General features: G+C 41.1%; 3 protein-coding genes across 5 annotated transcripts; 1 reads left to right on the top strand and 2 right to left on the bottom strand.

The window, feature by feature from the left end:
- Nucleotides 1–59,854: 59,854 nt before the first annotated feature.
- On the bottom strand, nucleotides 59,855–91,296 carry LRRC74A (leucine rich repeat containing 74A). The gene is made up of 14 exons (XM_032213748.1): nucleotides 91,257–91,296; nucleotides 88,675–88,788; nucleotides 87,758–87,933; nucleotides 87,087–87,194; nucleotides 84,653–84,749; nucleotides 81,971–82,020; nucleotides 80,206–80,287; nucleotides 79,878–79,963; nucleotides 79,124–79,318; nucleotides 76,850–76,945; nucleotides 68,287–68,430; nucleotides 64,558–64,665; nucleotides 60,227–60,312; nucleotides 59,855–59,942 (listed from the first exon to the last, which is right to left on the bottom strand). Exons 1-14 carry the CDS (start codon nucleotides 91,294–91,296, stop codon nucleotides 59,855–59,857), a joined length of 1,470 nt encoding a protein of 489 aa, XP_032069639.1.
- Nucleotides 91,297–94,849: 3,553 nt separating this feature from the next.
- Nucleotides 94,850–108,174, top strand: ANGEL1 (angel homolog 1). Of its 2 annotated transcripts, none has more exons than XM_032231955.1 (10): nucleotides 94,850–95,152; nucleotides 96,866–97,480; nucleotides 98,794–99,014; nucleotides 100,751–100,820; nucleotides 101,174–101,607; nucleotides 102,378–102,504; nucleotides 102,931–103,041; nucleotides 103,989–104,058; nucleotides 105,346–105,509; nucleotides 106,851–108,174. In XM_032231955.1, the coding sequence occupies exons 1-10, from the start codon at nucleotides 95,089–95,091 to the stop codon at nucleotides 107,009–107,011; spliced, it is 2,037 nt and encodes a 678-aa protein (XP_032087846.1). In that variant the 5' UTR covers nucleotides 94,850–95,088; the 3' UTR covers nucleotides 107,012–108,174. The 2 variants fall into 2 exon arrangements, with proteins under 2 accessions (XP_032087846.1, XP_032087854.1); XM_032231963.1 differs by lacking the exon at nucleotides 94,850–95,152 and adding an exon at nucleotides 95,388–95,574.
- An 11,510-nt stretch (nucleotides 108,175–119,684) lies between these two features.
- VASH1 (vasohibin 1) lies at nucleotides 119,685–135,283 on the bottom strand. 2 transcript variants are annotated; one of them, XM_032237888.1, is made up of 8 exons: nucleotides 135,181–135,283; nucleotides 134,547–134,922; nucleotides 126,586–126,674; nucleotides 125,917–125,973; nucleotides 124,855–124,929; nucleotides 123,351–123,732; nucleotides 122,508–122,620; nucleotides 119,685–121,277 (listed from the first exon to the last, which is right to left on the bottom strand). In XM_032237888.1, exons 2-8 carry the CDS (start codon nucleotides 134,829–134,831, stop codon nucleotides 121,205–121,207), a joined length of 1,074 nt encoding a protein of 357 aa, XP_032093779.1. In that variant the 5' UTR covers nucleotides 134,832–134,922; nucleotides 135,181–135,283; the 3' UTR covers nucleotides 119,685–121,204. The 2 variants fall into 2 exon arrangements, with proteins under 2 accessions (XP_032093779.1, XP_032092986.1); XM_032237095.1 differs by having other exon boundaries at nucleotides 134,547–135,283.
- Nucleotides 135,284–144,179: the final 8,896 nt, after the last annotated feature.

The following is a 144,179-nucleotide window of genomic DNA, read 5'->3' as shown; positions in this document are numbered from 1 at the left end:
ATACTAGTTTATAACATTTAGTTTAAAGAGAAATGCAAAACATCTTTTCAGCAAAATATTTTGATAGCCATTTAACAATTATTTTTGCTGTGAATTCATTTAGTTTCTGTTATTTGTTTTCTTTATTTTGGTGTGTCTGTCTTATAACAACAGTCATACGGACAATATTCTGCTTGGAACTGAATATCTTGAATTGAAGCCTCAGGAAATTGCAGGCTAAGGATAATGGAATGTTAGGAATAGAGTAATAGACAACATGCAGGGAGGCTGATGTATACCACACACACATGTGCACACATATATCCGTACTAGAAACCCAACCTGTGTTGTGTCATCATTTCAGAGATATTTCTTTACCTAAACAGAGAAACAAAATGACTGCAGGTGGCAAAAAAACCCCAAAACAATGTGAACCAGGAGTGACTTCTGACTTTGTTGACATTTTCACTAAGTTTCCTCATGGAAAGCTGGTAGGGAAGGCATGAAGAGTGGTGGTGGCATGTGCCAAGGAGGATGCGTGTGGAGTGTCATAGGTCAGGGGAGCACATGGGGTTGGCATTGGTTAGGAAGGGAGGTTCATTCCTCCCTGTTCCCCTTTGCTTTCCTTTCTTTTCCTTTCTTTTCCTTTCCATTCCTTTCCCTCCCCTCCTCTCCTCTCAAGAGTTTGGTTCCATGATTAAGCCAAGTGAACTCTATTAAAAAAATTTCCTGCTAAAATAGGGAAAACAAACATGTACATCTTGTTCTTCAATTCTCTGCCTATGCTATAATTTGGTAAAGGGTTTGTTTTTTACTTTTTAAATGACGAAGTGGGAATTTATACACAAGCAATGTCATATGCTTTGGCACGTGTCCTATATACATGGTGTAATATTCAATGTTCAATTTCTTTTTGACCTTGGATACTATAAAATATCTTATGTATTCTCCCCATAGATTTCATCCGCTAGCACTGATATCACCAGGAACAAAAAGTTAACAGATGGCAAAAAAAATTCACATATGATTTAGTCTACTTGAAATTGCTTTTGTAGATAGTTCAAAAACTTCAATCAGATAAAAATGCTGCAGACAGATTTCTTACTGGAACTTGCTCAGTGGAGCATGTAATTCTGGTAGTTTACTCCAGCTGCATTTTTACTGGATTCAGTTCAGGTGGTGGTATGAAAATTTAATATCATAAATTCATCTGGAGCCAGGATACCAGAATCATTGCTCATCCTGTGTGCTCCTGTTCTGCTCAGTCATGTGGTGAAACCTTGGGCTGTGTCTGCCTACCTTCAGATGGATGTAGGAGATGAGATTTCCAGCTTTTATTGCACGGTCATACAGTATTTTATAGTCTACTGTTTTCTGTGCTAAAGTTAAGCCATTTTACCATTGTTTAGGCAATCTGGGAACCTCTAATATTCTATTTATTTCTTAGTATCTGCATATTACAGCTATGACAAGTATCTTAAAAAACAAATAATAGTGTTTTTTAGTTTTTAAGAGTTGAACAAGTACTCAGGTGTCGCAGAAATTGAAAATGCTGCTGGTCCAAACAATGTTGTTAACAAATGTTGTAACTGTAAATACAATATTGCCATTGGGTTATATCTGATAGATGATATTTATCTCTTAACACAGAGTATGTTAAAAATTCATCATTATCTATCAGTTGGTCTAAAGTCAGATGGTGGTTTATAAGAGAAATGGGATATAAATACTTGAGTCCATCCATACATTCCCAGTAATTCTTTTCTTTTCTGAGGAAAATTGTTATTGAATTGTTCAGAATGAGGATGCTTCATTGTTTTCTAGTGGGAGAGACATAGAAATCTTTTACTAAAGCCACCTGTTCTACAGATGTTCTCATCTAGGTTTCTGAGTGTGAAAAGAATAATAATGATAAATGACACTATCTTGATGTGGTTGTGGAGCTTCTGGAGGATGAGAACTATGCCAGAGGTTTAAATGTACCAGACAGGTCTTATCAAGCAAAAAAGCATGTCACCCATAAACAATATGATGAGATGTAATTTACAGAAATCCATACTGGATTGATCGTCACCTGGACCAATAAGGTCCCCACTAGGATGTTGGAGTTCCTGGGCAACTTTTGACAAATAGCTATAGAACTCAGAACTGTTGGCTGAGCAACCAGGGTCAGCAACTTTAGGACTACTGGAGAAAAGTTGCAAATATACAAAGATTGAAAACAAAGACAAAATCAGCATTAGTGAATTCAAAAGTCAGCTTTACTTGGAACTTAACATCCTGCAATAATATATTTAAAACCATCAAACAACAATATCTACCTACTCCTGGTCTTTGGGAAGGACTCGATAGATTTTAAAAAAAAGTCAAATTCAATCTAAACAGTCCTGGATGGCAGATCCACCATAATAATTTGGTGAGGGAAAGGGGGAGAGATCTGAGAGATACAAGCTATAATCATATAAACTGCAGGAATCTTTTCTGTATGATAATCTGATATGAAAAAGTAGAACTGTTACTTGCAAACATCATATATTGAATGATTCCAAACATCACAAAAATAACATTACTTTCCACTAATTTCTCCTTCTAGTACAATGTTTCTCAACCTTGGTGACTTTTAAGTCCTGTGGACTTCAACTTCCAGAATTCCCCAGACAGGCTGGGGGACTCTGGGAGTGGAAGTCCACAGGACCTAAAGTTGCCAAGGTTAAGAAACACTGTTCTAGTAGAAATCAATTCTAACCAATCATTGTGTCTGGAAACTTCTTAGTGTTTGGGAAAGTGGGGAGAGGTTCAATTACAGACCACTTGTTTTGCATATAATTTGCATCCTGGATGTGTGTCACTACACAACATATATTTCTTAGTTGATCGGATGCAGGCAACAGTAGATGTTGACTTGCAAATAGTCTGTAGATTATAGAACTCAGCTTGCATAGAATAAAGTGTTTGGGATGAAATTTGGCTTTCATTGTACAGGTGAAACTCGAAAAATTAGAATATTGTGCAAACGTTCATTTATTTCAGTAGTGTAACTTAAAAGGTGAAGCTAATATATGAAATAGACTCTTTACATGCAAAGCAAGATAGTTCAAGCCATGATTTGTCATAATTGTGATAATTATGGCTTACAGTTCATGAAAACCCCAAGTCCACAATCTCAGAAAATTAGAATATTACATGCAATCAATAAAACAAGGATTGTACATAGAACAATGTTGGACCTCTGAAAAGTATAAGCATGCATATGTACTTAGTACTTGGTTTGGGCCCCTTTTGCAGCAATTACTGCCTCAATGCGGCGTGGCATGGAAGCTATCAGCCTGTGGCACTGTTGAGGTGTTATGGAAGACCAGGATGCTTCAATAGCGGCCTTCAGCTTTTCTGCATTGTTCGGTCTCATGTCTCTCATCTTTTCTTGGCAATGCCCTATAGATTCTCTATGGGGTTCAGGTCAGGCAAGTTTTCTGGCCAATCAAGCACAGTAATCCCACGGTCATTGAACCAAGTTTTGGTGCTTTTGTCAGTGTGGGCAGGTGCCAAGTCCTGCTGGAAAATGAAGTCAGCATTCCCATAAAGCTCATCTGCGGAAGGAAGCATGAAGTGCTCCAAAATCTCCTGGTAGATGGCTGCGTTGACCCTGGACTTAATGAAGCACAGTGGACCAACACCAGCAGATGACATGGCTCCCCAAATCAACACAGACTGTGGAAACTTCACACTGGACTTCAAGCATCTGTGTGTGGTGGCTCTTGATGCACTAACTCCGGTCTCAGTCAACTCTTTGTGAAAGTCCCCAACACTTTGAATGGCCTTTTCCTGACAATCCTCTCCAGGCTGCAGTCATCACTGCTGCTTGTGCCCCTTTTTCTTCCACACTTTTCCCTTCCACATAACTTTCTATTAATGTGCTTTGATACAGCACTTTGGGAATATCCAACTTCTTTTGTAAATTACCTTTTGAGGCTTTCCCTCCTTATGGAGGGTGTCAATGATGGTTTTCTGCACAACTGTCAGGTCAGCAGTCTTTCCCATGATTGTGATGTAATGAGTCTATCTCATATATTAGTCTAATCTTTTAAGTTACATTACTGAAATAAATGAACTTTTGCACGATATTCTAATTTTTCGAGTTTCACCTGTACTTGTGGCATTCTGGACAAAAAATGACTGCTACTGTCTTTCCCATTAGCAGGAAATGCTGCATTGAAAGTACAGCTAAAGCTATGAAACATAATGTACAATGTGAGATTAATGAAGCAGAGAAAATGCAAAGTGATTTTGATAGAAATAATAACTTTGGAAATAGCTGAATAGAGTTAAATATAAAATCTTCGGCAAAGTGAATAGAATTAGAAATAAAAATGATGAAATCATTTGGGATAAAATTAAAATGAGGGATGCTAAAAGGAGTATTTTAGAGGTTTTTGTGGGAATTACAGTGATATATTAAAGGGGGGAGTAAAGCTGGAGTGTAGAAGATATATGGTAACTGTAGAAATGTTAAAACACAGAGTAAAAAGTGGAATAGCTGTACAACATGATTAATATGTATGAAAATAGTTTCTGTGCCTCATAAGAAGAATGACATTATTGTTCCCTTCTACAAAGGGAAATGCAGTAAGAATAAATATAAACCTACAGGGGAATTAATTGATCAGGCATATCTGGGAATTTGTTTAACAATATTCTAGGGTACAAGAGATGACAATGAACAAAATTTGGGAATTAGAGTGGGATTTTGTGGGGCAGGGTAAGCACAAATCAGATTTTTGTTATTCAGTAATCATCAAAAAGTATTTGAGCATGAGTTATTATATATAATTTCATTTAGTGGAAGTAATAAATTTAACAGATTAGAATCATGAAATGTTTTGTATAAACTTGCTGGAAAGTTGTTGTATTTTTAAATTTGATTTATATAGCTGCTCAAGTCAACAAGTGACTAGATTGGTGAATAAAATTAGTGGCTGAATGTGCTTAGAATATAATGTAAGGGGCAAGATATGTGTGGAAAAAAAACCAGAAATGGATATGTCTATATCTGTAGTTTTATTTATTTGTGGATTAATGTAGATAGAATGCTTGAAGAGGTATGTTGGTTAGGGATATGAATGTATGTACACTTTGCAGGCAGGTGATGCTTTACCTCTGTGAATGTTAACTAAGCAGTTTGATGCAGTGCAGAGTACTGATCTGAATAAAAATATATGAAAGACCAAACAATAGCTGGTTTGACATGGACAATGGATTGAAGTTATACATATGTGGCAAAAACTCTAGAGCAAGGAGAAGGGGGGTGAATTTGTGTAATGGAAAATGGATGATGAAGTTCTAAAATGTGCAAAAGGGTTGGTACAAAGGTAGTAGTTAATATGTAGCTAGTTGCAAAGAATAAATGTCCATCAAAAATGTCCACAATGGCTATGGATAAGTAAATAACTATAGTATGGAAATGAGTGTTTTATTATGTCATGCAAAACATTAAGGAAGTTGAATGCAATTTAAATGGAGTTCTTAAGTGGTGTGTATGGTAAAACAAAGAGATAAAATCAGGAGGGATAGGTTGAATGAATGTGTATTGAATACAAAAGTATACAAGGAGTACATTGAGGTGGGTTGGTACTAGAGAAGATTGAAGGGGATTAAATTCTAATCCAAGGAAGGAAGAATGAATATTTTTATTTTTTTATTATATTTATAGTCTGCTTTCTAGTTTGTACAACGTAAGGTAGTGAACATAATACTTCTGCTTCCTATTTTTCCCATAATAGCCATTCTATGAAGGAAAGACTGAGAAAGTCCTGGTGAAATGGATTTGACAAGATTATTAGGAATAAAAGTGAGAAGTTTAAAAAAGCAAAAGGTAATGTATGAAATGGTATATGGATGAAGTAGAAATGAAATTATTTATAAGGTTAAAAGAGTGTTGAAACACATAATAGTGTTAGCATAAACCTGTTTTAGTTCCTTCCTTCCTTCATTCCTTCCTTCCTTCCTTCCTTCCTTCCTTCCTTCCCATTAATTTATGTGGCCTAGTCTTATGTTTTTTCTCTGCTCTGCATAGGTTTGCTTATTCCAAAATAGAACTCTTTATGGCTATGCTTATAAGTGGGTCCAATCCCCTCAAACTCCCCTAACATTTGAAAACTGTTTTCCTTGCTCTAAGTGGTACTTTTGCCATTGCTGATTCTTATCCCCCTGGTTCAGGGAAGGTTAAAAAAAACCCTTCCCTACCTCATAGATATAAATAGCCATTTAGGTTTTATGAATGTATAGAATTCAGATTGTTAGCGCCTTAGGGTAACCAAGTCATCTTTTTACATGCCTTTACAAAGCTGTGCACATTACTGGTTACATAAATAAACCAACAGCCTAATTAATAATAAAATTAATCATCCTAGTTCCTAATCTTTTGTTTGCCTTCCTTGATTTCCCTGAAGAGTATAATGTTTGGTGATAAGCACTGCACAATAATGTTTTCCTAACCCAGGATCAGTGTAGTAGTTTGTCTCCTGCATATCTGATATTTTGAGGACAGACTACAGAAAAATTGTGCCTCATGAAGACCAGAGAGTGCACATATTCCTTCTTTTTGAAGTCTCAATAACTACTTTTGTAACACTGCCTACCTCAAAAAACACACACACACACACAAACCCAGCAAGTGATAGGAAATGCCTGGAAGGGTATTCATTTTTCTTCTCAGTTGTTGCTTTTTATTTTCTTATTGTTAGCTATGTTTATGCCTGTTTTAAATTGCTTTTCCTCTTTGTATGTTGTCTAGAGTAGATTTGACAATTGAGACATTGTATAAATAAACAAATAAGAATCTTCTATAACATTTAATGTTATGTCCTGGTATCTATGACAGCATGCTGTATATGCATGATAAAGGAAAGTGTGTGTGAGTCAGCAACCAATTGGAATCATAGAATCATAGGGCTGGAAGGGACCTTGAAGATCTTTTAGTTCAACCCTCTGTCCATGGCAGAAGACCTTACATCATGCCATACAAATGTCTAATCCTTTCTTGAAAACCTCCAGTGAAGGTGCACCCCTCTGGGAGGCAAGCTGTTTCATTGGCTAATTGTTCTCACTGTCAGGAAGTTTCTCTTTAGTTCCAAGATATCTTTTTAGCCAGTTTTTACCCAAGGAGCATTGAAGAGGTTGAAGATTGTTGGCCCCAAAACAGAACCTTGAGATATCGCACTGCATACTTTCCTCCATGTAGATGTAGTTCCACTACATGCCAAATGTGATTGGTCAGTCAACTGTGAATCTATCTGGAAATGATGCTATCCCACATTATTCTATATTACTATAAAGTAGCTTGTGGTCTACTTTGTCAGATGCCTTACTGAAATCTAAGTATACTATATCCAAGTATTTCCCGGATCCACTAATTTAGTGACTTTATTAAAGAAGGCAATATGATTTGTTAGCATGATCTGTTTTTAACAAGCCAACACTGGTAATGGCTTTTTTTCCATTTCTAGATGCTCACAAATCTGCTTCTTATCTTTTCCAGGATTTTCCTGGCCATTGATGTCAAACTGGTCTGGTTTTGAAGACTGGAACCACATCTGCTCTTTTCCAGTCTTCTCATACTTCCCCCAACAACAACTTTTTGTTGCTTTTGGCATCTGTTGCAAGTCTTAGTTCATTCTGAGCTTTAGCTTTCCTGACTTCATTCCTGCAGGTTCAGGCTTTTTGCTGAAGTAGAAGTAGGTAGTACTTTTTAAATTTTTGCTACTATTGTCCATCTTCTCTCTTTACTATCTGTTTGTTCTTCACAGACAGGAAGGAGTTTTGTAGCACCTCCTCCAACTAACAGATTTTATTTAAAAAAGTAGAAGATTTTGTGAGCTACAGCTCATCTCATCGTAACTGTAGCTTTCACAGAAGCATGCTTATTTGTTTATGGATTTGATTTGATTTGGGAGTCACCCATCTTGTCTAGAGGCAAGCTTATGCCTTTTAATCAAACTTTAGCTGGAAAGGATGCCACCAGAATCCTAATATTTTGCTTATCAAAGACTACTAGGACTTTGTGCCTATAATATTTTCCTCCTCCTCATTTTCTTTGTTCTCTAGGAAGAAAACCATTGGTTCTGGACTGATGATTTTTAAACTAGGCTAAAACTACTTTTCATTCTGGATGTTTGGAAGGTCAGTTTTTAAACACAATATTTCTTAGCTAAATTAAAGAATATTCCCAAAACATACCACATAGTTTATGAACATTTTTTTTTATGATACGCTTCATCCATTTCACGAAAAGTTCTGATTTGATTTTTATGATGTCAGTACAAGCATGTCTCTGTTTGTATGTACTGTATATTTAATACATTTATTAAATATATTTACTGTTTTTAATGTATATTAAATAGCCTGAGCAAAATGTTAGGAACTTATTTATTTATACTGGGTATGTGTATATTTAACACAGATGATTTTAAAGCAATTAAAAAGACCTTTGTTTTAACTGAAACTCACATGTAAATTGTAGCCCCCGCAATTCTGGGTTTTTCCGTGATGCCAGAGAGTCTGGCTGCAATTTTTAGTTGTCAAGGATCAGCAAACTAAGGGCTTCACTGTTTTAATAGCCTTCCCCCTCCCCTCCCCAGCAGTCAGAGTACAGTCATTGAGGCACACAGTCTGTTTGCTTTGTGCCAAAGGTCATTGAAGGCAGCAGGGAATCTTTTTGCTAAGCTTTTCTGGGAGAGAAGAAAAAGAAAATGCGACAACTGAGTAACTGGCAAAAATACTTTCAAAGGTGGTGCCTGTTTTCAGTGTAATAGCACTCATCTACTGATGCCACTGATCTTAGCAAATACGGTATTTCCATTGCACAACAAGAGTTTTTATCCATGGGCTAAAATGACTTCATCAAAAGAAAGAATGGTACAATATGTGAGACTGTTGCTTTCATCCTAAGAAAGAATAACTGCCTCCATATTGTGGGAAGCCACCCCGCTCCCAGAAGAATGAAATATTTTGAGAAATATTAAAAAAGGCAGGATAAAATATTTCCCCTACAAGAGAAATAAAAAACCTTAAGGGAGACAGAAACTCAGAGCTCCGGCTTCCACCCTCCCCCTGCCACAGCAGATATTTTGTCTCCATTGAGAAATCTACAAAACAAAACTCCAGGATGATGGGATTAAGACATGACCCTTCAGGACATAATAGGATTAACCCACTACCATTTAGCAGCAGAGCTCACTACATCACAAAATCTCTTAAGGACATTGCATCCCTCTCCAAACTTCAACCAAACCTAGCTCAGACAAACACCCAGGATTTGTATTTTGCCTATAGAGCCAGCTATGACCCCTACATAACTTTTACATGGTTCCATGGGAGTCTGACAACAGCTAATGGAATTCATGTTCTTGCACAGCAACAGGAAGCTCTAGTGCAAAGCCCAAGAAAAGGTATATAAACCCCTCACTCTCAACTCCATGGGGACAGCTGCCCTGAATCACATGTGCTTAGTGGTTCTGTTTTATCAATAAATGAACCTTCTTTCCAATCAGCCTCCAGCCTCCATTTTGTTTCCAGTGCCTTTCTCCCAGCTTGGAAGCAGATGGATATTTCTTCCAACAATATCTATTTCCTAAAATCCCATTGGTGAAATCTGCTAACACAAATTTGGTAAATCCTGCAAAGCTAACATAGCTATGGATTGCTCGGCTGGCAGTATTGGACACAGACAGACAGAGGTGTCTATAGTGAGCTCCACAGCTCAAAGGGCCTTACAATTAATGCCAGAAGAACATGTATTTTATAAAGTGCCAGGTCCCTCCCCCAGATGTTGTTATCCAATGAGAGCTCAGAAGCATGCTTTCTCGGCCACACATTCCTTTGGAATAGCCTTTCATCTGAGATTTGAGCATTCCCTACCTTCATTCATTATTTTGACACAATCCATTTTATTCTGATTTTAGTTTGATCATTTCAAACATGGGATGTGTGTATAAGTGATGTTCAACAAATAAATGAGAAAATAGAATTCATAGCATTTTATCCATGAATTATATAAGTATATAATATAATTATAATTAAATAAACACAGCATCCTGGATCTACTGAAATATTACTAATGTGCTTGGAGTAGTCAGTTATATATAATGTATCATTGGGTATACAGTACACCTGATTTTAGATGCTTGGTAAATAAGTCTTCTATTGTTAAAAAGTTCTCAGATATTCAGGTTAGAAATTAAAGCATAAGGAAACCATCAGTAAATTAGTGGGATCAAAAGCACTGTGATGGAAAGCACTGTGACTGAAAGAACAAGGATTCAATTCCCCTTCAACTTACTGTATTACTTGGAATAATCAGGTAGATCAGATTTGGGGATCAGGATCCAAGCATCTTACTTTGTACTGCTAGGATAGTTTTCAGATTAAAGAAGGGAATGGCTTGAGCCTTATGTTACTCAATGCCATTCTTAACATAGTAGCTGGAAGGTTATAAATTACTCTACCAATAATTTGGATTTTCTAGTTCAAGCACTTATTGCTAGAGCTGCAATGTCACATAGCACAATTTATTTCTCTCTGCTCTTTCTTATCCTTGTTCTTCTTGAGGTAGGCTGCCAATCTTTAGACCTTGAGATTGAATTATCAGTTTTGGATGATTGATGCCTTTCTATATTGTACCGTTGATGTGATATGATAATCCCTAATATTATTTCCTTGACTTCTGGGAGGTGGTTGCATATGTAAAGATAAATAATTACTCATTCAAATAACCATTTAATTTGGATACTGAATGCCATCCGATGTTTGCATTATCTAATTTTATTCTTAAATTTCTTATTTGTCCAAATTATCAGCAGGTAGTTCTTTTTCTGGAGTAAATGTACTCTGCTGCCACTTTCCTCTAGTGAATGAGATGCTAAAGAGTTGTGGCATAAATGTAGTTACTCAGATCTCAGGGCTGCCGATCCTTAGTCAGCATTCACTGCATAGCCGTGCATTGCATGTCATTTGCAATGTAGCAGAATGATAACATATGATAACAAATATAGAACTAGCAAAGAAAGGGACCATGATTGAAAGAAAAAGGAGAAAAAAACTGAAAGCAGAGAAGAATTTAACAGTGAAAATATTTAGCAGTATTTTACTAAGATTTTTTTTAAAAACTTCAGGTAAAATTTATGCCTTTCAGCCATTCCCTTAGAATAAATAATTTATGCTTACTGTACACCTGTATGTTCACAATATAAAAAAAACGATGTATTTTTCCTGACAATTAAATTCTTGATGAAATAAAAATGCTTAGCATTGCTTCTATAAAGACATTCAGGTTGTCATTTTGGTGCAAAACATAGGCGGGGTGGGGGTGGGGAAACCCTGAACTGAAGAAATGAGGAAGGAGCTGGAGATATGAATGCAGGAAGTGTTCTCACTTGACATAAGAAAAATAATAAAGCAGGGAACCCTTTGGCTGAACTTGTGGAGATCATTGACAAATTCAGATAAGGGAACCTTTATTAAGATAGAAACCCTTGGAAGCATTTTGGCTTTATGGTCATGAATTATGTCTTAAATAGTCATTCTTGGATTAGATTTGAATTTCCCACAGCTACATACCTGCAAAAATAATGATGAGAATTGGCATAAGTTGTTTCATGTGACTGCAATTCTATGCCTGCTGATTAGAAAGCAAGTCTTGTTTGATTAAGTGGAAATTACTTCTATACAGACATTGCATTTTTGTTCTTTATGTTCCTTGAATTACAAAGTCACGATTCATGCACAGGGAGGCAAGTTTTGTGGATTTCAAAAGGAAAATAGGGCATATTCATAACAGTTCTGTTGAAGCGCTTCATTTTCATGCCATTTTGGAAGAATTTCTATTACCCTATCCTTTCTAACTTATAAGACTCCCTTAGGGCTTCACAATCAAAACTAAAATTATATAGTAATAAACCAATTAAAATAAAAACCCAATAGAATTTTTCTGTCAATTGAAACAATCAGCTGTATGCTTTCAGCAACAACTTTTATTTTAGCTAAAAGTAACAAATGCTTCTCCCAGTTGGGAGGCTTTAACCATCTCTCTAAATTATCAAAATGAGCTGTCCTGCAAGCCTTTTTGGACAAGAAGTATAATTAAAATATAGCTAAGAGAGAAGGAAAGAAAGAGAGAGGGAGAGAGGGAGGGAGAGGGGGAAGGAGAGAGAGAGGGAGAGAGAGAGAGAGGACATAGCTACTACAAAAGGATTTCATTTTGGTTTACTTATAGTGAGACAGCAGGACACAGTTAATTCACCAAAATGTATTTTTTCGAAACTATATATCAGTTCTCTTTCTCGCTATTTCTTCTTCCCATCTGCCTCATTGATTTTCATAGAGCAACAACCAATACAGTGCTTTAAATAACATTTGCCTAGATATAAGCTCCTCAACAAAATATTGCAGAGAATCATAAACTGAAATTGGCTATGAGTAGCAGCTTCATAACAGAACTGAAGATGTTATTATTAAAATTGGGCAGTCTGTCAAACACTTCCTCACCTCGAAAGCTTTGTAATCAAGGTAAGATTTTTTTTCATGATATCTATGGAGAAATGCCAATAAAATACATTTTCTTATGCAAATATAAGCAGAAGCTATGTCAGGATTCATATATCGGAATGCAAAAGTTTGGATGATGAGTAGCTGGTAAATGTAGGGTATTGCCGTCCCACTCATGGTTTTTGCATCTATAATATTCATGTTGATTTTGTGTTGCAAGAGACTACCATAATACCAGTTTATGTGTATTTTGGCATAGGTATTCTTTCCAAAGAAAAATATATGTTTAATCCAATCAGTCTGGCATTCTTTATTTTTTGCTGTTAGGTAAGATTTGCATGGAGAATATTTCCAATTGCTGATTTTCCATTAAAATTCATTGGACCACAAGAATATCTCACACCAGTGCTGACAGATTTATTTCTTTAACATTTCTACCCTGACTTTTTAAAAACAATCCAAGATGATTTATCCAACATTAGAATTCTAAGCAAGAGAATTCCCAATCAAACCACCAAGAAGCTTTCCCTTTTGGGATCTGATTTGTTCTTTTAGAAACATATGACCAAAAACAATCTTACATATGTGAAATACAAATATTTGACAGTAATTAAAATATGGAACATATGAGGGACAATCTTAATCATTTTAATTAATCAGGCTAATGCAGATATTGTACTCTTATGTTTTATTAGCCATTGCAGAGTGCAGACTGAAAATGATTCTTTTCAGTTTCTCTCCTTGATTTTTATTAATATGTGATGACTTGAATCAAAAGCAGTGATAAGAGAATTAGTAGCTCTCTGGAAAGAAAATCCATATCTTAGTCTTCATGAGAAAGTTGGTAATACATTGGTAATAAAATAAAATGCAGGGCTGCAGAAATCTCTCTCTACATCCCTCTAGTTCATTCATCTTCAGACATTTTGTTCTGATTTGGCAACACTTGATACTCTAGTTTACATGTATGGAGCTTGAATAAGAATACCACATTTTATTTATATGGGAAACAAAGGCTCACATGTACAAAGGATGTATACATAGAACTCTTACTTCCTGTGCAATGAAAGAATCACATGGCTATAAGAGGCTACTTAAGACCATTGAATTAATCCCTACTCAATGCAGGAATCCAAATGAAAGCATCCAATAGACGGCTATCCAACTTGTACTTGAACACTCCAACAAAGGAGAGCAACCATATTTCAAAATAATTGCTTCCATTGTGAAACTATCTTATTGGGGTTTTACCTCACATTTTACCAAATCGATCCTGTTTTTATTTAGGTTTTGGTTTTTCATAAGAATCTTACTCTACTATGTTATTTGTTTTAATCGTATTGTGCTCTTCTAATGTTTATTGCACAGGGTCTGTTGGAAGTAGGGCAGCTTAGAAGCATCATTAGAAATTAATTAATAAAATCTGTATATAATATATAATAACACGCAACTATGATATATAATAACACGCAACTATGATTCCATATCCTACACTTCGGAACAACAGAGACCTAGTGACTTCCTTTCCAGTATTTGAAAAGTGAGCTATCATGAATATTTTCAGTTGCTTTTTTAAAGATTAAATATACATATATTTACTAAAGTATGATACCCAGAATTGCATAACAGTACGAGAGATGGAGGTTATAATTATATTTGTTTCTACTCAAAATTCAATTTTGAATTATTGAAGAGTATTGGTGGCATCTCATTTGATACTTTCCAGCTTGTTGGGGAAGCATTGACAAGTTCTGAGTAGAGTTGAGATCCTCCAAAATAGACATGCTACTCTTCACTTAATTATCTTGCTAATTTGAACGTCATTAAGTGCATTGTCAAATGCTTTTATAAAGTCAAAATATTTTATGTCCACAGCATCCCTGCAGTCTACTAAAGATACTAACTGATCAGAAAATGAAATCAGTCAATCTGTTGTTGACAAATCTGTGCTGAGAAACCTTTGTACAGAAAGCTTACTTATACTTCTGTTTATTTTATGTAAATTTCTTAGAACAATGAAAGAAGTATCATATATAAAGTGAAATAATATCTATGTACATTTCAGCGCAAATATGAATCTTGATTAGGGAAAATATCTTTGTTTTTCTTGTAAAAATATTTGATTGGTTTTATTATTGCATAAACATTGTAGAAAAGTGGAGATTCATGAAAGTGAGATAGTACAATAAAAAAATGAAAAAGAGGCTTTTAATAGTTACATTCTGTCCTTTTATTTCTCCCCAACCAGTAATTGCTACTTAGATCTCTAGAGTTTGTTGTAAACTTTTACAGTTTTTGTTTATGTCTACTTAAATCATTTTTCAATTCTTTTTTAATCTACTTCTTTTCTCCAAAACCCATATTTTAAATGTCTTAGATTGCCTAGCCGTGTAATATATTGAATATAAGGAAGCCATTGCTGCTTGAATTTGGTTAGACTTTTGTTGTGAATATATAGTCAATTTCTCCATTGTTACATACACTATTCTCCTATTTTAGTTTCTCGATCTCTGTTGTTGCACATAACAATCTCTTTTCCAATAGGACAAATACAGTGGTGGGATTCACTTACCTTCGCTACTGGTTCACAAATGTGAGCGTGCTCACATGCGCAGAAGGCTGTGCATTATGGCCGGGTGGTTGTGCGGAGTCTCCAGCAGCCGCCACTACCGGTTCACTCAAACCGGTAAAAACCGGCAGAATACCACCACTGGACAAATACCTTTCAAAAGTGGAATCATACTTTAATCTAGCTAGGTTTTCACGATTTTGCTTCAAATTTCTTCTCTGGGAATTTAAGTTCGCTTAGATACTTCCCTCACGTGACTTAAATATTTAAAAACACTGTAATTGGTTTTAGATAGTTCTGTAATCTAGTTATTCATGGAAAATGAAAATAATTTTCTTTCTAAAACTTCCCCTTGGAATTATGAATTCTAGATGATAGTGATCAGTATCTGCTACATTTTCCTCGTTGGAAATCATTCCAGTATTAGAATATCAGTACTGAGACAGAGTAAACTTTGAAAATTTTGAGTCAGACATAGTCTGAGAGTAGAATTTCCCTTGACTGTGTTTTTATCAGTTGCCCGCCTTTACCACTTTCTTCCATACACACACCACACCCCCTGTGCAGCAAAGGAAATTTCCATGTAACTGTAGTAATTAAAAACTGTCCTATAGATTAGGAGAGCCATCCAGTTGGTGCTATAGTGCCACCCAATGGGCACTCAGGAACAGAACGGGAAACTTGCCAAGATAGCGTAAAATTGTCTAGCTACTACGCTTTGTATCGTTTCTGCATGAATAAAGCATTTCAAAACCTTGATTCTTTATTACCAATTTCCCTTTCTGCGGTTTGACATAATTACTTTGCTCATAATTGGATATTTAGAGAACTGATTTAAAAACAGGAATCCTAGAAGTACGGAGTCCACTGGAAATTTAACTAAGGAGTTTCTAAAAATGATTAACATATATTTTAAACACAATTTTGAGCATATGTAAAGGTGAAAATAAACTCTAGTATGTTCAATGAAGTTATATTTCCTAGTAAGTATAATAAGGATTGACTATTTTTACTCCACATTGTGACTTCTTGTAATACGGTTGATTAAGGTGTGATCTTTAATCATTATGAGACCACAAGATGTCTATTACAGGAAAAGCTAGCTCATTTGGACAATATGTACTGCTTCTTCTACAGCTAAAATGACAGTGGGCAACCTTTTCCCATTAAAAACTGTAAAAAGCAAGGCCTGCCATGGAGAACATAGAAGAAATACCATAAGTTGCAGTCATATGATATTTCACTTAACTCCGCTGATTGGCTTAATGATCTAATGGGAAATGATGTAAGTCCATCACTGTCATGTGATTTTTCCACTTAGCGATCGTTGCACTTAGAAATGGAGTTGTTAGTGCCAGTTGCGGTTTCTTAGCAAGGACTACCTGCATTTTTGTTTACTACTTTCATTAATATTAACTTTTTATGTGTATTTATTTTTACTCACAGAATTTAATCACTGAATTTAGAGAAGGGATAATAATGGAAGATGACTGCATTTTATTTCACTTGTTTGCTTGGGCATTATGGTATAGGAAATGTTGTATGTTGCTGAGAGCTGTCTTTGATGAGATGGGTGGCTATATAAATTTGATTAATAAATACATAAAATAATAAAACTCATTTTACATCTTTCATCCAATTCTTGCTATTTTAGTACTACATAAAATAAAGATGCCCAGCCTTGATAATATTGCTTAATGAACAAAATTCTGCTCCCTTCCTGTTACTTACCCCATTTAACACCATCTGAACATCTTCCAGCTATAACAGAATACCAGAGTTGGAAAGGACTTTGGATGTCTTCTAGTCCAACCCACTCAATGGTGGGTTACCGTTGCGGTACGGTGCTCTGGAGGTCCTACCTGCCCGCCCACACTCCTTACCAGTATTTGATGTTTTCGGGGCTTACACACACACAGAGAGAGCCTACGGTGCCTGTGCAATGCTCCGCCAAGCAGCTGAAGTGTTCCGGAGGCGTTGCGGAGGCATTGCGGAACGTCGCAAGCGGTAAGTACAAATGTGCATGCTACATGTGTGTGCATGTGCGCTGCACACGTTCATGTGGTGGATGTCCAGCCCCATTGCACTGTACCAGTTGCACTGGGATCTGGAACCCACCACTGAACCCACTGCTGAAGCAGAAACCCCTATATCATTTCAGACAAATAGTTGTCCAATGTCTTCTTAAAAACCTCCAGTGTTAGAGCACCACAGTTTTTGGAGGCAAGTTGTTGCACTGATTATGTGGACTTGAACTTCCAGAATTTCCTAATGGAACTCAAACATCACCATTGATGGAATTTCTTGGAATTGAAGCTCACACATCTGAAGGGCCCTTAGATCATATGTCTAGTTTTTTGCAACCTATCTTGAACGCACTGAGTATTAATCAGAGTCAAAAGAATTCCATTATACTAATGTTCTTACCGTGTTTCCCTTTCCGTATTTTCTTTTGACCCCTGAAATAAGCGGTTGGCCTTATTTTTGGGGAGGTCTTATTATTTTTGAGGTGCAAGAGACAGCCAGCGGGGTCACCTCATGACTGCTGCTGTGTTGCAATATTTTTTGCAGGGAGGGCTTATTTTAGTGCATGTGCTCAAAAGCCCAATTGGGCTTATTATCCGGGGAGGTCTTATTTTCAGAGAAACAGTATTCACCACGAAAGGCTCATAATATTTAATATATTAGATTGCATGTAACTGTATCACCAATTCTGACAGAAGGAAAATGGTATCCAGCTTTTTATGAGAAGGAAGATACTTTTTGCTGATGCTCTCTTCTCTGTATACTAATGTATATGTACAGTAGGTATGCTCCTCCTGACCTTATGATTTTCAATGGTCTCAACATTTTGCCTGACAAATATTTGTATTTATTTTATTTTTAGGCTCATATTTCAGCTTTCCTCCTGCCTCCTTCCCCTTCCCCCCAACAACAACTATCCTGTAAATAATTTTGGACTCTGAGAGAGTGTATTTCTATGCCAGAGGTCAGACCTGTGACTCATTCTCCTCCACCTATTCACTGACACTACATCACACTGTGGAAAAGAATCAGATAGTGTTGCCTTTCTCTGTCCTTTCTTTCTATCTATCTGTGATAACCAAATCGTCTCTCAGGCTTCTTTGCAAAGACTGGAAGTTTCTTCTCATATCATATTTTCACATCCAAGGCCCTGGAGGGTTCTGATAATTACTTCAACAGAATTCATTAATACTGAATCAAACAAAAGATTCTCTTACCGTTCAGGAAAAAGGAAGCTGGCACTGCTTCTACTACTAACTGGTGGCTGTGAATATTATTATAAATAAATGAAATTCAGTGATGTAAATACCCTGCACAAGGTGATAACATCTTCACAATAAAATTCACAGCATCACAAATCCTTTCAAGCTTATCTGACATAAATAATGCTTATAGGAAATGAGTATTCACCTGTTCAAAGGGACCACACCTCTAAACAATTCTATTTCCTCCCAGCATACATAATTAAAAATTCAGCTTCTGTTCCATGTAATCCAGCTGAGAAAATTGCATATTATATATATGCGTGTACACACGCATAAATGCAAAAATCCATTTATAATTAACAGGCCATGTAAAAGGGAAACATGGCCCTCCCTCTCTCTTTTTCTTTCTTTCTTAATCTGAGTCATCTGCACAGGCATTCACAAAATACGATAAGAGAACTGATTTATTAATTTTGGTTTTAAAACTATTCTGTAACTCTATGCAGGATTTAGGTTGTAGAGATATAATTGTGAAGGTTGGCAAAATGTAATCTGCTGCCTAACAGTTATCAAAATTGATTGATTATGTGTAGTGGTGGCTTGCCAATTTCTTTACTACCAGTTCGGATGCGTTCACGCGCAATGCTTCTGCGCATACACAGAAGTGTCCAGGTGGGTGGGTGGAGCCTCCCGCCATTGCTACTATCAGTTAACCCGATCCGGGCCGAACTGGGAGCAACTCACCTCTGATTATGTGCCATCGACTCCTAGAGACCACATAGTACAGGGGTGTCAAACTCAATTTCATTGAGGGCCACATCAGGGTTGGTGTGCCAGGGTGGCCGTGGCCAGGGTGGGCATGGTCAGCTCAACGTCATTCCTGTTAGTGCCTGTGGTGGCAAAAGTACTCTACCAGGCTCCCAAGCTCCATTTTCAGCTGCCACGGCCTCTTGCAACCCTCTTTCAGTGAAAATGGAGCTTGGGAGGTCAGCCCTCCTAAGCTCCATTTAAAGAGCCCGTTTTCTCTGACAGAAGCACCATGGGCTAGTCCTTCGCTGTTTCCAGGGCGGCCTCACAGGCCAGATCTAAGTACTCCATAGGCCGGATTCAGTCCGGGGCTTTGAGTTTGACACCCCTGACATAGTAGACTTTTCTCCATAATGATCTGTCCCTAACCTGATCTTTCAGTCTTCCAAAAATGCATTCATCTCCATTGTAAGTGTGTTCATCCACCTTGCTGGTGATCATCTTCTTTTCTTTCCACCTTTCTCAGCATTAAAGTCTTCTCTAGAAAGCAAGGTCTCACTGTAATGTGTCTACAGTAGGATAATTTGAGTCTGACCTAGCAAAATTCGGACCATATAAAAGAGGGCAGTGCACTGTAATATGAGCACTTTTTTCATTTTAATAGTTTGGGGGTTTTTTTGCTTGAGAAGCGAAGGACTATGGAGAGAGCACTGTAGAGAGAACTGGCTGCCATAATTTCTTTTGTTGTCCCGATTCTTTGAGCAGGCTGCCATCAATGTGAGCTAAATCCATTTTCCATGCACACTCACAACTTGTTTTGTGGATTGGATGGCATTTTGGAATGGTTATTTAAAATTAATTTATATTCTGGAGCCCCAGTTGGCACACATGTCATACATCATCATCTGGAATGGTTTTGCTACCCTTTAGAGCCAGCCAGCCAGCCAGCCAGCCAGCCAGCCAGCCAGCCAGCCAACAAGTAAACAGAGTCAGGATTGCTCAAGAAAGCAGTATAATATGTTTATCACAGTCTCAACCTGAGCTTAACAACTGGGAACCCTTCCTGCCAGTGAGAGATTTTTTGCCATTTAGGGTCAAAAGGGGAAAAAATAATTGGTTTGATCCACTTTCCTTTCTCCAGTATGTTAAGGTGTTGCTTTAAGTGGGATCAACTTCTTCCAAAGATGCAAGGAAGCGGGTGCCACACCCACTGCAGTCAGGCAACCCAATTCTTGGATGCCTTGGCACAGCCCTTTCAGCAGATCACTCTCTCTGCCCAGCTGGATATTTCTTTCTTTAGCTTGGGCAAGAATGTGCTGCCAGCCAAGTATCTGTAACTGTTAATGGAGCCTATCCTCCTACAGACAAGAAAGATGAATCATCCTTGGGATTAGGTTTTTCTGATCTTTATGTTATGGTTTAGGATGAGCATTGGAAGGAGGGAGGGAAGAAGGGAAAGAGGGAGGAAAGAAGGAAGGAAAGACATATTAGCAAAAAGGACAGAAAAAGAGCAGATTTAAATTTTGCATAAAAAATCATTAATTTATACGAACTCATTCACATTTAAAAATAATTTATCTCCACATATTAAATAAATTACCTGAGTGCTTTCTGAGTTGTTGCCTGGGTGCTAGCTATTGATGGGAATCTGTTGTAAGCCACTCTGGGGAATGTAGGTTCTGAAAAAAACAACATATAAAATGTAAAGCGAAAATAGAACAAAATTTGGAAATAAATTAATAAAAGTGTAGACCTCTGCCATTCCTTCTGATTTTTCCCTTTGGATCAGAAATCCCTTATATAGATCGATCTTTCAAATAAAATATTGTCCTCTCTAAAGCAGAACAGAAGTCACTCTTTCTTTTCTGAAGCTACACAATCATGCCCACCTCCTTATCTTAGGTGTTCTAGCGGCAAAGAATAGGAAGGTGCAGCAAAGAAGAAGAATGAACGAACGAATGAATGACTTTTTCCCCATGTACACAGTATTTCTTTTCCATCTGTGTAGGAGCCCCTCATCCATGCAAAATGTCTCCCAAGAAATTTGTGTGTATGTGTGTGTATTTGAGAGAGAGAGAGAGAGAGAAGGAGAGAGGGAGGGAGGGAAGGAGGGAGGGAGGGAAGGAGGGAGGGAGGGAGGGAAGGAGGGAGGGAGGGAATGCTCATTGGATTTGACAAACTATGATTGATGGTAGAGCAGAATTGTTTGCCACCCAGAGTCACCTCCTCTGAGATGGGTGGCTATATAAATTTGATAAACCAGTGGTCCCCAACCTTTTTATCGCCGCGGACCAGTCAGCCTTTGATAATTTTACCGTGGCCCGCTGAGCGCGCGCAGGGGTGGGGGGCGTTGTTCGCGACGACACATTGTTTATATATCAGATTGTTTTGATTAAACTTCCCTGGAGCCTTTGCGCAGGGCCCAGGAGCTTTTGCGCACGGCCCAGGAGCCTTTGCGCTGCAGCGATCATGTCCCCCGGCCGCTGCAGCGATCATGGCCCCTGGCCGCTGCAGCGATCATGGCCCCCGGCCGCTGCAGCGATCATGGCCAATGTTCCCTCTAATTTTTTTCAGTGTGAGCGGAAAAGTATAGTGTGTGAGCGGCACAGTTTCATGCCTGAGCACCTAAGAGAGCCACAGTTTGAACTGCTGTCGCGTCTGCTGGACATTTGCGCAACCTTCCAAGCGTCAAGCGCCAATTGCAGAGGCACTGCCACTGCCATGGGCAGGGCGCCAGCGGGAGCTTTGCCGGTGAAGGAGAAGAAGCAAGAGGACTGGCGGCTCATCAAAACAAGTCTGGGGAGGTCCTTTGCAGGCGGCCAGTTCTAGCCGCCTGCAAAGGACTTCCCCACGTTTGCTTTACAGAAAACTCTGCGCGGCAGATAGAATCTGCTGCGCGGGCTTTTTTTGTGACGTGCGCGGCCGCGCAGGCGCGCACCTTAGAGGGAACAGTGATCATGGCCCCCGGTCGCTGCGCGGCCCGGTGCCAGGTACTCCACGGCCCGGCACCGGTCCGCGGACCGGGAGTTGGGGACCACTGTGATAAACAAACAAACAAATGTAGGAGAGTTCAACAAAGAATATCAGTGTCTCATCATGGCTTGGAGAATCATTTCAATCGTTTCTCAGCTCTCTGCTTTCTCTTATTAAAATATTGAAAGGATCAGATATGACAGATGCAGACAATTTATGTCTTAGCACAGAGAAGAAAGGAGATAATGAAAAATTGGGGGGGGGGCAGCCTGGTTTGCATTTTTTTACGCGAGGTTTTTTAAAAAAAATATCTGTTTGTATTGGTGTTGCATTCACTTGGCTACTTTTTCATATTTTAAATTGGCCTTAACTGTAGTCTCGTATTTAGTACCTTGGATGTTCTACAATGCTGTAAATTGGATTTGGTTTGAATTCTGAAACACTTTTCTTCCTGATGGGTCTGTAGTTTTTTTTTTTTTTAAATGATATTAATAGATACGGAGGTTTCATTCCTCTAGTTACTTTCGGTTCTTGGTCTAGAGCTGACTAGTATGTTTGCCAGATCACACTATTCAAAAAAAAACAAGCAACAAAGGAAAGGAAATGGCACTGAGCCTGTTCCATCGTACAGGTCTTTTTGAAACTCCTGAGTTCTGAGGTAAAGAAGGGCCATTGTTCTGTCCCATCCTGCATAGATGCTTAAAAGACTGCCTTCCAGTAAATATTATGAAAGGGGACCCCAAATAAGAAGCAGAGGAAATCCCTGGAGATGTTTCAAGGAATTAAATGAAACCCATACTGTTTTCCGATCTCCTTTTTCATTAAAAGAAGGAAGAAATTTCAAGAGGCAAGCTCTGAGGAATGGGAAATGTCAGGGCATGCACAAATATGCAGGACTCAGTCCCAACCAGACTCAGATGGGGAGGATAATTCATCATTGTCAGTTTTCCTTCTATTGGGTCTTCCTATTGTGTTTGCTTGTGTCAACTGGAAATTTCAGAAATTTGTGGTTAAAGTTATGAGACGTTGTGAGCTATAGTTGTAAATGGGGCCAAACCACTTCAGATTCTTCAATATTTTTCCAAGTTTTGTTTTAAAAACCTTTAACCTCTTGCAAGATAAGTTGCAAACTACTGTATTCAAAAATCATAAACAGAAAAAAAATTCCATAATGCATCATAATCTTTATCAGTATATCATTAGCGCTAATTACAAGCTATCCTCCAAGTATAAATAACAGTCAAAAGACCGCACAGATGATTCCGAAAGAATTAAAGCTAAATAAGAACCAGAGGACATTTTATATTTTTGAGGGGGGAAGAAAACATAGTATAAACAGAGCACCAAGCAGAAAAGGCTCTTCTGGCACATCTGCATTATAAGGCCCTGTGAATGTTTGTTTACTATGAGAATAGAGAATTGTTATGTTTTGGAAAAAAATGCTATTCAAGGCACACTGAGATGTTCTCTGCCTGGTTAAGAAACTGTACAAACCGCATCTATCTAGGCATCTGTGGGTTGAGATGAGGTGTTTGACCCCTCCCACAGGCTCAGTCTGGTCCTCTCCTTCAGGCAGGGGCCATATAACAAAACATGGATTGCAATATCAGAGCACAAACTACTTATCTACTTGTGTGTGATTGTGGCTCATGTACTAAGGTTGCATCATGATGTTCCAATGCATGTTTATCATTGTGGCGTCAACAAGGCCTATATTATAGGCATCCATAACCTTTCTGGACTATTGTACATTGTCTTGAAATATGGTAGTAATATGGTGGTGGTGGTGGTGGTGGTGGTAATGATAATGTTGTTTATTATTATATATAATAATAAATAATGTTACCACCATCACCAGAATTATATTACTACCATATTTCAAGACAATGAACAATATTAAAAATTACAATATTATAAATTATTGTTTCCATTTGTCAAGTAGGGAAACTGTAATTTTTCCACATCACACCAGAAGGAATCATGTCATTACAAGTCATGGGCTGAAGTCCTCTCCTTGTCCGGGGGGTCCACTGAATTGTAGTAAAATTTTTGGTTTCCAGGAAAAGAGACAGATATGCAATTGGAGTGTGGGGATCTGGTTTGAATACACAGTTTTGATCTGGAAAAGAAATGGCTAGTAATAATATGAGTGATGTGTCAAAACACTTCCAGTTCCATTGTCTGAGATATATTTATTTCCCTAATTAGTTTTGTATTTGGAACAAAGTCTCAAGCTTCTTTTGGGCTTCCATTCCCTATATCTTTCATCATTTTAAATTTCATCTCTATAGTATGATCCTACTATATTTGGGGCAACTTTTCTTCTTCATCTTTCTGTATTCCAATGCCAAAATATCAACAAAAGCTTTCCTTGCAATTACTTCAACCTGATCTATAGTACCCTCACCAATTCCTGTATCCCATATCCCAAAGATTGAAAAACCTGGATCTGGATGAAAGATTAAATTAATAATAAAGTCAATATGTGTCTGCAGTGATTCCACATGCATACAAAATGTTTTAGCTCTTGGAAAGATCATCCCAGTGAGGGAGCAATGAGCTTTGTCTTGCAGATTTAAGATTCAAGATGAAAAACCATTCATTGTTTGCTTTGAGATGATCACAGGTCCATGCCTATAAGAGTAGTCCTATCTATCTGCAGGGAAGTGTCAAGCCACAAACTAAAATGCTTGCAGAAGGGCGGTGTGCATATTTCTTGCAGCTGGAACCCATTAGTCTGGAATGCTAATAATGTGACTGGAACAATGTAAGTAAGCTGTGTATTACTCAGACCTTGTAAGTAGAAGTAGATAACACTCTCTCTCCCTTTCTTCCACTGTTCTCCTTATTTCTTATGATCTGTTCATTCTATGCTATAATATTGTGAAGATTTAGAGAGAGGGTTAGTCTCAACACAGCTTCTAGGTACTGCTGCCAGCAGAAAGTGCTTCTGATTTAAGCAGGAAAAAGAATAAATCAGGGAAGTTTCAGTAAAAATTAACTACCATGGAGAATTACAGGTAATCTTTGACAACCACTATTAGGACTCAGAATTTGCACTATTTCCGCTGGGACCAGAATAACCACTAAGTGATGCAGTCATAAAGCAAAATGTCCTCTGACTGCATCAGTGAGCAACCGCAATCCCAGCAATCCCCATTGCCATTATTAAATGAACTTTACCAGTCATTTACCCGAGGACCAATTCCAATCTACTTCATTCTGGTTTCTCGCTGTGCCATGCCTCAGTAAGGTAAGGGACTACTTTCGACTTACCTCTCAAACTCATAACTTCGAATAGTCATTGAACAAATAGTCATACGTAGATTGAGGACTACCTCTATGAAATGAAAAATCTCAACTCAGACTCAATAGAGTCTCCTGTTCCAAATCTCACTGTCAAAATCTTGTCATTTTGTCCCCTATTTTTGGCAGTGCTGTGGGATGCTGGGGCCCCACAATAAATAAATAGCATTCCACAAAGAAACCTTCATCTTACCATAGATTGACGTGGGCTAATGATGGGAACAAGATGTAATAGCCATGCTGAATTTGTAATACTTCCTTGTTGTATATTTCCATTTCTACTTAAAGCTGACATTTAAAAATCCTCAAACATTAGAATTTCAATCCAGAAAGATGATTTTAGCATTTCCAAAAGTGTGCATATATCCATCTAATATTCTTTTTAAAAATCCTTTGAATGGTAATATTAGTATCATCACATAAGCTGCTTTTGAAGTTTCTTCAAGTGCCTTGGAATCAGCATGGGCAAGCTACTTCTTTTTTTAAAAAAATGGCAAAAGATTTCCTGGTGAATGGAATTAATCACTCAGTTCTTTGAACTCAGATTCATATTCTGAATCCAACATTTGACTTTAGTCAACATTTTCTCTCCCCTCCTTTTTTTTTTCTTTTTAACAAAATCCCAACAGCATTAGGTGTTAATTAACTGGGTCTCTATTTCTCTCCTACCACTCATCTTTCTTGCGGCTTTTAGTTACAATGCAATTAGTTCTACATACTGAACAATGTATATAGTAGAATGGTAAATTCTGAATTTTAGCTCACTTTCACCATAGATATAGCTGATTCTTCATTTACAAGGTATTAGAGTTCAGTACATCAACATCTTGATCAGATTTTTGCAGTCTCAATGCTATATGTTTAAATGTGTGGTCAATTCTCCTCTGAGAAGATATTCTGAAAGTTTACTCTCCACTACCCAATTGAAAGTAGAAAACTCCAACCAGACCGAAAAACTCAGGACATGATAGCTGTCTTCCAATATTTGAAGGGCTGTCACAGGCTCCAAAGCACCTGAGCACAGGACAAGAAACAATGGTTGGAAGCACTTTAAAGAAAGATCCAATCTAAGAAAAAATTACTGACAGTGAGGACAGTTAATTAGTTGTACAGTTTCCCTCCTGGAGTTGTGGGGACTCCAACTCTAGAAGTCTTCAAGAAAATATTGGGCAGTTATTTGTCTGGGATGCAGTAAGGTCTGCCTTGGGCAGGAGGTTGGAGTAGAAGACTCCAAGATCTCTTCCAGTCTTATGATTTAAGTCATTTTTCAACTCTACACAAGTGACCACCACATAAACATTTTCCATGATGATCCTAACCTGGTCCTTCAGGTCTTCTAACAGTGCATTCATCACTACTCTAATTGAGTCCATCCCACTAGCTCCAGCTCTTCCTCTTCCATTTTCTCAAACTCTGAACAGAACAAAACAGAATAATAGAGTTGGAAGGGACCTTGGAGGTCTTCTACTCCAACAACCCCAAGCTTAGGCGGGAAACCCTATACCCTTCAATAGCAATAGCAATAGCAGTTAGACTTATATACCGCTTCATAGGGCTTTCAGCCCTCTCTAAGCGGTTTACAGAGTCAGCATATCGCCCCCACAGTCTGGGTCCTCATTTCACCCACCTCGGAAGGATGGAAGGCTGAGTCAACCTTGAGCCGGTGAGATTAGAACCACCGAACTGCAGATAACAGTCAGCTGAAGTGGCTGCAGTACACACTCTAACCACTGCACCACCTCGGCTCTTCAGACAAATGGTTATGCAATCTCTTCTTTAAAAACTTCCAGTGTTGCAGCATTTACAATTTCTGGAGGCAAGTTATTCTACTGATTAATTGTTCTAACTGTAAGGAAATTTCTCCTTAGTTGCTTCTCTCCTTGATTAGTTTCCACCCATTGCTTCTTGTCCTTCCCTCAGGCGTTTTGAAGAATAGCTTGACTCCCACTTCTTTGTGGCAGCCCCGAGATATTGGAACACTGCTATCATGTCACCCCTAGTTTTTCTTTTCATAAGACCGGACAAATCCAGTCTAATCCACTCTGCATGAAAGCTTCCCCCCCCCCCCCCGCTTTTACTAGAATCATTGCAGTAATGTTAAGTAATGTGTTATCTTCACTGGACAGAAACTGGTGGTTTCCTTTTACTCTATAACATATGTCTCAAAGGACAGTAAAAACTCACAGGCAAACTGGCTTTTGATGGAATCTAATATGAATTAGATAATAATAATTGTGGAGGCTGAGTTTGTGTCTTAAGATTTCTATTTCTCTTTTAGAGGAAATATTCTTTTCTGCCTTCTTAATATTTCCTAGAATATTCCATTTTCTTAGGAGAGGGATGGGTGCTAACTTCCTACATAGTCTTTCACGACACTTTGAATTACACAAACTGAAGTGAGTGGATCTCAGCATAAAGATGCCCTTGAGTTTAGCTTAATTGCATTTACATCCATTTTTGGCAACAACATGGAAATTGTTTCCAATTGGAAGGTATCACAATCACTATATTGGGAATACCTACGTTACTTTTTTTTTTAGCACAATCATCCCAGCAGTGTCTTTTTTAGAAGAAATATTTAGCAACTAGTCTTTAATCCCTCCATTCCATGTCCTCTGTCTTCTTGAGAAAATAAGGTTGTCTTTTTGGCTTCTTTTGTTCCTGTAGACTTTTGACAACCCTCAAGAGGCCTCAGTTAGGAAGCTATTGCACCTACTCTACAGATCAAGGCCAGGGATGCCGTTGCCATGACAACATGAGGCCTTCTCCAGGTTTCCTCCTCCTCTTCTGCTGAGCCCTTAAAAGAAAAAAAAAAGAAAAAGCAACACACATCTGGAGTTGCAGTGATTTTTTCTCCTCCCCCCTCTCAGACCCTGAAAAGGCAGCCAGATGCCATGTCATTGTTATTGAAAGCCCTGAATGAAGTGACTGCCAAAAAATGGAGATCAAAAAAAGTTCTGTGTCAGGAAGCAACCACAGAAATGTACTTTTTAAGGCATTTCCAACCAAGACAGAGAGGGTGGAGTCTGATGGGATGCATGTCCCTATGTCTCCCCCACCCCAATGCTTAGAATTGTTCAAAGAGGCCAAAGTCAGCACCCGGGACCAATTAAATAGCTTCAGTCCCCTGAAGCCATTTAATTCCCCACCATCTCCTATCTGTGGTAATCTGAGTTTCTCATAAACCATAATCTCAGAAGTCCTTCCACAAGGCTAGGTAGAACACAATTAAAATAATGGATGAAGAAGCCCACCTCAGGCCCAACTCCACCTTTAGGATGGAAGCTCCCTGCCAAGGTGGCGCAGTGGTTAAATGCAGCACTGCAGGCTACTGCTAGATCAGCAGGTCAGCGGTTCAAATCTCACCGGCTCAGGGTTGACTCAGCCTTCCATCCTTCCAAGGTGGGTAAAATGAGGACCCAGATTGTTGGGGGCAATATGCTGACTCTCTGTAAACCGCTTAGAGAGGCCTGAAAGGCCTATGAAGCGGTATATAAGTCTACTGCTATTGCTATTGCTATTGTTTGGGGGCTGGTCAGTCTTAGCCCAACTTACCTTACAGGGTTGTTACTGCGATGAAAAATTGGAGGAGGTGGTTGCTCTCACTCCAGCTTAAACTCCTAAAGGAAAAGTGGAAGGTTAATAATAAAAAAGTGTACATAAATCCATAAATAATATCTGTCCACCCAGTGCTCTATCTGTAACAGCCAAAAATATATTAGGTACACAGTGCTTTTGTTTATCCTTTTCTTTTCTTGAGTTAAGTGACAGCATGCTGGAACTTGCACAGAAAAATCTGGGATGTTTGAGGATGTGGGGGAGAATTTTGAACTTTGTACTGCCTTTTTTCTACTCCCCATATTCTATTCCTCTGCTTTGATTTTAGAATAGAATAGAAAAACAGAATTGGAAGGAACCTTGGAGGTCTTCTAGTCCAACCCCCTGAGTAGACAGGAAACCCTACACCATTTCAGACAAATGGTTATCCAATCTCTTCTTTAAAACGTCCAGTGTTGGAGCATTTGCAACTTCTATAAGACATAAGAACAGTGTCTCCCAAATATACAAGAGAAGATGATGCCATGGAATCGACATCATTGTAATTCTTGATGAATTTAAAAACTGGACCTCCGTGATAGCTTTGGGAAGTGTCAAAATAAGTTAAAATAAGGAGAAATTTTCTGGCAGTGAGAACAATCAACCAATGGAACAGCTTGCCTTCGAAGTTGTGGGAGCTTCATCACTGGAGGCTTTCAAGAAGAGATTGGACTGCGATTTGTCAGAAATGGTATGGGGTCTCCTGCTTGGGTGGGGGGGAGTTGGACGAGATGACCTACAAGGTCCCTTCCAACTCTGTTAATCTGTTAATCAGGCAAGATGGCAATTGTAGCATTGGGATAGAATTCTTGCTTTTTTGTATGTGTATCATACCCACATATTGTACAAAGGAATTGGAGTTCAATTTCAAATAACACCTCAACTGCCTTCTTGACTGTTTTGATCCTGCTCTTGTGGATGCTGCTGACAGATAAATCTATCTTATCATTATGCAAAATATTTCATGCAAAAGGATTTTAGTATGTAAGACCTGATGGAGAGACTTGTTAATTGCCATACAGTCTGTACAGAAGAGAGCTGGAGATTTTCAAATGGAGGTTGAAACTATCCCTTCTTCAGGGATAGTTCCATGAATTCCTGTATTGTGCAGAGGGTGGGACTGGATGATGTCTACCATCCCTTCTCTTGCATTCTATGATCTCAAGGTGGAGAAGACTTTCCTAAATGATTATAACAATAAAGCAAATTATAAATTGAGTTTTCAACAAGCTCTCCTTCTGCTGTTTTTCCATCTTGATTTTGCCATGGACCAGGAGGTGGGAAGGTTCAGATGGTCCATTTCTGCCCCCCACCGCCACCACAAAAAAGAATATCAAATATGAGAGGATATATACAGAAATAAAATATTCCATCATGAGCTTATATCAAATAGATCTCAAAACTGAAAATAAGAATTATAGATCTCCAAGTCTGAATTGTATATACAAATGGGTACTATCTACCTATTTGCTTTCTTGCTTAGTTCTTGCACAGAATCCTCCTAAAGGCAAATATTTTCCCTGTTCTCAAAAGAAGTAAGATCTAGCTATTTCATTCCTAGTTTGAGCTTTCATCTTAAGCAGCCACTGCAGCAAAATGTGCATAAAGAGAGGCTGCCACTGCCATATGTCAACAATAAAACAAGACTCAGAATTCAGGTGGTGTGCTGCAGACTACTTGCTTAAGCAAGAAGGATGTGGGAAAATACAAATTCCACTCTTCTCCAGCCAACTTACATGGCCTGTAACTAGACTTTCATTCCTAGGGAACTTTTGAATTAAACAAATAAAGGCAGCCAAATTCCGTTGAACATTAAAACAGCTGGTTTTAAATTACAGCTTTCATTTGTATATTTTTATGCTCCTCATCCTGACTTGATTATTCTATTTTTAGATTACAAGACAAATATTTATATATTTATCAAAAGCTTCTAAAAAATCTGCTCTACAGACATATATATGCTTTTGCTCAAAAACTCCCAAAGTAACTTATTAAAATGAATAATGGATTATTCCTGATTTTAAAAACCTGGGGGAAAAGAGGGGGAGAAAAGGTTGGAAGGAAGAAAATCTTCCTCCTTACAAAGTAGGGTGGTATTTTTTTGGCAAACTCACTTTGTATGTGTTCCTTCTGAGGAAGATGGATGGGACCATGCTTGTTTTCCTCTTCTCTGGGCTTCCAGCCCATGGGCCGGATGTGTCACGGCCACACCCAGTTTAGTGAAGGGGGGAAAGTCCTGATATATCATGTGACACTGCTGTGATGACATGAGTTGGACACAACTGCACTAGGAGGATGCAGAGTCTGCTGAATCTAAATAGTAGGATCTAGTTCTCCATTTTGGATTTCACCAGGTTACTCTTGGTGTCAAAAAATTTAAACGTTGATTCACAGATCTTTGTTCAGATTGTAAAAAAATATTCTCTTACTCAGATATTTGTATATGACCATTGACATCCAGAATTAAATAGCAGCCTTTAATTTTATTGTATGGAAGTATTTTGAAATTGCTCTTTTTCTTTAGTTGCTCAAAGTGTTTTTCAGAGTTTGGATCAGGCTCAGAAAAGGCTATGTAGGAACAAAACAAAGTCTACCACAAATCTAAACCTTCTGTTTAGAAGCTAGAATTAGTCTGTAGTTATGCAGACTTTAGCTTCTAAAATTCTCCAGTCAGATGGTCATGTTGTGTATTCTGAGAGATCAGCTCCATACAATTGAAAAGCAATCAGGCTAAGGAAAGGGGGCTTAGCACCCACTGTTTTAAAACTAATTCTACAGATTGCTCTCTGTTAGCTTCCAAAGTTGATGAATGAATCTGCTTTTCCAAAGTCCTCAGAGGTCATTTTCACACAATTCTTTACAACTCATAACCATGGGGCAAACACACAATAACCCTGCTTGTTTTGTGCATGTGTTTTGGTATCTTAGCAGCATGAGAAAATAACTCTGAGCAGGCACAGTACTGGAAAGGTAAAAGTTCGATTTCCCCCTACTGGCCACAATCCAAGAAATGAGAGAACTTCATTTGAAATTTCAAAGAGCAGCTTCTAGGAAGGGAATATAGAGATAAATCTGTTCTTTTTACTTAGGTGGATCTAAGGCTGCTGTTTTCATAATAATAAAAAAATGTCCAGAAATATTACACAAGAGCCTTTTTTATGTTTGAAAATGTGAAGATTTCCAACTATATTGAGGGCAAAGCCCAATCTGCACACACTCAGCCTGACGGTCTAAATGTGGTGATTCTCAACTTCAGCAATTTTAAGATGTATGGAGTTCAATTCCAAGAAATTTCTTCTGATCTAAAGGGCAGCTATCCTTCCTTTGAATTTGAGTACAACTGCATGTGATCTGTAAACTCCACTGTCAGCTCCCTGCCCAAACTCCATTTGTCCTAGATCATGGAAAACACTCTACAGACAGGCAAATGCAGCAAACTGTCCTTCAGGCCTCCTAGTTGAATGCAGAGTAAAATTTACAGTGCATCAAATCTACATTTGTACTATTATTGATGCACATAGAAATATGCATATTTGGATCAATCAGAAATATCCATCAACAAAAAGGCACTGGCAGATGGATAATTTTGAACTATTGCTGAATGTTCTATAATTCGGAGTTGTTTTCAAACTTCCTTCAAGAAGCAGTATCTATATCGATGCATCAGGCATAAAAGTCCTTTATTACCATGTTTTCCCAAAAATAAGACCTGGTTTTATTCTCTTTTGGGCTCGAAGATGAATCCTGGGGCTTATTTTGGGGGGTGTCTTATTTTTCTTCACCTACAGAAGGTAGCAAGTGAGGGGCCAATGGCAATGGGAGCGCTGCTACTGCCAGCCTTGCCCTCCATCCCATAGTCTACTTGTCTGCAACACTAACAAAGGTTCCTGGGATATTCCAAATTTCCTGGCAAGAATCAGAAAATCGATCATGGTTAAGATGTTTGTGTTAGCATTGTATCTCTGCTTCATTCTTGCCATTGGCAAATAACATGTTATTTCGTATAGTCAATAAAATCTTGTTTTATTACTTTTATTAAGGAACAAAAAATCTAGACATCTCATCTCTTTTGAGATAAATGTTAGTCTTATCTTGTAATAAACATGATATAAATTTGTGTGGCTGTAATCATCTATTTATTAGAGAGAAGGAAAGAAAAAACAGTTGTAAATAAATGCCTATCTGGATGTGGGTTCATATATTACTGCCATAGATTGGCAAGAGGTCAGAGATTATGCTTTTGACAGGTATCTGTTAGCCCTTAATTACTCCTTCATTCTAAGTATAAAGGATTATAGCTACATCGCAGATAAAATATTTTTCCTTCTTCATCCTATGCATTAGGTACAAGGCACAGAGAGTGATGTCTAGAAATCCTTGGGATTTGTGTGTGTGTGTGTGTGCGCGCGCGCGCACGTGTATGACATTTCTCCCTTTCACTACATGCTGACTGGGAAATTCTGGGAGTTGAAGTCCACATATCTTAAAATTGATGAGGTTAAGAAACACTGCTGTGGAGCATCCTTCCCACAATATGTTGACAATGACTTCATTTCTTCAGCAATGAGCCCAAAATGGGATAAAGGAATTTATAATCCAGCAAGTCTAGAATGTTTGGTTGGGAGATGTTAGTATGGTCACACGATCAAACTTCTGATGTTTGGCAACTAGCTCATATTTATGACGGTTGCAGTGTCCTGGGGTCATATCCCTCCCACACTTTTGGGATCATTTGACAAGCAAAGTCAATGGGGAAGCCAGATTCACTTAACAACTATGTTACTACCTTGCAGTGATTCACTTACCAACTGTGGCAAAAAAGGTTGTAAAATGGGTCAACATTGATTTAAAACTGTCTTACATAGCAACAGAAATTTTGGGCTTAATTGTGGTTGTGACTACCTGTATTATGAAGGTTGAATGATATTAATGATGATCCAGCAGGATGGACTGAGCAGTCAGATATATAAGTCTAGGTACAGCCTTTTATTGGGGAGATAAAAGTCTAGTAATTTCAGACTTGTAATTGAAATCTTTTTATTAACCAGTTCATTTATCCAGTGGTAATAATATGGTTGCCACCCATCATAGATCACCTGAGTTGGCCCTGCCTGTCCTTTGTACCTTAGAGCATAGGTGGGATTATGCTACTGCAGAATAGTTGAGAACAGGATGAACTTTAGGCTTAGACCAAGTAGGCACTGACCTACGGCACCAAATCTTAGGGGCCCCAATGCCACCTCTTTTTCCAAGTCATTATCAAAATGCAAATCTTTGCATCACTTGGCAGTGTCTCCATCAGTAAATGTGATCTAGGATTGCCTTATACTCTCAAGCCCACACTATTTGAGAAAACCTGTAACTGAAATGTACTTAATTTCTTTATTCTGAAAATAGAGCTCCTTTTCACTAAGCCTGCGTTACTGACAAGGCATATAATCAATAAATATATCTATCCTGAGCTAGAAGCAGCCATTTTAATAAAATGAGAAATGCTCACAATAAGTCTGGGAATCAAGTCTAATGGTGGTTCCTCTTTTTTATCTAGAGACTCACCACATATAAATAACTGCAGGTTTACAAGTATTACAGTTTGCTGTTTGAACCAAAGGCTCCTCATGTTCACACAACCATACATACCTTTGCAAAATGGTTTAACATGAGTTCAAGAAAAATCAAGGCAGAGGACCAACAAGAATGCATGTTCTGCATAATGCCTTATGATAATTACAGCTCTCATACACATCTATTCCTTCCACAAAGTTGGGCTAGTTGATGGAAGTTTGGCCAGGTACATGTTGGCATTTTTCTCATACCACCTGAATGCTTTTCCACCAGAGGGCTATGGCCTTACCCAATTCGTCTCTTATTTGGGCAATCATAACTTACTCTTCATTCTGATATTTTCCTAAATGAAACATAGTTAATTCTTTCTGAGCAAAACTTTCTGCCTTTTTGACCTGTTTTGAGTTTTGGCAAGATATTGCTACCAAGCTTGCATTAAAATTAATATATAACTAATTGTTGTAATTTTGCCTGGTTAAATTATATGGACATTATATTCATTCTTCCAGAAATAATTTCCATTCAAATATGAAAGATTTTCTTGGTGGCCAACAGTTTCCATGATACATTGTGATGGTAGTGCCGTTAGTACTGAAGAAAAATGTTATTGAAATATTAATTATATATTTAATATCAGTTATATATGTAGTGTGTAGAGCAACAAAACATTATTTAAGCTGCAATTACCTCGGGGACTATCCTGCCTTAGATTTTCCATTTTCACATCTTGAGACGGGCCTCTGCCTTGCAGAGGAAATTCAATATCATGAAATAACTTTCCTTCCTTGCCAGTTCTTCAGACTGTCTCTTTCTAAATTGAGAAAGGCACACCCAGGCCACATCAGTCTGAGAGAGTCAACATCCTCATGGTCACTTGACATATTAACACAACCAATTATGGTGCCAGAGTCTTCCAAGAAAAGCAATTGTATTGCTTTGTTCATTATCCCCTGAGGCCCCAAGTAATTTTCATGTGCCTAGCAAACAATAATAAGACTAATTAAAGGCATTTAAACTCCTGCCCTAGAGCACATCCTCAAAGGATCTTTACTACCAAGGTTGGCTGGCAAGGTTTCCCTGCAGAATCTTAATTTATTCTACTTAAAATGTCTCTTGTTGGATTAAGATATGGGTTAAGATACTAACAATTTGCTCTCATGCTCTAAAAGTTAGGAAATTAAAAATAAAAACAAAAATACTGAATATTTTGTCCAGCGTTATATATTAGAATTACACACATGCACGCGCGCGCACACACACACACACAGACACTTATGCACACACACTAGATTCCACATACTCATATTTTCCCTTTGTCTTGCTGCTGGTGGGAGTAATGTGACAAGAAAAATTAATATTTTTAGAAAGTGACTTAATTCTTTTGCTATCTACATATCCAGTGACTTTCTATCTGCTATATAAACATGAGTTATTGCTGTCCCAAAATGCTACTGACACTATGTGGTGGCACAGTGGTTGGAATGCAGTACTGCAGGCTAATTCTGCTGACTGCTGACTGCCAGCAGTTTGGCAGTTCGATTCCCATCGGCTCAAGGTTAACTCACCTTAACCCTAACCCGTCCGAAGTCTATTGTTGGGGGCAATAGGCTGACTCTGTAAACTGCTTAGAGGGAACTGTAAAGCACTGTGAAGCGGTATATAAGTTTAGGTGCTATTGCTACTTATTATACTAATGCAGAAAATATTTCCTGAAGATAGAAAATAAAATATACCATACATATACTACTGTAGACCTAACTACAATACATTCTTGTCCAGAATCTTTTTTTTTTATTTCCTCAAATCTGGCAGGCTCCAAAAGATGAAATTTCAGTTTTGCTTAAACTCCTCCAGAAGATAATTGAAATGAATCAATCACAAAAATGAATCTTTCAAATATGAAATTTAGTGGTGATGCTAATTTATACAATGCATAATAGGAAGGCAGTTTTAAAGACAACAATTCACTACACTTCCAGGCAATGCTTTTGAAACTCAGCTGAGTTCAACATATCTAGACAACATTTCACATTTGTTCTTGCTGCCATGGAACAGCATGGAGCAGTGTTTCTGTATGTTCAGAGATCAATCTGAAATTGTAGACTAATAAAATTGAAAGTAACTTCAAACATAATCTAGCCTCACATCAGCTGACACAGGAAATTAATTTCCACAGCATCTCTAAGAGGTTATCCTTTAGCTCTGCTTACAGCCTTCCGAGGAAGGAGCATTCACCATCTTTAGTACCAGTCTGTTCTATTGCTGACCAGCTTGCACAGGGAGGAATTGCTTCCTAATGTTTATCTGAAACGTTTATCTGCATTCAGAATAATATCGCTGGCTGGCATTGACATTATCATGACATTAATTAGATAATGATGCTGCAGCATACTGGAATAAAAACAGATGCCCTTTGTTGCTTCCACCCATATTATTGATGTGCTAATGCACTGCTTCTCTAAATTATTCTTTCATTGATGATGGAATAAAATGCTAGCAGAACTCATCCTTGGAAAAGATATACTTCGGTTTAAAAACGGTCAGCAACACTATATAATATGCACCCATATACAGTACATTCTGAAGCACCTTTTAACCTTCTAACCTGCACCAGTGCATATACCTCGGGCCTAATTAGTTCAGCAAAGAGTAATGGAATAATTAAATCATGGTATTTATTGCCAAAAGATGTAGGTCACTGTCAAGTGCCCTAAAGTATTATTTGGCAGCTCTTGAGCTAGCAAAAAGGTATGGGGGCATAAAATCTAGTCTCCTATTATTGGGGTCTATTATGCTTAATAATGAGATAGCAAATGGTGTTTTAATGTGGAATTAATTTTTAAAAAAAGCTGTTGGAGGAGTTCCCTCACTTAGTTTCCCTTCACTAAGGTCTTCCATCTCCTAAAGGGAAGCAGCCACTCATCACTCCCTAACAGTACATGAGACTGGTGAATGTAGATGGATGGCTGTAGTTATGTGGCCATTTGGCTAATGGGTTGAATAACAACACTGCCAGGGTTCCAAGTAACACCCCCCTCCCCAACCAAAGAACACTCTGAGGCTCGAGTTTCCTCAAAGTTCCATTTTATTAGAGATGTCATATTGGCACATCTGGGAAAAGCCAAATCTGAAAATTTCCAGGTTTTCCCCATCCGAATGAAAGTTCAAGTCCCTGCACAGCACCCACATGTCCATCACATGGTCCAATCAGGCACCGTCCAAAACCAGAGATGCTGCCCAGTCACCTCATCCCAGTTGCAGGGCAAGGTGTTCTTGACTCTCTGGGAAAAGAATGTTATTTTGACTCTATATCTCCCATACAGCATATAACCCCTCTCCCATTTTCCCATAGTAGAAAATGTGGCAGGCCAGAAAGCCCAATGTCCAGCTCTGACAAACACCTTATAACCTGTTGATCAGTGGTAGGTTGCAGGCGGTATGCCCAGTACGGGCGTACTGTATCCGGCCCGGAGCACCAGGTACCGTTCCGGTATGGTGCTCTGGAGGGCCCACCTGCCTGCCCGCGCTCCTTACCTGTGCTTTAAGCTTTTGGTTCGTATGGCGCATGTGCAATGCTCCGTCGAGCAGCTGGAGCGTTACGGAGGCTTGCGGAAGCGTCATTTGATGCTACAATACATGTGTGCACCACATGCGTGCATGTGAGTGACTCTGGGGCCGTTCCAACCATACCGATTGGAATGGAATCCGGAACCCACCACTGCTGTTGATGCAAGGTGGCCTGGATTCTTTTTCAAAAACTTTAGATTTTCCATGCTTTGACTTGTCAGTTGGATCATTTCTTTACACAAATATACCAGCAATTGCAGCAGCCTAAACTTGTCAAAAGAAGGTGGAGAGCTCATAACCTCTGACTGGACCATCAATCACATTGTTGATAAAACATGGTAGATTGTCTTCATAAGAATTGTGTTGGGAGGGGGGAAAAGGGAGATCACTACTATGAAACTGGAATAGCTAGCTGTGCCGGGTGATAGAACAAAGGCAATGTCATCAGGACATGTTAGGTCAAAATGGCAACTGGGGTATGTTCTTGCTTTGCTTAGGGGGCCGTGAGAATGAGAATATAGCCATCTCTATTAAGAATATGGAGAGCTGCCCTATGCTAAGTCCGACCACCTGACTCCAAATCGTCCCTGGTGAATGACAAGGTCCCCAGGATTTCAGCCCTTTTGGTCTATGTATGAGCATACATTCAGTAGGCAGTGGTGGATCGGAGAGTAGCTACTGTCAATAGAGGAGATACAGAACTTTTAGTTTCACCCAGCAGCACTCTCCCCATACTCTAGTCCAGTCTACCCTTATTGGCTGCATTGTAAAAGCGGGGAGGGAGGAAAAAAGAATAGGAAGCACTAATGAGTCCTTTGCCCACAAGCCTGGAACTCCATTTTCCCCTCCCCTGCAAAAATGGCTCATACCTAAGCTTTCGATCTTGATGGACATTGATCTTAGCTTAATCAACCCCGTTTAAAAAGACATGTAAAAGCAGAATGATATTCTTACTCGTCTTTCTTGACAGCACAGAGCCTCCCGGTGAGAAAACAGCTTTCTAATGTAATCAAAGAGGGATCCGGGAGGGTGCTCTAATCCATGAGAGGCCACAAGCCCACCTAGCCTGAATCCCTTCAGACAGCATTTGCATTCTGAGCTACTGAGAGGAGGAGGGTGGGAAGGGGAAGACATGTTCTTAAGCAGCTGATAACCACTAGACGGTGAGAGTAATATTTTCCAAAAGCTTCAAGGAAGGATTTAACGAGCGAGTTGGAAGTAGTACAAGTATGTTCTACCCAGTGGAAAAGGACAGGGAAGGTTCAAGTATCTGAGCTATGATTCTGTATATGTCTGTCTCCAGCCCGCCCAGCAGGAAATTTGCTTCTCTAGACAGAGAAAACAGAGCCACAGAAGCATTCGGAAGTGGGACACTGGATCCAGTCATTCCTTTGGGGATTAGGCAGGGTGGGTCTCATTGCTGGGTAAAAGAAAGAGACACTGAGTTCAAACAGAGTTTTCCAGATCCTTGTTGGCTGACGAGAGAGGTGGGTCATGCTTCTTTTTTGGCCTACAAACTGCAAGTCTGGCTAGACTTCCAAAGGCTGAGGTAAATGGTTTCTGATAGCAGAGTCCTCTGAGCTGTATACCGTATACATATAATTTCTTTATTTTTGGCAGCTGGGTTCTGCTCCTAGCTTAATGCCGCAGCCACATTCCCAATGATAGAGTGCTCTCTAGTGGCTACAGGAAGACCAAACAAACTTATATTTCACTTTCTTTTCTGTTGAAAAGAAACTAAAGAAACATTCTCTTTAAAATGGTGTCTATGATGAAGGCACATGGATATATTGCCTAAAATCTGTGATATTAAGGCAGCCCAGCCGTGCCTGCCCTTCAGAGTAAGCTATCATCTTGCTGCAAGACGTGGTATAGGACTTGGGATTTCTGGAGCCCGGATTCAAGCTCAGTGCCAGGGCCCAGTATGATACCTTCCGAGATTAAGTCCAGGAAGAAACAATCCTTGGATGAGGAACATCTGACTAGGAAATTGTTGGAAGAAATGTCCATCTGTGTTCAGTTCCAAGTGGGAGGAAAGACACTGGAAACATGGAGACTGATTGGAAAGATGGTTTAATGGTGGACAGGACCACATGGTTTGAGATCCTGGGCAAAAAAAGGCACATGAGTGAGAGAGGGAAATAGATTTATACAGTCTCTTTGGCCCCACCTTGGAGCTTCCTGTTTCCCATATAAGAAATGTATTCTGATTGTTTGTCAGACTCCCTTGGGGCTAGGTAGAATCTTGAGGGGGGTGGGTTGATGATGTAATGAAGGTGCTTTGGACAATTCCTATTATGGCTGAGGGCTAATCCTACCTTTGTTGGATCTTCGGGTATTTGCTTATGAATAGACCTAGCTATCTCTTAAGTGCTACATCTGCTGTGGGCTATTGAAGAGGGTGGGGGCTATTAAGAGTGAGCCCGCTTCCTGCCTAAAAAAAAACATGTATATCCATTTCTCATCCAGGGAAACATAATATTCTGCCTTTTTAATATTTCCTAGATTTCATTTTCTAGGAGAGGGGAGGGTGCTAACTTCCTACAAAGTATTGCCTCAATCCCACTTGGATTTCTCTGGGTGGTGCCCAGGAGTGGTTTTCTGCTGCTGTTGCAGGAGCTGTTTTTCAAGACACAAAGATACTGAAGGAGACTCCTATAGCACATCAGTTGTTTAGTGAAGGCTAACTAGGAGCAAATGCAGCACCACCTAAATTTATTCATAGTCACTCAGGGTCATGATCCCCTATTTAAGAGTCCCTGTCCTAGTGAATATAAATCTATGTTCTTAGGAAACATAAGTTATTTGTAGCTACTGAGTTTGCAGTGTTTAAAGCTTGGGAAACCACAGTACATTTTTCAGTAAATCAAAACTTTTTTTTTGTAACATGGGATTTGGCTGATAGAAATAAGGAGCACAAAGTGCTAAAGTATGAGAAATTCTACAATAAAGGATACATTTCATCAATTATAATGTATAACTACTATATATGAATAATTTTTACCCTCATCTGCATATCTCTTGTTTGGGGCCGAAATGTTGAATATAGATGTTTAGAATGTTTCTCGTCAGAATAACATACTGTTATTCAATCTCTTAGTTTTGTTTTCAGTTATTTTTTTCAACTGTATTAATGCTATTAATATTAGTGTGGGTTTCCATAGACATTACTTTCAGAAAGTTTTTTCCACATTTCTCTAAATTTTCCTTAACATACAAACTTATGGGAAAGTCTTAGGACGGTAGCCAGAAGACAAATGAGTCATCCCTAAGAGATGACTTCTGATTTATTCACTATCAGAGATATTCGTTAGAGCTTTGACCTTTTGTGCTGACTTGTGAAGCACATTAGCATCAATAACACAGCCCAAATACAGAGCAGTGCTGGAAAATATTCACATTTGTCCTTGCAAACATTCTTTCTCTTTTAGTCCTTCAATCTCTCAGAGGCTATGTTGATAAACTCAAGGTGCAATGTTCTTTTCCAACAATGCCAGGCATTTGTATGTTGTATTGCCAATGCTGTGTTTGTTATGGTAAGGAAATTGTCAGTTCACCCAGCATTGCATATATCCCGAAAAGACTGATGTCAATGTTATCTGACGGTTAATTTTTAAAATACTATTAATATAATATTCTGTGCCTCGGGAAGCTTTAAGTTGTTCATCAGTTTGATTGGATGAAATTTTTCATCTTTTTCTAATGAAGTAGGAAATTGAAATATCCTGGAACACTTTTGTACAGGTCAAAAGAATGCTATAGGATTTGGAACTAGGGAAGGGGGAAGAACAACGCAATGCATAGATTTAGAATATGATTCCATAAAAGAGGAGACCTTTGTCTATTACAGCTACAATTCAGCAAGTCTGACGCCTTGGGGAGTTGTAAAATTGAGTGAAAATGTCATATCATTTCAATGGGAATTGCCCTCATTACAGGCAATGGAGCAGCTGAGCCTCCCACCCGTAGTCTATTGGAAAATAACAGCAGTAACAATGAGCAGGGTCATCAGTAAATCAAATGAATTGCTGGGGCTCCAAACTAGTTATGAAAAGGAATGAAAATGCAAAAGAATGAATAATAAACTGAAATTAAAGTTTAATGAAGACAATGAATGGAATAAATAAATGAAAAAAAAACCCTCTAAAGTCTGACTTGCCGCCTTTATGGTTGGGGGGGGGTTGTTTTTATAGGAGAGGTCCCCCCTGTATGACGTATGCATGGGAATACTGAAGAATGCAAGAGGCTCAAGCTGTTTGAAGATCAACACCTTAAGTTTCACACACATGCATTGACATTCACACATGCATTTACCCTGTGCAGATTCTCAACTTTGGCAACTTTAAGATGCCTGGACTTCAACTCCTAGTAGTTGGTTGGAGAATTCTGGGAGTTGAAGTCCATGCATCTTGAAGCTGTCAAGATTGAGAAACACTGCTTTAGAGTAAAATCAGAAGTAATATATGATTGTATATATTTTCTCCTCTTGCCTTCCCTCTAGGAGACAAGCAGCTGGGGAAAGAAGTGAGCTGGGAAAGTGCGCAGATAAAGTAGGATCTATCGTCTCCTTTCTCTGTTTGAAGCTGGTTTATCATAAGAAACAAGCAAAGAGCAATAAGGGAAAATAATTGATATAGCTTGCATTAAACATAGATGAAAGCTACCCTTTACAAGGAATAACTGGAAATGGAAAGTTATTAAGTGTCTATCTAAAACTAAGCAGAAAATGGAGCAAATTAGAAGCACAATATCACAGAATTTGAAGGAGTCTCCGGGATTATATAGTTCAAACTCCTGTTGATGCAGGAAATCCACTTTTATAAAAATGGAAAAGATAGAAGACAAAAATAGGTCTTCTATATCTTTACTGTAGAAGAAGAGGCCCTTTGCTATAAGGTTCCTATCAATTTCTGGTCTCCTAATTTGTCAATTAAGAACTGGAATGCTGGAGAAGGTATATTATGCCTGCTGCTGTGATTTATTTGTTTGTTAGTTTTGCTTTTGTTTGAAACAACAAACCAGGTTGACTTGATGTGCCTATGGCTTTTTTGATAAATAGAGCAGCAGCTATGGACCATCTAAGTTGGCTGGCAAAAGGTGATTAAAGGAATAAACAGAGGTGGGTCTAGTAGTATAATTTCCAGAATTAAAGCAATGAGTTAGCCAGGATGCTTTCAAATTAAAGAAAATTAAGGGAGTTAGGCATTACTTTCATGTTTATTTTATCTTCCCTAAACTTGGGCCAATGAGATATTATGGGAGTCTTCTTAAGAAGTGGAATCCCACAGCATTTAAGTTTTAATCTCAGGATACACAATTAAGCCCTGCAGAATTTGCCAAGCAATATACCTCATTGAAAAAGAAATCTGTAGTTTCTTATTCAAAATTCTGAAAGGTCTAAGATAAGTATTTCCAGATGAGTAACATGCTTTTATATACATCTCTGTTGTCACTACATATGTGTGAAGAATTAGAATAACGGAGTTGGAAGAGACCTTGAAGGTCTTCTAGTCCAACCCTCTGCTTAGGAAGGAAACCCTACACCACTTCAGACAAATGGCTATCCAACATCTAATTAAAGACTTCCAGTGTTGGGGCATTCACAACTTCTGGAGGAAAGTTGTTCCACTGATTAATTGTTGTAACTGTCAGGAAATTTCCTCTTAGTTGCTCCTTGATTCAGTGGTGGGTTCCGGAACCCGTTGCAACCTGTACGGTTGCAACATGACCCAGCGTCCTCCAAATGAACATGCAGGGTGCATATGCACATTGTGGCAACCAAAACTGAATGCTCTATTCCAAGTGTGGCCTTACCAAGGCATTATAAAGTGATATTAATACTTCACGTGATCTTGATTCTATCAAGAGAATATATAGAGAAAACATTAAAGACAGGATTTAGTTTTGCATGTAAAAAGCTTTCTGTTCGATTCTTGGCATCTCTAGGGGAAGTTGGGAAGACTCCTATCTGAAATCTTGGAAAGTTATGGTTAATCAGAACAACGATTAACAAGGAAAACCCCTTAATATAATTTCATTGGCATGCTTTTCTAACAGAATTTGTTGCTATGCAACACGATCAGGGTTTGTTGGGAAAATATGCTATCATAGGTTTTGCTCTGCAGCACTGTTCTGGCACCCTGGCAAAGAGAAACCATATGAGGCTTCCAAATACAATTATTAATAGAGTTTCAAAATCAATCTCTCCACCCACCCGCCCACATGATACCATCTCCCTCCTTCAGAAGGAAAGTTTTGCAAGCAATCGGATAAATGTGTACAAACATGTGCGGACAAATGTATGGATTGTGTGGGAGGGGATGGGAAGGAAGAGGGGAATTCCAGAACTTTACTTGTTTCTCTTTTTGTGATGGGAGGAAAGGATTATTTCTTAATTACCCTGAAACTTCCAGTTCACAGAAATTGACCAATTTGAAATAGAAAGGATGAATGTTCATTGTTCAGGAATTACTAATTTGGAACACCCAACAGCTGTTGGAGTAGCTTTGAGAGGTGTTGCACTCACTTCCACTAAATGTTGAAAGCCTTTGCTAAGCTGCTGGCACTGGATCAGACTATGCATAGGGCACAAATGTTGGGAGATGCCCATAGTCTTTGCACATAGCAACAAATCCTGCAATAGTCCAAAGCACTACTGAGTGGCACTCCTGGCAACCGGATTCGGATCAAGGCTCTCTGTTTCCAGTCCCCCAAGGGTGATTCTTGAAGTACCATCAGTAGGGGAGATCCCATTGGGATCTGGTGCTGAATCTACATACTTATTCAAGGCACTGTTAGCCTGCTGTGATCTCTAGGTAGATGTTATTATCTCATGATGGCCCCATCTTTTACATTTCTTCACCTTATCTGTTTGAGTTTCTATCCAAGTAGATGTAGAGTTACTTTCCAGAATTAACAAGCCAATTGATGGCTGATACACATATAAATATTAACTCGACCATGAATTAAACACTGGTGCCCCACAACTATCATAACAAATCCACAGGCCTTTGGAACAAATGTGATCATTGCATGAATATAGCTAAAACATTCAGATTATGTTACTCTAAGTTATATTTTAAAGCTTCCAATTCCTTCAGTGGAGCTGCACAAATGCACCTTATGCAAAAAGCCCAAATACAGTTTTGCTTTATGTACTATAAAGTTTGCTGGAACACTGAAGTCACTTTTTCCATAGATGAACCTATAGATCATTGCTGCCCTTCTCTGGTATTCTCTAAAGACCATGCCTTCAAGGATTATGTAATTTAGGAAGCCGCTTTCAATTGTTTATATAATAATATTACTAGTTCCAGAAAAAAATTCATCAATTTGACAGACAGATGTATAGGAGTGTTTTAAATTTTTTTTTATTTTTTTTTTTGCTTTATTTTAAAAATTAAAGAACTTTTCTTTTCTTTTTAAAGTTAGGGTTGGTTGTCTCAAAGGTGCTTTTTCAAGAGATAGCTGGACCTTCTTGTTTTTCTTTGAAGACGTTTCACTTCTCATCCAAGAAGCTTCTTCAGCTCTTCTTCACAGCTGAAAAAGCTTCTTGGTTGAGAAGCGAAACATCTTCAAAGAAAAACTAAGGAAGTCTAGTTGCTCCCAAAAGAGCACTTTTGGGATAACCATGACCTGGATAACTGAGAATCTCCATAGACATTTTGGGTTGGCTACAAGAAATGGGAAAGCTCCAGCAGAGCTCTCCTCATTCTGACAAGAAATACTGGTAGCATACCTAATGCCATCTGCCTGTAGTAAAACTCAGTGGGGTTGTAAGACAATATGAGCAGTGAGGTTCAGATTAAAGATTCTTTAAAGCCAGTTACTTTCCAGATAAATTAAATGGGAGGGGGCCCATTTGTATTGGCAGCATCCTAACAAATGTCCCTGTATTACACTCTTTCAGATTGATGGATGACACAATACATCTCACATAATCACTGAGAAAGCCACTACCTATTGGATGATAAGAATGAATATTGGAAGTTTCTTCCAAATGTCCCTGGGAAAGATAGTGAATTTAGCTGAGATTAGATTAGATTGTAATAAAGAGTGCCTCTGGTAAACCTGGTATATCTACTGCCAAGGGGGTTGCAGTCAGGCATTAATTTATTGTTTCTTGGCTCGTCTAGCATTCTGTCTGTTGGATAAAGCATTCTTGCAGAAATCTAGGAAAGTTCAATGAGGGTGTTTCACATAAAATTTGCTTAGGTCATTCAGATTGTCCTCTAATTGACAGAGTCAGTTTCCCCCCTCCTTTTGGTAAAAAAAAAACCCTATATTGATTGCATACCAGTCTTGAGGTGTATTTGTGTCAAAGAAAGCTGCACATTTAGGATCCACCTTTGTATATTAGCTTCCAACAATTCTAAGAGAATATAGTATCTCCCTGGAGCTTTCCCTAGTCTTAGGAAAAATAAACTTGGAATGGGGGACATTCCTGTAATAGACCTAGCCTAAGTTCTTCTAAGCCTAAGGTCTTAATTCTTAGAAGTTAATTATAAAGAGGGTTGATTCTGAAGTAAGCTAAGAATGATTAGCAAGTGAAAAGACTGTTGGCGTAGCAATTTCAATGCTGAACTGCATAAACTAATTATTTGGCTCATTAAGATGCAGTTTTCTTTGTTATTATAACGAGCCCTGGAACAAATTCCTGGGCCTTACCCCAAATCAGATTTCATCTCTAAGCATCAGTGGCCACTGAAAATCATTACAATCATACCACACTAGACTATGATACTGATGAGTTATTTGCAAGTAGCTGGCTTTCCTGTGACACATTTCCTGTGATTGCTTTTCAATCAGATTGAGATCCAGGCTTCATCTATTATTTGACGTTATTCAGCCCTGTGATAAGATTAGCTCGTCTCATTCCAGTGACTGAATTAATGACCATTTCCATATGGTGAGCACATTGAAGGAATCCTCCACACACACACACACACACAATATTTCACAAAAACATCAACCATTAACATCCAAGAATTATAGTAATGGATTCACTGTTTGATCCTTTTACCTTTTTTATTGGATGTTATTTCAAAGGCTGGAGCAATAAAGATGCAATAAACAGATGATGGCTAAACTGAGTCTTGCTTTCCAGATGTAGATACAATTGCAAACACATGGTCGTGCATGTGTACACAAACCAAACTAATTTCTCACATATACTGGATAGCGAAGAATTTCTTGAAGCATTGCAGCTTTCTATCCTACCTCCCCCACCTCCCACTCCCATTTTCTCCCTGTGCCAAATGCATTTTGTAGGAATATGCCTACAGCTTTGATTTCAATAACTAGCTATAGAATACTTTTTATGTAGACTTACATAGAACATTTTAATTTACTGGAGGATACAGCAACAAGTAAGGGAGGTATTAAATAAGGAAACTGAGAGTGTGCTCGTGTTCAACCTATGATTTGATAAAGTGTAAGAAACATTTTAATGGAAGTCGAGGTTATAAAGTTTAAGGTGATACTTGCCTGTTTATATATGACTAGAAGCAGAAGGGAAAGGCACCAGGACTATGAACAGATTTGATCTGGAGTTTAAAATTGATAGTGATTTGACTGAATGTCTGGAAAAATTAAATTTCTGAAGTGGATTCCTGAGTCAGTTTGAACAATTCAGTATTTCTGTGCATGCCTTAAATCTGTGATGGCGAACCTATGGCACGCGAGCAATCACCGTTGCTCTTCCAAGTTCTGGCATGCTGGCCAGATGGTCTTCATAGGTGTGGGAGCATCAGAAACCAGAAGAGCAGCCATCCGGTGCGCAAGCACGTGCCAGGAAGATGATCTTCCGGTTTCCAGCATGTGCTTGCGCACTGGCCAGCTGGTCTTCGTATGCATGCCCAGTGTGCACATGCCCACCAGGCGGCTGCTCTTCTGATTTCTGGCACACATGTGCGTGTGCTTCCGTTTCAGCATTCAGTCCCGAAAAGATTCACCAACGCTGTCCTAAATTGTCTTTTCCAAATTGATGAGGAAGTCTAAGCTGAATCAACCTGATTCAGTGATTCTGTTCCAACAGTATCTCTGTTCAGGAAGTCCTAAATATTTAAGAATTATTCTGCATTTTCACAAATATCTTTCACCAAGTATTTTTTTACAAGAATAGAAAGACTGCAGGATCCAATCTGGGTTGGTCATCAGGACCAGAGGTTTTGCCTTCCAAGTTTTCGGACTCATGCCGGAGCCCATCTTCAGGGAACTTCTCTTTTGCAGAGTTTGTGCTGTTCTCTCTGTGGTGGCTGCACACCAGGGGTGGATTCCTGCCAATTCTAACCTCTTCCTTAGAAGAGGTTCCACAAATCTACCGTGCCTTAGGTTCCAGCTCCCTCCCCCCCCGCCCGTCCGCATCACACTTCCCCCGCCCGCCGTTCACTGATTGGCTGCCTCTAAGAGTCCTATCTAAATCTTAAAGTCTTAAAGCTGCCAAGTTTGAACATCCCTGGGTTTTTTTTCTAAAGTGTTAGGGGTGCAAGGGTCTTTTAACTTGACAGCTTTAAGACTTGTGTACTTCAAATGCCAGAGTTTCTGAGCCAACATTTTGGTTGCTAAGCAAGAGCGTTGTTAAGTGAGTTTCACCACATTTTACAAGTTGGCCATGCCCACCCAGTCACATGACTGCCAAGCCACTCCCACTCAGTCACATGGCTGGCAAGCTACTCCCACCTGGTGACATGGCCAGCAAGCCACTCCCACAAAGCAGGCCACACCTACAGAAGAGGTTCTAAAAATTTTTGAAACCCACCACTGCTGCACACACACTCTGCTAGGCAGAGTGTGGCAGCACAGACATTGCTAGTGACAAGTTCCCTGAAGATGGGCTCCAGCACGACTCCGAAAGCCCAGAAGACAAAACCTCTGGTCCTGGTGACTGACCCAGATTGGATCCTGCAACATCATCCTGGGATATGTATTTTCCCCTTCATTCGTAATAGAAAGGCTACTATGACTTAGCCAGCAAAAAAAGCATGGGGTGCTTTTTATAAGTATTCAGAACAATTTCTCATTTGATCTATTAGAACTCAGAATTCACATGCATTTCTGAAGCCCATCCTGCCTACTCTGGCATGAAGATGTCCCACCAACCTTTCTAGAAGACACAGCTTCATGATGCTAAAAAGAGGCAGCTTAACTTCATATTTAACTGTTTTCTTTTAAAGTAGCGTTTTCCCCCTAAGGAGGTTTGTCAATGGCTTCAGAGCAGGATGTGGCTGATGACACAGATCCAGGGCTGGGATCTGCTCCAAGTGGACTCTCCAGATTGCTGCAGGTCACCCTCCAAGGCTATTTGGCTTGGCCACTAGAGGAAACATTTGGGGATGCATCTGCCTGCAACTGTTTCAGAAAATGCCAGTCAGGCATGACATCTATAGATGCAGATTCTGTACTCTTCCTAAAGAGTGCCAGACTTGTTTTAAACATGGGTTTACCATATGGAAAAGCCACTGAGAAAGTCCCCCCAACCAGCTTTCATCTCCATTTGGGGCTAAATTCTGCCGCCGTTCATCTTCTTTCTTCATCTCCCACCTCCTTCCTTCTGTTGCTTTGGCAAGGCAACTTGGAAACTGTTCCTTTGCTCTGCTCTATCTACGAATATGTGCACTTCAAATTTCTCTGAAAACACCAACTGCGGGTGAAGTGGCAAGAGACGGAAGTTGCCCTCCGAGAAGTTTGTCTCCTTCCATCTGTGCAACTGGAGACTACACAAGTGTCATTCCTGTTTATGAGAACAACACAGAAAGCCATCTGACACCTAATGTGCCCAGGAAGGGAGGGAGGACCTCCCCCCACAGCCCCATGTTGTAGTCATCTATATTGTTTTGCTTACAGTTCATCAACTCTTTTCCACTTCACCAAAGCAAGAGAGAACAAAAGTGTTGTGACCTACGCTCCCTGATACAGTAAAAAGCACACGCTTGATCCCAAAAACCCTCTTTTTATTTCAAAGTCTCTGAATTATGTTCATTCACAGCCCGTAATGAGTCCCAAATAGTTGTAAAAGAGTCCTACAGTAGGCTGCCAAAGTCTTTCGGGATAAGGCTGATAAGCACCCACCTTTATCCTCCTTGAAACGCTGCCAAAGACTTAATTGGCAATTAGCTTGGCAAGGCAACATGGAGGAAAGAGTCAAAATGGAGCTTCAGAAGACGGAGGTTCAGAAACTGACCAGTATGAACCAAGTTGCTTCCTGCAAAGCAACTCCTTTGCTCCTCCTTTATGTCCTATGGGAGGGGCCAAGCTTTACTCCTGAATCATCCCTTCTTAACTGTTCTTGCCTTCTGGCAGCTCTACGCATGCGCACACTGGGAACAGGGGGAGCCTGTTCCTCTGCCTCACTGCTGTCTGACTCTGGAGGCTTCAGAGGCAGCACGTAGCTCTCAGATGGCCTTGGTCCCCTCTCTGCCTCTGACTCAGAGCCCTTGTCTGAGTCTTCCCCAGACTCTAGGACTGGCCCATGTTCCTCCCCAACATCCTCACTGTCCAACTCTGCTGCCAGCTCCACAGGCCGCCTGCAAACCACAACGAAGAGATTCAAAACACTCATCATACTTCCTTGAAATAAAAGGTATATTCTAACTACAGTCTCTGTTCTGACCCCCTCCTCCGTCCAGTAACGAATGCCGAGACAAGCTTAAATGAGAATGTCCTTTAATAACAAGTTCAGACTCTCGGTGGCTGAAAGCCAAGTAAACAAACAGATAAGGACCTTGGCAGCAAGGCCGACAAACTTTGGCAGCAATTCAGACAAACTCTGGCAGCAATCCAGCCTGCCAAGCTTGTTTCTCTTTAGTCAAAGCGTTGACTTCTGCAAGAAGGGCGTGGCACAAGCAGTCTCTTTTATAGTCTGGAGAGGAGCCTAATGACCATCAGCTGAGAGTAATTACCTCCTGTAATTATGTAGTTGTTCTTGACACCGAGTAGCCCTTCAACGGCATGCCTCCCGGAACAACTCACAGTTGGTTTCTGGATCACTCTCCCTTGTCTCCTCCCCACTGATCCAAGGCTCAGGCACCACCTGGTGGCCAACCAGTCTCTCTGCGCCCTGCTCGGAGTCGGAACCCTGTCCAGGGTCCTCCACATCCTCCAGGGCCGACTCATAGGGCCCCTCGCTGTCGGAGTCTGGTGGCAGCTCCAATGGCTCCTGCTGGGCCACAACAAGTCTCTATCTCATATTCTCTTGGATGGGTGATTTTTTGTGTGCCTGGGTGGGAGGGGGTTTTTGTTTTGTGCTTCAAGACATTGTTGACTTCTGGCAACTGGCTGGACAAGTTCTTGACAGTTTTCTTAGCAAGATTTTGGAAGTGGTGTGCCATTGCCTTCTTCCAAGCCAAGAGAGGGTGATTCCAGGATCTTTTGTGCCTATGGCAAAAAGGGCCACTCCAGCTTCTGATCTGGCACTTTAATCACTACCCCAGCTTGAGTGGGTAACTGGCAGCTTTCAGTCTGGAATAGAATAAGTACTCCTGCATTGGGCAGGAGGTTGGACTAGAAGACCTCCAAGGTCCCTTCCAGCTCTATGATTCTGTGATGATTCTATGGTTTTCAGAAGCTTAACTCTCTTTGTTATGAAAGCAATTGTAATTCAAATGACAAAATGTAGAGAGAGAAAGATGGACCAGCCTGCTATAACCAACTGTCCCCAATAAGGAGAAGTTGTTTCGGCAGATTTTCACAGTAATTTTTTTTGCCCTTACCGACAAATCTCTTTCTATGAAGGCAAGGTATGTAGAAGATAAACCAGTTTCCTTTCAATCCTGGGGCTGCATTGACATCTAGTGGTCATAACATCAAACAGCTACTATGTTGAAAAATGCCAAATTTGTTTAACAAGACCCCCAAAATACAAAGACTCTTCTGGATTTAAACAAAAAACACTCTTCAATTATTGTTAATGATTGCAAATGGAGGTATTACCCCTGTTAAAATAGGATACCTCTCCCATTAATATGGGCTCCCTCTCCCTCTGGTAATCAGCATGGTGTGAAAGTACGATAAATGAACAAACTTGTGCTAAAAGACTCAGCTTAAATGGATTACAACGTAGCACAACAAGAGGCAGTTTAACTTCATATTTAGCTGTTTTCTTTTAAAGTAGTGTTTTTACCCTATGGAGATTTGTCAATGGCTTAGAGCAGGATGTGGCGGCTCTACATTATTAGTATAGAACCTCTCTGTGTAATATAGTTATTCCCAACAGGAGGTCATTTAGCTGACTTCAGTTCTTGAATTTTCTACCAAAGTGCCATGCATTTGTACAAAAACTTAATTACCGGTATACCTATAGTTTGAGTTCTCTTGCACTGGATCCACCTTTCTTTCAACAGCTACATACTTTGTCCAAGGATTTTCTGAGTTATTGATGCTTCCTGTAGGAAGCCCCCTCCACCAGAAGAATGAAATATTTTTTTGGGGGGGATAGTAAAGGCGTAGAATATTAAAAAGGAGAAACGGAGAAACATGTTCTTAGAGGCAGAAAGCAGCCCCCAGTCTTTCTTAATAGCCCACAGCAGATGCCAGCACTTAAGGAGATAAGGAGCTTATTGAAAGAGGAAGCCAACTGTCTAGATGGCTCCATTCATAAGCAAAGCAAACACAGCCTGCAAAAAGCCCATTCAAGAAAGGATATTTAAAAACCCTTTACAGCAAAGTTTGACAGCTAACAACAGCCATGCCAAGCAGCTGCTCAGCCAAAATCCAGCACAGGACATAAGCCATCAGCCACAATGGGAATTGCCCAACACCCTCTTTAAAAATAATATTGCACAAACTTCAAAAACACAGAACTATATAAGAACCCTTCTGCTCACTCAGTTAGTTATTCAGCTGACCCAGAACTGCACGCTGTTTTTGTGTGTGGTTCTGTTCATCAATAAACTTCCTTTTGTTTCCAGCAACTTTCTTCCAGCTTGGAACTGAACCAGATGGATTTTTCTTCCAACATACCTTTTGTTATTCCTTCCTAATAACAGTATGTTATGAGACTGAGTTCTGGTGATGACTTGTCTACTAGGAAACAGATGTAACATGGGCTTTATTTTTGGCTCCCTTTGAAACAAGAACAACATACTTTCATGTAATAGAAGGGAAACAGCATGGAAACACTTAGCAGTTTCTGCATGGCCACCACTCCTTAAAACCCAAACTCTATGTCAGAAATTCACCTGGGCTACACAGCAGAAAAGGAGAGACTTCCTGCAATGAAGCAGTGAAATGGAAAATTCTTCATCTGTCATGGAAAAATCAGGCCTGTCCTCCTTTACTAAGAATCGTCCCCAAAACTTAAAATAATTTTAAAAATTGTTTTATATTAGTTCAAGGCTTTTTCTCACATGGACTCTAATCACAACAAATCATGGCTATGCAAATCATAATTAAGAACAGAGGATAGTTTGGATTTCCTTGATTTCTTTTATTTCCCATCTGTTCAGCACTCCTCTTCATACTGTATGTTTATTCCAAAGCCTTCTCCATGGGGCGGCACTCTCTGAGCAATGGCTCAGTGTTTTGTCAAGAATCATTCTGGTTTAGCAGCTTTTTAAAAAGTATTGTTTATAATCTGGCTCAATTCAACCCACACACTGATGGAGTCAAAACTTGCAGCGGCCAAATACAAAATGTCTTTTGAGCTGTTGGTATATCCCAGTTGGAGTTCTAGCATAAAAGAGAGTTCAGGATTTATATGGTTGGTCATGCAGGGCTGCTATCTGTTTCCAAGCTGTCCTTTCTATTATATGCAAAGGTGCCTTCTTTTTTTTTAACAGGGAGCTGAATATAAAACTCATATTGCATGCATTTCGTACTATGCAAGATATCACAACAATTAAGTCTCCTGTGACATAATTAGGAAATTTCATGATATAGTACAGTGATGGCTAACCTTTTTGTTGTTGCATGCCAAAAGCACCCACACATTTTAAACAGTGCGTACGTGTGTGCCAGTGGTGGGTTGCAGGCGGTACGCCCTGATACGGGCATACCGGATCCTGCCTGGAGCACTGGGTACCATTCTGGTACGGTGCTCCAGAGGGCCCACCCGCCTGTCTGAGCTCCTTACCTATCCTTTAAGCCTTTGGCGCTTATGCACATGCGCATGGTGCGTACGGCGCCTGCACAACACTCCACCGAGAAGTTGGAGCGTCAGAGAGGCTTGTGGAGGCGTCACAGGCAGGTATGATGCATGCGCGCCATGCACATCCACGTCCCCTACCAGTAGGAACGGGATACGGAACCCACCACTGGCATGTACCCACACCCACAATGCAATGCGTCATGATACCCCCCGCATACCCCGTCCCCTGAGCATGCGCACATGACCCAGTTTCCCTCCCCCCCATGCATGCATGTGTGACTCCCTGCACCCCGATTTGGGCCTAGCAGGCCTCCCTAAAGTCATCTGGGACCAAAAATGGGGCACAAAGGGGGTCCACTGCCCCCGCCCCCACACATTCCCTGAATCATTCAGAGGGAGAAAAACGGCCCTACAAGCAACCCAGAAGTCAGAAAATGGGTCATTTCCTGCCTGGGAGGGTGGGGCGCCGAGAGAGGCTGTTTTCGCCCTCCCCAGGCTCCTAGAAAGCCCCTGGGGAGGGTGAAAAACGGGTTCACTGTACCAACATGCGCAAAAAGTGGAGGGGTGTGGAGGGTATGTACACATGCATGGGGGGAGGGCACACATGCTCACGACCCCCCATGCTCCCCCCGCTTTTGGCACGTGATGGCAAAAAGGTTTGCCATCACTGACCTATAGGGATGAACTTATAACACTAAATTGCTCATTGAAACCTAGACTTCCCATAATTATCCTCCTGTTCTGAGAAATATTTATTTTGATTTCCAATACCACTTGGATTTATTTCTGTGAAAATCTATTTTTCACCTACAGTCCTCATTCATGTTGTTGGAACTGGTGAGGCACAAAGGAGGTTCTTATATTAAACTAGCAGCAAATTATAACATCGTATCCCAACAGATGAATCACATCATTTTTCATTGAAGGAAGAGCATACAAAGATGCCTTCATAGTGACCATTCCTCCTAGGATGCGCTTAGAATACCATACAGGTCTTTTGCTTGCAGAAATTCTTAGATCAAAACTTTCCACAGTGCTTCTAATTGAGCCCACATCTCACCAGCATGCTAAATTTCAAGCTGCTATGTGAAGACTGGGATAGCCGCTCTGTTTTCCTTGTTATTATTTTGGTGTGTGTTCTGAAATGAGACTTGATTCCTGGGCCACCTCTCATACAAATGGAGCTTCAGGTGTGCCCGCTGCCATGTGTGAAAGTGGAGCTGTGCATGTACACCCACTGCTTGCTTGGCCCTGTTCTGAAGGGGTCACAGCCCGGTACCAGGCCACACCCGGCAGTTGGGGACCTTATATTAGACTGCATCTTGGGATTTTAGATTGAGGAAGGCTGGTTGATTTCCAATATCATTGCAAATGCATTTAATGACAATGATGGCCTTGGATAATTTATTTTAAGGTTTAAGCCTTAATATAAAAAATATAATGTGTTTTAAGCACATCCGTTACACTAGTATTTTACGTCTTGATTTTGCAGTTCCTTGTTAAATATACAAACCTGTAACTAAAATATGGAAAGCTTCTGTCCAGAGACTCTTAAACTTTCCAAAACAGAATGATCAGGATTATTCACTGGTCACAACTGCTAAAAAGCTCTATGTGTAACACCAGTACAGTGGTGGGATTATCATTTTTTACTACCGGTTCTGTGGGCGTGGCTTTGTGGGCATGGCAGGGGAAGGTTACTGCAAAATCCCCATTCCCTCCCCACCCCACTAACCTGCTTTCCAGCTCCATTCTCTGTTCTGTCCTCTTCAGGGCAACAAAAGAAGATCAGCTGGGAGGTAGCAGGAGCATGGCCAGTTTATTTGCCGGTTCTCCAAACTACTCAAAATTTCCACTACCGGCTCTCCAGAACCTGTCAGAACTGGCTGAGTACCACCTCTGCACCAATAATATACTTTTCTACCTTAGCTGTTTATTCCTATAAAATAGCCCTTCCCCGACTTTGGAGCCAATTGATGATGACACCAGCCTTTCATTAATCTCTAGCCAATGTGGCCTGAATTTCCAGGAGTTGTAATCCCCAGCACGCATAGGATGTAACTTTGACAACAGTTGCCTAAGTGTAACACCAGTACAGTCTGGACTCTGGAGTCAGCTTATGCAGTCTACACTGAGCATAAATCCAAAGGGAGAAACTCTATTGCAGAAAGCACACTCTTTAGGAGGTAAATGAACGGCTGTTCTGACAGAGGAACACAATGAGGTCTGACGTGGAAGAAAATATAAGAGTGGGAGAACTGTTAACCTTTTGGGAAGAGATTTCCGACGGTAATTGCATTACTTTGTCCATTTCCCTTGATAACCAAAACCCAGAAGCTTTTGAAATTGAAAGAGGCACAGTATTCCCTTTCCATAAAAAACGAATTATCATCAATCAATCAATCAATCAATCATCATCAGTGCCATTTATTTCAGCAGCCAGTTTTCTACCATGGCTAACCAGCGATACTGAAAAATCTATCTGCTTTGGTTTCTCACAGCAATTGTCATTCAGTTAACAAACTTAATATAAAGTAACAAAAAGAAAAAGAAATCAAAGAGAATACTAAAAATGGAAGAAAGGAATAAAAAGTATAAGACAAATACAAAAGAAAGAAAAAAGTGCAGAGAAATGGCTTCTGATCTTTTTTGCAGCAGTTATAAATACAATTATAAATTTATTTCTTAGTCTATGGTTATAACATGACTCTCTTCTTTCGATAATCTATCCTATCTAATCATCAAAACCATAAATCAAATGTTTATTTTTTCTGTTTTACGAGAAAGCCCATAAGAGGTTTCTAGTCAGCAATAAACATAGATATTAATCTTTTCTCATGAAAAAAGTCAATTTATCCATCTCAGCAAATTCCATCATCTTCACCATTTTGCTAAAATGCTAATAGCCTTTAATACACTGTTGCTCCCAATGGCCATTATCGAAATACACAGGAACACTTCTATAAATGATCTAACATTTTCTGGTAAATATGCTATGTTTTAGCCATGTTTATAATCTTACTATTCGAAACTATCCCTGATAAAAAGCCCTTCTTTCTGTTTGAGGACCATGCCTTTATTTACTTGAGATGATCTTTTTCTCTGGTTGGATTTAAGTTTCCTCACACTCTTTGCCCAATTATGTTTACATACAAGGGTGAGTTCCCACAGGCACTGCCGGTTCACTCATGGGCGCGCTATGTGGGCATACACAGTACAATAACAATTGTTCTATGCATGCGCAGAAGCAAAAAACAAGATGGGGGTGCCTATGGCATCGCCCGGAGAACTGGTTTGGGGCATGGCAGGTCTGGGTCGCTGCTGGTTCCAGCGACCCAGGCCACCAAACTACTACCAGTTCAGCTGAACCGGTCTGAACCGGTAGGAACCCACCACTATTTATATACAATATAATTATTGGCTGCCATATTTCTGCCTAGATTCACACCAGTGGTGGGTTGCCAATTTTTTTACTACTGGTTTGCGTGTGCTCCCGCGCATGCGCAGAAGCATCCAGGTGGGTGGGTGGAGCCTCCCACCGCCGCTATCACCGGTTCAGCCGATCCGGGCCGATCCGGGAGCAACCCACCTCTGATTCACACTCTTCTTTTTTTTTTTTTTAATATGTTTTGTGCACCCTCCTTACATTCCCTTCTCACTCCCTCTTAATTCCCCCCTCTTCTTTCCCTCTACACCTCGCTTCGGTGTGTTTCTAGTATTCATTGGTCTAAGATTCACACTCTTCTTGTATGCTATCTTGATGGAACAATAAAAATATTTAGATTAAACAAATAGTTAGATATCTGGGGCTATGAATTCATCTACGTAGATGATTTCTATATATTATAACAAGATTCAGTATATTTTACCACTATATTTCATGGGTAGTTACAATAGTAAAATATTCTTTAGCTCTCATTTGAGCTTAACTATTGCCTCACAATATTTTTTCAAAAGAGAGTCGAGCACTATACAAATGAAACAAACCCTACCTCAATGTTTCACAGTAGGCTTTAAAAAGAAGTTTGGTGTTCTGGGATATTAATTATTGAATGAATCATATTTTCTTTCTGCCATTTTGCTCTAAAACCTGGAAAACCCAATCCTTATCGGATCATCATCTAGGAAAACCAAAAGATAATTCAATTGTCTGAAATAAGTACAAAAGATGGACCTTTTGCGTTGTCTTTGTACTTTGTAATCAGCTGTTCTGCCAATGGAATAACAATTTATTCTGTAACTATGGAAACTTACTATGTAACCATGACAAGATATTTTCTGCTTCTACTACGTTGGAATTATTGTTAAGTTGACATGCTATTTTTGCTGTGTATTTTCCTAAACATATTTTCCCATTATGGAAGATGTTTGTTTTGTACTGTTACCGGTACTTGAAGAATCTTCATTCTCAATACACAATGTTTTGATAGCATACAGTATTAATTAAGAGGGGAAGCAATGAAACTGAGAACAATATCCTGCAGCATAATTTGTAATTAAATACACATTAGTGTAGCATTACATGGAAATCCAGTAAGTCTGTATTATGAAAATTTTGATTACCTAGTTTTCATATCGGTACACCTTCCTTCCTTCCGTCCCTCCCTCCCTCCCTCCCTCCCTCCCTCCCTCCCTCCCTCCCTCCTTCCTTCCTTTGAAAGTTAGCATCCACTCCTCTCCTAGGAAAATGAAATATTCTAGGAAATATTAAAAATGCAGAATATTATATTTTCCCTAAAGGAGAAACATGTTTTTAAAGACATAAACTCAGAGCCTCAGCTCCCTGACCCCTGCCCCCCAAAATGGCGCGCCTGCCCTTGCCCCGTTTTTGGTCCCAGGAGGCTTCAGGGAGGCCTGCTAGGCCCAAAATGGGAACGCAGAGGGGTCGTGCGCATGCTCAGGCGAAGGGGAGCGCAGGGGGTCGTGCACACATTGTATTATGGGTGTGGGCACAGACATGTATGCTGTCATGTATGCATGTGCGATTTCAGCACGCAAGGAGAAAAAGGATAGTCATCACTGACCTACGTAAATGAAGGTACCACAATATTCCATCTTCCTGAATCCATTAAAACTACATTGGAGTGCTGTGTGAGAAAGTATATCTGTTCACATTTGGAGGAATGTTTGTGATACTGATCCCTATCTTTAATACCATAAACTTTATGACATAAAACATCCTTCCCCCAGCTTGGTCCACAATATCCTCCTGGCAAGACCATGATGTCTGGGCCTTATGGGAATTGAAACCCAACATATCTTAACTTCACCACTCTGAGAAATAAAAGAAAAGTCTCTTTCCAGTAAAGTTAACCACCCATTGACTTCATAAGAGACATCCATGTTATTTTCTTGGCAAGCCATGTTGGTTATCCAATTATTGCAGCTCTGAGCCTGCTTCACATTCTGAAATGAGATGAGATTGACTGGCATCTCTAGATGAGTTGGCCAACATTTTCTAAGTCTTGACTATGGTCTGTTTCTGCCCTCTTGCCTTTTTGACTGCCCTTCACAAATACCATTCATTATACATTCCTCTTTTGGATGTAAAGAAATCAGCTTCTACTACAATACATTTTATTGTTTTATTGCTTAAACTTAAGGTCTGTGGATATTCAATTGCCCCCCCCCTACCTCCAGCACTTATTACTCAGCCCAAAGCATATTTCTTAGCTTCCTGCCAGCACTCATCTTTTAGGACTATTTTTCAGCTTCATCATCCTCTTCCTCCTCCTCTTCATCGCCATTTTTCTTGGGTTTCTTGACCGGCTCCTCAACTCTATAGTGACTAAATTGAAAATGAAGAAAAAACAGTATGGTTAATAATAAAGTAACTTTGCTGAACTTTTCTTCCTTTTCTTTTACTTTTCCAAGTTCCTTAGGATGCTGAAAATAACTAATAACTAAATGCCCAGAAGGCTTGAAAATATCGCCCTATACTGTATATTGAGTTTGGGGCACATCAATACAAATGGTCAATAAGATCACAAACAATGCTTCTATTGGTATGTAAGTCTCCCACCCTCTTTTTTAAAAATAAAAATGTTTAATGTAATAGCATATAGCAGTCACCTGTAGTCCACGTAGCCTGTTCTGTTAGGGTCTAATTTGCGCACCAGGTCTACAACTTGCAGCCGTTTCAGGGGGATCTTTGATTGCTTGAGACACAAGAATATAATTATTGCATAGATCTTGGTTATCGTTACAATGGGCAGCAGCCCTTGGATGACCTTGAGTGGTCCACCAATTGAAGCAGGATCACATCTGGTTATAAGGGCAACCATTGTGAAAAACTACAATTGTAGGCTAGACTGGGAAGTTGGAAATAAAACCTGGAAAAAAAGACAGTGATCAACTAATTCGGCTTCACTGCTAAAATTTTGTAGACATTAGGAGCAGAGTTCCCTTTGAGAAGTCTCAAAAGGTGGAAACATCTAGCCCGTGATAGCAAACCTATGGCACGCAAGCCACAGTTGGCACAGTGACCTCTCCGTCTCCCCAACTCAGCTCCACTGCAAATGTGTGCATATCTCCCTCCAGCTAGCTGGTTTTCGGGTCTCTGCCCCACATCGGGGGGGGGGGGGGTGTGTCAGGCACGCATTCCATTATGGGTACATGTACACTTTTGGCACGCAGCGACAAAAAGGTTAGTCATCACTGACCTTGCCAATCTTGGTTGATTTACCCTACTTTACGGAGTATAAGACACACCTTTTTCCCTCAAAAAAGAGGGTGAAAATCTGGGTGCATCTTATACACTGAATACAGCATTTTTGGCCTAACGAATTCCACCCTCTTTGAAAAAATGGATGTGCAGATGGATTGGGAGGCTTGCAAAGTGCTCCTGGGGTCTTGGGAGGGCAAAAATGAACAAAAAACCACCCGTTTTTGCCTCCCGCAGCCCCAGGAGCACTCTACAAGCCTCCCAAAGCCTCTGTATGCCTTTCTCTTTTTTTTGCAAAAAAACAACCCATTTTTGCAAAAAACAGACCATTTTTGCCTCCCCCAGCCCCAGGAGCACTCTACAAGCCTCCCAAAGCCTCTGCATGCCTTTCTTTTTTTGCAAAAATCAACCCATTTTTGCAAAAAACAGACTGTTTTTGCCCCTCCTCCAGCCTCCAGGAGCACTCTACAAACCTCCCAAAGCTCTGCAGCCCTCCCCCCCCATTTTTGTTTGCAAAAGACAAGGTGTGCAGAGGGTTTGGGTGGCACGCAGAATGCAAAAACATTTTTAAAAAATTTGCCTCTTCAAAATCATGGTGCGTCTTATACTCCGGTGTGCCTTATAGTCCAAAAAATACAGTAAGTAAAGTAAAGTGAAGGTTGAAGTAAATGTAGCCAGATCTGAATAGTACTTGGAGGGAGATCTAATTACTGCTCAAGAGATGTAAGTTAGACTTATAATTTTAAAAGTTCCCAGAAGAAAGCAAAGGCAACAAACATACTAATACTCCTTTCTCCTCCTATTTTCCCCACAATAACAACATCTTAGACTGATAGCAGTTTGGGATGGAAGTATTTTTTTGCAATAATAATTTTCATCCAAGAGAAGGCAGAAAGCCCAACCCTACTCATATTAGATCCTGCATTTCCTTACCAATATCCATAATTGGACATTCCATTTCAGCTCCCAATCTCAGTTTTAGCCACTACCTGGTAATATGTTAGCCATTAGGACATTACTCTTTGAGCTATAGCTCTATTTCTATCCGTCTTTTTAAATGTTCTCATAAATCCACCATGTTTGTAATGAAATTGTTGGAACAGATTCATCTTTACAGATTTCACTTCTTTCCTCACTGCATTTTTTCTTTCCCGTGTAAGCCACAAAGACTCCCTAAGCAAGCTGGGCAGCTGTAGAAATTGAATGAATGAATGTTTTTCTGTGTCATCAGCATAAGGGAGAAAAGTCTATATCAATATCAATAGTACATATGGTGAAGACAGTTTGCAAAATCTTAAATGTAGCATACATGTAGGAAACTTCTTTTTCAACTCACACCTTTACCCTCTGAAGTTGAAAATGTCTGTTTATTGAAGGTATTTTGCTTTGAGACTTTTTGGGAAATATCAATATTTACTGTTTCACATTTACTTTGGCACACTGTAGTGAGTGAGGAAGGAGTTCTTGACAGAAATATGCAAGTTTTGTTGCCAAGGCAACAAGAAGTAAAATATTTGTTGAGCCCAGGATGTCCTCACAACATCTGGACTTGCAAGAGTTTGTTATAATAGCTAAACTCAATCAAAGTAGTTTTAGCCTTCTGGTGGAGTTGATTTCCTGGTCTAGTCCACCTAATGCAGCTGTCATAAACCTTTTTCTGTGTGACATATTTGGTCAACAGGGGCCACTCAATTAATGTACTGCTTAGAATCTTGGCATTCATATCCCCATCAAAGATGGGCAACAAAAGGCAACTATGTCCTATATTTCCTTGAGTACTTTAAAGGCCCCTCAGAATCTTTAAAATTCATGCCACCAACATCTCACTGGTGTTAAATAAAAATGATGTGATTTTCCTCTTTCTCTCTGGGAAAAACACAGCTACGATGGAAATAAGGTAAGAAGCTTTTCTTAATTATTTTCTGTCAGAGTCTGCACAGTGTGACTACTATTTCGAGACAACCCAGGAGCAAAATAAAGTACATAGTGGTTTATATACAAGACTTATATCAGAGGTGGTATTCAGCAGGTTCTGATCAGTTCTGGAGAACTGGTAGTGGAAATTTTGAGTAGTTTGGAGAACCGGTAAATACCACCTCTGACTGGCCCCGCCCCCATCTATTCTCTGCCTCCTGAGACCCAGCTGATTGGGAGGAAATGAGGTCTTTTGCAATAACCTTCCCCTGGAGTGGTGTGGGAATGGAGATTTTACAGCATCCTTCCCCTGCCACACCCATCAAGCCATGCCATGCCACAAAGCCATGCCCACAGAACTGGTAATAAAAAAAATGAATCCCACCACTGACTTAATTCTGTATCTAGGGGATCCTTGATTGTCTTCTTGCTGACGTTTCATTACCCCAAACTAGTTAACATCATCGATGCACTGATGATGTTACCTAGTTTGGGTAATGAAACGTCTGCAAGAAAACAACCAAACTCAGAGAGCACCAGGGACCTTGTTTCAATCCCGAGCCAAAATATACATGCACATGTTAGGCGAATACCAGGCAAGCAAGCAATTTTCAACTCTACACGGGGAACCACAATGAAGATAAAACACGAGGAGAGAGAGAGAGAGAGAAACACGAGGAGAGAGAGAGAGACGCCCTCATATGGCCTCCCTTATATAGACAGCTTCTTAAAGTGGCAATAACCCTGCTCACTCATCCTCATGTCATCAATTTGGTTTACAGCCTTACAGCAGCTGGTCAGCTATTAAATCGTCATTACCTTGATGTTTTCCTTTTTTAAAATCTTTTTTTAAAAAAACTTCCTCACTCCTCTAATGGAGAAAAGGACCAACTGTTCCAGCCCTCTTCATACTCATGCCATCTGTGGCCTCTGACTCTTGGGCAACAAAAAAGTTGAGGATAGGGAAGGGAGTGCAGATTCCGACCACAAAACAATAAAATAGCCTTTTCTGATCATCAGTATAATTTTATATCTATTTGTTTATTTATTTCACTTGTATCCTGACTTTATTATTATTATTATTAATACAAATAACTCAGTGTGGCAAACATATCCAGCACTTTCCTTCTCTCATTTTCAACAGCAATCCTGTGAGGTAGGCTGGGCTAAGAGAGAGAGACTGGCCCAAACTCACTCACCTGGCTTTTATGGACAGGGCAGGACTTTGAACTCACTTTCTAACCCGATGACTTAACCCTAGACCAGTAATGGCGAACAGAAATGTCACACGTGTGCTCCGGAAAAGCTGAACTTCCGGATTCTAGTGCACATGTGTGCCTGATGATCAGCTGACTGGAGCGCATGCACAGGCTGGTTTTCAGCGCTGCTGCACACATGAAGCGATGACGCTCTGGAAAAGCGGAACATTCGGGTTCTAGCATGCATAGCTTGCTATGGGTTCTAGGCTGACAATCAGCTGGCTAGTGTGCATGTGTACACTGGTTTTCAGCACTGCTGTGTGCACAAAGGACAGATGATTGTTGCATGTGCATGCATGCCAGAAACCCGGAAAACAGGCAAGGCTGTGCATGCTGGCCAACATGGCTTCATGTGCCACTTTGGGCACATGTGTGCCACAGCTTCACCATCATGGCCCTAAACCAAGCTGGCTCTCTGCTTTTTTATCTGTCTTGGTTTTTCAGATGCAGATGAGTTGAAAGTTGTAGTGGTAAAAAGCTGGAACGCTCTAATGTATTTAAAATTCCCAGGGATCTTTTGGGGTTAACCGTAAAAGTTAAAAGAATTCTACATTTTGAAACATTACCAGCATCATGGCTCTCCGAAACTCTGCCACGGGAATTTTCATATCACCATATTTATCCATACTCTTAAAAAAGTCCCAAGGCTTTAGTTTGTTGATATCTAAATAGACCTGGGGATAAAAGAGAAAAAAATGAAGAAGTGAGTGAGACCACAAGTTCAGTATTTTAAACCACTTCCCTCAGGGTGGCATCAAGTGTCTTTGGGTAAATGTGCCACAACATCCGTTTCTGCAGTTCTAAGATAAAGGCTAAGTTTTCTGTTGCTGAAAACTCAACCTGCATCCCCTGGATAGGGCTCTTTGATGAGGCTGTTGTGAATTTTTCTGCTTTCTAACTATTAATACTTAAGCAGTCATTAAACCTTGTCCATTTTTCATTTCAGAAAATATAACATTACTTTTGGCCAAACTATAATTTCCTCTTTACAACTGAATCACTTCCCTTAAGGCAAACTCATGGTCTCCAAGCTTTCTCTTAGTTTTAATGCTTCTTAACTCTGATCCTGCCATTCTAGAACAGCCAGCTGCAGGCTCAGAAACCTCATTATGCTGCTTAAGGAATGGTTCTCCTGAGGGACTCCTTCAAATGGATATATCTCTTTTTGGTAGCACATTCATTAAATTTCTACTCTCATTGCGAATCTCTTTCTTTAGATCACAACGGGCAAAAAGTGGCAAAGGATGACTGGACTGTAACTTCCACCGTCCATCAAAAGAAGCCATTTGGCATGGATTAATGAAACTGAACTGAAACTCAACCATGGCCGGAGAGTCACGCAGATAATCCTTGCTTAGCGACCACAATTTGGACAGCAGCTCAGTCATTTATCAAAGCTATTGCTAAGGGAAACATCACGATTTTACAATCTTACTTCAGCTTCCCTTTGCATCACTTACTTGTGAAGACTAAGTTCAAAGACTGGTTGCAGTTTCTTTTTCATCATCGTTATAACTATAATTGACCATACAAGGCAGTCACTAAATGAGGAGTACCTGCACATCTATGTGCTACATAGCCGATTATTTACAGTACAAAGTGGGTAACATGATGTTGTGTCATTGTGGTTTGGCAGAACACAATGGAAAGGCTTCTACTATCTTCCTAGGTGTAAATGTAATTATTAGTTGATTGGAATAGTTATTTAAAGCTAAATATGTTTTAACATTCATAGTGCTGGCACTTTTGGTATATAATGCTTTTTTCAGAGAATTCTATCTGGGGCAGTGGTGGGTTTCAAAAATTTTTAGAACCTTTTCTGTGGGTGTGGCCTGCTTTGTGGGAGTGGCTTGCCAGCCATGTGACCGAGTGGGAGTGGCTTAGCAGTCAAGTGACTGGGTGGGTGTGGCCAACTTGTAAAATGTGGTGAAACTCACTTAACAACGCTCTTGCTTAACAACCAAAATGTTGGCTCAGAAACTCTGGCATTTGAAGCATGCAAGTCTTAAAGCTGTCAAGTTACAAGACACTTGCACCCCTAAACCTTTAGAAAAACAAACCCAGGGATGTTCAAACTTGACAGCTTTAAGACTTGTGGACTTCAACTCCCAGAATTCCTCCTCCAGTCATGTTGGCTCAGGAACTCTGGCATTGAAGTGTGCAAGTCTTAAAGCTGTCAGGTTACAAGACCCTTGCACCCCTAACTCTTTAGAAAAAAACCCCAGGGATGTTCAAACTTGACAGCTTTAAGACTTTAAAGTTTAGATAGGACTCTTAGAGGCGGGCAGGACGATTGGTGAGCCAGCCAATCAGTGAGCGGCGAGCGGCGGGGCAAGCGTGGTGCGGACGGGTGGGGGGGGAGTTGGAACCAGTTCTAAATGGCATGGTAGATTTGTGGAACCTTTTCTATAGAAGGGGTTAGAACTGGCAGGAACCCACCCCTGATCTGGGGGATCCTTGGTTGTCTTCTTGCTGATGTTTCATTACCCCAAACTAGTTAACATCATCGATGCACTGATGATGTTACCTAGTTTGGGTAGTGAAACATCTGCAAGAGAACAACCAAGCAGAGAGCACCAGGGACCTCTTGTTTCAACCCCGAGCCACCAATATTCTTCTTTATTAGTAATTCTATCTATCCGTTTCCTGCTTTGCATATAGCTTTAAAACATGTTAGTTCAGCAGGCAATTGAGGAGCACATCAGAGGGCAAATAATGAAAGCAGTGTCACAACACCATCATGACATAGGTTTTGCCTCTTTCAATTGTACCTTGTGACATTCCACATCCTTGTGGAAAGGGCAGAGCCTGCATCATAACAGCAATGCTGCTTTTAAATAAATAAAACATTCAGATCCTACAGATACTTCTGGTTATTGCTCCATCAGGGGCTGTTTCCAGAGTTTCCATTTAATATAATATGTTTTTACTTTAATACAATACAGTTTAGTTTGCTGACTTGGGTAATATAATTATGATGGGCTTTATTAATGCTGTAATGTCTATGGGCAAGGCTGGCAACCAGCCAAGAAGGCTAGTCTCTATAGAGAGGCTATCAAAGCAGTAGGAAGAAATTTCTCTGATCTGTAAAAAAAAACATATTCAATGGATTGCAAAAATTTAGAATAGAGTAGATCCTTTCATTTCAGCTATTGATCCATATGCCACACAGAAATTAGGCCCAGACTAAAGAATTTGGCCTTCACTAATTTGGAGGGAGCTGAGGTACTTACCAAAAAGTGTTCAGAACATTTGAGATAAAGCTTAATATTCTCAAAAACCTGGCAAATTCTAACATAATTCTGAGGGCGTGTCTGTTTCTATGAGCGTGTGTGTACATATATGCAGGGGTGGGTTGCTACAGGTTTGTCTGGGTTTGAAGAACCCGTAGCTAACGTTATGGCCGGTTCAGAGAACCTCCAAATCCCACCTCTGGCTGGCCCTGCCCACTCCTCCCCTCCCAGGTGTCTTCACGTGACGCATTTTGGATGTGAAGTAAGTGCAGGGCACACGCGGAGGCTCCGGGAGGGAAAAAAACAGGCCTCCCGGAAGGCTTCAGGACCCCAGGGGAGCAGGTTTTCATCCTCCCAGAGGCTCGAGTAAAGTCTCTGGAGCCTGGGCAAGGTGAAAACACCCTCCCCCATGGTGCAGGAGGCTGAATGGGCCACGCCTATCATAGCCACGCCCACCCAGCAACCTGGCAGAGAACCCGTTGCTGAAATTTTTGAAGCCAACCCCTGCATACATGTGTATGGAAGATATTGTGGTATAATGGTTAAGGTTCTTAAGCTGGTCAGGAGTGAGGAAATTCAGGTTCATGTCTTCCCTTAAGCATGGAAGACAGCTGAGTGACTTTGAGCCAGTCACGCTCTATCAACCTGGGAAATTGCAAAACAACTGTCTACCAACCCACACTGACCCTCCATGAATGATTACGGTCCATAACCTTCAAGGAAGAGGCCTTATCCTGCAGTAGTTGATTCAGGTTGTACTCAAGGATGAAATATCCACTGATTAATAAAGGCTGAACAGATTTTTAAAACTATGTATTTATTTTTAACACTTGATTCCAAACCCTGGAGCAATTTGCAGCTAATTTACTACGGTGTCTTTCATTAATGCAAGGTTTGAATGGCAAAGCATTAATCCAGACACATTGCAGACGGAAAGGGGGATTGGCCATAGGGTCATCTAAGTTTTGCATTATTGGAGAACATGAGAGCTCAAGAAGGACCCAATATTCTGAGTAGAAGCCTAAAACATACCTCAGGTAAAGGACTGACTGTTACATTTACCTGAATCAGCTTCATAGCATCTATCTGATGCTCGGTTTTCCGCACAACATGACCTCCAATTCCTCCATAGATGATATCTAGTTCAGGACGTACTTCACAGACATGATCTAACAGCCGGATGAAGCCTTCATTTACAAGCACATTCTAAAATAGAGCCAAGAGCAGGATAACAGGGTTTTGGGGTTAGAAATAAAGAATCCCTTCCCCACCTTTTAGTTCCCATAAGAAATTAGCCTCTGAAACCATTTCAATGAGTCATTCTAAGTACAAGTTGGATGGCTATGTCACTGTCCTCCAATTTTTGAGTCAGAAGAAAAATATTCTGGCATCTCTCTCTCTCTCTCTCTCTCTCTCTCTCTCTCTCTCTCTCCCTCCCTCCCTCCCTCCCTCCCTCCCCCCCTCTCTCTCTCTCTCACACACACACACACCACACACACAAACACCATATACACACACACACACAACACACACACACAAATTCTACCCAAGGATGAGGCCAGCAAATAGTGATATGCTTACAGTAGCACTTGAGGGAGAAAAGGAAGATTCCCAGTTTCATTTTTTCCCACCCAGCATTTGTCCTCTGTCAGGAAAAACAAGCAGCGGCCACTTCCTTTAAGATGTGGCAGGACAGAGACATAAAAGCATATGGAGAAACCTGCTGCTTTGGGGTAGCCACTTTTGAAGGTGTCCAAGTGACAGGTTGTATATGTAGAAGGAAGGAATGCTCTGAACAAACGTTTAGCACTTTTCTGAAAGAGCACTAAATTTATATCTTAAAATAGTCTGACTCACCAGCCACAAAGAATAGAATAGAATAGAATAGAATAGAATAGAATAGAAGAGGCCTTGGAGGTATTCTAATCCAGCACCCTGCCCCCTGCTCAAGCAGGAGAACCTATACAATTTTAAATAAGTGACTGTCTAGACTCTTCTTTAAAACATCCATTGTTGGAGTGCCCAGGATTTCTGGAGGCAAGCTTTTCCACTGGAGAGAGGGCAGGCACTCTCACCTCAACTTGTGTTTCTCTGCCATGCCTCTGACCCACTGACTGGCTTCTTTTTGGACACAGGATTTGGACACTAGTAGGCAAAATGGCACAGCCTACATCCCTTCGTAATCAAAGCAAATTTATAAAGCAGAGTTACAGCAAACCTCTACTGCCCACCATGAAAGCTGGAACGCCCACTAGTGGGCAGTAGGGACCAGGTTGACTACCACTGTTTTAGACACTTCAGTGCAGAGTAGAACTGCCTTCTCTTCAGAGAATACTAATTCTGTTTTCTAAATAACAATATAAACACATCTAATGCTCTTTCAAAAAAGCATTCTATGCATGCATCCATGGAGCCTGGGTAAGATCTGACAAATGTTTCAGAAAAAGCCAGGGATCTGGTTGATCCTGCAGTCAAACCCAAAATGGCACAGGAGAAGGAGCATTTCCACAACAGAGGCCAATACAGATTGTAGAGATCCTATTCCTAATCACATTGCTAGTCAATTATCTATGAATCATCCTCAATCAAGTAGCATTAACTCTGCCAGAATAGGGCACATCCTTCTTTAAAAGCAGAAGTCAATTTAGACCTTAAAGATGAACTTAGGGTAACCTCTGAATAATCTGAATTTATAAAAACAGTTACCATAATTTTTACATCTTGGAGCGAAGGGAAGGACGCGACAAGAAGTATAAGGAAAGTGACTTTTATTCAGCTCATAGTGGAAACGATTCAACGAGGCGTATTTCGCGCCCTACATTTATACCCCCAGGTTTGAGCGAGGGACCAATGGGGCGTCGAGTAGCTCGACCAATCAGGGCGAGGATTGGACCGGCTCTGCCCGGGAACCAATCAGGAGGAGTCCTTTGTAGCTCGACCAATCAGGGCGAGGATTGAGCCGGCTCTGCCCGGGAGCCAATCAGGAAGAGTCCTTGTTCGCGCGCTTGTATTTCCCGCGCTAGTATTCAACACCCCTCCCCCCCCAGTCATAGAGTTCCTTTAGGAGGGGCAAACATAGTCTTGTAGGTAGGCGGGACGGTGGCGTTCTCGTCCCGATCTCCGTGGTTCCCCGGCGGTCGTCGACGGGGGGGGAACCGCTGGCGGAGGCGTGTCCGTGGTGGGGGCTTGAGCCGACGGCGCGGCCCCGCGAGAGGGCATTGGCTCCGGGTCCCGTGCCCGATGTCCGTCCGCCTGGGGTGGCGTCTCTGTGGCCAACGGGGTGTCTGGTAGGGGCCCCGTGCAGTCCGGTTGGGGTGTAGGTTCAGAGTCTCGAGAAGGGCTCCGCGGAAAGGAGTAGCCAGCTGGGGTGCGCCTGCCCGGAAGGTTCGCGACGGCTTGACCCCCGTTCGCCGGGTGGAAACGGTCCGTGGGGAAAGGAGTCAATGGGGGTAGCTCCTGTTGAGAGCAGATTTCTGGGGAGCTGGGGCCGTCTCTTTCCGCAGGAAGGCGACGCCTTAACTGGTCCACGTGTCGCCTCCATTGTGTCCCGTCGGCCAGGCCGACCCTGAAGGAACAGGGGCCGGTCAGGGCTGTGATGGTTGCGGGAACCCACCGTGGATCCCCGGAAAAGGAACGGGCCCATACAGGATTCCCTAACTTAAACGCGTGGGACGGAAGGGCCCCCAGGTTGCTTGGCGGATCTCCTGCGTAAAGTGGATGGAGCCTGTCTAGGGGGGTTCGCAATCTCCTACCCATCAAGAGCTCCGCGGGACTTTTGTTGGTCGTTGGGCAGGGTATGGAGTGCTGGCTCAAGAGATAGGCCGCTACTCTTTCTTGCCAGTCGCCCTGGTCCATGCGGCCCAAGGCTTCTTTTGCTGAGCGAACTGCGCGCTCCGCCCGGCCGTTGCTAGCTGGGTGATAGGGGGCTGTGGCCGCGTGTCTGATCCCCTGTTCGGCCAGGAATTCTTGGAACGTGGTGGAGGTAAACTGGGGCCCGTTATCGGAGACTATCACATCCGGTAACCCATGGGTAGCGAACATCTTACGGAGGGCCCTTACTGTACTCTCTGCTGTGGTGGAGGTCATGATTACTAGCTCCACCCACTTGGAGTAAGCATCGACCACTATCATGAAGTTCCGGCCGTGGAAGGGGCCGGCAAAGTCGATGTGTAAACGGGACCATGGGCCTCTAGGGATCTCCCACTCTCGAGGGGCGGCTATGGGGGGATTCGGCCTAGAGTTTTGGCAGATCCTGCATCGGCCTACGTAGTCTGCGATTTCTGTGTCTAACAAGGGCCACCATACGTAGCTACGGGCTAAGGCTTTCATTCGTGCTATGCCTGGGTGGTTTTTGTGGAGTGCGGGCAGGATTCGTGCTCGTAGGGCTGTAGGGATCACTACCCTATCCCCCCAGACAAGGCAACCCCCGTGAAGGGCGAGTTCGGCCTGTCGCACTTTGAATGGGCGGAAGTGTTCCGCTACCTTTTCCGTGGGCCACCCCCTCAAAACCCATGAAGCGACCTGAGATAGGACGGGGTCAGCCTTTGTGCAGGCTGCCACGTCCGTGGCAGAAACGGGGAGGTCGGATTCGGCAATGGACAGAATAGAGAGCGCGGGCACGTGGGCTGTGTCCGTCTCTGGCAGGGGGCAGCGGCTCAGGGCGTCTGCGTGTCCTAGCTGTTTGCCCGGACGGTATAACAGCGTATACGAGTACGCCGTTAGGAACTCTGTCCAACGTGTCATGCGGGGGGACAAGATGGGGGGAGTCGGCTTGTCACCCGCCAGTAGCCCCAGGAGGGGCTTGTGATCCGTGACTAGGGTGAACTTTCTACCATAAAGGTAGTCATGGAACCGCTTAATGCCGGACACTGCAGCCAGGGCTTCTTTATCGATTTGGCTGTAGTTCCGCTCCGTGGAGGAGAGTGTCCGGGAATAGAAGGCTATGGGGGCTTCTGAGCCGTTTGGGAGGACGTGGCTCAGCACCGCCCCTACGCCATAGGGGGAGGCATCGCAAGTCAGAATTAGAGGCATCCTATCGCTGTACTGGATTAGGACTGCCGATGAAGTTAAAATATCCTTTATAGCCGCGAACGCGTGCGCTTCACGGCTACCCCATTTCCAGGCTGCTGACCGGTCAAGTAGACGGTGTAGCGGCTCAGCTAGTGACGCCTTGTGGGGGATAAAAGGGGCGTAGAAATTTAAGAGCCCCAGGAATGCTTGTAACTCCGCCCTAGAGGTGGGTGCGGGTGCGTTTTTGATGGCGGCAACTTTGGAAGGAGTGGGGTGGATGCCTTGGGCATCAATGAGGAACCCCAGGAATTCAACTTTGGGAACTGCAATTTCGCATTTGCTGCGCTTTAATTTCAGTCCCGCCTCCCTGAAACGTGTGAGGACCTCCCGCAGCGTTTTCAGGAGCTCCGAGTGGCTGGGGGCTGCGACCAGGACGTCGTCGAAGTAGGGAACGACGCCTGGGAGCCCGTGGAGCAACCGCTCCATGAGGCTCTGGAAAATCCCAGGGGCGACCGAGACGCCGAATTGCAGACGGCGGCAACGGAAAGCTCCGCGGTGGGTGACGATAGTCTGGGCTGTAGCCGCATCGTCGTCTACGGGAAGCTGCTGGTAGGCCTGTGCCATGTCTAGCTTAGCGAAAATGCGGCCCTGTCCTAAGGAGTGGAGTAGGTGCTGTACTACGGGAACCGGATACGGGTTTGCCTGTAGGGCCAAATTGATGGTCGACTTGTAGTCGGCACATATTCTCACCGATCCGTCGGGTTTGACCGGGAGGACTATGGGGGTTTCCCAGCGGGCGTGATCTACGGGCTCGAGTACCCCTTGTTCAATTAACTTATCGAGTTCCGCATCTACCTTTGCTCTCAATGCGAAAGGGACCCTGCGTGCCTTTAGCCTAACGGGGGCGACCTGAGGATCGAGGCAGAGAGAAATGGGGGTACCCTTGTAACAACCCAATTTCCCGTCGAACACATCTGAGAACTCGTCTAGGACGCTATCTACGGGGAGGGAAACTACCCTGTGTACCCCTTCTATGGTGAGGCCCAAAGCGGAGAACCATTCTAACCCCAGGAGGGCGGGCAGGTTGTTCCTTACGACTAAAACTGGGAGTTTCCCTTTAAAATTTCCATATTCCACCCGGATGTGGTATAACCCAGCTGTGGGAATCCCATTTCCCTGGTAATCTCGGAGGGAGACCCTGGCGGGGCGCAGCTTTCTCTGGGGGACCCCGGGGCAAAGGCGGGAGAACAAAGCCCAAGATAGGAGAGAACGGGATGAACCGGAGTCCACCTCCATTTGGCAAAGCTGACCTTCGAGACGGACGGCGGTGCTTATTTTCCGGTGGCCGGCGGGAACGGGGGATGCCTGGTAGACCACGCAGTCGGCGCGGGGGGGCTGGTAGGTTGAGTGGCAGTCCTCAGTGCGCCTCGCGGGACGTGGCTGCTGGCGGCGTGGTGGTGCCGGGCGCTGGTCGCTGGGCTGCATAAACGACGGGGCTGGCAGGGGAGCCCGGCATACTCTGGCGAGGTGTCCTTCTCCTTGGCAACGGCGGCAGACGGCAGAACGGTACGGGCAGGCTGTGCGGCTGTGGCGGCCGCCGCATCCGCGGCAAGGTGCGTTTGAGGCCGGCTGAACGGGTGCCGGTGGTTGCTGGGGTGGCCTCCGTTTGGGCTGCAGCCTCATCTGGCCGACGATTTCCTCCTCCTCCTCCTCCTCGTTTTCGGCAGGGGAGAGATCGTCGACGAGGTTCGTCTGGGCGAGCGGCCCCGCGACGGTTTGTGCGGGGGGGTTTAGCTGGAGGCGTTCCATGTCGGCCGTGGATTGCTCGGAGAGTTCGGCGGCTCGCGCTATTTCCACGGCTTGCATCAGGGTAATCTTGTGATTCCGGAGCAATCGGCCGCGTAAGTGTGCGTCGCGGACCCCGCACACAAACTGCTCCGCAAGGTTTTCCTCCAGGTCTGCAAAATCGCACTGGGCGGCCACAGTGCGCAAGGCCTCCAGAAAATGGCTAATGGATTCATTAGCCCTTTGTACTCGGCGGCGGAAAGCGAAACGGCGTGCAAATAAAGAGGGTGAGGGAGCGTAGTGGTTCCTCAGCCTGGACATCAGCTCGGCCCACCCAAGTTTGTATGCTGGCCTCGGGGCGGCCAGGGCTCTCGCAGAGGCGAACATGGACGGCTCACAGCAGGACAGGAAGAAGCTGCATTTCTCCTCATCGGTCTGAGCCTGGTTTTTCGAAGCGATCAGGTAACACTCGAACCGCTCCATGAATCCGTCCCATGATTCTCCGGTGGCTCCGCCGAATGGCGCGAAAGGAGGAAGCGATGACGCCATCGTGGTGTGGGGCCGGAGAGGGGAGAGGCAGGACGAAGAAAAATTCGCGTTCGCTGCCGGAGTTCTCGTTCTGACGATAGCGTTCTGGCTGGTTCAGACGCGGTGGCAGCTGGCTGTTCTTCTTCGTGGTCGCGGGAATCGGAATCCCACCCTCGTCGCCAGTTTTACATCTTGGAGCGAAGGGAAGGACGCGACAAGAAGTATAAGGAAAGTGACTTTTATTCAGCTCATAGTGGAAACGATTCAACGAGGCGTATTTCGCGCCCTACATTTATACCCCCAGGTTTGAGCGAGGGACCAATGGGGCGTCGAGTAGCTCGACCAATCAGGGCGAGGATTGGACCGGCTCTGCCCGGGAACCAATCAGGAGGAGTCCTTTGTAGCTCGACCAATCAGGGCGAGGATTGAGCCGGCTCTGCCCGGGAGCCAATCAGGAAGAGTCCTTGTTCGCGCGCTTGTATTTCCCGCGCTAGTATTCAACAATAATGTTCTTGGTACTGACAGGGAAACTTTAAGATGAACCTTCTGACAGAACTCTAATTATTCTCTGCTTTTCAAACTATGCACCCAAAACTCAAGAGTTCTGTGATTTGCACAAATCTACATATGTGCCATTAGTTTTCATAAATGATTCAGCCTCTTTTTCCTGTTTTGAACAAAGTATTCTGCTTTGCCAATCACGGGTAGCTTTACTAGGTCTTTCATACAAATGTACTTGCTAGCATATTCTTTGGAACAAAATGTCATGCATTTCCAAACAAATGTGCCTGAGATCATTACTGTTTTATATCTCTCTTTTTGAAGCTCACTTGGTATGTATGCGGTGAGCTGCTCTTTTACTATACAATTCATTTCAAGATGGACTTTAGTTTTCTTCATTTAACTCAGGAAGCTCAGAAGCCTTCAAGCTAATATTCCTCTGGGCTGTATTGGAAAAGGAACTAAAATTGTTTATGAGGCTTTAAGAAGATTTCAATATTATTGAATGTTAGGACTCTATTAGTAACCAAAGGTGTTATTTGATTGGCATGCATGATGCTTTTCAACTATGTTCTTAATAATGGGAGGAGGAGGAGAGAGGGAGAGAGAAAACTTTTTGACAAGATTGTTACCCCTAGGGGTTTCCCTAAAAATCTAACGACAGAGGAATCTAAAGGATCCTATCTAATATTTAACTTGTACAGAGTTTACAATATACTGCAAATATCTTATGCTATAAGATATAATTCTGTAAAAAAAATATTTCTCTTAGCAAAGTCCAAGATACGTGGCAACCTTGCATTTTACCAACAATTGGTTTTGTGCACATAGCTATATATATATATATATATATATATATATATATATATATATATATATATATATATATATATATATATATATATATATACATACATATACACATACATACATACATACATATATATATATATATACATATATATACTTAAAGTCACAACCCCTGGTATGCCCAAGTATGGGAGGAAGGTCACACTTCCACTCTCTGTCATTAGGCTCGTCACAAGAGACCATCCAGACAGAAACCCAATATTTTTTACTGTTGCCTTTTTTGTTACATTTGTTATATTTTTTGTTATATATGTAACAAAAAAGGTTAACTCCCTGCCTGGGAGGCAATGGAGCACAGGTTCGATTCCCAAAAACTTGGGTATGGCTAGCTGATGATAGCTAAATAGCTTGAAATAGATCTATACTAGTCTCCCTTTATTTATTTATCAGCATAAATATAACATATATATATATATATATATATATATATATATATATATATATATATATATATATATATATATTATATATATATATATTATATATATATATATATATGTTTTCTGAGGTTTTCGCGGGTGTTAGTATGTAGGTCTCTAGTTGTTCGGGTTTTCTCCCGCGTAGAATTGGAGATGTCCTGGAAACACCAAACCTGAAGTAGTCTGAAGCAGCCTGAAGATGACGAATGAGACTTTGTCGAAATGTCGCCAAGACATCTCCAATTCTACGCAGGAGAAAACCCGAACCACTAGAGACCTACATATATATATATATATATATATATATATATATATATATATATATATATATATATATATGTTATATTTATGCTGATAAATAAATAAAGTATATATATATATATATATATATATATATATATATATATATATATATATATATATATATATATATATATATATATATATATATATATATATATATATATATATATATATATATCTTAACTTTCCCTCTCTTAATTCATTCTTACTGAGATGTTGATTTCTTCCATTCTGGATTTTGGATTCTTCCTGACTGACATGAGAAGAGCAATAGCGCCTTCTACTGTGAGGAGATTCTGGGACATCTGTGAGGAAAATAAACTATAATTTGGATCCTGAAATAATGCACAAGAAATTATTTTGGTCCTGGAGCTTAAAAAAAAGCCTGCACCTAAATCTGGAGACTTGATTCTGTTCTAATTTTAATATAGATTTGTTGCATGATTTTATACAATGCATGAACTCGTGAGCCACATTCTTGACCTGTAAAATGGAAATAACAGTGACCAGTAGCTTTTAAAGAAGTGCAATGCATGTCTTGGACATTGTCATGGATTGATGATCTAATTAGAGAAATTGATTTTTAGCAAGGATGTCTGGGAGGCTAGAGAAGAAGGGACAGCTGCCTGGAAGAACTGTTGGTTTTGTTCAGCACAGTCAAATAATATCATTGTTCATTGTTTGTAACTCTGAAAAGATTTCTACAATGCTGCATCAAAAAATAGCAATGATTTCCTCTGCACTCATTTCCTTTTTGATAACTTCTTATTGGCAGTAACCACTTCTTGATAACAATTTTGACTTAGGATAAGATATTGAAGCACTTTACTTTTTATTATTATTAAATGTGCTAAATATATTATTATTATCTTATCATATGGCAGCAGCTGCCCAAATTTAGTTGGGCTAAGAAGCTGACACAGGTCAAGGGGTGGTGGGGTGGTAGTGCAAGCACTGTAACAGGCATACACATTATGCTATAGTGTATGCCAGGGGTGTCAAACCTGATCGCATCACAGGCAGTATCGTGATGCATTGGGATATTTTTTGCTTTCGTGGAGGTGGGGTGGGCGTGGCCCACATGCCGCCAGTTTGACAGATCTGGCCTATGTTTACTTATGGGGGGAAAATCCCATCCTCCAGACCAGGGGTCTCCAACCTTGGCAACTTTAACATTTGTGGACTTCAACTCCCAGAATTCTTCATCCAGCTGGATGAGGAATTCTGGGAGTTGTAGTCCATAAGTCTTAAAGTTGCCAAGGTTGGAGATCCCTGCTCCAGACCAAAGGAAAATGTTGATGGTGGTAGATAGATGCAACTGTTATTACATTTCTACAGCTTATATTGCTGACATAAATCTCAAACAAGGATTGGAAATACAACAGACATCCTCATTTAGTGACCACAACTGGGACCACCAACTTGATCACTAAGTGATGCAGATGTTAATGGGGAAATCACTGGACTGCTACTGTGCTTACAATTTTACTTTGGCTTTTCTTTCCCGCTGCCCCTCTCCTGCCCTTTGGAATACTAACCCTGACGCTGGATAATAAGCAAGAAAGGTATTAATATTTGTATTTACGTTCATAGGATAAGAAGGGATTACATGAGAGTAAACAGGGCACACAATGGGGAATACAAATTGAAAGAAATGCATGCATTCCTTTTGATGTGTGTTCTCCATTGTATACTTGCTTACTCTCTTGTTATCCCTTTCTCTCCAATCTCTCTGCTCTGCAGGGGGAAAATTGGTTAGGCAACAGGAGAGGTTGCTTGAAGAGATCACTTGTTGGAGTGAAGAAAAAAAGAGAGTAAAAACAGGTCAGCATCAGACAATGCCTACTAGTTCATTGTAATGGTAAATATGTGACAGAAAGAGACATTGCAATGATCGTAAATGCCCAAAAGTTATTTTGTCAGCAATATCATAACTTTGAATGGTTGCTGCACAAGGCAGTCAATAAACAAGATCTACTTATAGTCACGGCTTTCTTTGTTTGTGTGATCAGCTGCAAACTAATCTCAAATAAAAGCTGTAAGAATGACCACTTTCAGCCCCTAAATTTATGAGCAACATGGTAAGTGAATGCCCTGGTCAAACATCTTCCTCTGACAGATCTTTCTTGCAACTCTACATTTCTTATCCTCTTTGCTACTTCAACTGATTTGAAGTCAATCTCTGCAATGTTGAAGTCTAGAAACAGGAAAACATAAGAACAAAATTTGGGAACTTTTCTCAGATTCTACAGTGAACTCCTTAACTTTATCAGTGCTGTAGACCAGTGGTTCCCAAACTTGGCAACTTTAAGACTTGTGGACTTCAACTCCCAGAATTCTCCAGCCAGAGAGTTGAAGTCCACAAGTCTTAAAGTTGCCAAGTTTGGGAACCACTGCTGTAGACAGTTCACCCAGGGTCATAAAGCTGGCAGACCAAAAGAACGTCAGACTGGTAGACCCTCAGTCAGAAGATGGCATCCCACCTTTAGGATTCTAAGGCTCCCATTCATTTCTAATCCTTTGCTTAGCTTTATTGCCCCGTCATTGCTGATATGGTTGTTGCTGATATCCAATTCAGCAAGCGTAATGTTGACTTTCAGAGCTTCTCCAAGGGCAAAGGCACCGTCATTTCCAAAGCCATTCCAGGAAAGGTTCAGTATCTTCAATGTTCCATTAACCTCCAGTAAAAAAAGAGAAGATAAAACCAACTTTTATCTGTGGCTATGTAAATCTTTAAAAAACATTTTAATCTTCAGCTCTGAAATCAGAAATGAAATCAATTTGAACAGAACTCTGATCATGTTTTACATCAACACATATATAATGTGAAGGCCTTACTTTCCCAACATTTTTTTCTTCCACACAGAGACCAACTAGATTACTTTGGGAATCACAGTTGGACTAAGGTGTGTAGAACCTGCTGCTAGTGATATTGAAAAACTGCATAGTAGCTGCAGTGATTCAAGGCTGATTAAATTTTCCACAATGCCACTATCTTCTTGAGACTTGAGGCTTTTAATTCATAGCTAATGAAAGTGTAAATCCACCTGAAGGACAGAGCGAACCAGGTCACTCTCAGCAGATCTTCAGAGCTACAGGTATGCCCGAACCGGGCTGAACTGGTAGAATCCCACCCCTTGGCTTTTATCGTTGTTTCTTTGGTACCATACTCAGCCTTGCCTTGCTCAAGGCCTTAAACTCAAGACATCTAATGCAGATAGTCCAGCAAATTCTCACCTTGAGACTATTACTCAGGGCCGTAGCACCCTTCAGCCGCAGATGATTCCAGCTCAGATTCAGAATCTCCAGTGATTCATTGTTGACTGAATAAAAGATACACAAACACTTATATATGTCAAACGGGCACTTTTGCAAGATTTATTTATTAAATGTATGTGCTGCCCATGTCACTATCCAAAGCAACTGTGAGTTTTGTATTGTTTCTGGATGTCTACTGCTTGTGAAATATGAATACTACTCTGGAGTCCTTGATGGTCTTGATATCTGACTCAGTAATATTACTATTTGGCACATCTCCTCCCTTAAGTTGGGAAACAAAACTTACCCAGCACCTGTCCAAATAGCTCTCCAGCTTTCTCGGAAAACTCATTGTAACTGAGGTCCAGCTCTATCACTCTGTAATTAGCCTGTAGAAAGATTGGTGCAGAGACCTATAGAGTCAGTTGTTGTCTTCTATTAAGCACTTGCCTTAAAACAAGGATCACCTTTTCCACAAATGCTTGTTTATGATATGTGACACTCTACTTTTTCAAGGCGTCAATAATAATGTTTCCAAGGTAGTGTTGTATATACATCCATCTACCTTAAAACATATACATGGAATACCACGTTGACCTGATACCCTCTCAGATGTGCTATTTTTGAATTTCCTCTGCATCTCGACTGGTGGAGGACCATCGTCTAACTAGTTATCCAATCTTAGGTAGCATTTTAGTGTTTTCAGAATAAAACCATTCTGGTTTATTCTTCAGGAAACCTGATTAATAGGAAACTACAGTATGCTGGGAACTGCAGTCTAGGTCAGGGGTGTCAAACTCAAGACTTGCGGGCCAGATCCGGCCTGCAAGGTGCTTAGATCTGGTCTGCACAGCCAGCCTGGAAATAGCAAAAGACTGGCCTGCAGTGCCTCTGCTAGTGAAAACAGCCTCCTACAGCATTCTGCTGGCCAAAACAAGGCATGGAGAGGCATGCACACACCTCCCTGCACTCTGTTTTTGGCCTGGATGGCCTCCTGCAGCAGTCTGCTTGCCAAAATGGGGCATGGGGGGCACCCCATTTTTGCCAGCCGAGTGCTGGAGGTTGTTAAGGCTGAAAACGGAGTGTTTTGGCTGGCAGGGTGCTGTAAGAGGCATCTGTCCCATCTTTTCCCCCCACTCCACCCGGCCGGCCCGTGGAGGACAACTACAATACTGATCCAGCCCTCAAAGAAATCCAGTTTGACACTCCTGCTTTAGGTTGTAGAATATGATTCAAACAGGAAGCCAATTTCTTAGTTGTTTTTGTCTTCTGGCAGCTTTGTGCAAGCGCACACTGGGAACAGGCTCCAGCTGTTCTTCTGCCTCACTGCTGTCTAATTCCCTCTCTGCCTCTGACACAGAGCCCCTGTCTGAGCTTTCCTCAACCCCCAGGACTGGCTCATGTTCCTCCCCAACCTCCTCACCATCTGACCCTGCTGCCAGCTCCGCTGGCTGCTGGCGAACCACAACAGGACCAAAACCTTGATGAAATAAAAAGATTAAAATCTATCTCCAGCATTCAGCAGGGGAGGCTGTGTGTATGTCTGGAGAAGCGGTTATCCATAATGTGATGGCAGTTACCAAGGCGGTTTGCCATCTTACCCATGCCCTAGGAATCTCACAAAGGGAGGGAACTTCCCTGGATTGGAAGGGAATTGGACAGGCAGATTCAGTTCTACCAAATGCTGCACAGTTTAGAGCTTTAAAGTTAATAACCAGCACTTTAAATTGTGCAGATTATTTTGTTCTCTTTAATGCTTGGTCTGAGCTTCTTATTGCCAGAAGTTATTCACTACAATGCTATTGCTTCAGAATTAGTCCTTCCTGTACTGAATGAGCAATTGAGGGTGTTGCATGCAGGAATTATTGCACTTGTGGGCAAGAGGTATTTTCCAAATATGGCCTTTTGCCATGATTGGGGATGACTGGAATTGTAATTCACCATATCTAAAGCTTGAGAAGCTTGCTTTAAAAGTTCCAGTTAGTTTGGGCAAATTTTATTGTTTTCCTATTTTTACTTAAATGCTTCCTTTATTCCAGATGCCCACCTGTCCCCTTTAGCAAGATACTCACAATTAAGGATTCAGAAAAATAAGGCGCTGCCTCATCTCTAAAATCATTTCCTAAAGACAAAGAAAAAGTTACTAAAAAGTTGGCGGGCTGTTTTACATAAGACAATTGCTAAGTCAGTTTCTCCCATTTGCAAAGGTTACTTGTACAATTCATACACAGTACACAGCTCTCATCTAATATACTTTATGATGCATGTAAAACTCAATTTCATTTCTTTTTTAAAATGGAAATCCTCTTTATCTTGGAAAAGAGGAGGATTTTTTTTATATAATTTTATTTTTTATTACATAGACAACATCACATAACAATAGGAAAAAAAAACAATGGGAAAGGGAGAAGGAAAAAAAGGGGGGAAAAAACCCCATCATCACATACAATATGTCATTTGATCACAGGTGCATCCCTACTACGTTTATACATCCCGTATCTCTCTGTGGTTTAATAAACACCACAATAACCTAGGGTTTAAAAAAAAAAAGGAAAAAAAAAGGGGAAGAGAAAGACAAAAAAGACAAAAAAAACCCCATCATCACATGCAGCATGTCGTTTGGTTACAGTTGTTTTAACCTCTGCATCTTCAAATAATATTTACCGTCTCAGATATATCATCTAATATAACTAAAGGCCTTATTTTCATTCTACAATATATATTTAGTTAACATTAGCATTATTTTCCCCCAGAGAGTATACTTCTATTTATTGTTAACCTTGCATTTCATACCTTCAAACAGAGATCTTATTCCTTCATTGTTCAACAAAGCATCGCCAGTATATACCAGTTTTCATTTGTTCCCCTATTAGAATTGCTTTATCAGCAGCGACATATCATTGTAATAAGTTCTTAACATATATTATATCCCCAGACCTTATGTTAATACTTCATTGTGTCATTATTAGATTATTTCACAGCATAATTATATCATCATTTACTTTTTTCAATTAAGGCATAAGTATATCATTTTTCATTTCCAAGGTTTTTTTTTTCCCCTAGCCACCTATAAAACAAATCCCATATCTTATAAAATTGTTCATCCTCTTGCTCTCTAATTTCAAATGTCAATTTACTCATTTCAGCACAGTCCATTATTTTTTGGATAACTTCTTCCTGTTTTGGTATTGTTTCGTTTTTCCAGTTTTTTGCAAATACAATTCTGGCTGCTGTTAACACATTTACAATCAGATATTTTAAGTCTTTGTTATAGGTTTCTGGTATGATTCCCAATAAAAAGACCTCTGGTTTAAAGTCTATTTGTTTGTGTGTCATTTTCTCCAACCACATGTGGATTTTAGTCCAGTATCTTTTAGCTTCAGTGCAAGTCCACCACATGTGGTAGTATGAGCCAGGTATCTGGTGACATTTCCAACATTTTTCTGATTTATTCTTGAACATTCTTGCGATTCTGGTCGGGGGTAGGTGCCACCTGTAAAACATCTTATACAAGTTTTCTCTATATGCAGTAGACATTGTCATTTTGTAATTTTGAGACCACAATTTCTGCCAATTCTCTAAATCAATCCCATACCTAAAGTTTTTTCCCCAAGCTATCATAGTTTCTTTAACTTGTTCTTCATGCAATTTAAACTCCAATAAATATCCATATAGTTTTTTAATTACTTTTTCATCAGTACCTGTTAGAATTTTGTCTAACTCAGTCATTTTATTATAAAGACCTTTAGTTTTTCTATCTTCATTATATCTAGATTGTATCTGTACATATGAATACCAGTTCATTTCCATCCCTTCTTGTTTCAACTCTTGACTAGATTTGAGCTCACCCTCTGTATTCAATAATTCTGTATATCTAAAGAAGAGGATTTGACTTAATAATTCAGGAACTGGGTATTATCTAAAATTAGGAGGCAATCTATTCCAGCGGCATCAAACTGTTAGCCTGTAAAAATAAGAACTATCAAAGTGGTTAGTAGGAATATATCAACAAAACTTTTAAAAAGCTATGTTACTTATAGAGATAAAAAGCTAAGTAAGTGACAACAATAACAAGAAAACAGTTATCAATATAGGAGTTTTGAGATACTATAAAATTTCAGGTAAGACTTTTTTCAACCTCTTGATAACATATGAAGTGACTCGTATTTAGATATGCAACAGTGGTGGGATTCAATTTTTTTTACTACCGTTTCTGTGGGAATGGCTTGGTGGGCGTGGTTTGGTGGGCGTGGCAGGGGAAGAATATTGTAAAATCTCCCTCCCCACTCCAGGGGAAAGTTACTGCAAAATCCCCCTTTCCTTCTGATCAGCTGGGACTTGGAAGGCAGAGAATCAATGGGGGTGGGGCCAATCAGAAGTGGTATTTACAGGTTCTCTGAACTACTCAAAATTTCCGCTACCAGTTCTCCAGAACTGGTCAGAACCTGCTGAATACCATCTCTGATTTGCATGCCCATGGTGGGGATTGTGATCCTAAACTACAGTTGGAGTTCAACTTTTATGCTCAGAGAGGAGGCAAGCAGCAACATATGAAGAATCACAAGTTTCTCACCTGTGATTTACAGGCCCCAAAGGTACAGATGTAGGGTAAATCATTATTCTGTATATCGTCCCATTCCTGCCAGCCAAAATCCTTGGATTTTTTAAAGAGATCTTTCTAAGAGCAAATGTCGTATTCCGTAAAGCTGAATATCGCTCTGTTGCATCTTTCTGCCTTTCTGGAAGAAACCTACCTGCAAGTCGAATGGACCGGATGTTAGAAATATTGTGGTAAAACATTCTGCAGATTGCTTCAGCTCCATCTTTGTTGAGGTGATTATGGGAAATATTCTGAAAAAGAAGAAAAACTTATAGAGAAGAGTTGAAAGATGAAATTGATGCACTTTGCAGTATTTGAGCAACTAGATATTTGTGAATTCCTAGAGAATGACACAGTCCATGTTATATGTTATATGCCAGAATTTAGCAAGATTTTACTCTTCTCCAAATGTTTTCATTTTCAAATGTCTCTGTTTATGTTTACACAGAGTTTGATGTACCTGCATTTAGCCATTATGCCATGTCATTGCTGTCAAAAACTTTGAGTGAAGGCTACCAAAAGACAAGAGATTTAAAAAAAGAGGAATCAGCCACAAAAATGCACTTTCTCAAGTTTTCCTCATCAACATGAGAACAAAAGGCTTGGAGAGACATCTTGATGTTCACATGTTGATGAACACTTTAAGAAGAACAAAACTTTCTTAAACCTGATCGCCCAGTTTCAACTAAATGGCTTAAAACTCAGTTGATCAAATTTCCATGTAGACTTAAATAGTTGATTGTACCCGAAGTAGTGTAGGCCAGGCAATTAAATTTACATTTACTTTGTACTATTTAAATCTTTTATGTAATGATGTCATATACAAATGGCATAACTGGTAACTTGCAATTTAATAGATAATCACGGGTAATAAAACCTTCCCTCTAATTAGTGCATTACACTGATTTTTCTTCGTGTCTCCACAAACACATAGACACACTTAATTTTTGTAAATAATATATTCATTTGCAGATAGGTATTCATATCTAACAATGAATAATTTTTTTAGTTAGTATTTTGTTGGAATCTTTAATATATTTTAGAATGAAATATAGTTGTTCAGGATTCCATTAGTTCCTGCTGTCCCATTAAACATTTAAGTTTAATATATATGGAAGTACCGTATTTTTCAGAGTATAAGACACATCTCAAAAAAGAGGGTGAAAATCTGGGTGTGTCTTGTACACTGAATACAGCATTTTTGGGCTCCTGAAACCCCGCCCCCTTTGCAAAAATGGCTTAAGAGGCTTCCAGAATGCTCCTGGGGGCTGGGGAGGGCAAAAATGAGCAAAAAACTGGTCATTTTTTGCTGGCTTTTGCCCCCCCAGCCCCCAGGAGCACTCTACAAGCCTCCTAAAGGCTATGCATTTTTGACAAAAAGGGCCCCATTTTTTACAAAAAAACGGGCCTGTTTTCACGAAAAACAGGCCATTTTTGGGAGGTCTGCAGAGTGCAAAAACTTTTTTAATTTGCCTTTTCAAAATTTTTATGCATCTTATACTCCAAAAAATACGGTGTTGTACAAAATAAAGATAGGCAAATGAAAACACCGATCGCTCCATCAATTTTTCCTGTACCTCACATAACTTTCTAAGAGATAATGTACAGTACATATAGCCATTGAGTGTATCTCTATTATTATTGTACTGAAGACCATTTTCTGGAGTCTACACTTGGAAACAAGTTGAAGAAACTGGACCAATGTTATCAATGCAAAATTTGTCCACCACCCATCTACCCACCCAAGAAGGCTTCAAACTATTCAACCGCTCTTTACCCTTTATTTTCTGCTGAATTCTGAAAAAACAAAGTGATGAATCTAAGAGACTAAGAAGACATTCTAGTAATATTGTCAGTACAATCATTGGGCCTGTTTATTCACTCTTCTTCATATAAGGAGAGCAAATTGTAGACAATTTTGGGATGGGGGGATTATAAGAAGAATTTAACACTTTTCCTCTTGTTGTCATAGTTGCTCAAACGGATTACTATTTTCATAACTTACAAAACATATATACAACTTTTATTGAGAAATAAAAATATAATAATCATAATAGTATTGAACTTGTAAGTTCTACCACAAATATTTTAGAATGCAATAAAGTAGTTCAGGATTCCATTAATTCCTACCGTCCCATTAAACACTCAAGTTGAATAGCAATTTTTGCATTTTCATGAAGACAACACTCAGGCTTTGTGCATGGGGCACTAAGATGTTCACCTTTGATAAAGATATAGTGGGATCAAATAAGTAAAGACTGTGAAGCTCATAGCATCATGATAGGGAACCTATGGCACGAGTGCCGGAAGTGATATGCAGAGCCATCTCTCTGGGCATGCAAGCCATTGCCTGTTGCTCTTCAGGGTTCCAGTGTCAACTGGTCTTCATGCACGTAGGAACGCTGGAAACCGGAAGAGCAGCCACTCGGTGCCAAAAAGGTTCAGCAACACACTCATAGCACATCCAGAAAAATCATGAAATAGCCTGGCATACTAGCCAAGCATAATTCTACAGAGCAGTACAAGAGACTTTCCTTTGATGCAACAAAAAGCATCCTTTGTTGACCTATGAGGGAAACACAGAATACCATCTCTTGGATGTAGCAGTTCTCTCGCAACATCTGTACTAAGTATGTAGTTCCTTCAGCCAGAATCCAGTTATCCTCTAGCTCCAGTTGAGTGATGGTTGTGTTGGACTACAGAATGAAGAATTCAAAAAGGAAAAAAATGCAGACATTTAATAACATTAATTTACATGATTAACAATGTAAATTATGGGCAAAACAAAAAACACCCATAACAATTCAAGCTGCTACCTTTTGGAACCATACGCAGCCTCTGGATAACCAGAAGGGCTGTCTCATAACATTCAATATATTCACAGTGAGAGGCTTAAGCTAACAATGTTGTATATCTAAACCATTAAAACATTTCTTTAACTAAGACTTTTTTTCCTTGTCTATGTACCAGACATTAAGACTAGTACATCAGTTGTTCGCATCTCTTGCAGATTATCATCTCTATACCTACAAGTAGGTGTCTTAATGGTTTCATGTAAAGAGGTCTGGTATTCTAGTTGGTCAATGTTAAATTCAATTACAGTTAAAATGTGGAAGGAAGGAAGAAGGTTCATGGAAATTGCCAGTTTTACTATGTATTTAATCTACTCTATCAGTAATATAGGGTGACCCTTTAATCCTTCTTCCTCAAACTGGGAAAAGTGTGTAGAAATGCAATAGTATCAGGTAAAAGTACTTACAACCAGAGCAATAGCAATGGCCTTGGTTCCCTTTGGTCCAAGACCATGATGGTTGAGATTCATAACAGACTCTTCCATGTTCCGGCTGAAGTATGACACAGGAATCACTCCCACCAGCTTGCATGCCTCTCTATACAGGTCTGGACCCTTTACAGTTGTAAATGAGCGCTCAGCATCTGCAAAGGATACATTATATGGATGATAATCAGAGGTGGGTTGCTCCCGGTTCAGCCTGGATCGGGTGAACTGGTAATAGCAGCAACAGGAGGCTCCGCCCACCCACCCAGACGCTTCTGCGCATGCGTAGAAGTGGTGCAAGCGAGTGTAGGAGCACGCCCAAATGGGTAGTAAGAACATTGGCAACTCATCACTGATGATAATGCATACTTTAGTTCAATACAGAGGAAACAAGTCCTGTGAAAGGCTTCACAGAACAATTATCAAAGAGAAGTGAATTGGTGAACCTTGATATATCTGTGCATGCAAGTACATTAAAAACTCCTCCTTCTACACACTTTCCTCCTCCTATTTCCCCCATATCAATAGCCTTGTGAGGTGAAGTGAGCTGGCTAAGATAGTACTGGAACTCATAGTGTTCTGCTTTCCAGTGCAGTGCCTTAATTAGGCTAACTTGGCTCATTATGTGTAATGAAGTGCTATTAGAGCTGCATTGTTTCAAATCAATTTCAAATTTATAAATTCATTTTGATTAGGTTGGTGCTATCTAATAATGTTGATAAGGCTACTTTACGGCCTACCTCTGTCTTCTTTTGGGCTAGGGAACTACAATACAAACAATCTCTTTAAGTAAGCAACAGAAGCCCAATGTTAAGGTGACTATGTTAAGGTGAGCACTTTGGAGAATTCTCACAAGATGTGGAGAATGTTGGTATGAAAGACAGAATAGAATTATTCACCTTCAATTGAAAGGTCTGTGTCGGAACTGTCTTCCCTCTTCTCTTCTGCTACCTCAGAGGCATCAGCAGTTGACAATGTCTCCGGATATGTGCTGCTTTCTGATCTCTCACTACCTGCAATCAGATTAATTATTTCCTGCATAAACAGAAGGTTCTTAAGATACCCACAATGTTTCATCACTAAATCTATTAATGAACTTCAGAGACCCTTAGACAGCTGTTCATTTTTTCCCTTTGTTTTTGGGTTTCTTCTGCCCAGTTGTCCATAACAATCATCAAAAATCTGTTACAATGAATATTGTCTATGGTCAGAGTCAGAAGAGATAACCACAGATAGTCATTTTAAGTTGACCCCTTACAACACCTGTAGTGTTAGTTCAAAAGGATACCATTCCTAGTTTCAAAGGACATTATGCTAAGATTAGAAAAACCTCTGTTTTCCCTGTTATTTGCTTCTCTTATCCAAGTTATAGTCCCCACTATTTATTGATCTTTCACCTAAAATTATGCCATTCCCTTTTATAGTGTTCCTTTCCTGCCATTAATTAGAAGACCATAATAGTAAGCTCCTGTAACAATTGGAAAGCAACTAGTGTGATGGGTTCTCCTTTATTGAAGTGAAATGGTTTGAATACCATTGTGTGCAAAGACTAGAAGCATTCATAGTTTATTGTACAACTAAATAGAAGCAGAAATATTATTTTAAGAAAGTCAAAGCCATTCAAGGGCTTCAAGTAATTATGTTATTAAATCTGATATTTGTGTTCTGATTTTACAGTTATTTTTGTGGGAAGGGTATGCAGGACATTTATCTCTTCCTTCCACTCACTGGATTATGATTTGCACCTTTGGGGCCTCTCTAAATATTACTTAATATTCAAAACTGATATGCGATCCACAGCTCTAGATATATGTGAAAAAAAGAAAGCTGGCCATAGCCACTGACAGAATTCTCGTTTCCCTGGATGAGTTCTCAATATTGAACAGGAAACCGTCCAACAGCTCTTGTCTTTGCCTGTCATGGCATGATAATTTCTGAATAACAAGCATTATTAGTACTATTCAAACCATGGTCAAGATTTGCAATTGATACATACAATTCCAACTCTTTCTTGATATCTAATGGTTATCCAGATTTTTGTGGTCAAGATCTGAAAGGCTTTAGATTAGGGGTATCAAACGCACGTCATTACAGCAGCATCACATGATGTACCAGGACTCCCCCCCCCTTTGCTAAACTGAGTGTGGGCATGGCCAGCGCATGATACATCTTGCCCGTTGCCAGGAGTTTGACAGCCCTGCTTTAGATCTTAGATAAACTTTGAAGATAGGCAATATTTGTTATACAGCTTATTTCTTAAAGCAGGGATTGGCAATCTTAAACACTCAAAGAGCCATTTGGACCCGTTTTCCACAGAAAAGAAAATACCGGGAGCCACAAAACCTTTCCCATGCCTGAGAGCCAAGGTGGTGCAGTGGTTAAATGCAGCACTGCAGGCTACTTCAGCTGACTGCAGTTCAGCAGTTCAGCTGTTCAAATCTCACCGGCACAGGGTTGACTCAGCCTTCCATCCTTCCGAGGTGGGTAAAATGAGGACCTGGATTGTTGGGGCAATATGCTGACTCTGTAAACCGCTTAGAGAGGGCTGAAAGCCCTATGAAGCAGTATATAAGTCTAACTGCTATTGCTATTGCTACTATTTCCTGAGCGGCCACAAAACTGGTATATGTACTTGAAGTAAGCATTCTGTTTTCTTCTGAAACTTTTCTTTTCTTGGATTTCACCATGTTTGGCCAACCAGGGGTTGAAAAGCTCAAGAAATCATATTCCAGTGGGTGTCGCACATTGGCAGGTGTAACGCATATTTTGAGCAACAGGGAACCGCAGCAGAGGGATAAAAGAGCCACATGCGGCTCCAGAGCCACAGATTGCTGACCCCTATCTTAAAGCCCCTGGATTAGTTCAGGAAGAAGCAAATGTTTTACAGTCACAAACTACATTTTTCTTATAGGAGAGAAAATTGGCAGGGAAGGAAAGGATTAAGCAACTATTGTAAGAAGGTTCACCAGAAGTTTACCATATATATATATTTCTTATCAGTTTATTTTTAAAACAAATACTAATTATTTAGCTGAATTCCAGCAGTGCAACCTGTAAGAAGCTCACATGCAGTGAGTAAGCCTCTTATATACCAATAGGGATCATTCCATTTGTAATAACAGCATTGTTTTACTCTTTGGGGCCTAGGGATAGGCTTTTTATTATCAGCTGCTCAATCAAGATGCAACAGTTCACTTTTTTTTACTATAGTAAATGCAAACTAAATAATCTAATTGATTTTTTGTTTCTTGGTGAAAATAAATGAAAACTGGCAGTTATCTTCATTTCTGCATTTATACAGATCTAGCAACTGGTCCATTTTACACATAGAGAGACATCAGTGTCCATTACCCCTTTTTCGATCTCACATATACACAGAGTCAACATTGCATAATTACAACATTTGCTAAAAGTTGAATGGCATTCTTTAGGGTATGTTTATTTTGCTAAAAAAAATTGAATACATTTACTGCAATCTCACCTTCCTCCTCCTCCTCTTCCAAAAACTGTAAAAAGTCCATGTTGTTGCTGAGAGATCTGATAATCTAACTGTTGATTCTTCTTTACTATATTTTTGTGATAGTTTCCTTTCCTTCAGGCCCTTCTAAAGCAGTGTGTTTACTGGATACATCCAACAACTATTACTAATCACAGAACTGTTCATGTCTTAAAATGTCAGCTGGCAATGGAGAATCCCAAATTATATTATTTCTGATTATAATGACATTTCCATATGACTATGATTGCTTGTATGTTATGCATGTTTATTGCCTCAAGTTTAGGTCACTTTAATTTCAAGTCTTCCATGACCTCACCTAGACATTGTGACCTAGGATATATGATATCTCTATAGCCACATAGCTGAGGCTTGGGTTAAGTCTTCTTTGCTGAGCTGGATCAAAATGGATCAGAATGCAGGTCAGAGATCTTGTTTCAGAAAGTGGTGCTGTTGGTAATTTAAGGGGCAGTGATGGGAAACCACATTAGATTGTGTATATTAGTTTTTTATAACATTCATGAAAAACTCCTGTTTTGAAGTTGTTGCACAACTTGGCTAGGATATTCTTTCAATAAGCAGGACAAAATTACTAGCAGCATTAGGTTCAGACAACCTATTAACATCAAAATATGGGTAAGCTGAATCACTGGCGACAACTGATTGATACGCAGATATTCATACTCTTATATTTTTTGGATATTTTCTACCCACAATAAATTCCCTGAACTGTCCCTCACCCCCTTTTGATTTTTTTAACAAGTAAAAGATTGAGGAAATTTTATTTGTAATTTTTATTTATTTATTTATTTACACGAGGCTTAAAATATTTCATAGCCCTAGACCCGAGGCTAATGTATTTAGGTAACAGCAAACAATTTTTTATACTAGCCAGAGTTAGTTTAGTTTAGTTTATTTGTCTTGTATGCCGCCCACTCCCAAAGGACTCCGGGCGGCTCACAATAGACAAGGGAAGGGGGGATAAATAGACAAAGACAACACTTTAAAAACACAACATTCACAATTTCCGTGGGGCTGGATGTTTCACAAGCCCCCCGGCCTGCTGGAGCAGCCAGGACTTGGTGGCTTTGCGGAAGGCCGGGAGGGTAGTAAGGGTCCGGATCTCCACGGGGAGGTCATTCCAGAGGGCTGGAGCTGCAACAGAGAAGGCTCTCCCCCGGGGGGTCGCCAGCCGACATTGGCTGGCAGATGGAATCCGGAGGAGACCTAACCTGTGAGATCTAATCAGTCTAAGGGAGGTAATCGGCAGGAGGCGGTCTCTCAGGTACCCAGGTCCAATGCCATGTAGGGCTTTATAGGTAACGACCAGCACCTTGAAGCGGGTCCGGAGACTAATGGGTAGCCAGTGCAGCTCGCGGAGGATAGGTGTGACGTGGGTGTACCTGGGTGCACCCACAATCGCTCGCGCGGCTGCATTCTGGACTAACTGAAGTCTTCGAACACTCTTTAAGGGCAGCCCCATGTAGAGCGTGTTACAGTAAGAGGTTGGATGAGCCAGTTTGGTGCAGTGGTTAAGGCTTCAGGCTATAAAGCAGATCATGAATTCCAGTCCTGAAGCACCAAGCCAGCTGAGTGACCTTGGGTCAGTCACTCTCTGCAGCCCTACCAAGTTTCCTCCCAAAATAAGACAGGGTCTTATTTTCTTATGACCCCTGAAATAAATGCTTGGCCTTATTTTCGGGGAGGTCTTATTATTTTTGAGGTGCAGGAGGTGGCGAGTGTCGTCACCTCATGACTGCTGCTGTATTGCAATATTTGGGGGGGAGGGCTTATTTTGGGGAAAGGGCTTATTTTATCTCATGCGCTCAAAAGCCCAATTGGGCTTATTATCCAGGGAGGGCTTATTTTTGAGGAAACAGGGTAGGAAGGAGGCAATATAACAAATCACATCTGAAAATCTTTCCCAGAAAATTGCAGAGCTTTGCAGGCAGTGGCAGTAGTAAAAAAAATTACTGAAAAACACTAAAAAAAAAAAAGAGATAGTATACATAATAGCCCATTTTCCATGCTATACACAGAAGAGAATTAAGCTGTATGCTGCTTTTATTATCCCCTTACAATCATAGTTATTTAAAAAAATGGGTTATGTGAACCCTAAGCCTGGTCATCTCAAGATGAGTTGTTTGCCACATTATGTACTCCTGGTAGTTATTTTGAGTAACAGTAGAATATGAGCTGCCTATGATTCAAACTGGCTGAGGATATTCTGGCATTTACTAATAAAGGCCATACTGGATATAACCAGCAGGTAAGAGTTTCCAGTTTTTCATCTAATTTGACCTTTGATTTACATTAAAAGCATGTAAATCGACTCCACTAGAACCAGTGATAGTGAGCAGCAATTACACTATGCAGACAATTCAAGGAGTAATTCTGGAAGAAGCAATCACGGGTAAATTTAGGGAAGCCATTCTCTGTAAGGTCAAGTGTAGACGTGTTTATGAATGTTCCTATGTAAAAATAAGACCAAAGGAAAACTGGATGAACACATTAGGTTTTAAAAGCTTAAGACTAGATAGTTTAAGGGATTAGTGCTAACAAAAAACTAGACTTATTCTGACTGATGGCAGGAAAAAAATATATATCTATATATCTATATATCTATATATCTATATATCTATATATCTATATATATATATATATATAGATAGATAGATAGATAGATAGATAGATAGATAGATAGATAGATAGATAGATAGATAGATAGATAGATAGATAGATAGATAGATATTTGGGCATACCAGGGGTTGTGACTTTAAATATTTATATATTTATATATATATATATAGATAGATAGATAGATAGATAGATAGATAGATAGATAGATAGATAGATAGATATAGATATAGATATAGATATAGATATAGATAGATAGATAGATAGATAGATAGATAGATAGATAGATAGATAGATAGATAGATAGATAGATAGATATAGATAGATGGATGGATGGTGGGAAGAAGGAAGAAAAATTGTTTTTACAATGCTTTGCAGAAAAACTTGATATTCTTGAGATTCTTTATTTTAAAACAATGAAATTCGGTGTTCAGGAGGTCCAATGCAGTTTAGCGTTTAAGAAATCATCTTGGGTGTTGACAAACTATCAATGTATTGAGATGATGAAATAATGTAACAAATTAACAGTGTGCCAGCTGCCGATATAAACACCTTAAAAAAAAAGTATAAACAGCAAGTTGAATCGATCCCTTGATTCTGTCACCCTAGAACAGTGAAGCAGATGGTTTTCTGTCAATCTCTTCCATTAAACCTTGGGAAGTCTACCCATCTCGCCCTCCCCCCCCCAAACTCAAGGAGGGGAGGGGCGGCAGTCGGAGTTGACGTTTCTCTACCCCCCTCCGCCGCCCGCGGGACAATCCTGCGAGGTAGAGTAAAACCCTGCAGCTCCCTTTAAATTTGCTCTTCTGCCCAAGTGATCCCCCCCCCCCAACTCCAGGCCGCGGGACTGCTGTACCCAGCAGGCGCCGCATATCTGGGACTCCCAAACACCGCGTAGGGAAGGGGTGCGGTTTGGGGTTTGGCTTTCCGCGTGCTGCTTCTCGTTTGCAAGTCGGTGTGGCGCCGAAGGGAAAGGAGGCGGCGGGCTGGGGCTCCGCGGGGAAGGGCCTTGGTCCCAAGACCAGCCTCCCAATCGCCTCCGGGAGAGAAAACTCCGAGCCAGCCGCCTCTGCCGCAGCCCTGCCGTCGACCTGCGAGAGTTTGGGCGAGGCGGAGCCAAGCCTTCCGCGTGGCTGGCTAGCGGCCGGGAAGGGAGGGGAAGGAGGAGCGGGCTGGCGGGATGATCGGGACGGTCCTCTGTTACGTCCTGCTGCCCCTATCGCGGCTCCTGCAGGCTTTCCAAGGTAACCGCCTCCCCTCTTCGGACTCGTGTCTTGTCCGTCCCCCCGTCCCGTCCACCCTTCGCCTCTTGTCCCAACTCGGGACCGTCCGCTCCCCTCTCAAGGCGGGATGACGGGACAGAGCGTCCAATCAGGCAAGGGCAGGGCTGCTTGGTAGCCGCTGCCGCCCCGGCGAGGCCTCTCGCTCGCCTGCCAGGCTCCTCCGGCCTAAGCCGGGCAACTGGCCCAACGGCGGCAGGGCGCCCGCCGAGGGTACCCCGCTTGCGCCGCTGGTCTCCGCCCAGCGCTTGGAGCCGGGCTTTCATTGGGCCTTCCCGCCCCCCTCCCCGTCCCGCCTTCCGGCGTGCTGGTGAAGTTTCTCCTCTCGGAGAATCAAAACAGCGGCCGTGACGTTGCTTGTAAAGCGGAGATCCGCCCTGAAACGGGTGCTTGTGATTAATACTGTGGTTTTAAAATCTGTTAGAAAAGCCTAATAATGGTCGGAGGAAGAAATGGGCGTGTGTGAGGGGGGAAAAAAGGCAGTTGGGCATTGAGGGAACGGAAACAAGCTTATTTTGGCTAATGATTAACTTTCCACGCTTTACTTGCATTATTTTCTTGCAGCCTTGTGAGGTAGATCGGTTTTATTTTCCGTGCTGCGCAATGGGAAGGGAGAGAATATAAGAGCAGTAGCTTTTTTTCCTACCAAAATCTGTGATTTTGATTATCAGAATGCCTTGGACTTCATGTGTCTCATTTCAATTTTCTGGATAGCCTAAAAACAATTTCTTGTGCCCGCATCGCCCTGTTGTGAGATGTAGAAAGGAGCCACTTGTTTTAAAGTAACTTGCTTTCTAATAATCAGGATGGTTTGAGACTGCACTATATCACATTTCAGACCCTCAATCCTAGATAGCATGGCTTTTTGGGTGTAACTATTCTGTCTCTCTTCTTTTAGTCACATTTACAAAGTAAAATTTTAATTACTTTGTCCTTTGGGTCTTTATTACTACAGTACGTTGTGGTTATTGACCTGGTCAACTAATTTTTGAAATTAATGTTAATTAATTTGCTTTTATTTGAATCAAGAATGGAAAAGTTCCTGGCTGATTTCAAATTCAACTAAATGATAAGATGTTGATGTTGATAAACCCAAATGTTCAAAATCCTATGTGAGACTTACATACTGCAGTGCAAAGTTGTTATAGATCCTGGCTCCTTATTTTGATCCCAAAAGCAACAACATATTCACCAACACATTTCTTTGTGCTTTTCAAACTTCTTGCCCTACTCAGTCTTCATGTTTTGTGTATTCTATTTTTTAATCTTTCTGGATGAGAAGGATACTACTATTCTCAAACATAATCTGTCTTTGCTAAAATGCTTCTGGACTCCGTATAGAACCCAGATACTTTTTTGGGGGGAAATTAATAATAAACATCATCTTGCATGAAATAAAATGACGAGTGCAATCCAGGGCTTTGCTTGCCTTCCCATAATGGGTATTTAACCCTTACCACTAGTCAACCACTTTGTCAATGTACCAACAATGGACTCTCAAAATCTGAATCTTTCTCACTCTCCCAGAGAGGTTGGAAATCCCTGATATAGAAAACAGTGATTTGCTCTATGCCAGCATTTATTGGTGTTTGTAAATTGTTAAAAGGATTATTGCAGTTACTTTTACTACACTTAAGCGAGTTGTTTCTAAAGTGAACATGTTTATATTTTTGACAGATGCTTTCTTTACCTGTCGAAAGAACGCGCTTCTGCCAAAGAGCACATCTATAGACGGCCTTTCTGCTCCAGTCGGTGGGAAGCCGAACTTGGAGGAGAAGCAAGCCCTGCTGCAGCAGTGGCTGGAGAAGGGGGCTGGGGGAGGTTGCACTAATGAGAGGGCTTCAGAACTGGACCAAGTATCGGCCATTTCGGCTGTGGAGTGGCAAGAAGGCCCAAAGCTACTGATGACAAGCTTAAGCAACTTGATTATCTCACCACAGTCTGATGGCCAAGGGGAAGAAGACGAACAGCAGCAGCAGGAGCTGCTGCAAGGGGTCCCCACTGAGGGATCTTCTGAGCTACAGGAATTTGTAGAACCTACTCTGGCAAGCTCACCAACAGAGGGAAAAGAGGATGTGGAAGTCACTGCTCCATGGGCAGCAATACGGACAGAGGGTGATCCTCTAGATGTGGATGCTTCTGTGTCGTCCACAGAAGTGTGGATTGAAGATCCTGCTGTGTTAGCCTGGAGTCCTGCCCAGGAGAATGATGTGATAGCCGCCGAGGCAGTCATGTGGCCTTTTGCAGATGCAGGTCAATTTCAGCCACTCCCCCTGGAGATACCTTATCATGGTGAGTACTAAGGCATTTCATTGTGTGACTTTGACCTTATTGAATAAGATCGGAGTTAATATTACAATGTGACTTGATGCTTTTGTGTAAATATTAAGTTTGATATTGTTGAAACGCCTCTCAGTCTTACCTTTCTTTGAAATCCTTCAGGGTATCTGCTGAATGTTCTAAATTCCTTTGATGGTTACAGATATTGCACACTGTTGTAATAAGGACAAAATATGTAAAATATCTAGTACAAATATAGAAATAATGCATACTATTTTAATCTACTGCATTACTTATGTTCAAGAAGAATACCCAATTACAATGTACAGGCAGGAACTTTTCACTTACTTGCCTTCAGACTGGAATGGCAAAAACAACATTTTTGAGGAGTACAGTCACTCTTGTAGAATAAATTTCCAGAATCCATTTCAGAGAGATATCAAGGGGCTACTTTGGTATTTCAGACTATATTGCCCAAATGCTCGCTTCTGAATATTTTTAATTTTTGAAGAAAAGCTGGTAGTCTGTCACACTAATAATGTGGTTTTGAATTATAACATATTTGTTTGCAGAGTGCTGTTGTGCTAGTAAAGGGAAACTCTCTTACCCTCTGGAAGAAACAGAATTACTCAGTTATACAGCAAAAATTATTTAGGTTAAATACAGAGGTAGCCTTAATGTTATGTCTCGTTTTGCTTTGTAGGTCAAATTAGGTGATGTTACATTAGAACATTATACTGCATTTAACTTTAAAAAGCAGTGTTTTAAATAAAATAATTATAAGAGATTGGCACTGTTGTCTTGAAAAATGAAAGTTTATACCTCTCCCCTCCAGTTTTCGCTCACGGCACATGAGATAGGACATCATGTGTAGCTTTGCAAATTTATCTTACAAATGCAGTATACAGGTTACTTATGACTGGAACAAACAAAAAAATATAGCCATAAATACATTCAATGAAAATCCTAGCTGTAATTTTATTTATTTATGAATGTATTTTATCAATTTTATGCCCATTCCCCATCTGACAACAACTCTGGATGGCTAACAGAATTATAGTCTTTATCATGCATTCAGGTGATATTCCAACTCAAAACAAGTCGGAGGCCCATGAGTTCCTCAGGATGAGAAGCCAAAGGATGCATTTGTATTAAACTAGCCTTTATGACTTAGTAATTTATCTTACAGCACAGGCTCAGATTCTAGTTGAAGTTAATCCTTCCTCAAATTGCTTTTGGCTTTGAAGGACAACAGGGTTTCAACCACAAACAGACGCTTCCAGCATAGAGCCAAACTATGTCTTGCACTTTTTGCTTTTGTACAGAGATTTTGTGGAGAGACTGGGAAGATATCTCTGCCAGCAACCCAGAGCTGAACCCAGAGAGTGGGTCTCTGTTTGAATTCAGAGTAATGTCTTACAACATTCTGGCCCAGGACCTGATTGAGCAGTGCCCGCATCTTTACATGCATTGCCATCCAGATACCCTAAGCTGGAGCTATCGTCTTGCAAATCTCTTACAGGAGATCCAGCACTGGGATCCTGATGTGAGTATAACTTGGCGACTTTGCTGTATTTGAGTATACAGGTAGTCCTCAGGTTATTAACAACAATTGGAATCAGGATGCTGTCACTAAGTGATGCAGTCATAAAGCATGAGGTCACATGATTGCATTACTTGGCAATAACAATCCCAGCAGAGCCAGTTGCTGTTGCAATCCCAAGGTACACAGGTCATTAAGCAGGAGACACAAGAGTCCCAAGTAAGGAGTGCATGGGTGCCACAGGGAGATCACTAGGCCATGGGGCACGCGGTGCAGCCTGTGTACACGTGCAAGAAGGCTAAAGGTGATGGACAGTGTGGCCCAGTGTGAGACAATATGGCCAAGGGATGGATGGCGCAGCAGAACACAAAATGGAGGAAGGCCAGGGCATGGAGTATGCAGCAGGGTGCAAGCATAGGAATGCTGATAGAACTTACCAGAGTGACTTGCAACCTTCCTTGCAGGCTTCCCCATTGACTTTACTTGTGGGAAGCTGGCAGAGATGGTCACAAATGGCAATCACATGATCGCAGGACCCTGCAACTATCATAAGTGCAAGCTGTTTGCCAAATGCCCAAATTATGATGACTTGACCACGGAGACATTATGATAGCTGGAACTTGGAAGATCACCTATTCAGCGTTGCCTCCACTTTGAACGGTCACAGAATGAGGTCGACATGTGAGGACTACCTGCATTTATTTACATTGGTACTAAGAGGAAGCAGAGGAAATGCAAGGTCCATTATACTTTGCGTTATAATGAAGTTTCAGATTATTCCTCACTCACAGTTGTGTTTCACCTGTCTTTAAGCCTATCTTTTCTGAATAATTAGGAGTCACCTTTTGATGGGGAGAGAACTATTTAGCCTTTGAATTAATACCATACTGTCAGCATTACCAGGTAGATGGAAAACACAATTAGATAAACTAATTCTACTATATTGTAAAGCTACAATAACAGAATCATACAAGTCTGAAATTTCTCCCAATGTCATCTTTACAGCCTGATATCTTAGGGACCTTCCCTTCTAAGCCTCTTACTCCATCCACTATGCACCTCTGGACTGGCCTGTGTCTTATCTGACAGTTCCTTAGCCAGCACCTCTTCACCATGCCTCCCATTCCCATGCACCCTTACATATTCATAACAGTGACCATATCTATTGAATCTATGCTTCTTTATAACACTTTTCTCTTTCTCTATTTTTCACTTGAATATACAATTGTGTACATTTTCAAAATCTGCTAGGCAGGTGGTCCTACCTTAACAACCCTTTGTTTAACTACCATTCCAATTCGTGACAGTGCTGAACAAGTTGGTATTTACGACTGGCCCTTGATGTTCCCCACTATTGTGTGATTGCCATTTGTGACCTCCTTACGGGCTTCTGATGTACAAAGTCAGTGGGTAAGCTAGTAATAAGTTGCAAATGGTGACCCCCATGACATCCTTACTTAAACTCAGTGTGGGATTCGCTCAACAACAGCAACCAGAAGGATTTCCACTACCAAGTGGTTCAGTCAAGTGGCATCTTGCTTTTCAACCTCAACGCTTTCCATCAATTCCAGTCCCAATTCTCATAGTTAACAAGGACTATCTGTATTTTTCCTTCTATGACAAATGTAGTTAGTGAGGATAATAAAATTGGGAGAAGTGAAATGTACATAGTGTAAAATAATTTATTTTTTCTGCCTTAGAAAGCGATGACATAATTTATTAAGGTTATTTTCTTCTAGATTCTCTGTCTCCAAGAAGTTCAAGAGAATCATTATTGGGAGCAGTTGGAGCCAACACTGATGATGATGGGTAAAACTTCCTTCTGATAGTGAGGTCAAGAATATGCTTCTTGATGCTCCACCCAGGATCCATAAAAATGCCTCTTACTCAGTATTTAACAGCCATCGTTGTTTTGGGATGATTGGCTTTACTTTGCTAGCAGAACATGGTTTGGGGGAGCTTGGAGTTTCATGGCTGCCTTTGAAGCTCCAATGCATTTGAGGCTTTGGATGGGAGGGTGTACTGAGCTTGTTTGGCTTCTCCTTTCCCATGCATTACTTTTTGAATAGAGTTGAGCCAAGATGAGCAGTTGCTTCTTCCTCTCAAAAATCAAACTAGACATAAGAGGCATATGTAACAAGAAGCTTTTGTCATTTGGCCAGGCTTTACCTGTATCTACAAGCGGCGGACAGGAAGAAAGACAGATGGTTGTGCAATCTGTTACAAGCAGAATAAGTTCCAACTGATCAGTGCTAACCCCGTTGAATACTTCCGGCCTGGTTTGGATATCCTCAGCAGGGACAATGTGGGCCTGGTGCTACTACTACAGCCCTTATTAACAGAAAACCTGGGAGACAAGGCAATCAGCCCTTTGTGTGTGGCAAACACTCATGTATTGTACAGTCCCCGTCGGGGAGACATCAAACTGGCGCAGATGGCTCTGCTCTTGGCAGAGATTGACAAAACCGCAAAACTGGCTGATGGCAGTTACTGCCACATCATCTTATGTGGGGATCTGAACTCTGTGCCTGACTCCCCTCTATATAAGTTCATCCGGAATGGCCAGTTGTACTATCATGGAATGCCAGCCTGGAAGGTAAGCAAAAGAAAGAGACCAGAGAGTCTTAGTTTAGCTCTGAAATGGTTTCCAGAACCTCCTGAGAATCTTGCTTGATTTTCTCTTTTCAGCACTTTTTCAGGCTTGGTTTGTTTATTTAAACTGACCGGATTACTGTAGAGGCCATCTGTAATTGTCTTGTGGCAGAAAGTGCTATTTTCAATTAATAGCCAGATATTACAATATTGGGATGCTGCTGTGGCAGAAATGAACTTTTTAAGTCCTACGCAGCCTCCCTCCTACTTTTCTCAATCCTCTTATGCCTACCAAACTACTGCTGGGATGTATGATAGAAGTATAATTCCTCTGCAGGTTAAAAGAGAAAAAATCTGTTGCTTCAGTGAATTTATGGCTGTGATTTGACACGTGTTCCTCATGGTTGGAAGGTTGCCTTTTACAAAATAATAAGAAATTAAACTAGAATCTATCATCTATCCTATCTTTCTTTCTTTCTTTCGATAGATGATAGATAGATAGATAGATAGATAGATAGATGATAGATAGATAGATGATAGATAGATAGATGATAGATAGATAGATAGATAGATATAACCCCCAGAATTCCTACTCAGCCTGGGAGTTAAAATCCACACAGTTTTATGGTTGACAAACACTGTTTTAGATTATGGGTTCTTGCGTTCTGATTTTCACCTGGTTATTCTAGATTTTTGGAATTTTGGATTATTTTCCTCAAAATATTTGGTGGATATTTGTGTTCTATTCTTCTTCTCTTTTTTTGGCCTGCACAGGTGTCTGGACAGGAGGAATTCTGCCAGAACCCACACCAGCGGAAATTGCTGTTTCCTCTGTGGCCTGGCTGCCTGGGTATAACAGATGACTGCCAGTATATCACTCTTTGTCAAAGCAAGAAGTCAGGTGACTCTCATGGTAGAATTGAAACCGTAGGTCTTGTGCTTTTCAGTATTGTATGTTCAGAAAGGGATGTCTTTTCAGTGTGGGTGGGTCTTCAGTCTCTGGGCTTCCTCATTTTGTTTAAAGCATTATTTACCTGTGCCCACCACAGACTATTCAATGACAGTTGTAAATTCACTGAGTAAACAGGCTCATTGGTGATGTGGGAATGAACAATTAATGACTTTGCAGGGTTGAAGAAAGGGCTCAGTTTTTTGTTTGTTTTATGAGTTCTTACTATTTGAAATTGTATCTGGATGGATGCATGTGGGGGCATTGAAGTTTTATTTTAACAACTACAAGCTGGTAATTAGATTACAAATGACAAGTTTGAACACACATAGCCATTCTAATTTTTTGGGCATGTGTGTGTGTCATTTTTATCTGCAGACAGACTTAAATACAGTCGTGACTTCCTGCTTCAGTTCCGTTACTGTGATGTTGCCTGTGAGCGACCTGCAGACTTGATCCTGTTGGAAGGTGTGACAGATGCTGTGCCAGGTATCCCAAGATCCTTCCCTACCTTTACCTCTTTTTAATGTTTAACAAGATGCTGCAGAATGCTTTGTAAGTGGGGTTAAAGTAACCTTTCCCAAAGTACTGGTGGAAGTATTGGATTTTATACTCCATAATTCCTGGGCATTGCATTATTGCCTCTGCTTGGTGGTGTGAATAATATGAGAATCCATATTGGGAGACACCCAGCCCACCAGTAGGGAAAAATGCTCTGCATAGTCTTGTTTGATTTTCATAATAATCAGAAGAGCATCCATGAGTTCTGCAGACTGTGGGTTCTTTTTGAATAATTCATTGCGGTAATAAATAGGGATGAATAGGGACCTTGCCCTGATTAAATCTTTACAGACACATACATACAGGCAACATGTATGCATGCAACTTGATTAATGCCTGGGGGCAAAGTGTAAGTGTGCACACATGCACCTCTCACAGATGCAATGTGCTACTTCACTACACAGAAGAAAATGCAGGCACCTTCTGTGGCCATATCTAATGGTTGGGAAGAATTCCTGAAGCCATCACTCTTTGCTCCCAATGTTTTATTTCAGTTCTGAATCATATCTTATTACTGTAAAAATGCTGGTGTTATTTCTCTCTTGGTCTTTAATTTTTGTCTTCTGTTTCATACCTGCACAAATGTTGTTAGAATGCAGTCACGGCAGAATCAAAGTAGGCAAACCTATTTTTAACTTGATACATGTTGGTGCTTGGATTTATTCAGAAAGTTGTGGAAGTTTTTCCAGACTGCTGTGCAAAAAGATGGTAGTTTGCATAGAATATTGAAACTAAGCTCTTGAGGTTTGGCCTTTGGTGTACTTTGCTATAGGATGTTGGGGGCAGCTGATTTTGTTATGTTTGTTGGAGTCTAATATCGCAAACTGGCTGGTGTGTTTGATCAAGTGATTTGCTTTTGTTTTGCTGCATTGCAGACCGTCCTGCCTATTGGCCTAAAGACCTCATTGTAGAGAACAACTCTGATCCAGAACTGGTTTGTTCAAGGTAATCTGTATGCTGGGTTGAGATTTTGAGAGTTCCAACACACCTGGTGCTATCGGATTGGGGAAGGCTGCAATTTAAAAAAATGAAAGAATGCATGGATGAAAGAGTGAGGTTAAGGCAGATGTTTTGTCAACAGTCTGTAGCAATAGCACTTATATACAGTTTTACAGTGCTTTACAACCCCCTCTAAGCAGTTTACAGAGTCAGCATATTGCCCTCAACAATCTGGGTCCCCATTTTACCCACTTCTGAAGGATGGAAGGCTGAGTCAACCTTGAGCTTGGTGAGATTTGAACTGCCAAATTGCAGTCAGCTGGCAGTCCAGCAGTAATAGCCTGCAGTACTGCACTCTAACCACTGCGTCACCATGGCTCATATATAATTATATAACTAGAGAAAGGCTAAGAAAGTGAAGTATCTCTTGATCACGTGATTCAGAGCAGAGCCTGTATATTGAAACTACAGGTAGTCCTCGACTTACGACCACATTTGAGCCCAGAATTTATGTTGCTAAGTGAGATATTTTTTTCAGTGCTGTTATAACTTTGGTCACTAAACGAAATGTTGTACGTCGAGAACTATCTGGAAAAAGATTTTCTAGAACAAAGTACTGCTTCATGTTGCTTTTGAACGTGATATTAATAAGGTTCCAGATAATTGTTTAGTTTGAGGATTGTTATAAATATTCTCAGGTTCCCTTTTGACATTTGTTATTTTTGAACAGTTAGCAACATTTGGCATTATGGCTAAGCCTAACAAAATGTGCCCTTCATCTTCAGAGCATTTTCCATCACAATATAATCCTCGGGCACAAAGTTCATAGAGTTGCTTTGGTTGATAATGCCGTATTAGAGTCCTTCCCCAGAATGCTCCACTGGAACAGTCTGCAACTTCACATTTGTGGATGGAAATGCTGCAATATATATTTGTCCTTTGCATGGTTTCTTAGACTGTAATTAGCCTGAAAGCAACATGAGCATTCAACAACGGTTAAAAAAAGCGACCGGAAATGGGGATGTTGCCTGAATATCACTGGCATTTTCTTCTCACAAAGCTTCAAATAATTGATTTTGTTGGGAGTACAAAAAGAGAGAAAAAAGATGGACCTTTTTTTCATAAGCTGTGTCCCAGATCAGTTCTTCACATACAACTTTTATTTGAGTAAATTTCTGAAGCATGGTAATAGTGAATGCTAGCTTAGCTTTCTTTGCTTGCTTCCAGCCCTGTTGTTAAATGTCATCTGCCCCCTCTTCTATTTTGGGGGTGGAATTTTTTTCCTGGGTACAGGTATCCAGGCAGTATTTACCATAACCTCAACCTGACCTCAGCTTACAACCATTTCCTGCCCGAGAGAGGTTGCCAAGAGATCACAACCATGCCAATGGGAGTGGGCGCCACTGTGGATTATATCTTTTATTCAGCAATGCCAATCAAGAATGATCAGGAAGAATGTAAGTGGGCATCTTTCTTTCCACAAACATATGTATTTTCTGATAATTTTTGTTAATTCAGTGGGCCATTGAATGCATCAGTTTATGTAGGTACATGTTCTGTAATTTCAGCTTTAAAACAATGGCCCAGATTGTGTATCTTTTTTGCTTCTTATGGCTTTTTGGTAATGATAGTCAGACATTTGGGGGGGTGTTCAAAATTATACGAACCTCTATTTATGCAATGGACCTTTCTCCTTCTCTCTTGTGTTCTTTTCCCAAATCCATAAGAGTTGAAGAATTTTCTGGTGCAAATGCTGTGAGATGAAGTGAGAGAACTTCACGAGGAAAGGGAAATTGTCCAGCACTGTGTACAGAAATTGATCTTCCCACAGAAGTGGATATTTGTTCCATGTCAAATGCTAATTCCAGCCTTTCCTTAATTTATTCTGGAAATAAATATTGATATTTTTTTCTGAGCAAGGAATTGCTCATTCTGCCATTCATTTGGGGTTTAACTTGACCAGTGAGTTGAAAACAGTGTTTAAATTTAGCACCATGAAAGCCAAGAAATTGACACACATATACAGAAGCATGACTGGAAACACATTTTTATTATGTAATTTCTCTCATTTGTTTCACTGCTCACATTCTTCTGAATGCTGAAAATGGACTTTTGAGAACTTTCCACTGACACATGATCATGTTACATTAAAAAAAATATAGAAAAGGATATCAAGGGGCCGGGTGAATGTCTGGACTTAGAAATGTATCTATTGTAAACATTTCTTACATTGCTATGACTGTTATTTGTATCTCCATCCCAGGGGTGAAATGCTACTGATTTGGGCCGGTTTGCCTGAACTGGTAGTAAAAAATGCTATTGGTTCCCCGGAATCGGTAGTAAAAAAATGCTACCGGTTCAGGCGAGCCGGTAGTTCTGATGATCAGCTGTACAACAATCAGCTGTGCCGCATGATTTATATTAGCTAGAAATCGGGTGGCACAGCTGATTGTCGCACAGCTGATGTCAGAACTTATTTTAAACTTTTTTTTTAGCATTTTTTACTATCGGTTCGCCCGAACGTGGTAGTAAAAAAATGCTTTAAAAAGTAAAAAAAAATTCCGAAGATCAGCTAGGTGACAATCAGCTGTACCACCCGATTTATATTCGCTAGAAAGCAGGAAATCCTCAGAAAAGGCTTAGCGCCTATGGTGCGCATGTGCGCGTGAAGCAAACGGTAGCAGACTTCAACGCATTTCACCCCTGCCCTGCTGCATTTCATTTACCTTCTGAATGCCTCGTTACAGATTTACTTTGTGGGGCCGTGTTTATATTTCCCATTCTGTTTTGTATTTTAGATCGCAGGATGTACCAAGATGGATCCCTAAAGCTGCTTGGCCGTCTCTCCCTTCTCTCTGAAGACATCCTTTGGTCAGCAAATGGCTTGCCAAATCCTTTCTGTTCATCGGATCATCTTTGTCTGCTGGCCAGTTTTGGGCTGGAGATTTCTGACTTCTAATCATGTGCCAGATCTTCAAGACTCTCTTAGAGTTGGCCTGAATGGGAAAATCATGCCACTGAAGTTTGCATCAGCGAGCGAAAAGAAAAAAAGGATCTTCCCCACCCTTCCCCCTTCCCTATTTTTGAGATGTCCTTGTTCTTTTCTCCCTTTTTACATGAGGAAATAACGATTTGGTTTACGCTAGAATTCTGCAATCCTAGTCTGAGCTTCACTGCCACTTTATGTCCGCCTATAGTCTGGCTACTGTATCATCTTAAAGGGCACCCTGCCACCCAATTGGCAGCCTTGTCTGTTTGGTCTTCCTCTGGTCTGAAAGTGTGCTCACTCACTCACATGTTAGCAGGGCATGTTGTGGAGCATCACAAAACTCTGAATGGAATCTTCATATAATGTGGGCTACACACACATACACACACTTGCTTTGTGCTGCAGGCAGCAAGGGATCTCTATACTGTTTACTATTGCACTCAAACCAGAGTGACAGAGGTAGAATGATTTTAACTTTTTGAGAGCTGGTGAGCTATTGCTTCCAATGAACCTGTTTCCACAGGTAAATGCTTGTTGATTGGCGTGTCCCTCTTGTCTGTTTGGTAATGAAATTAATTCAGCTGGCATCTCCTGACTACACAGTTATTTTTCCATAAAGATTTTCCTAGCAATTTAATTTGTTTGCATGTCAACAAAGCTTCTTGAAAACTGTTTAGATTAAAATTTAATTTTATTCTCTGTTCCAAGAACATTGCATTTTATTATCAGGTTCTTCAAGAAGCTTTTTAAACACTGATTCACTACTTTGGGATGCTTTTTGCTGTCTCTGGTGACAACTAAGAGTTGCAGATAAGGACTGCCAAAACTAACAGAAAATGACACATGCTTTAAAAAAAAAATTGGAAGCCACGTTGTTGGGAACTCGAAGTGGACCTGACAGTTGCTGCTCATTTTTTTTTTAAAAAACCCACATTAACAGATTGTTAAATGAATATGTGATTCAGAGTAATGGTTGGTCTGTAAATAACTCCCATTCTCGATATATAGAAAATTTATTACGGTATGTGCAGGCTGTGCGCCAAATTGTATTGGGAAAAATGCATTGGGAGCTTTCAGTATTTTAAATGTTTTCTTAAATTTGAAAGAAAAATAAATGCTTTTTTCTAATTTCAGAAAAGTTGTAAATTCACTCAGTTGAGTCTAGAGAAAGAGTGAACTGAGGCCCTTTTTGTGTGAGGCTTTGGTAATGCCCTCTGGTGGATGTTGTAGGTTACACTTAGAATGCGTTGCTCGACAAAGATGCTAGAAAAGATGAATACTGGACCTCCCTCAGGAGCTCACCACAATAATGCCTAATTTTCAGATTCTTTCTCTTACAGGAGCACATAGAAAGAAAATTAGTCTCTGCAAATAAATTTCTGAGTGATTAGAAGAGTCTTATCTCTAATTTAGGTTTTTCAGTTGGAAAAAGTATTGTTCATGATAGCAATAGCACTTAGACTTACATACCACTTCACAGTGCTTTACAGCCCTTGCTAAGCAGTTTACAGAGTCAGCATATTGCCCCCAACAATCTGGATCCTCATTTTACCCACCTCGGAAAGATGGAAGGCTGAGTCAACCTTGAGTCAGTGAGATTTGAACTGCTGAACTGCAGCTAGCAGTCAGTTGAAGTCGCCTGCAGTACTGCACTCTAACCACTGCGCCACCATGGCTCATATATTATAATTCTTATTAAGATTCTTAACTGCATTTTGTTAATTTTTGTGCTCTTCTGCGAGTTGATTTGAAAATTTTTAGGTTAGAATTCCAGATCTGTAACAATTTGCATGTAAACTCAAGCTACAGGAGGTAATGGTCAATCCTGTTACACAACTAGGTACTTCAGGTACTGTTTTTTCCCCCCACTGAGCTATAATTAGAGGGTCCCGGTGTTCTGCACAAACTCTTGACTGATAAGTATATAAATGTTCATCTTAGAGCAGAGATAAATAACTTATGAGCCACATGTAATTCCAAGATTGCATCAAAACTCTGGTTATTGGAAAAGAGAAGGAACTTTTCTTAGTTTTAAGGGGAAAAAATCAGGTAAACTTACTTTAATAAAAAAATAACCGCCTGCCAAATTTGGTTGAAAATCCTAACTCCATTCCCTCTGCTCTTTGTGGCATATGCTTTCAGCCCTAGGTGTAGCTTTCTCCAAAATGTTTTTGTACTGATGTTTTTGTACTGATACTTAAGAGTCAAAGAGACTTAACTCTGCAGTCCAGTGGTGGGTTGCCAATATTTTTACTACTGGTTCGGGTGCATTCCGGCGCATGCTCACATGACGCTTTTAAGCATGTGCAGAAGCAAGTGGGCAGAGCCTCCTGCCACTGCTACTACTGGTCCGGACCAAACCCGGAGCAACCCACCTTTGCTGCAGTCTTACACTTACTACTTGGGAATAAGCCCCATTGTACTCCAGATATCTTCTGAGTATCTGAAGCATGCAAGACTCTGTTCTTAAGGATCTAAATAAGAGAAATATGCAGGATTGGAGGCTTTCATCAATACAATAAAAGCAGCAATGCACTGTAACCCTTGCCCCTTTTGTACATGCACATATCCCAACATACATATAAAAAAGGAGTTTGTGTCACAATGACATAAAACAGCTTTTATTAATTTGTCTTCCCTTGACGCCCCCATCTCCGGCAGACCAGCCTAGGCAAATCACTTTCATTGTTTGCCAAGAAAATTATGTGGACTGTCTACCTTGTCACTGAAAGCTTGATTTGAAGTAACTGTTTGTCTTTAAAGGTAAGGACCCACTTTAAAGTTTAAAGTATTTAGAGGCACATTCATATGTATTCATATTACTTTGCCTCTTCTGAAGACAGTTCATTAGTTGTCCCCCCCCACACACACATTTCTTATTTCTATGTCCACTAACAAATGCTGTGTTTATTTTATGCTGCACTCTCACTGTATAGTAAACAGATGAAGGATTAAATAATTGGTTTAATTTGATGGATTATATATTTGAAAAAAATAATCCAAATTTTAAACAGTTGGGAGACTTTCAGATAACTTTTTTAGCCTAACAACCAGCAAAATTTCTCACCTATCATGGTTTTCTGAAAGTAGTCTCTGATCTCTTCTTAAGTAACATTTAGTTCAAGTCTAGAGATGAGATCTAACACTATTCTAAAGCAGCACTAATAGAATAAAAAGTGTTTTGATTTGAAAAGAATGGATCACATTCTTGCTGATTTTCTCACAGCTGCTTCATCCATGTTAATGGTTTGTACACAAGATATAAAACATTACAATGAGTAGGAACCTGTGGTGTCACAGAAACATTTTAAATGAGTATGGAAAAGTGAAATCCTATCACTTTTAATTTCATCAATTTAAGACGTAATTACTTTTTAAGACTTTAAAATGAGTTGGTCACTTGAAAAAAAGTGGTTGGGGAAAGATTTTATAAAAACTGAAGAACTAGGAAAACGTATTGGATGTAATAATGGAAGGGCCATAATCTCAATATATTTCAATTGTGGAAACTAATGTAGTAATCTCTTCATGAAGGTTTGTAGTAATCCTGAGTATAACTGCAATTCTCTGTGCTTAAGTATTGTCATTTTGAGCATGTTAGAAAGGTAATAGGATATATGCCAGCTCTTTACTGGAAATAATTCTCCGTTGGAATATTGTTAGGAGCCTTTCCCTGCTTAAAAACAACTCATTGCAGTTTTGGCAGTACAGAATAATCATTGTAGAATTGATGGTTTCAATATTACAGATGTGTATTGTTCCTGAACAGGCCATTCCTGGAAGTCTGACATCACAATGTACCCAAATATGCTACTTTTTATTTGGGGAGAAGAAGTCTTACTAATTAATGACAACATCAATAAACAATTGTTTTATGACTCACAAGATTAAAAATATGCAGAAACAAACTTTAATTCTGAACAAGAATTGGGATAAGGAATACAAAATTGAAGGATAACAAGAACTAAATCTATACAGGTTCAGTATCAGTAGTATAAGAACACAGAACCAGAAGGTGAGGGTAGTTCACAAAACATACACAAACATGATCATCTATAAAGAAACAAAACTGCACTTTGCTGTCATGACAACAGACCTGAAAACAAAATAAACTGCTAAAATGTGATAAATACTGATTGTCTTAAAAGCAATGCCCTCATTTCCCTTGGAACCATCTGACAAAATTAGGATCTCCACACTACAAGCAATCAGAATTGTTTTGAGGCAGGTGGTTAGCATATCATGCCAAGAGTGGTTTGTAGATAATAAGACATCTGTTGCTGAGATCATGCTTCGTTCAGATTTCCCTAAGGAGCCTAGCTAAGCTCACTTTCTGGCCAATTAGCAGGATAGGTCCAGCAGTCTGTGACAGAACTGCACTGAAAACTCCTTGCACACATTTTAAAGATAAAGTATATTTCTGCACAGAGCCCTAAAGCTAACTGCTGATTTGTTTTATGGCCAATCTGTCCTTAACATAAGGCAGGCATGAACTATGTTTTAGGGGCCTCTTCAGTGACTAGTAAGTCACTTAGTAAGTGTGTGCCATTACTGATTTCTTAGTAAGATAATCAGTAATGACACACAATCACAACTGTACATTTATTTTCCATTCACCAGCCTGTGAGAACTGCTGAATTGTTCATCAAAAGCGGCTCCCCCATGACAAGAATTATGCACATCGCAACATGTATGCAAAAACTGTTTTCAAGAGAGCAAGACCCAGGGCTTTAAGCTGATGTTGAATTAGTGGGTGATCACATTAGATTTTATTGTATCTATTGATTTGTGATACAAAAGTAACAGCCAGGCTAATTGGAGGCTGAAGAATAAAGACACGGATGCTTTGTACATTATCCAGTGCATAAACATTGACAATGGATATCACAACACAGAGACATATAACCAACCAGTCACAAGATTTGGAAGTGCAGAACGTCAGCTAAGGCTTTCAGCAAATATTGTTGCTATGTGATCATAAAACAGACCTAATACTGATGAGTATTGTGCAAACCAATTTAAATACTGTATGTTGGGTCTGGATAGCAGCAATTATGCATAAATTAAAAATACCAGTGCATATGAGGAGAGAACACCATCGTAACATCATTCTGCTGTAAAATTTCTATATTTTTTTAGTTCAGCTCTGCTACAGCAAACATGACTTCTTCCCTTCTGTTCAGGGCTTAAGGGGAAGTTTTCAGTTTTTCTCAAGTCTCAGTCCAGGATTGTGTTTTTTCTCACAACTCTGTACAGTTGCTTTCATCACTTCTACAACTGATGATTCCACACATAGATAGTCCACAACTTATTACCATAATTGGGACCGGCACTTCCACTGCTAATTGCAATGATCATTAAGTGAATTATGCCTGGTTTTATGCCCCCCTTTTTTTACTATGGTCATTAAGTGTATCACCCAGTAATTAAGCAAATCTGTCTTCCCACAATGACTATGCTTGTCAGAAACTGGCTGGGGAAGTCAGAAATGACGATCGTGTGATACTGCAACTGTATATAAATACGTACAATCCTAAGCACCAGAATTTTGATGACATCATCACAGAGCTCTATGACAGGCATGTAAGGATTGGTTCCAAGTCAGTTTTTTTCAGTGACTTTGTAGGTCGCTAAGTGAATGGTTGTTAAGTTGAGGACTACCTGTAAGCACACAAATTCACACAGCTAAATAAGAGTGTATCAGGGATGAACCCACAATTTTATAGGATGAAGCCTTAGTGTGGATATGTAAAATATTTGATTCACCCTAGCACCAGTCTTTAAGCTGCATCTTCAGGCTGAAAGTGGTGGATAGGAATACTGGTGCACCTTGTTTCTGCGTTCTGTCCAGGATAAGGCTAGGCAACATTTACCTCAATAAGCTCATTTATAAATGCAAAGCATTGTGTATGAGTTCAGCACCACTCTAATCACTATAAAGCAGCTACAACTCAGAATCTTTTAATCTTTACTACTTAGTGCTTTACGGGAAGCCACCTAGAATTAACAAAATGCAACTACTGTAATTTTTCGGAGTATAAGACACACCAAGATTTTGAAAAGGTAAATTTTTTAAAGAAGTTTTTGCATTCTGCAGACCTCCCAAATCCTCTGCACACCTCTTTTTTTTGTGAAAAACGGGGCATGCAGAGAGTTTGAGCTGCCTGCAAAGTGTTCCTAGGGGCTGGGGGGGTGCAAAAATGAGCAAAAAATGGCCCCTTTTTTGTAAAAACGTGCCAGTTTTTTTGCCAAAAAAGGGCGATGCATAGCCTTTAGGAGGCTTGTAGAGTGCTCCTGGGGGCTGGGGGTAAAAACTGGCCCATTTTTCTCTCATTTTTGCCCTCCCCAGCCCCCAGGAGCATTTTGCAGCTCTCCCAAACCCTCTACACATCCATTTTTGTGAAGGGGATGGGTTTTCGGGAGGCCAAAAATGCTGTATTCAATATATACCCAGATTTTCACCCTCTCTTTTGGGGTGGGGGAAGAAAGGTGCATCTTATACTCTGAAAAATACGCTACCTATAAACCCCTTCACGATCATACTTTAACATGTTTAGTCATACCTATTAAAGATACTTTGGTTGTAGCTTAGTTCTGCTTACTTGCATGGATGGATCATGAATTGAAGATGTTGAATCCATCACTGTTGCCAGTTTTGTGAGACGTATTTGTTATTTGTCAGGCAAAAGGAAACCCCAACAGAAGATGTAGAACAGTACAAAACTTTAGTCCCCCAGCTACTGTTCAACTATTTAAAAACATTAACACTATTTTAATAGGACAAAGCCCTTCCATGATGGCATACAAGATATACATCTACTACACAAACAGAATCAAATACCACTGATTACAGATTAAATCACCAGGCCTCAAACGTGAAAGCCAGCAAAATAAATTATTTTCAGCACTATCTTGAATATATGCAATTAAAAGGCCTGAGGATTCCCTACTGGAAACTCATTGGAAAGGCCAAGACCACTCTTTGAAAGGCCCTGCCCTATGTGGATGTACTGAGAATGTGATCAGTTGATATGCATGGAGGCAGGCTTTCAAGTAATTTGAGGCCAAGCCATTTAAGGCTTTAATGGTTATATTCAGACCTAAAACTGGTCTCAGAAACTTACTGACAAACGCATGGATAACCATTCAACTCCCAGGACAGCTGAATGGCCATAACCTGCATGTTTTCAATATACAAAGGCAGCCCCAGAGACAGAAAATGGCAAGGTGGTGACAGCAGGGAGAAAATAGAACTGCTTAATTCTTTTTTTGCATCTGTCATGCAATGGGAAAAAAATGATGCAACCTACCAAAACCAGCACTGTGAGAGACAGAATAGGAGGGCAAGTCAAAGGATGCCAGAAATTGATAATAAAACACCTAGACGAGTTCAAATCGCCAGGACTATAAGGTTTACACCCCCAGGATTCTGAAGGAGCTGGAAGATGTGATCTTGGATCTAAGAGCAAAATCTTTCACAGCTCCTGGACTACAGGGGAACTACCCAGAGAACTGGGGTGGGGGAGCTGATGTTCCAATCTACAAAAAAAAGGTGGGGGAGTGGATCCAGGAAAGTACAGACCAATCAACTTGACATTAATGCCTGGGGAAATCCTGGAAAAGATAACCAAGCAGCAGATTTGTTAGCATCTACAAATAAACAAGCCATTACCAGAAGCCAGCATAGGTTAAGTTTGCAAGACAAATTTATTGTCTTATTTGATAAAGTCACTACATTAGTGGATCAAGGAAATGCTGTATAGTATACTTAAGACATTTGACATTTCCCACAATGACTATGCTTGTCAGAAGCTGGCTGGGAAAGTGATCTTGTGATACTGCAACCATATGTAAATACTTACAATGCCAGTTGCCAAGCACCAGAATTTTGATGACATGATCATGGAGCCCTATGACAGTCATGTAAGGATTGGTCCTAATCCTTTGACACAGTAAGACCGTAACCTACTTCTTAGGATAGTTCTAAGATAGAACAATGTGGGATAGACAGTACTACCACCAGATGAACTCACAGTTGGCTGATCAACTATCCTCAGCATGTAGTTCTCAACGCAACTACATCTACATGTGTGGTACTTCAAAGTTCTGTCTGTGTTCAGTGCTCTTCAACATTTTCATAAATGATCTAGATGAGGGGATAGCAGGAGAGCCATCTGCTCTCCTGCTATCATCTAATTTGCAGATGATATCAAGCTGTGATGAATTGCTAACACTTTGGAAGATAGCAATTCTCAGAAGGATCTTCACAGACTTGAGCATTGGGCCTTATCCAATAATATGTTGTTCAGTAGTAAGAAAAGTAAAGACCTGCACCTAGGCAGGAAATATCTAATACCACAAGTATAGAATAGACAATACCTGGCTATTCTATAACATTAACCGTTAGTGGGATCTAGGTGTCCTACTGAATCTCCACTTAAGTATGTCCCAGTAGTGTGTTGCAGCTGCCAAAAAAGCCAATGCAGTTCTAGGCTACATTAATATCAAGATCATGAGAAGTGGAAAAAAAACTGCTTGATATACACTAATGAGGCCACATCCAATTCTGGTCATCATGATACAAAAATGATGTTGAGACCCTAGAAAGAGTCCCGACAAGAGCAACTAAGATGAGAAGGGGGTCTAAAGGATAAATCGTATGAGGAACTGTTAAAGGAATTGTTAAGGATATGACTAGTTTAACCAAAATAATAATTAGGATGTCTTCAGGTACATGAGGAGCTGCCACAGAGAGGTGGGGGTCAACTTATTCTCCAAAGCTTCAGAGGATAAACCAAAAAGCAATGGGTGGAAGCTTGCTAAAGAGAGATCCAACTTGGACCTAAGGAGAAACTTCTGGACAGTGAGAATAATTAGCCAATGAAACAGCTTGCCTGCCAGAGTTATGGGTGCACCATCACTGGAAGTTTTTAAGAAAGGATTGGGCAACTATTTGTATGGCATGATATAAGGTTTCTTGGCATGGGCAGAGGTGTGGGGTAGAAGACCTTCAAGAGTCCTTCCAGCACTATGATTCTAAGTGTCACTAATACATTAACTGTCAAACTAAGATTCATTTCTTTCAGAAAGTGTCACAACTGGCATAGCACTTTCAGCTCATATAAATCATCCCTGGGCCTAGAAGCCACCTTAAGTTCCCCACTTAGCTATAATTCCCAAAGTGCTCATTTCGACCTGTCTGGAAAAGCAGCATCTAACACTAAACATAATGATCTAGCCAGACTGGACAGCTAGCTACTTTTCATCCCCAGCAACCTCTAATCTTGCCTTGTCCAGATTAAGTTTCCTCTTCTGAACTCTCACCCATCCCAAAGGGTCTCCAGACATCTGTTCAAACAGCCTAGTGTCTCTCTAGAGGAAAGTAATAAGTGGATCTTATAAACCTCAGCTCAAATACTGAATGACTCCTTGGTGGACTCCTCTGCGAAATGTTGACTTCCACCCCCTCCTCTTCAGTTCTGCAGTTAATACAAATAAGGTCAGCAAGCTCTTTTAGAATTTGACAGGAGATAAAGGATCCTTTCTGTTCTCTGACTTAACATTCACCAGAAGCTCCAAAGACTGTAGGCAAGTACCCAGAATTACTGAGGTTGGGAGACAAACCAGAAGGGAAAACGTTATTAAGTTAAATTTTTCACTGTCATAGCATCCTCCGAAAATAATGCTCCGTTTTCTCATCTTTAAAACTTGTAATGCTCAAAATTGGATTTTCTGGATGAACCTAGATTTTATGGACAGTGAACGGGCAGAAGTCAATATTAGATCCTGTTACATCAAACCCTAACTTACTAGACAGAGCTTTATCACGTGGAAAGATTCTACCAGTTCTTAACTTCCTACCCTCTTCATTCTAAGAAGAATTAGAAAGATAAATATTTCCCAACCACTAGCAATGCTGATTGTGGCTAATAGGCACTGGAGTCCATCAGCTGGAGACTCAAGGCTTCTCAGCCTAAAGCATCTTGATGCTCTTCTGTATGCATGGATTTGGTCTGATCTGAGTTCTACCTCTCCTCCATGCTGCTGTGGGGTTTGCATAAGGCATTACAAGTCAAACTAGCAGTTGACTAACTAAAAGTTTGGCTTCAAGTTACAGAGAGGCCAGCTCTTTCCATGATGGAAATTTTCCCCCTCCTACTACTCAAGGGCCAGCTTGCTAACTGGGAATTCTAAGAGTCGAAGTCCACACATTTTAAAGTGATCAAGGTTGAGAAACATTGCACTAAGTATGCAATTAAGTTATCCATTAAAATTTGTAGTTCTGCTTTGAATCCCTCAAATTTCTCAACTAAATTCTTCTCTCTCCGAGCCAACAAATATAAAGTTCAGTTGTATGTTTTATTTATTTTCACCTTCCTATTATTACTTATAACAGAAATATTTTGAATGCTTCAGAATGGAGCCTTTCTTCAGAGAGAACTAATGGCAGCTATCATTTCATACAAGGCCTTGGCTAAATGTTGAATGTCAAGGATGTAATGCTTTCTTCCCATTTTGTCCTGGAATTTGGCTCAACTTTTTCAATAAATCAAGCTTAACATTGATTTCAGTCACCACCATATCAAGGCCTTCCCTGCTGTTGCCATTTATTTTTTAGAAGGCTTAACAGCTGCAAAATATATCAATAATGGTGACAAAGCACATAGTGAATACAATTCTGATGAGTGAGATGTTTTTTAAAAGGAGGATACTTAAGTATTTTGCACAGGCAACTGCTGATATATTAATATACAATTTCATTAGAATTTCACTATATGTTACCTAAAAACTAGAGTCGGTGTTTAAAAAAACCACAATAAAATATTAAAGATAAATATTGTCCAATTCCTGTGTTTTCTTCTTTACTTTTATAAAAATGAAAGGATTCAGACAACCCTTTTCTAAATGCATCTTTGTGACATGCTTGTTCTGGGCAGGAATACTTGTATATATTCTGTAGTATTATGCCACATATAATAAGATCACTAAAGTGGTTCCCAGGAGGATTAATGTGATATGTAGAGAGTAAGAAATATGATTTTGAAAGAGATATGCAATTCTGTTACCAAAGCAGCAGTGAAACATACCTTAAGTCCATAACAAACCATAAACATTTGGAAGTGGTTGAAACAGACACTTCACTAATTCATAGGAGTACAATGGGGAGGGGGGGTGGGGTACAGCACCATGATACTTCTAAGATTCTGTAATTATAGTCAAACTCAAGAAAAGTAGTTTTAGTCCTCCTGGCCTGATCTACATGGTGGGGCTAATAGGATACTTCCACCTAGTCTTAATTACAACAAATATATGGAAGCTGGCCTGCTCTAATCAATGGTCTGTAACAGGGATGTCAAACTCACATCATCATGGCAGTGTCACATGACTTATCGGGACTTTCCCCTCCTTCACTAAACCAGGTGAGGGTGTGACCAGCACGTGAAGCATCCCGCCTGCGGGCCGGGAGTTTGACAGCCCTGGTCTATAATATCTTTATTTTTTAAGGAAGTCACTGGACCCCACACAACTCCATATGAGTATTACATAAATAGTAATGATAGGTTAAAGATTTTTTTCTGAAAATGTTCCCCTTTAAACCAGGAAAAAAGTCTAGAGTAAAATAAAATATGAAATGATCTGCGTGGAGTAGAGGAAATATCATTCCAGGCTCTTTTCTAGTAAACAGGCATTTTATGTGGTGGTGGTGGGGTCCTCCAGATTTGGCCGAACTGGTAATGGCGGCAGCAGGAGGCTCCACCCACCCACCTGGATGCTTCTGTGTGGCGCGCAGGAGCGCACCTGAACAGGTAGTGAAAAAATTGGCAACCCACCACTGCTGGCTATATCCATATTATAGCCATGTTATGAATATATATCCCACACTGGTAGTCAGGCTATGAAATCACACATGGCATGATCTCAAAATTTTATTATGTACTCAGCAGTTAAAATCAGTGTGGGAATATTTCATGTATGCTTCCTTGTCATTGCCTCTAAATTATCTAATGTATTGTAGATCTCTTCCGCATTTTTGAGCCCATATCATCCACTTTTCCCTCTTCTCAGTGTTTATAAAATGCAACACTCTTCACCAGAAATGCTCTCTGCTTCTATAGGTAGAGAGACATGCAAGGCACACCAGAATCTTAAGTGTTTAATTCATAGCAGGTCTATTCTGCTAAAAAAAACCATAATGTTTTTAAAAACCCTGAAAGATAATAAATATTTGTGACAAAGATGGTAGGGAACAATAACAATAAAATCTAGGAAAGCTGCATCCTAAATTGGAGAACAGAGTTGGTCAAGTGTTTTAAAATCTCTCTAGGTTTCTCTCCTTACATTATAGAGAATCACTTCTTTCAGTGATTTGCATGTACAAACTGTACAGTATATGAAACACTTAGCTAATAAACTATGATTAAGTGAAAACTTAGCATCAGATTGCTTAGAGGTTTCTCAAATTGCTGTCATCTATCACATTTCTTTTCAGGTAAATTATTAAATACCAAATGACCAGGTTTTCCTGCTTTCTGGGTGTCCACACATTTTTTTAACAATGGCCACTACAGACTTTTCTATTCGTGCCTCTAAAGCAGGGCTCCCCAAACTTGGCAACTTTAAGACTTGTGGACTTCAACTCCCAGGATTCTGGGAGGAGAATCCTGGGAGTTGAAGTCCACAAGTCTTAAAGTTGCCAAGTTTGAAGACCTCTGCTCTAAAGCCTACCAACTTATTTCCACTTTGCCAGGTCAGTGTCAAAGGGACTGAACTATGGAGCAGGTTCATAACTAAGTTTGGCTTCTGCCAATATTAGCAATCCTATTTACTTAATTAAACATCCAAGAGTAAAAGATGCATTACTAAAGTAATGCAAATTCACCCTAAAAAATAAAGCGTTGAGAAAAGGCAATAAAATACTGGTTCCACAGAAAAACCTCTGTGTTTCTACCCACTTTGCACAAGTCAAGAAGGGGTAGGGGAGAAAGAATCAGAAAAGAGAATACAGAAAGAGGCATATCCCAGGTTCTGATCCCTGTGTTAATATCTAAATACACAGCTACTACGCAACACATTCTAGGAACCCTCAGTATACAATTTCATACAGCAGGAATGAATTCACATCTTGTCAGGGAGAAAGAGCAAGGGTCATGTTACTATAAATGAGTAAGACACTGTTTTCCAAGAAACTGGAGATGTGCTTAGCCAGCAGCTTTCTCTCAACGAGACACCCTCCAGATGGCAAGACTGCAATTCCACCCATATGGAGAGTATCAGGTTGGGGCTGCTCTGCTGCCACCCAAAAGCTTCTATTACTCTAACAACAGTCAAATCTAGAATAGCACCAGAAAGTGAGGAAAATGGAAACCTGGTCTCCAATTAATCTCTAGAATGCATTCACAATCGGGTACCGCCACAAGCCAATTAAGCTACAGCGTACATCTGACGTCCATGCCCCCAAAACACAGGCAGTTCCTAAACTATCTTCTATTTACAAAAAGTGTATCTTGGGGATCCAGCTAGCCAGTCTGCAGTGGGAGTTGCACAATATGTGCATTTTCATCCTAGACAGTCCATCGTTTGAAAAGAAAACACTAGGATCACACTGATGATTTTAGAGCATATGCAACAATTCGGTACGCTTTCCCCACTCCCCAAGTTATTAAAAATATTAAAATTCTCAGAAAATACAAATTAAGAAATTCTTCCATAGGAGTCAGTATTATTATTATTATTTTGCTTCTAGCCCCTGTCTATCTCCTGAGATCTCCTGCTAACTTGGTTCCTTCAAAAGCAGAGAGGAGACATATAGTTTACTATGGGGCTTTTTGAAGTCAAAAGCATTCTACTTCTGCGTGGGCTGAGAAACAGCAAGGGCTTTTTACTGTTACTTTGCAAAATGTATCTTCCCTTGCCACTATATAGAACAATGAATAACTGGTGGAAGATCTTTTTAAATTTTGTTTGTTTGGTTGGTTGTATTTAGTTCCTGATATAATGCAAAGAAATTGCTATCCTCTAATACACAGGATATCACCTCCGAGTAAATCAATACCTTTGAAAATAAGCACTTTGTACCCTCTGCATCCCCTCCCATACTGCACATCTTATAGGTAGTATTGGTTCAAATGCTTTCCACCAAGTGGTCCACAAATGAGAAGATTTTTATACTCTGATTTGGTAACCATTAAGATCGGGCATGGCTTTGGGTTCTGTAGGTTTCTTGTCTCCAGATGGTCTGCAGAATGGAGAAAAGAAAAGAAAAAAGTGAATGAGCAAATGAAAAGAGTCTGCACCTTCTAACAAGAAAAAAGTCTTTAGCTATTTTAGAATCTTAAATTGTTATCATTATCTGTAGAGCTTAGCTAGGTAATCATCCCACATGTTCTTCAAAGACACTTTCTGGACATAATTAAAGCAGAGTTCTCAAAGCCTTGACTTGGCAAAAGCACCAGGCTAAGTTTTAATCAACATCAGTATCTGCTCTCCTTCTGTGAGTCATACAATAAAAGTCAGGAAGAGATTTGTCATCCTTTTGTTGCTAGAATGGGGGCATGAGACAGAGACTGGAAGCAGTGCCTGTTTCCTTCTATTAATGAGCTTTCGTTATGACAATGAGCTTACAATACAAGAATGCAATGGGTGAAGGCAGTTTCTTGCAGATGGCATCTGCTATTTTTCTCTGATGAGTATTCACAGAAGGGAGGAGTTTGTGCAATGCTTTCCAAGGATATCCATATTCATATCTATTCTAACTCAGATTTCTAGCAAACACCCTTGTTGGGATTAACACCACTCAGCAAAGAACATAATTGCATGTAAGGTGAAGGTGAAAGTTTCCTTGTCCAGTCATTTCCGACTCTAGGGGCTGGTGCTCATCTCCATTTCTTAGCCTAGGATGCCAGTGTTGTCTGAAGACATTTCAGTGGTCATGTGGCCAGCATGACTATACACCGAAGATGTTACCTTCCCACTAAAATGGTACCTATGAATCTATTCGCATTTGCATGCTTTCTAACTGTTAGGTGGGCAGGAGCTGAGGCAAGTAATGGCAGCTCACCCCATCATGCAGCACTCAGGCCTCAAACCCAGACAGTCAACTTTCCAGCTGACAAGCTCAGCGTCTTTAACCGCTGAGCCATTGTGTTCCCTAGAATGGCATGTAAATATGCAACATATTGCTCTGTTGGAAAGAAGTTATAATTCAGTTAATGGTCATTCTCTAAAATCCATGAAACTGATCATTCAATCAATCATTTAATTTCAAAATGTCACTGGGAGCAATAACCGAACAGGTTGCTTAAAAGCAGAGAGAAAGCCAGTGTGAAGCGTATATACTGAGACAAGAAGAATTGTGTAAAATATGTCTCTACTCACGTAGGAGAAAAACCTTGTGTACACTTAAATTATAGCAAAATCAAGGAAACCAAAAACTACATAAAGGGAAAGCAAAGTATTGCAGGCTTACCGCCTTTCTGTCCGGCTATTGCGACGATGTGGACTGGATTGGTTACGTTGTGGGGATGATACATCCTTTTTCCTATCCTTGGTGGGTGATGGTGGTCCAGTAGCTTTGCTGATCTATGGAAAGAAAAACTTCATACCCTTAGGCTTTTCTCTTGGTGCCAAAAATAGGAAGGAGCTTGCCGTATTTTTAGCATCATTTAGGTCTTTTGAATGTTCAAAACACTGCAAAAACATTTGTGTATAAAATCCCATCTAAATATATCTACAGAAAGAGCAAGTTGCTGCTAATTATCATGCTAATAGGAAGAGAAAATTTGCCAATGGAACACTTCCAAGACTTAAGAAACATCTAAGAACAATTATTCCTTCCTTCCAGTAGTAAAAAAATGACATTGTCTATAACAGGTTTCATCTTCAAGCATGCAAATAAGAACAACTCAACCAAGTGATGTTTAATTAGGTAGGGGTGAGCAATCTGAACTATACATGAATCCCCCCCCCCTATTTTGTAGATCCCAGAGCCTCTTCAACTCTGATTTCCAAGAATGGATGAAACAGATTGGCTCAAGCACCTTTCTTTCTATTCTCTCCTCTGAAACAGGTCCTCTCCATTTCAGGATGGGAACTAGACAAAAATTACAGCATAAGCCCAACACAGGCTTAACTGTTATAAAATAAATAACATCTTCCAAGACTTATGTACAACATTGTCTCTCCTGTTCTAAATCATCAACCCAATCAGTGTGGTTCCAAAATCATCCGCAGACACTCACTTAAGGACACTCATCCATACTTTATAAAGGTAGACTAAACAACCCGCTCTTCTTTTTCCCCTTCACCTCACCTTTAGCCTCATGTCACGGGAATGCCTCTCAAGCTCCTTGCGGAAGTCCTCGCGGCTCAGCTTCTCCACATCCAAGACAGAATGCTTCCATTCGATCTGCTCCACACTGTGTGGGTCATGGGACACACAATGGCCAAGCTTCACCTTTTTGAGGGTGTGCCAGCAGCACCGATAGGCCTCTTCATAGTCAAAAATAAGCTCACTCAGTGTGCGGAAGGTGGGAGCTTTGTACATGAGATCCTCACGTCGACTTATGCCAAGCGCCCCATAGCGGCCCCCAATGTTCACTCCCAGCACAATATGGTGGAAGTAGTTCCCTGAGAAGTAAGTTTTGAAACTGATGGGGAAGCGGTCCAGTGTTGGCATGTGGTTGGTGAGGTAACTATTGATGATAAAATATTCAGGAAATAGGTGGTATAACAAAGTAAAGTAATGAACCATCCCTCAATTTTTTTTTACATATTTTAGGCTTAATTCTTATCTCTTATCAGATTAAACTAGTATAGGTAGTCCTCGACTTACGACCACAGTTGAGCCCAAAGTGAAGTGAAACATTTGTTAAGTGAATTTTGCCCCATTTTACAACCTTTCTTGCCACACTTGTTAAGTGAATCACTGCAGTTGATAAGTTAGTAACCCAGCTATTAAGTGAATCTGTCTTTCCCCATTGACTTGGCTTGTCAGGAGGTCGCAAAAGGGGATCACATGACATTGAGACACAGCAACGGTCATAAATATGAACCAGCTGCCATGTATCTGAATTTTGATCACATGATCATGGGGACGCTGCAATGGTCGTAACTGTGAAAATGGTCACAAATCACATTTTTCAGTGTCGTTGTAACTTTGAATGGTCACTAAACAAACTATTGTAACTTGAGGACTACCTATATAGCATAGGTTTGGGGAGGTACTTCTAAAACATCTGGAGGATTATGTTTTTCTATGTGACAAAATACAAAGCCTATTTTCTCAATCTGTAGATAAATATCAATTGAGTAACCTCCAGAACATCCATGTGTTTGGATCTGGCTTTGGTGCATCAGATTTCTTTATGTTAGTCTTCAAGTCTATGAGCTTGGGCAGATCATCTAGCATCATAAATTCAAAAGTTTATAAGGTCCCAAGGCACCCCCTGACACTAATTCTATTACTAATTCAAACATGCCGTGCAGTGAAAATCCCATTCAAATGGTGTTACAACAAAAGCAAGGGAAAACCTATAATTAAAAGACATACTGGGGACATAAGGCACAATTCTCTCAAAAGGCGATGCGATTCCTAGATTATTAGTACAATAAAAAAGGAACCTGCCAGTAAACTAAAAATATTCCTAGTTAGAAAATGAGGGCGTCCCTTGTTTTTGCTATTATGCGTCTTGTCTAAAGCAAGAAAAAAATTAAACAGATAGTTTGCATATCAGAGCATAAGTATAGTAGGATTCAGGTGTTATCTTCAAGTGAAACTGTGTATATCCATTTAATCTTCTAAAATAAAAGGATACATTCCTAGGATCACAGCCTCCAAACACTTGATTGGCAGGGCCTCCTTTGTCATTTCTTTGGCCAGGTCCATCAGCCTGTGAGACAAGACAAAGGAACAAGCAAGAATATTCATATTTTAAAGGTTTTGTCAGATAATATATAGGTGGAGAACAGCCTGAAGAAAATGAGAAATAACTGCTTGGTCATTAAAGAACAGAAAAGAAATTATGATGATGGATAGTTCCTCTTCACTTCATACTTTTCTTTTTTTGGCTACCAATACAGAATTCAACATTCAGTAAATTTTTGTCTTCTAAACCAGATTAAAGCTTTGGTGTATATTTAGAATAATTTTAGTATAACCCTATAGTTTTGTATGTTTAATCTCTATCATTAAATGTCTCAGGTTAAGAGGCCCAAGTGTGGCATTCAGTGGAGGCTTAAACTACATGAATGCCATTGCAATCAAGAATAATAAGCACCTCCACCCATATTTATTACATCAGCTAGACACAATTATGGCTACGTTGCAAGAGGTCAGAAATCCTGAACTGTACTGAAGGAGATGGAAGGCCTGGGAATCAAGCAAAAATTGCTTCCTTAGCAGATTATATAATATTTTTGCTGGGGCTGTTTCATGGATCTGCAACTAGAGAATACTGTATTCGTTTAGGATAAGGGTAACGGTGGCTCAGTGGCTAAGACGCTGAGCTTGTCAATTGGAAGATCAGCAGTTTGAATCCCCAGAGCCACATAACGGAGAGAGCTCCTGTTACTTGTCCCAGTTTCTGCCAACCTAGCAGTTGAAAAGCATGGTAAAAATGCAAGTAGAAAAATAGGAACCACCTTTGGTGGGAAGATAACAGCGTTCTGTGTGCCTTCAGCATTTAGTCATGCCAGCCACATGACCACGGAGACGTCTTCGGACAGCACTGGCTCTTCGGCTTTGAAACAGAGATGAACACCGCCTCCTAGAGTTGGGAATGACTTGCACATATGTGCAAGGGGAACCTTTACCTTTTTAGGGATAGGGGTAAGAAAAAGAACTATTTTTAAAATAAGGCTGGAAAGACGATACTTACCCAGTCAAAGGTCTGCTTTTCTTGATCTCAAAGAACTGTGTCCCAGTGTGATTGTATCTGGGAATAAGAGGTTAAGGTATGCTTGGCTTGGAAGAGCTGCTAAAAGGGGGGTAGAGGAAGCATAAGCAAATTGTTAAAAATATTAATAGATGTTAGTGTGTTTGTATGTGGGAGTGTTGTTTAGAGAGCCTACAGTGTGCGCAGTAGAAAAGTTTACTTTTCTTTCACCACTAATGATCCCCACAAAATCCACTCCAGCTTCTCCTCCCCCCAACAAAAAAAATACAGCTAGCAGTCCTAGTGAGTCTAGCAGCAGCAATGTGCACTCAAAGCACTCCCCATTTGTTCTACAGTCCCAGGTTTTCCTCCATGCACTTGGAAAGGAATCAAGTGGAATGGCTTTTGTATACTGTATTTCTGGTGCAGCAAAGCAAACTTTGAAACAGGTTAACTCTGGCTTCCTTACAACAATGGTGACCGAATGCCTAGGGAATAAGCTAAAGGAAATGAATAAGGCAGTAAAGCCACTGGCTCCTAAAAGAGAGAGAGAAGGTTCTTTTTTCAGTAGAGCTGAGATGTTAATGAGTTATTTTCTTTTGTGATCAAGCAAGGAAGTTGCCTTGCTTCTCTTTTCATTTCTTGGGGATTCAGATATAGCTGAAAGGATACTGAAGTTCCCTGATGTAGCGCTGTATAGCTTCCAGGCGCTCAGGGATGAGAGTGGTTGACTGTAGAGTAGGCACACTTGGTATGGAGATCTGTGAAGGAGGAAATGAAATTCAAGATCACCAAGTCAAAGATGAAATTCCATTTATATTCTAGTTGAAAGGAAGGAAACCTGTGATACTCCAGAGGCAAATCAACTGCAACTTCCAGCATCTTTCATCATAACTGCACCATCTGCAGCTACTGGAAGATGTCATTCATTAATATGAAGATTGCCACAAGGCTGCCTGCCTCAGTCTATTATAAGTAGTCCTCCCTTTATTGACTGCCTTGTGCAGCAACTGTTGGAAATTACAATGGTGTAGAAAATTAACTTTGTGTTACGATCATCACAATGTCCCATGGTCATTGGGATCACCATTCCTGTGTTTCACAACTGGTGCACATTTGTGGCCACTGCAACATCCCTCAGTTAAGCTGCACACTCAGCTTGTGACAAGCAGAGTTAATAGAGAATGCAGAAGTAAAACCATAAGCTGTGGTCATGTGATATTTTTCACTTAGTGACCACAGCATCTTGCTTAATGACTGACAGGGAAGCAAAGCCTTTTTCTGCCACATGATTTTCTGCTTAGCAATCAAATTGCCAATTCCAATTGCAGTCGCTGAGCCTGGATTACTTGTAGTGTAGTAGGTTAATGTTAATAACTGACTAATATCTAATGATAATAACCAGTTAGTAAGCAAAAAAGTCGAATGATGATTTTTGTCTATGTACTCCTTTGTCTAAGCCAGAACAACGAATTGTAGAAGTGCTATATTACAATTTCATGAATTCTAAGAGGCTTTGGAATTGTGGGAGTTGTAGTTAAACTCATCAGGGGTAGATAAGCTAAGGATGACTGTGATATTTAATAATACACAAGCAGAAGAGTGAGAATTTGGCATGGCTCATCTTTTCTGACAAACATTTCATGTATATTGTGAGAAAACAAGGTGTAAAGCTTTGAAATATCTGAATATGAGATAGTGCCATTGAGACATGCATTTATTCTTCAGAACAAAGTACATTAGGCAATTTCTGATGAATGGGAAAATATTCTTCAATTCTAGTAAGAAACAATGAAGAGTCTTTCCCAACAGGGCCGGTCCCAGATATTTGATTTCTTAAGTTGTCTTCTTCCAATATCCCTTAGCCAAGTTATTACAGCATTTGAAGCAGAAAACCCCTTGGCATCTCCATCTTCTAAGCAGGAAAAATGTATGAGTCAATTGGTGAGACATCAGCTGCTGCTGTCTCTTTTATATCACCCTAGATTGGCTGCCACTCAACTCTGTCTAAAGGAAGAACTAGTCATAATTCCTAGGTAGCAAAGTTACAACCTTCTTTGCAGAAGGTATTTAGAGAAGCAGATCTTGGTTGTATTAGACTAGCCACACTCTTTTTACTGCTCCTTTTTTAAATGGAAGAGAAATTGTCACTGCTTCTCCCCATTTTCTTTAGTGTAGTAGGACATACGTAATCCTACATAATATAATGGAAACCACTTAAAATATGCAGGTCCTATGGCTATAATTAGTCTCATTTAAACAACTGAGTGAAGAATTTACTATACTACATACAGACCTGGGCCTTGAACCCAGACTAAAATTTCCATGGTATCAAGAATTTTAGTTCTGTCCCTTAAGAGACAGAAAGGGAAGAGTGAAAGACCTGTTCCTCTTACCTCCAAGCTAATTGAGATGCTACAGTGACACTTTCTGGTGATACATATTTCCCTGCTACAATTTCTTCCCTCAAAATATATTAATATACAGATAGTAATTCTTAAATGGAAGCTTTTTGGGGAAAAGCTATTATTTTGTTTTAAAGTCAGTGTGAACTACTAGAACACATTGATTATAGCAACACAGCATTGTTAACAACGATGTTAAAGATGTTCTGCACCCCACCAACTGCTGAACTTCCTACCTATACTCTTTCCACATTGCCCTGAAAGCAACTTTCAAAATTATGAGATGATACAGACAAATTAGGGATGCGGTGGCTCAGTGGCTAAGATACTAAGTGTGTCGATCAGAAGGTCGGCAGTTCAGCAGTTCGAATCCCTAGCACCATGTAACGGAATGAGCTCCCGTTACTTATCTCATCTTCTGCCAACCTAGCAATTCGAAAGCACATAAAAAATGCAAGTAGAAAAATAGGGACCACTTTGGTGGGAAGGTAACAGTGTTCTGTGAGCTTTCGGCGTTTAGTCATGCCGGCCACATGGCCACGGAGATGTCTTTGGACAGCGCTAGCTCTTTGGCTTAGAAACGGAGATGAGCATTGCCCCTAGAGCCAGAAATGACTAGTACGCATGTGTGGGGGAATCTTTACCTTTTACAGACAGATTGCCTTACCATAGCCTAGTCTACACATTTGTAGATTCCAAGCCTAATCAGTTGATATTTAAAGAAAGGAATGCAAATTTTTGAAGGATAAAGTGGTTGCAATAGTCTTTTCAGTTATTATATTTGAATGACATTAAGTGTACATAAAGCCCATTTAGGAAAATGTAATTCTATTGTATTAGTCTTCCTCAAAAAGTGATCTGGGATGTGTGTGTGTGTTTTGCTCATGCTTAAACACATAAAGATGTTCTTGAGAAAAGCCTAACTCCTAGAGATTGCATCTATGAGATTCTCTTGGTGACATTAGAGAAAACATTTATTTAATGCAACTGGAGTATTCTGTCCATAAAACTGGAAGCCCTGTTAAATCAGCCTCCCTGATAACAAAAGAGAATGCTATTCAAATGCCAATGAATCTGAATCCATCCAATGTCCATCCAGATCTTGGCATACAATCTGGAAAGTGTGGGAGCAAGGAATGTATGACTGGGATAATAGGGCAGAACCAGCATATTTGGAAAGTTGAGACCATGTAATGAATAGAAATGTGACCAATTGTTAAACTGTTTTGCATAAGAAGCAAAGCTGGTGAGGTTGTTTTCTGCCACCTGCTGTAGTTCTCCCATCTATTACTCCACTGTTCTTTATCTTTTTTTATGGGGAGAGGATCAGAAAGGCATATTTTCAGACAAAGTATCAGTAAGCATTTTAAAAATAATGCCTGTTCTTAGCTATGTGACACATGGAAGCATCGTTATAAGGAAAATGATATTTCCATTTTCTGCATGGGCGTATCAGAAAGCAGCTACCATAGACAACAGTAAGATTTACAACAGTTACGTACTTGGAAATGTCCAACAAAAAGACAAAGTTTCCCTGAAATAATTACAATTTAGAATATTTTTGCAGGGAAGATGGAAGTAGTAAACTGAAATTCTGGACAGCAATCAAGATACCCCAGAAGACATTCCCTATTTATAAGAACTTTTAGTTCCAGAAAATGAAGTTAGATCGGTGCACTAATCATTCCAACTGGAAAGCTATTGGAATATTCTTAATTTCACATGCTAGAAAAATAATGCTGTGGATCATCCAAAACAGATTAAATACTTATGTGGAAAGGGAGATGACAGATGTTAAAGCTGGCTTTAGAAAAGGCCAAGGGACACAAACTATTGCTGATACACCCTGAATAATTGAGAAAGCCCAAGAATAACAAAATAAGCCCATATAGGCTTCAGTGATTATTAAAAAGAACTTTAATGTATGTCAATCATATCTTGCTCTGATATCTCTTTAGGAAGATGGGAATGCCTGGACAACTCATTGTTTCTCATGCGAAACCAGTTCAAGTAATTCTCAACTTACAACAGTTCGTTTAATGACCGTTGGAAGTTACAATGTCATTGAAAAAAGTGACTTAGGACAGTTTTTCACACAACGGTTGCAGTGTGTCCCCATGGTCATGTGATCAAAACTCAGATGCATGGCAACTGACTCATATTTATGATGATTACAGTGTCTTGGGATCATTTTAGAGTTGGGGTGCTCCCAGTTCGGCCTGGCTCGGCCGATCAGGTAGAGGAATTCAGGCTTGGGTCACAGAACCGGCAGCGACCCGAGCTTGCCATGCCCCCAAACTGGTTTCCTCGCTGCCGCTGGGCCGCTGCCATTTTGGATTTTAGTGATTGTGCGTGCCCAGTCCACTGTAAATTGTTCTGCGCATGTGCGAAGAACAATTTACATTGGACAGTGCACATGTAAACAGGGTACATCAGGCGCGGGTGTGAGTGAAGCGTACCACATAACTGATCATGCAGGTTGTGAACTGGTAGTAAACTGTCAGCAACCCACCCCTTGGTCATTTGGTCACCTTTTGCAACCTTCTGACAAGCAAAGTCAATGGAGAAGCCAGTTTCACTTAATAACCGTGTTACTAACTTCACAACTGCAGTGATTCATTTAACAACCGTGGCAAAAAAGATTGAAAAATGGGGCAAAATTCACTTAACAACTGTCTCATTTAGCAACAGAATTTTGGGCTCAATTGTAGTTGTAAGTCAAGGACTATCTGTACACAAGTTAGGAAGTCATAGTCTGCACAGAACATAGTGAAAAAGACTCTAGGTCAGCAAAAGAATGAGACAAGGCTGTCTATTCTCCCATTATTTATTTACCCTACGTGCAAAATACATAATTGGGTGAAGAAATGTCAATAACTTACACTGTGCCTATGACAGAATTCTGATGGCTAAAAATGCAAATAGCCCATGAGTTCTACTCATGAAAGTGCAGAGGTGGATGGATTCAGTGGCAGCAACTATAGTAGTGCTGTTGAGACACCTAAAGATACAGATGGGGACAGATTATTCTGTGAAGATCTGCCCATGCAGTTGTAACAGACGACACCAACCGGATGTCACATAATTGATCAAGCTGCAGCACTGCTGTAGTGCAAAGGCTTTCCTAAAGGCAGCATAGCGAGTATACGGTTAATATTCAAACTCCCCCATTTATCTCTTGTCATGCTGACAAAACCACAGTTCGTAATCTATATGTGAATTCCTGTCACTGAGTCACTAGGCCTGCCAGACATCCCTATTTGACTCAGAGTTTTGGGCTGGAACTTCTCCAGATGCAAAACGTCTGCAGAACAAAGGCTTTGGAAATGTGAAGCTCTCATGTTCTGAGCATCCAGACAGCACAGCTGGTATTACATTTCAAGATATCAAGGAAAGTCAAAGCCTGGCAATAATGCACAGGAATAAAAGAAACCAAATTCTGGAGCTGCTTTCCTGACTCTGCAATATGCTCTTAAAGCAGCAGAGGATACAGAGTGCATTTCAGTACTGCTATAACTCTGAAAACGCAGCTCTGTTCATTCCAACATACTCTCTTGTTATTTAAAAGGACTCTCTCTGCATTCACTGCAACCTTTCTGAAGGCGCTCCATCTGTCCAAGATGAACAAGTGATAACACAGGGCAGTACTGGGAGGTGGAGAGCCATGTGCAGCATGCTCACCCTTTTGCAGCAAGAAGCTCATTTGGGCACTGCTGCATGACAGGAAAATTGCTACCAAGTCAGTAGCTATATAGGCAGAGGCTGGCTCTGGCTCATGGTGCTCTAGAAACCATGCCTTCAGGAGATAAGGGGAAATCTGTTTTAAGTTAATAATATTCAAGGTTTGCCACAAGTCTTTTTGCCTTTGTCCAATGGTAATTCAGTTCATGGAACCAAATAGTGATGACGACAATGTAAAATGTATATGTCATCCCAACAACTTAGTGAAGCTTGTTGAGCTGGCCAACTTAGCAATGGCACTATAATCCTCGTGTTTAGCTTTTGATGACCCAGAGTGCTGAGCCAGAAGACTGGCCCCTAGGCTAAGCACATATTTAAGAACAGTTATTTGAATGAATATATCACTTGTAGGGCTGCACAATTATCTGCACAATCCAAAAGGGAAAAAGTGATCTGGTGTGCACATGGGAAAGTGTCCCATGTGTGCTTGCACACACAATGAAGCACCACCTTTTCCTCCTCAAATCGAAAGTAATTCAAAGTCCAATGTCTTGTAAAGTGAAGTCTCTATTAATTGAACAGCTTTCTTCCATTCTGTTTAAAAAGCAAGTGTAATTGCATGAAGGGAGACCAAGAGGCAGATGGGCTTATTTTGGTTATTTGAACAGCCTGTTCTCAGTTTCTGCTATCATTTTCAAGACTAAGCAGGTTATCACATCAATGCATTTTCAAAAAAGTTCCTTGCTGCAAGCCACCAGCATCAACAGGCCTTTGCTATAGCGCTCTCTGCAGGAAGGAGTCTACATTTTGTCCAGTGTAAGCTAGGTAGTAAAAGCTGACACAATTCTTATCAAGTGAATTGCAATTTCCAGTTTTAGTAATATACCACTTTTCATCTGCCTTTTCTAAGCTGCTACTTGCCTTTACCCATTTAACTTAGACATCTGGCATTATTACTCATCAAGGACTTTCATGAAAATAAAGTTTGAATCACCTACTACAACAGTCTTCTCCTCCTGATAACTTGTCTCAACATGGATAAGGTTATACTATAATATTTAATGAAAATAACCCAAATGTTCTTAACCTTTCCTTTGCATTTGTTCCTCTTAGCTTTGGCAGTTGGTACAACCCCCAAAACACAGTTATACAGGCCCTTAGTTTTTAATTAGAAGAACTAAATAAGAACTAATTCTTATTTAGAATTCATATAAAGTCAATCAGTTCAAATTATACTGTCAACTTCCGGAAGTGAAGCCCGCCCTTTTGTGTGCTCTGTATAACAAGTTTAGATAATCTCTTCCAGGCTGGAAAGACAAAAGCGACACTTTTCAAAAGAACAGGAAACTGTCCAAAGAATTGCAATATCCACCTATTATTGACTCAAAACATAACTGGCATGACCTCATAACATGTAAATATCTCCCAAACATTGTAGGTTTAATATGACAAATAACAACATTAATATACAGCACAACATAGACCTATAGTCAAAAATATCATGTTGTCCAATGTTAAAATTACTTTTCTTCTAAACTGTTTTCCTCAGTTTCCTTCAGATTCTTAAAGCTAGTTATACTGTTTCATACAACTCTTATGGGCATATTATCTTAATGCAGTCGGTATTTAGATAGCTGTGAATGATCATGTGAACTCAACTCAGTTCTTTTTCCAGTTCAAGTATAAAAAAATGTTCAATACGGGACAGTGTCAATAAACTTAAATCAACCCAGCTCACGTGGATCATTGCTAAAGCTAATGTAGGTACAAACCCATCAAAAAAGAAAGCATGCCCACATGAGATGTTTGCAGGAAGCAGAAGTGGGAAGAATCCATGGTATGTACTTCGTGGCATCATGACTTACATCCTTGTGTCAGGCATCATGACACAAGTGCTAAGTTGACTTTTGCATGATGTTGTCAGGATGTGCCATTATCTTATGTCATTGTGGCTTGTTATAGCCACAGTCCCAACTGTGTACCCTTGTAAAGTATAATTTATATGGATTACTTTGTATAATCTGTTATATATTACTTTGTAATTAAAAGCACTGCAAAGTTACTGTATTCTGTTGAGCTGGGTCTAAATGTGGGGATTCCTTTAATAGATTTGAACAATCTGGCTATTCTTTGTTTTGTCTATTAATGAATGAATCCAGCTCAGATACTAACACCTAGCTGACCCTTTTCTAATCTTGAAAAAAAAAAGCTAGGCAGTAACCCATTTTGATTTTAGATCGTACTTGGGATGGAAAACCAGCAGGAAATCCCATGGCAATAGGCTACCCAAAATGTTTTCATATTTATATAAATAAATCTAGTTGGATATGTGCATTTAGCAAAAAACTAAGCTTAACAATGGCACCTTTATGAATTAAACAGAAATTAAATTATGTTTATATGGGGATGGATCTCTCCCACTTGCAACCTTAATCTGTGATTCACATCCATTCATTGTCATACTCAAATTAGAAAAGGCATTGACTTCCAGTTGACTGATGTCAAGGAAGCAGTTTCCTCCAATATTCTTTTTTGGAGTCCTCTCACCTTGGGTAGATCAGTGGCTCCCCGGATCCTCATAGCTACTAATTCTCCCTCAGGATGGATCTTGGCCACATGTTTCCACATTCTTTCCCAGGTAGCCTCATTGATGGGAAGCCCTCCACGGTTCACAAAGAAAGGGACCCCTCCATCTCGGAGGTCTTCATCTCCATCTTCTTCTTGCTCTTCTTCTCTCTGGGCCACTCCTTCCCTGGCCTGGGACCTCTGCAGAACAGCAGCACCGCCGCCGCCACCACTATCCACTTTACAACCTGACATCCCAGCATCCATCAAGCTCAGACCACAAAACCTTTGGGCCCCTTCAGATGGCTTGAGACAGAAGAGCTGCTGCTGAAGACATAGCAGTTAGAGAGTGGAGGCCCTTTAAGACAGACAGACAAAAAGGGTGGGGCTCATTCATAAAGGGGAAAGAAAAGTGCAACAGCAACGCTGAGGTTTTTGAAATTCTCCAGCCAGGAAGGAATGAGGCTATTTGCTTTGGGAACTTCAGAATTTCTGCTCAGAAAGAGACCCGCCTAGCTGTCTCTCAAGGCTGCAGAGATAAAACACCACCAGGTTCCATCATCCGGAGAAAGGAAAGGAGGGAAGGTGAGGATCTGGGAACACAGGACTCACTCACCTAGCTGGACATCATTAGATGGTGGCCACCAGGTCCGGGAAAGCATGCCAAGAGCAAGAGGGAGACGCTAGAAGAGCCGGAGGAAGGCGATCTCTTACCCACCCGCCCCACGCAGCGGAGAAAAGAGAGGCAGACAAAAGATGAAGCAGCAGGCTACACTCAGGCAGGAGAGCGGGGAGGGGGCGCGAAGGAGGCGACTTTCCCCGCGTTTCTGGGCGGGGAGGGGGAGTCTCTTCATGCAGCCAAAGCCCGCCCGCTGCAAGGCAGGTGAACTCAGCACGGGTCACAATGCGCTGTCGCCGGGGAAGGGAGGGCGAAGGAAGCCAGGGCTGTTGCTGCTGCCGCCGCCGCCACCACCGCCTCTCTGGAAATATGGGGACCCCCGCGGGGCTCCTTTTCACTCAGGCAAGCCCAACAACTGCGCGGGCGAGCCGGAGGGACAAAGGTCGGCTGGCCCCGAGGGAGGGAGGGGCGTGTAGAAGCTGCTGTAGCTCCCCTCGCCGCTTCTGCGAAGAGAAGGGGTTGCTGGGCAGCTGCGGATGCCAGCGAGCGGAAAAGCCGCTGCAGCTGCACCAGGCTCGCTGCCTTGGAATTCTCCAGGCTGCGCCTCAGGCCTGAGCTGAAGGAAGCGGGCTCGGTGCTGCGGGGGAGGGGGGCAGCCTAGCACAGGGTAGCCTCGCTGGGACTCCCCCAAGCCTTCCTCCCACCCACCCCTCCCGGCGACAGGAATCGAACAGTCCGTGCGCATGCGTGTCTTCCTAGCGGAGGGATAGTTAAAGAGCCAGGAACTGAGGGAGCGGGCTGCTGGCCTGCTACCGGTTTGGTTGGGACCAGAATCGCAGCCTGGATGGTTGGGAAGAAGAGGCTGAGCCGTACTCGTTGCCATAGCGCCCTTGCAGGTCATTTATGCTCCAATGCGACCTTAATGGATGAGTTTGCTGCGAATTGTGAGCTAGGAGTGCAGGGCACACATTGGGGATTTTTTGTTGTTAGTTGAGAAGTTGTGTCCGACCAGTGGTGGGTTTCAAATCCCGTTCCAACCAGTACGGTTGGAACGTGCCCAGTAGCGTGCAGAGCGCTCGCATGCGGCTTAGCACCTCCACAACACTCCACGATGCTCCAGCTGCCCCGCGGAGCATCACGCAGATGATGTACGCACCATGCCTTAAAACACAGGTAAGGAGCGTGGACGGGCAGGTGGGCCTTCCAGAGCACCATACCGGAACGGTATCCGGTGCTCCAGGCTGGCTCCGGTATGCCTGTAGCGGGGCGTACTGCCTGCAACCCACCACTGTATCCAACCCATCCTCTGGACAACGTTACTCCAGGGCTTACTGTCTTCTATAATCCTTTGGAGTCAATTTAAGCTCACGCTGACTGCTTTGGTGACTCCAGCCAACCACCTCATTCTCTGTCATCCACTTCTTCTTTTGCCCTCAATCGTTCCTAGCATTAGGCTCTTCTCCAGTGAGTCCTTCCTTCTCATTAGGTGGCCAAAGTATTTTGAGTTTCATCTTCAGGATCTGGCCTTCTAAAGAGGAGTCAGGGTTGATCTGCTTTAGGACTGATCGGTTTGGTTGCCTTGCAGTCCAAGGACTCTCAGGAGTCTTCCAGCACCATAGTTCAGAGGCCTCCATTCTTTGGCACTCAGCCTTTCTTATGGTCCAACTTTCACAGCCATACATTGCAACTGGGAAAACCACAGGAAAACCTAGGAAAACCATTGGAGCTCTTAAAAAAACTACTACTCTGAAAACCAGTTAAAACTTACCATTTTTTTAAAAATAGGACAACCAACAGCCTCCTATGGAAATTCTCAGTTATCTAGGTCATGTTGTCCCAAATGTGCTTTTTCAAGAGGCAACTGGACTTTATGGTTTTTCTTTGAAGACGTTTCACTTTTCATCCAAGAAGCTTCTTCAGGGCTTCAGCCTCTTGAAAAACAACCTCCTAAAAATTGACAGTATATAAAAGATACAAATGAAAACAAACGAAGAATGAAGAATAAAATTCAAACACGCACATTGAATTAAATATATAAAACACAAACTTGGATCTTACAGAACAAACTAAATCTTGACCGCATCATGGAGTAATATTAGAACATCCAGTGTCAGAGGCCTAATTTTTTTTGTAGAAAGTCAACTCATGTTTTCCAACCTGGCTCTTCAGTTAAGTGTTCCAGTGTCATTTTGATGGAATAGACAACTATCTAGCCCATAGATCCATTTTTCTTTGATCTCAAATTATTGGAATATAATATAATATAACATCACATTTACATTCTACTTTAATCACAACATGCTTTTTGTACACCTAACAAAACGGCCATTTCCAAATGCAATTAATCGGACATTATCCTAAGTATATCAACTATAACAGAACAACAGTGTTGGAAAGGACCTTGGGGCCAATTCTGCATAGTTTATGCATTGTGTTTGGCCAGTCTTATTAGGAAAGACCCATTGAAACCAAAACAGTTATCTTAGTATTGATTAAAACTAAGCCTTATACTGTATATACTCGAGTATAAGCCTAGTTTTTCAGCCCACTTTTTGGGCTGGAAAAAGCCGCCTCGGCTTATACTCGAGTCAGTGAAAAATTTGCCTGAAATGGAGGAGAAAAAGGGGCGGGGCCATGCCGCTGGGTGACACTCGTGAATGGCCCAGTGCCCCTGTGAGTTTCCCCTCCCTCTGTGTCAGTTTGCCGCGCAGCGCGCACCGCACCATCCCCCCTCCTCACGTTCTAATGTAATGCAGGGCTGTCTTACGATTCCCCTTCCTCCCCCTCCTGCCGCTCTGCAACGATGTCCCACCTCCTCCTTGTTATGGCAAGCAGCCACATAGCGATGTCCCACCTCCTCTGGTACAGTGATCCAATGATAGGAATCACTGTGCCGTGTGTCATAGGAGGCGGGACATCGCTCCCGCGGCTGCACGGGACATCATCATCACAGCGGGACATCAGCATCATGAGGTGAGTGAAGTATTTCATTGAATACACCGCTAGTTTACTGTTTTTCTTTGAAATAAATATTCAAAAACATTATTGGTATCTATTTTTATTTTTGAAATTTACCGGTAGCTGCTGCATTTCCCACCCTAGGCTTATACTCGAGTCAATAACTTTTCCAGTTTTTTGTGGTAAAATTAGGTGCCTCGGCTTATATTCGGGTCGGCCTATCCTCGAGTATATACGGTAGAGGTTTAGAGGTTTAGAGGTTTATTGGGATTTATATGCCGCCCTTTTCCCTGAGGGGACTCAGGGCGGCTTACAACCACAGGGGAGGGGAAGTGCAAGGTCAAAACAAACAATTAGTGAACAAAAGAAAAATGATAAAACACAACTTTCATTCAGCAATCAAACACTCGGGCGGGTGATTGGAAACCTATTCCCAGGCCTGCTGGGAGAGCCAGATCTTGAGGGCTGCGCGGAAGGTCTGGATCGTGGTGAGGGTGCGGATCTCCATGGGGAGCTCGTTCCATAGGGTCGGGGCAGCAGCAGAGAAGGCTCTCCTCCGTGTGGACGCCAGTCGGCATTGACCGGCTGATGGAATTCGGAGGAGGCCTAGTCTGTGCGATCTAATTGGTCGGTTTAGGGAGGTAATCGGCAGAAGGCGGTCTCTCAAGTACCCAGATCCACTACCATGGAGTGCTTTAAAGGTGGTCATTAGTATCCTGAAGCGCACCCGGAGACCAACAGGTAGCCAGTGCAGCTCGCGGAGGACAGGTATAACGTGGGCGAACCGAGGTGCGCCCACTATCACTCGCGCGGCTGCATTTTGGACTAGCTGTAGTCGCCGGATGCACTTCAGGGGCAGCCCCATGTAGAGCCCATTGCAGTATTCCAGTCTGGAGATCACAAGGGCTCGAGTGACTGTTGTGAGGGCCCCCCGATCTAGGTAGGGCCGCAACTGGCGGACCAGGCGAACCTGGGCAAATGCCCCCCTGGTCACAGCTGACAGCTGGTGGTCAAAAGTCAGCTGTGGATCCAGGAGGACTCCTAAGTTGCGGACCCTATCTGAGGGGTATAAAATTTGACCCCCCAGCCTAAGCGTTGGTGTATTAGCCAAATTATTGGGGGGGAAACACAACAGCCACTCGGTTTTATCCGGGTTGAGCACCAGTTTGTTAGCACTCATCCAGTCCTTAACGGCCTCCAGACCCTGGTTCATCACGTCCACCGCTTCATTGAGTTGGCACGGGGCGGACAGATACAATTGCGTATCGTCCGCATATTGATGGTATTTTATCCCGTGCCTCCGAATGATCTCGCCCAGCGGTTTCATGTATATGTTAAATAGTAGGGGGGATAAGACCGAACCCTGGGGTACCCCACATGTTAGGGGCCTCAGGGACGATCTCTGCCCCCCGACTAACACCGACTGCGACCTGTCCGAGAGGTAGGAGGAGAACCACCGCAGAACAGTGCCTCCCACTCCCACCTCCCGCAGTCGTCGCAGAAGGATACCATGGTCGATGGTATCGAAAGCCGCTGAGAGGTCAAGGAGAACCAGGATGGACGCATAGCCTCCATCTCTGGCCCTCCAGAGATCATCGGTCAATGCGACCAAAGCGGTTTCTGTGCTGTAACCAGGTCTGAAGCCGGACTGGAAGGGGTCAAGATAGCTAGCTTCCTCCAAGGCCCGTGGAAGCTGAAAGGCCACCACCTTCTCAACAACCTTCCCGATAAAGGGAAGGTTGGAGACAGGACGAAAGTTGTTTAAGATGGCTGGATCTAACGATGGTTTCTTTAGGAGGGGTCTCACCACCGCCGTTTTGAGTACGGCGGGGAAGTGCCCCTCCCGAAGGGAGGCGGTGACAACCGCCTGGATCCAGCCATGTGTCACCTCCCTGCTGTTAGCCACCAGCCAGGAGGGACACGGGTCCAGAATACAAGTGGAGGCACTTACAGCTCGGATGGCCTTGTCCACATCCCCAGAGGCAACTTCCTGGAACTCAACCCAGAGTTGATGTGGCAGATGATCCTCCTGTGTCTCAGCTGGATCTACTGCGGTGGAGTCCAAGTCCGATCGAAACCGAGCTACTTTGTCCGCCAAGAATTGAGCATAATCCTCAGCCCTACCCTGCAAGGGGTCTCCCGCATCCCTCCTATTAAGGAGGGAGCGGGTTATCCTGAACAGGGCGGCTGGGCGTGACTCGGCGGACGCAACCAAGGAAGAAATATATGATCTTTTTGCAGTTCTTAATGCTCGAACATAGTCCTTGGTGCAGGTGGTTAAGAGTGCTCGGTTTGCCTCGGACTTATCCGACCTCCACTGGTGCTCTAGGCATCTCCTCCGGCGTTTCTTCTCCCGGAGTTCCTCGGTGAACCAGGGAACTCTCCGGGATCCACTGGCCCGGAGGGGCCGTAGTGGCGCAATCCGGTCGAGAGACTCCGACGCCGCCGAGTACCAGGCGGCAGCCAGAGTCTCCGCCGAACTGTGGGCGAGGGTATCAGGAATAACCCCAAGCTCTGTCTGGAACCTCTGAGGGTCCATAAGTCGCCTGGGGCGGAACCACCTGGTCGGTTCCTCCTCCCTACGGTGGGGGTTTGGCCTCCGGAAGTCGAGCCTCAGTAGGCAATGGTCTGACCACGACAGGGGTATGATCTCATTACCCCTCAGACCAAGATCACACATCCACTGCTCCGAGAGGAATACGAGGTCGAGCATGTGACCCGCTGCATGGGTTGGGCCCCGAATTACCTGGGTCAAGCCCATGGCTGTCATGGAAGCCATGAACTCCTGCGCCCCGTCAGAGCGTTCACCGAGCGATGGCAAGTTGAAATCCCCCAGAACAATAAGCCTGGGGAACTCAACTGCCAGCTCGGCTACTGACTCGAGGAGCGAGGGGAGGGATGCTGCAACGCAGTTGGGAGGCAGGTACGTTAGCAGCAAACCCACTTGACCCTTGAGGTCCAACTTTATCAGCAGAGACTCACACCCGACAAGCTCCGGAGCAGGGACCCTACGAGGTAACAGAGACTCCCGGATTACAATAGCCACACCGCCACCCCTTCCCTGGGCTCTCGGCTGATGAAGCACCTGAAATCCCTCTGGGCACATCTCTACGAGGGGGACTCCTCCTTCTGTGCCCAGCCAGGTTTCAGTAATACATGCCAGGTCTGCCCTCTCGTCAACAATTAAGTCCCGGACGAGGGGAGCTTTGTGAACAACAGACCTGGCATTTAGCGACAACAGCCTGAGCCCAGGGTCCTGACTACTCGCGCCATCTGGTCTTGGAGTGGGACTCCTAGGGCCGGAAGGAGGGATCTCTGTAATGTAGCGAACCCTCCTTCCCCGGTAATGGCCAGCCCTAAGGTCCCCGCCGTATCTGCCTCTCCCTGTCATGACCGCTATGCTCCGACCCACTCCCATGTCCATGGCCCCCCCAACCACCCCGGTTCCTCCCGCCTTCCCCAGCAGGTCCTCCGAGTCAAACATTCTCATTTATCCACTCTAACAATCCCACGTAAAAATTTAAAACATATAAAATACAAAGGTAACAATTACTAAAAGTGGGCCATTCATTCAATTCCAAACAACTCCCATACACTCAACATTCTATTTAAAAATTGCGCAGTTATAATATATAATAATATGGAAACAGTGGAGGAAGCGATGGTCTGCTCCTCTCCCTTCTTATGTCCTGGGGAGATGTCCTTAGCCACCACGTCAAAAGTACGTAGTATGTAAGGTGGCTGTAGCCAAACAAAATTGAGTGTAAAGCTCCAGAGTTCGTAAATGGCTCCCATATAGTCTTGTCCCACTGGTGGAGGTTAGCGGGCTGTATATTCGAAAGTCTCTTTCCCAAGGATATATAAGGCCCCCAATGTAGGGGACCAGAGTTCGAGGCTGACTTGCACCGCTCTTGCAAATGGCGGGAAAAATGCTGGTATTTTCGGGGCTCAATCCTTGTCCCTGTAGCCGCCATCCTCTATCGCTCCCTGCCAGTTGGCCACAATCCTACTCCTCCTAGTGGTTAAGTGGGCAGGGAGCAAGGTCCGGAGGGGGCTACAACGATGGTAAATAGTAAAGCAGCAGATGACAAATAATAAAATAGGTAACCAATAGTAAAGTGAGCAGAGATAGATCCGAGGGGGGGGGGGCGTCTGGGGCAGTAGCAAACCCAGCCCTTCAATCTGTGGATTCAATGCAGCCTCCAACGGCTTCCGACAGCCCCCTTCTTTAAAATAAGCTAAATCAAAATTAGTCCCTCTCAGCTCACTAGTCACCAAGACTCACAGACGTACAGTCACAGTCACAACCACTCAGCTCCAATGAGTCAGTAGGCTGGCTGAAAAGGAAGATGTAGAATGTAATGCTGTGAGTCAGCTGTTTGGGGCCGCCATTTCCTCCATGCTTTCCTCCACAATGTTTTTCTTTTCAGCTTCAGCAGCTGCTATTCCGCTGCTCTGGGATGGCTAATAGGACCAGGGGCCAGTAGGTAATTGGCCAAGGGGCTCACCAGCAGCACCAGGGGCTTCCAAGAGATGGTAAAGTGGTGGGGGGGGCTCCAGACGCCCGCGCGCCGCTCTCACCGCCGCGCGCCGCCGTCGCCGCCTTCCTCGCACAGCTGGGTGGCCCAGGACCAGGGGCCAGTAGGTGATTGGCCAGGGGGCTCACCAGCAACACCAGGGGCTTCCAAGGGATGGTAAAGTGGTGGGGGAGGCTCCGGACGCCCGCGCGCCGCTCTCACCGCCGCGCGCCGCCGTCGCCGCCTTCCTCGCACAGCTGGGTGGCCCGGGCTGCCGCTATAATAAGATACGAGCCTCCGATTTTCAGCGGGTCCTGTGGGTTCCGAAGCTCTTAGGCTCTCCCAGGAGCTGTTTCCAACAATTTTTGCGGTCCGTTTGGAGGCTTCCCGGAGCTTTTTCGCCAGGTTGATGTGGAGCGAAAAGCCCGGTCGCCATTCCAAACCCGCGCATGCGCAAACTTGTTGGTAGCTTTAGATAAGTTTACTCTAAGTCTGGATATGTTTACAATAAGTGCAAAGAGAGTCCAGTTTTAAATTCCTGGCTTTTAATTTCAAAATAAAATCCTTTATTTGTGTTTATGTGTATGACTTATCTTTTTCTGTCTTTCCCTTTTTTTAAAAAACAAACTCTCATCTCTCATGTTTGGAAAGTCAAAAAATTGCCACCTATTGGTGGTCTCCTATTACCTGTCCTTCAATAATTCTGTCTGCTGATTGCCTTCTAATATAGATGCCTGCCACCTCATATATCATATATTTTTCCTTATTCCTACTTTTGAACTCACAACTGCTTTCACAAGCCATTAATTAGCACATATTAGTATACTCTGCCATACATCTCCACAAGTACATTCATTGCTAGACACTGCCAGTGAACATTAAATAAATCAAGAGTATCACCTCTTATATGTTTATCATCTTTTCAAAAGTGTTACTGGATTTCAGAATTGCTTAATACTGCATTTAATTTAATCAGTTGCCAAAAGATGTCAGCCTCAATCCAATCTTTATAATAAATCACCCCTATTGGAAATGTATATGAGCAACAAGATCTTCGGTAATCTTGCTGGATTCTCCTACCATTTCCTGCTACTGCACTGGACAGCGCAAGCCTACCATTTGGATTCATGTTTGTACAAGCCATGAGGAATGGTCTTCTTTCTAGTAGTCACACATATTTTGTTTAACAATGATAAGTGGCTACAAACCCTCCAAAATAACTTTCCAAAACACTTTTAATATTTTCCTTTTATGAAAGGAGAAGCTATGGAAAATGAATCACTCAAAAACAAGGGCTCATTCAGCTCATTCCTTGGCCTTTTAAAATTTATCACTTGAGCCTTCAATTTGCAGTGATAAATTCTTTTGCTTGCTCTAGTGGTTTTCTTTTTGTGTGTGTATGTGTATCTATATCTATATATCTCTACACACACACACACACACACACACACACGTATGGCTGTGTGTGTGTATGTTCCAGCATAACTATGGAACACCTCAAGCAATCTCAACCAAACTTGT

Source organism: Thamnophis elegans, chromosome 1 (assembly GCF_009769535.1).
Source record: "Thamnophis elegans isolate rThaEle1 chromosome 1, rThaEle1.pri, whole genome shotgun sequence".
In the NCBI taxonomy this organism is placed as follows: domain Eukaryota; kingdom Metazoa; phylum Chordata; class Lepidosauria; order Squamata; family Colubridae; genus Thamnophis; species Thamnophis elegans.
Note: the sequence above shows the minus strand (reverse complement) of the source record. Positions and strands in the feature narration are given on the sequence as shown.

Bases quoted from the DNA above. Each gene is read 5' to 3' on its own strand.
- LRRC74A (XM_032213748.1), bottom strand. From the start codon at position 91,296: ATGGACTTTTTACAGTTTTTGGAAGAGGAGGAGGAGGAAG. The intron at 76,946-79,123 runs GTGGGATGCCAT...TTTTCCTCACAG, and splicing joins GGAGCCTTAGAATCCTAAAG to ATGTCCCAGAATCTCCTCAC. The intron at 64,666-68,286 runs GTAAATGTAACA...TTTTATCCCCAG, and splicing joins ATGCTATGAAGCTGATTCAG to GTCTATTTAGATATCAACAA.
- ANGEL1 (XM_032231955.1), top strand. From the start codon at position 95,089: ATGATCGGGACGGTCCTCTGTTACGTCCTGCTGCCCCTATCGCGGCTC. The intron at 99,015-100,750 runs GTGAGTATAACT...ATTTTCTTCTAG, and splicing joins TCCAGCACTGGGATCCTGAT to ATTCTCTGTCTCCAAGAAGT. The intron at 101,608-102,377 runs GTAAGCAAAAGA...TGGCCTGCACAG, and splicing joins ATGGAATGCCAGCCTGGAAG to GTGTCTGGACAGGAGGAATT.
- VASH1 (XM_032237095.1), bottom strand. From the start codon at position 134,831: ATGGATGCTGGGATGTCAGGTTGTAAAGTGGATAGTGGTGGCGGCGGC. The intron at 125,974-126,585 runs GTATCCTTTCAG...TCTTATTCCCAG, and splicing joins CGCTACATCAGGGAACTTCA to ATACAATCACACTGGGACAC. The intron at 123,733-124,854 runs GTATCCTTTTAT...TATCATCAATAG, and splicing joins GAGGCTGTGATCCTAGGAAT to TTACCTCACCAACCACATGC.